This window comes from Schistocerca serialis, chromosome 4 (assembly GCF_023864345.2).
Source record: "Schistocerca serialis cubense isolate TAMUIC-IGC-003099 chromosome 4, iqSchSeri2.2, whole genome shotgun sequence".
Lineage (NCBI taxonomy): Eukaryota > Metazoa > Arthropoda > Insecta > Orthoptera > Acrididae > Schistocerca > Schistocerca serialis.
In genome coordinates this window covers 34,910,537-35,054,715 of record NC_064641.1, presented here as the reverse complement: position 1 = coordinate 35,054,715, position 144,179 = coordinate 34,910,537, and the positions used below count along the sequence as shown (strand labels likewise).

Sequence of the window (144,179 nt, the reverse complement as noted above, 5' to 3'; positions counted from 1 at the left end):
CATTGTTCCATTTAAAAAACTGTATATTTACACAACAAAAGTATATTTTCTAACAAGGGAACCTCCCCATCGCACCCCCCTCAGATTTAATTATAAGTTGGCACAGTGGATAGGCCGTGAAAAACTGAACACAGATCAATCGAGAAAACAGGAAGAAGTTGTGTGGAACTATGAAAAAAATAAGCAAAATATACAACCTGAGTAGTCTACGCCAAGATAGACAACATTAAGGATAACTAGAGCTCAGGAGCTCCGTGGTCCCGTGGTTAGCGTAAGCGGCTGCGGAACGAGAGGTCCTTGGTTCAAGTCTCCCCTCGAGCGAGAAACTTTTCTTTATTTTCGCAAAGTTATGATCTGTCCATTCGTTCATTGACGTCTCTGTTCACTGTAATAAGTTTAGTGTCTGTGTTTTGCGACCGCACCGCAAACCCGTGCGATTAGTAGACGATAGGACGTGCCTCTCCAATGGGAACCGAAAACATTTGATCGCAAGGTCACAGGTCAACCGATTCCTCCACAGGAAAACACGTCTGATATATTCTATACGACACTGGTGACGGCATGTGCGTCACATGACAGGAATATGTTGTCGACCCACCTTACTTGTACACTTGGCGAATGGGTAAAAAGATTCTTCTATGTTGCCCGATTTAGGTTTTCTTGTGGATGTGATAATTACTCCCAAAAAAGTGATGAAAACATAAGAGTTTGTCACATAAACTGCAACAAATGAATACAAAAGTCACACAGTCGCACACTTTTCCCTGTGCTCCGTCAAAACATATGTTTTTAACGTTTTCAAATTTTTCCGTGTGTAGACCGTCAAATCTTGCATATGTCCAAGCAAATCTGAACATGTCCTGGAATTTTGGAGAGCGAAGTTGATTATGTGTGAGTGCCTGAACTTTGATAATTGTCTGAAATTAAAAAATTAAACTCTTCGCTCGAAGGAAGACTTGAACCAAGGACCTCTCGATCCATAGCTGCTCACGCTAACCACGGGACCACGGCGCTCCTGAGCTCACACTCTCCTTGATGTTGCCTACCTTGCGCATGGACTACTCAGTTTGTATATTTTGCTTATTTTTTTCATAGTTCCACACAACTTCTTCCTGTTTTCTCGATTTATCTGTGTTCAGTTTTTCAAGGTCTATCCACTGTGGCAACTTATAACTAAATCTGAGGTGGGTGCGATGGGGAGGTTCCCTTGTAAGTGTTATTACAGTCTGTTTATTGGGTCACTAATAATCTATTATGTGAGAACTGCACGTCAATAGCCTTTCCGTTTCCGCAGTATTTGAGATGTAAGTTTCAGATGAGACACCCTGTATAGTTATCTCTTTCTGGGACGATGATAGCAATGAAGGTAACGACGCCAGAGCGCTCTTTAACATAAGAATGCCAAACTAATTATGACGATCTTAGAGCTGCCGTTCTCCCGCAGGAAAATTAAAGGTAAGGTCATCGTTGTTGTTTCTCACGTAACTTTCTTGGTCTTTGCGCTTCCTGGTCAATATCTAAGAGCTATCGTTCGAGCACGCGGTCGTCTCTCGCCAGTTGCACCAGATAAACCTGTGTTTATTACAGTTTCCTTGACAGCCATTTCGAAGGAATCACTGAACGAACACTATTCTTCCTATGTGTTATTCTCAGTTCTCGGCAGTAGCAGACTGGAAGTGTCTGCAGGATTCCGCATACGTATTTGTGGCAGAGTCCCCTGATATACAGGTCTCTCCAAAATGCCGTGTGATTATGCTAATACTATGGTGTTTAGATAGTAATCATAAGGCCGCAATCAAACGTCATTATACTCTTTGCTTTGAGGCAACACGTCAACGGCATACTACTTCTTGGCTATTTCATTTGTATAAATTAACAATGAGATAAAAGTTATCGCAAGGGAAATGTATACGTCGCAGCCACTCAGTAAATCGCGCCTTAACGTGACACTTTGTGGGAGTTTTTCTGCGTCCACCTCATATTAGGGACTGGAAAATCCGACCGGTTAAAACCGATATTGGTAATTTAGTTCTGAATAACCGATATTTCGTGGTATTTTCTTGGTCTCGGTTATAACAAATGCTTTTTATTTTTTTCTAATAACAGAGTAAAAAAACTAAATATCAGTTAGTCATAGCAGCAATCCTAAAATTTTTCGTTTTTAAATAAACCTGTTTCAAAAAAAGTATAATTTTTATTCGTAAAATCTGCATTGCTTTGAAATATGTAAACGAGAAAAGCGATCGGTGATATTTTATGAAGAATGCCGATAGAAACAAGCACCAACCACATGGCGCAAGAATTGGTACAGCATTCCTGAGACAGTAATGTTCCTGTTGCCGTGTGTCGTAGCTTAAGATCTTAATTTAATAAAATTAATATCTATTAAATTTGATAGTGATTATTATTTTTATCATTTCAGGGGTTAGATTATTAAAATATCGGTTTTGGTAAGCGTGAACGTGCAGTGTCCAAGACTTGTCTCCAACTGGTCTACATAATAGCTTTTCGCCTTCGTTGACGGACATCCCTAATCTGGAAATAATTTTATGAAGTGGCGCGGCGACGAAGTATAATGCTTCATTTGCTTTAAAAGATTAAAGACTTGTCTGCCATATCTATGAAGTAATAAAAGACGAAGGACATTATGGTAATAGCAATAAATTAAAAAATGAACAGTAATTCATTCACAGTATATAATAAAAGTAGAAAGTAGCGGATCTGTAGCCTGTGTTTACGTAATATACCTTTATCTGCTTTTAAACCTTGGAAATGGACAAATTAACAAAACCTTAGTTTTCACCCATTGGCACTGATTATTCGTAATGCCTAAATATTGATATGATGCTCAATGACAACATGATTTTTGATCGGGGTTTCATAAAATTATAATTAGTAGAATACTACTGATTTTTTTTTTTTTTTTTTTTTTTTTTTTTTTTTTTTGTGGTATTCAGTCAACTATCACCATTCGACAAAAGCAGAGAGCTGTGGATGGACTAAGTTTTCTTTTATTTGCCTATTTAATTTAATATTTCGATTCTATGTGTGCCTAAAATGAGAGAGGCAAAATTTTTCAATCTTTGTTCTATTTCTAGGAAATGATAGAAAATCGATTATGTTAGAAACCTGTTATTTTGAGCGGTTTTACCACTCATGTTAAACTGGCATGGAAAAAAACTGGTATACCCGAAAACTGGTTGTTTAATCGATAATCACCATCCCTACCTCTTACGGTAATGCTGGTTACAAGTAACAATGACACAGCAGACAGCAAATGCTACAACAAACAGTCAGCTGCGATGAGTGGTGCAGTTGTTAGCTGGCAGCAGTGCTGCTAGCTCTCAGGGTCTTGTTACGCCGGCTGGACATAATATATTGTGATACACATAACATACTGTGACAAAGAATCAGTGAAGACTCTAAAATATCAACCCTTATTCCTTACGCAAACCCTTCTTATTGTTGGCAGTGACTATGTAGCATCAAATATCGTCAAAGAATGAGTGCGTTGAGAACGTTGAACTCAAAAGAAAAGGAGAAAAGGACCACGCAGCTCCAAAGTGAGAAAAGACAGTACATCTGTACATAAAACTACCATTTGTTACTTAGGAACTCACATTTACAAGAGGCGAAAACTCTGTACGATGTATTGTAAAGGAAGTGATTGAGTTATTAATATCTATTATTGAGAAATGATTATGAAGGTGACAGACAGCTGACAGCATCCATCTCACTACTTACTAAATGGCATCGCCAAATTAGGTGCTAAATTATGTGGTGTCACCGCCAGACACCACACTTGCTAGGTGGTAGCCTTTAAATCGGCCGCGGTCCGTTAGTATACGTCGGACCCGCGTGTCGCCACTATCAGTGATTGCAGACCTAGCGCCGCCACACGGCAGGTCTAGAGAGACTTCCTAGCACTCGCCCAGTTGTACAGCCGACTTTGCTAGCTATGGTTCACTGACAAATTACGCTCTCATTTGCCGAGACGATAGTTAGCATAGCCTTCAGCTACGTCATTTTCTACGACCTAGAAAGGCGTCATTACCAGTTACTATTGATACTGTAAAACATTTACCGTCGAGAGCGACGTTCACCATTTATGGATTAAAGTTAAGTATTCGAGCAGCTACGTACGTTTTTTGCTAAAGTCTAATTTCCTTGACCTGCTCCAGACCTCACGCCAGCCTGCGTAAGCTACAACGCGTGCCTTTCGGCTTCCTCTCAAAACCGGTGTTGGGTCTCCTGCCAACCCACAACAAATTATGTCAACGCCATTCAAGGGGACCTTATAATACCTCTTTTTCTAAATTAGTTGGACAACCTACCGCACCACAGATGGAACGACGCAACGCAGTAAAAAAGTAAATAAATAAAAATGTAAGGGTAATCCGTTACAATTCAGATGTGAACTAATGTCTGTTGAAACAAGTGATTCTAGTTTCTTTAGTGAGCAATATCGTCTCACTGTCTTCTGTCTTTAATTCCGATTAGATGCACGCTTTAATAGGAGTTGCGGTATTTTAATTACAGATTCTATGTCAATATATCAATCAAACTCTGAAATGTTCTTATTTAAATTGAATTACTGCGTCTACCTTGTCCTAACCCGTACTTATTTGTTTCAGCGTTAATTTGAAACGAGGCGACGTGGAAGTCTTGATAAGGTGATGCACTTCATCGGTTACCATTGTAGCAGCCAACGTGCAAACTTGGATGATCAATCACAGAACCTGCCATCATTATCTTTTCATGATTTACAAAGTACGGTTACAGTTGTAGTACGCATTTTATGTACGCCAGCACTGGCGAATCAAATCTTTACTACCGAAACACTGTCTACTTTCATCCTATTAATGACTGACCTCTAAAACCATTTTATTTTCCCAGAACTTTTCCGATTTCCTTATAATATGGCTGCTCCGGTCACTTCCAGTTTGTAAAAGTTTTTAATGCTTAGCTCTGAACTGCAGCAGAAGTACTATGTATAGGTCTGCCGGTCCAATTCGCTCCTCCCAGCATGCCTTCAGCTACTGTTTCCAACAACGTCTGACATCGTAATGTGCGCCACCCATTCTGTTACTTACTAGGTATTTTCACTCACAACCTCGCTGAAGACTAGATGTAGATGTAGAGGAAGTTGCAGAAGGACACCTACGCAATGGCGTACCCAGGATCTGAGCTGGCCTTCCAGACCAGATGAATTCAATGACATGTTGAAAGGAATGTGATACAGGCTTAATATGGGATGTAGCTTAAGGATAACCAGAACAAAGACAAATGTTATGAGGAATAGTAGGAAGGAGAATCGTAATTAACTTGCACATCAGAAATGGGAAAAACAACAAAAGAGCTCTACTCATACCAGGTATTGATAGAAAAAAGTTCCTGAGAGTGTTCGTCTCTTGCACAGCACTGTATGGAAGTGGAACATGTAGGATCGGAAATCCAGGACTACTGAAAAATGTTAAAAATCAAGTGGAAAGATGAAGTACGAAACGAAGGTATATTGAAAGAAGGAGGTGAGGATAAAAGCCTGTGGAAAACGCTTACCAGGAGAAGAGATATATCAGTGGGACATCTATTACGGCATCCAGGAATAACCTGACTTCAGAGGGAGCAGGGAGAGAAAAAATAACACAATCAGATCAAGACTGGAATGCCCAAAGCAGATCTTAGAGGCTGTTGGTCGTGAAAGTTGGTTTTTGAATTGCGACTTTTAATGTTCAATTTTGCTGATTTACAGTTCAGTAATTTTCCTTTACTAGTCATCGTAAAGATACTGCAAAGATCTACATCTAGACCTATTATCGACTACCAACAATTTAATGATCTTTGAGAATTAGCCTATGAGGCACCGTGGAAGCTGTAATTGGGTTTGTCGGCCGGAATAGCCGAGCGGTTCTAGGCGCTACAGTCTGGAACCGCGCGACCGCTACGGTCGCAGGTTCGAATCTTGCCTCGGGCATGGATGTGTGTGATGTCCTTAGGTTAGTTAGGTTTAAGTAGTTCTAAGTTCTAGAGGACTGATGACCTCAGAAGTTAAGTCGCATAGTGCTCGGAGCCATTTGAACCATTTGTAATTGGGTTTCCGGGTGGACCAGCCAATGAGATCACCGCTCGCTCACTGGGAAAGCTGGGGGCTTGCGTTTGAATAGCACTATCTAACGTTCCATCTCGTAGAGGAAGAAGATGTTTTGGCGTCGAATGCCGCTGATCGCCGAGTTTCCGAATGACGAGATGGTAACACGTAGGTGGACTGCACGTAGGCAGTGCACACTTGCAAAATGACGTACTTTTAATTCATGCTTAACTTTTCCTTGATTCGCGCCGTGAAATTCCTACGACATTCAGGTGTTCGGCCTGCATCTCACACGTGTTTGTTGGCTTTTTGTGTCTTTGTGAGGCTAGCGTATTTCGAGGCTTGGTGCACAATCTGCAAAGAGAAAGATGGCGCAATGGTTAGCACAATGGACTCGCATTCGGTCGGACGACGGTTCAAACCCGCGTCCGATTATCCTGATTTAGGTTTTCCGTGAGTTCGCTAAATCGCTTCAGGCAAATGCCGGAATGGTTCATTTGAAAGGGTATGACCGACTTCCTTCCCTAATCCAATGGGACCGATCACTTCGCTATTTAATCCTCTCCACCCAATCAACCAACAGAATCTGCTCCCTAACAACTGAACAAAATGGTGTTACAATCAGTATAATCACACTTGCTGTTAGCGAAGATTTGTAAGCCTTTCGCGAATTATATTCTGTCATACTCTGGTAGATTTTCTTACACTTTGGCTATGCGTGTGCTACGTTTTCTTTCGACACAAATGATGCCTGCGTTGTTGCGACTTTTGAGATTCGTTATATGAATTTATTTTTAAATAGTCCTTACAATCATTCTCATTGCCATTTTCCTGTTTCATTGAATTAGCTCGATTTGTAACTAACACTTGATACCTGATAACTTGGTCCGCCACGTGTTACTTGTTTACCTCAAGTGATACTTTGAATATGAGTAAATAAATAAAAGTAATAACATGCCACTCATGGTAAAACGTATGTCAGCATATAGCGTATGGAAAATCTTACATCGTCTATATAAAATGGTTCAAATGGCTCTAAGCACTATGGGACTTAACATCTGAGGTCATCACTCCTCTAGACTTAGAACAACTTAAACCCAACTAGCCTAAGGACATCACACTCATCCACGCCCGAGGCAGGATTCGAACCTGCGACCGTAGAAGCAGCGCGGTTCCAGACTGAAGCGCCTAGAACCGCTCGGTCACAACGGCACATTGTCAATATAGCTGAAAGCTGTTTGAGAGAACAAAATTGACCGTCAGATAAGCGTGGACTATATATGAATTAACAATTTTACACCAGAGCGGTTATTGAGCAAAAATTCTATATCAACGTCCCTATTAAAAAATATCTATTATTAAATACAATTTACTGTTGCATAAAAAAATTTAATATTGGAGAAGTGATGGAAATGACAGAGCTGCTGAGCCCTTTGAATTTAATGGCAAAGTTTTCCATCAAGAGTATGGGCTTACCATGGGAAATAGCCTGCAAGGTGCTCTGGCAGAAATTTTTGTTAATGACATAGAAAAATTGTTTCGAAAGTATGACATTTCAAAAGAAAAAACAATATATTGTAAAAGTTACGCAGCTTCTGTACTAGTTCTATTCAAAGGAGATGAATGTGACTTAAATAAGTTTGGGGTCCCTATTAAACCCTGCTCACACAGAAATTAATTTCACTTTAGAACTGGAACAAGGTTGCTCTACTAATTACCTCGACCTGACCGTTACATGGAAGAGCAACAAACATGTATTTGGAATTTACAGAAACCTGCTTCCACTGATCTAATTATAAATGCCCAATCCTCCCATCCAAAGAGGTAAAAATGGCTTCTTCTGCTTTATGATTCATCTTTTTTTTACTTTTGCCATTACAACAGGATCAGATTAATAAAGAGACTGGTGTCCTGAAGCAGGTTGCACTAGCCATTTCATGTAAAATATCCCATGTTACCAATATTTGCAGTGTCCACCCGCAGTAGCTGAGTGGTCAGCGCGACAGAATGTCAATCCTAAGGTCCCGGGTTCGATTCCCGCCTGGGTCGGAGATTTTCTCCGCTCAGGGAACGGGTGCAGTGTTGTCCTAATCATCATCATTTCATCCCCATCGACGCGCAAGTCACCGAGGTGGCGTCAAATCGAAAGACTTGCAGCCGGCGAACAGTCTACCCGACGGGAGGCCCTAGTAACACGACAATATGTACAGTAAAATAATAACACAGAAATGTACATATAATAATAACAAAGCCTCGCCAACTAAAGACAGCAATCAGAACACTAAAACTCGGTTTACAGCAGTGGCCTTTAATGGTCCAGTTTCACATAAAATCGAACAACGTTTTCGTAAGACAGATGTAAGGACTGGTTTCCAGGCAATCAGTAAATTAAAAACTCGCCTGCGTCACTGAATAGACCCAAAACGAGATACGTTCAACAGGTCGGGAGGACGTAGGATCAGTTGTAATGACTCTGACCGTTATTTCGTTGGTCAACTGGATCATTCCTTCGATGTCTGCTTTAGAGAACATACATGCTCCCAAAATAGGCCAGCCTTCGGTGCACACATAACTGTGGAGGGACACACAGTGCAAGATATTGGACGTCGCACCAATGTGCTGCACAGTGCTCCCAAATGAAGGACGTAAAGTTTACTGGCAGAGTTGGTGTTTTACAGTAGTAGGAAGAGTGCTCCAGATCGTGTATTGGAGCAAGCAGACAGAGTTTAATGAAAATTAGTTCTTTGGCATCTTTGATGTACCACTTTAGTTATTGTTGGCAAACCCCCTGAAGATACACGCTGAGGCAATTCCGGCCAAAGACAGTGAGCTTCCCTTCCGTCTTCCACCATCTAGCGGCGCCTGCGTGTTCAACGACGAACTTCGCGGGCCTTCATGTTACAGGAGGTGGCACTTAGTCCGCATCAGTATTCTTCTTACCTTATTGCTATTTTATTTATTTGATGTTAGATATTGGCATGTACTGTAATTTAGAAGCCTTCTAATTTTCTGACATCTCGTATTACAGTACAAAATCAAATGGCTCTGAGCACTATGGGACTTAACAGCGGAGGTCATTAGTCCCCTAGAACTTAGAGGTACTTAAACCTAACTAACCTAAGGACATCACTCACATCCATGCCCGAGGCAGGATTCGAACCTGCGACCGAAGCGTATTACAGTACAGTGTACTCCATTTGTGGCTTCGTCTACTTAGCTTTATCGACCCGATTTTTATGACCCTATTTTACAATGTACGAATTTCTCCTCTGCAGCCGCGCGGAGTAGCCGTACGGCCTAGGGCGCGTTGTGACGGCCCATGCGGGTCCACACGTCGGAGGTTCGAGTCCTCCATCGGGCATGGGTGTGTGTGTTGACCGTAGCGTAAGTTAAAGTTAGATGAAGTAGTTTGTAGGCATATGGACCGATGACCTCAGCAGTTTGGTTCCATAAGACCTTACCACAAATTTCCATTTTTTTTCTCCTCTGTATTTTTCTTATATTTTCTTTGTGGCAGTGTTCATGTTGTACATATTTTAATCCACGTCAAAATGATTTTTCTTCTTCTTCATAGCGTAGGATAGAACTGTATATAACTGAGTGCGAACTACCGGTGTATCCGGCAACGTTTGGATTAGCTAAAAAATGGTTCAAATGGCTGTAAGCACTATGGGACTTAACATCTGAGGTCATCAGTCCCCTAGACTTAGAAGTACTTAAACCTAACTAACCTAAGGACATCACACACATCCATGCCCGAGCGAGGATTCCAATCTGCGACCGTAGCAGCTGCGCGGTTACGGACTGAGACGCCTAGAACCGCACGGCCACATCGGCCGGCTTAGATTAGCCTTCATAAGTACACACACAGTCGTTAGTCTTGCTACAACTATGTATAGGACACAGGGAAATGATCTACTGGACACACAAACATTTCTCAGCTTTGACACGTTACTCGATGTAACAATGTTGTCTATTTGTTTTGTAACTGGCTGGAATTTCATTGTATAGTAATCCTTTTTATATTATTGCCATTTTTACCTTCATAATAATTTTCAGTATGTAACATATGTGTTTTATTAATTATGTTCCAATAGGTTTTGGACTAGTTGGTTTTACCATTAATATTGTTAATTCTGTATAGTGCACACTTACCTGATGGTCTTTTCCTCAGATATGTAGACGATGCAAGGTTTCCCATACACTACGTGTTGACATATATTCTATCATGAGTGGTATGTTATTACTTCTATTTACTTTTTCGTTTTAAAGCATTTATAAATTCAAGGTTAGTCCGTAAAATTTAAATCAAGGCAATTTTCTGCATTTTTCATTTTTCTTTTTTTCTTGCTTGTTCTCAGATCTTAAGATGTTTGCTTAGTCTGTTCATTTGTTGTCTATGGGCCTGATAACTTTGGAGGAAGGCTTCTAATTGTCGCCTTAACAAACGAGCGGGCCCAAGTGGTCTGTCCTGAACACAGGAGGTCATTCACAGAGGCTCTGCTGGAGGAACATGGAACACCTGGGCACTGCATTCCTCGGAAGCATTTCGATAAGCTCCTGGCCCTCACTTTGGTTGCGAATTCGGTTTTGAAGCCAGCTAAGGCACTGTGAGATCCTACAGTATACACTGAGGTGACAGAAATCTTGAGATACCTCGTAATGTGATGTCGGACCTCCTTTTGCCCGGCATAGTGCAGCTGTTTGAAATGTCATGGACTCAAGAAGTCGTTGGAAGTTCCTCGCGGAAATATTGAGCCTTCCTGGATGCTGACTCTATAGCCTACCATAATGGTGAAACTATTTTCGGTGCAGGATTTTGGGCACGCACTGACCTCTCGATAATACGAGGTGCGGCTAGAAAAAAACCGGGCTGATGCTGGAAAAAACATTTATTTACAATTATTTACAATTTCATGTTATCTCCTTCAATGTACTCTCCTCCTCGGTCTCTAAACCGCTCCATACGAATTTTCCACTGTTCATAGCAATGCTGCAGATCATTTTCGGTAAGTCCATACATTACTTCCGTCGCTTTTTCTTTTACTGCTTCAACAGTCTCAAATCTAGTTCCTTTCAAAGCTGACTTGACTTTAGGGAAAAGAAAAAAGTCACAGGGGGCCAAATCAGGTGAGTAGGGTGGATGATCTAAGATGGGAATGTTGTGTTTTGCCAAAAACGTCGTCACTGACAACGCACTGTGAGCTGGGGCACTGTCTTGGTGAAGGATCCATGACTTTTTTCTCCACAAATCGTTCCGTTTTCTTCGTACTCGCTCACGTAGGGTAGCCAGGACGCTAATGTAGTAATGCTGATTCACTGTTTGTCCCTCTGGTACCCAATCAATATGCACAATCCCTTTGATGTCAAAAAAAACAATCATCATTGCCTTGAATTTCGATTTTGACATTCGTGCTTTTTTTTGTCGTGAAGAACCAGGAGTTTTCCAATGCATCGATTGGCGTTTAGTTTCGGGATCGTAAGTAAAAAACCACGATTCATCGCAGTAATAACATTTTGTAAGAAGGTGGGATCACTTTCAATGTTTTCCAGGATGTCAGAACAAATCATTCTTCGGCGTTCCTTCTGTTCAATTGTGAGACACTTTGGAACCATTTTTGAACACACTTTGTTCATGTTGAAACTTTCATGAAGAATCTGCCTAACACTTTCCTTGTCAACTCCTGTTAACTCAGACACTGCTCTGATTGTTAAACGGCGATCTTGTCGAACAAGTTTACCGAGTTTTTCAATGTTTGCATCAGTTTTTGCTGACAATGGTCTGCCAGTGCGAGTGTCATCACTGGTGTCTTCGCGGCCATCTTCCAATCGTTTAAACCACTCAAACACTTGTGTTCGCGATAAACAATCATCGCCGTACACTTGTTGTAACATTAGAAACGTTTCACTTGCAGATTTTCCTAGTTTGAAACAAAATTTGATGTTAACACGCTGTTCTTTCTGTACACTCAACATTTTCCGACGCACAGACAAAACGTCAACTACTTAAAACAGACGCCACGGGCAGACTGAGTGCAGGAGGCAGATGAAACTCGAGCAGTAGGCGGAGCGAGAGTCACGTGACAGGCCACGCGACTTTCAGGCTTATTGCATTCGTTTTATTGTTTCACCAGTACTAGTCCGGTTTTTTTTCTAGCCACACCTCGTATGCCGTAAATATTCCATGGTATTCGTGTAGGGTGATCTGGGTGATCAAATCATTCGCTCGAATTGTCCAGAATTTGCTTCAAACCAGTTGCAAACAATTGTCATCCATTGACATGGCGCATTATTGTTTGGGAACATGAAGCCAATGAATGGCTGCAAATGTTCTCCAAGTAGCCGAACACAACCATTTCCAGTCAATGATCGGGTCAGTTGGACCAGAGGACCCAGTCCATTCCATGTAAACACAGACCACTCGACTATGGAGCCAGCATCACCTTGCACAGTGCCTTCGTGATAATGTGGGCCCACGGCTTCGAGGGGTCTGCCCCACACTCGGACCCTACCACCAGCTCTTCCCAACTGAAATTGAGAGTCATCTGACCAGGCACAAGACCACGGTTTCCCATTCGTCTAGGGTCCAACAGATATGGTCACGGGCCCAGGAGAGGCGCTACAAGTGATGCGCCGTTGGCAAAGCCACTCGCGTCCGGTCGTCTGCTGCCATGGAAATTTAATGAGCGTTTGGCGTCATTGGCCGGGAGGCCCCTTGCGGGACAGGTCCGGCCGCCTTGGTGCAGGTCTTACAGGGTGTTTCAAAAATGACCGGTATATTTGAAACGGCAATAAAAACTAAACGAGCAGCGATAGAAATACACCGTTTGTTGCAATATGCTTGGGACAACAGTACATTTTCAGGCAGACAAACTTTCGAAATTACAGTAGTTACAATTTTCAACAACAGATGGCGCTGCGGTCTGGGAAACTCTATAGTACGATATTTTCCACATATCCACCATGCGTAGCAATAATATGGCGTAGTCTCTGAATGAAATTACCCGAAACCTTTGACAACGTGTTTGGCGGAATGGCTTCACATGCAGATGAGATGTACTGCTTCAGCTGTTCAATTGTTTCTGGATTCTGGCGGTACACCTGGTCTTTCAAGTGTCCCCACAGAAAGAAGTCACAGGGGTTCATGTTTGGCGAATAGGGAGGCCAATCCACGCCGCCTCCTGTATGTTTCGGATAGCCCAAAGCAGTCACACGATCATCGAAATATTCATTCAGAAAATTAAAGACGTCGGCCGTGCGATGTGGCCGGGCACCATCTTGCATAAACCACGAGGTGTTCGCAGTGTCGTCTAAGGCAGTCTGTACCGCCACAAATTCACGAAGAATGTCCAGATAGCGTGATGCAGTAATCGTTTCGGATCTGAAAAATGGGCCAATGATTCCTTTGGAAAAATGGCCGCCCAGACCAGTACTTTTTGAGGATGCAGGGACGATGGGACTGCAACATGGGGCTTTTCGGTTCCCCATATGCGCCAGTTCTGTTTATTGACGAAGCCGTCCAGGTAAAAATAAGCTTCGTCAGTAAACCAAATGCTGCCCACATGCATATCGCCGTCATCAATCCTGTGCACTATATCGTTAGCGAATGTCTCCCGTGCAGCAATGGTAGCGGCGCTGAGGGGTTGCCGTGTTTGAATTTTGTATGGATAGAGGTGTAAACTCTGGCGCATGAGACGATACGTGGACGTTGGCGTCATTTGGACCGCAGCGGCAACACGGCGAACGGAAACCCGAGGCCGCTGTTGGATCACCTGCTGCACTAGCTGTGCGTTGCCCTCTGTGGTTGCCATACACGGTCGCCCTACCTTTCCAGCACGTTCATCCGTCACATTCCCAGTCCATTGAAATTTTTCAAACAGATCCTTTATTGTATCGCTTTTCGGTCCTTTGGTTACATTAAACCTCCGTTGAAAACTTCGTCTTGTTGCAACAACACTGTGTTCTAGGCGGTGGAATTCCAACACCAGAAAAATCCTCTGTTCTAAGGAATAAACCATGTTGTCTACAGCACACTTGCACGTTGTGAACAGCACACGCATACAGCAAAAAGACGACGTACAGAATGGCGCACCCACACACTGCGTTGTCTTCTATATCTTTCACATCACTTGCAGCGCCATCTGTTGTTGAAAATTGTAACTACTGTAATTTCGTAAGTTTGTCTGCCTGAAAATGTACTGTTGTCCCAAGCATATTGCAACAAACGGTGTATTTCTATCGCAGCTCGTTTAGTTTTTATTGCCGTTTCAAATATACCGGTCATTTTTGAAACACCCTGTATTACATGCGACGCCACATTGGGTGACCTGCACGCCCGATGGGGATGAAATGATGATGAAGATAGTACAACACCCAGTCACTGAGCGGACGAAATCCACGACCCAGCCGGGAATCGAACCCGGGACCGTAGGACGGCAATCCGTCACGCTGACCACTCATCTATCGGGGCGGACGACTGCTGCCATCGCCCAAAGCGACAAATTTCTGCACACTCTCCTAACGGATACGTTAGTTGTAACTCCTACATTGATTTCTACGGTTATTTCAAGCAGTGTTGCTTGGCTGTTGGCACTGAAAGTTAGTACGGAGAGATATAGGGGTTGAGGGCTTGATTTGAGGGGAGAGATCAAACAGCAAGGTCATCGGTCTCATCGGATTAGGAAAGGACGGGGAAGGAAGTCAGCCGTGCCCTGTCAAAGGAACCATCCCGGAATTTGCCTGAAGCGATTTAGGGAATCACGGAAAACCTAAATCAGGTTGGCCGGACGCGGGATTGAACCGTCGTCCTCCCGAATGCGAGTTCAGTGTGCTAATGTTAGCACTGACAACTCTATGCAAACGCCGCTGCTCTCGGTCGTCAAGTGTAGGCCGACAGTCACTGCTTTGTCCATGGTGAGAGGTAATGCTTGAAATTTGATATTCTCCGGACACTTTTTACACTGTGGATCTCGGATTATTGAAGTCCCTAACGATTTCCGAAATTGAAGGCCTTGTGCTTGTAGCTCTAACTACCATTCCACGTTCTAAGTCTGTTAATTCCCGTCGAGTCTCCATAGTGACGTTGGAAACCTTTCCACATGACTCACGTGAGTAGAAATGACTTTTCCACCAATGCGCTGCCCTCTTATATCTTGTGTACGCAGTACTACCGTCACCTGTACATGTGCATATCGCTATTCCACGACTTTTGTCACCTCAGTGTAACTGTGCATGATGAATTCAATACTCCGTAGTTCCCCTCTGTAGGTGAGTCGTCAGCGCGGCAGAATTCCATGCACAGGGGCCCGGGTTCGATCCCGGCTGGGTCGGAAATATTCTCCGCTGAGGGAGTGGGTGGTATGTTGTCTTCATCAGTATATCGTCCCCATAGACACGCAAGTCGCCCAAGTGGCGTTAACTAAAAAGAGAGGAGGATCTAGCCACACGACATTTCATTTCATACCACTCTGTACGCAGTTCTAAGAACGGCACCTGTGGGAAAATACGTTGCTTTTCCCCCCTAAATCCTGTTATCCAATCAACTGAGCCTTGTCCTCAATAATGATTAGGTGCGAAGGGCTGACCAATTAGAAGTTTCTAGCTAGCAGCCGATACCAACCTTTCACATGTTAAGATGCATTCTATAAGCCAAGAATGGGAAATTTTTCCCGTATACACGTACTTAAGCGATACTCTCATTGTTACAAAATTGTTAAGGCTTTCGTGGCCACTTGTTGACAAATTGCCTATTGGCTTCTGTCTCGGATTTTTCGGCCGACGTTCATCTAATCATTTTACTGTCGTTTCGCCACCACAAGTGGCTGGCATTGTCAAAGCTTCACCCTCCATTGCCGGTGGTGAACTGGAGCCGCGCTCGCGGCCGCAGGTCGTTCGCTGCAATACGGGAAGCCAGGATCCGTTTACCTTAAGGCTTTCCTCTTTCTTGTTGAAACTGTTCGCGTGTTTTTGTATTTCTACAGCTTCTCTGAACAAGCGCGTGTGATAGTGCTTCTCTACAGCCAGAACTTCCGTGTCGGCGAATTTTATTACGTGGCCGGTCTCACTCAGTGCGTGCTCTGCCACGGCCGATTTCTCCACCTGCCCCAACCTGCAATGTCGCTTATGCTCTTTGAGCCTGGTGTTGACTGATTGTCCAGTCATTCCAACATAAACTTTTCCGATTGTTGTTGTTGTTTTGGGGAAGGAGACCAGACAGCGAGGTCATCAGTCTCATCGGATTAGGGAAGGACGGGGAAGGAAGTCGGCCGTGCCCTTTGAAAGGAACCATCCCGGCATTTGCCTGGAGCGATTTACGGAAATCACGGAAAACCTAAATCACGATGGCCGGACGCGGTATTGAACCGTCGCCCTCCCGAATGCGAGTCCAGTGTTTAACCACTGCGCCACCTCGTTCGGTTTTTCCGATTGTGCATGGTTCTCATTGTTCATTGTAGCAATGAGTCGGTGTCCTCCCCTCTATGTAGAATTTTTCAAAAAGTCGGGAGTGAGGTTTAGAGAAGAAGATTTTTGGGCGCTTGTCATGGGCAAGGCGTCTGGCACACTCCTGGTCCTTCAGAAATCATCGGGGGCAGCCTTTATCTGGAGCCCTTGTCGGCGGTCTTTTGCGGTGCTGTCCGCTGCGTTCTGGCATTTTTGCTGAGTTGTGAATAACTGACGCTTTTCGCATTAGCGCTATCCACTTTCTGAGCAGCTCACAATTTGTGGGAACTGCTACACTGCCTGAGTTGCTTGATTAGTTGTGCAAGGTGTCCGTAAATGTCAACAGTGATTTCGAGATTAAATATTAATTATAGTTTTGTTGGTAACTTTTGTTTTTTGTTTCATGTGTACTATGGGACTCACGAACTTTCTGTGCAGCTTTTCTCTTTCTGCACTTTCGTCACAAGGAGCGCTTTCTGAGCTGTATCGTAAAAATAGATTCCCACCCCCAGGAGGAAGCTCAGTATCCGTCAGGAGAAAGCTCAGTATCTTGTACAGCTAGCGAAAGCCAAACCACAGACTACACGGCAATGAAAGCTTGTTTTCCATTATACAAAAAGGAAGCAGCTAATGTTAAGGTAATAGTAACTTGGATGGAAACTTTTTTAGCAACGGGGTCGGTTCAGAAATGGACAAGCATAGGCAGACCATCTATTTTCGAGGAGACTGCGCAGACAGCTCAAAACGCATTCAAGAGATCGCCGCATAAAGCGGTTATACAAGCTTCTCGGGAGCTTCAAGTGCCAAAGAGCACAGTGCATAAAGTAGTTCGTGAAAGTCTTCCATACAAGGAATTGTGTGCGCACAAGATCCAAATTGTTGAGGCATTGCAATTAGATGATATTCCAAAAACTGAAGAATCTGCAATAGACATGCTGAACCGTATGGATGAGGACGATGATTTCTTGAAGCATGTTTGCTTTATGATGACGCTATCTTTCATGTTTGCGGCTCAGTTAACAGCCATAATGTCCGTATTTGGGGATCAGAAAACACTTATGTCGTACGAGAACACATATGGGACAGTCCAAAGGTCAATGTGTGGCGTGGGTTAATGTGTCATCGAGTGATTGGCCCATTTTTCGTCCTTGAAACAATGTGTTTACTCATTTACTTTTCAGCAATATGACCCTCCCGCTTTTTCGGTCTAGAAGTCCTTGCTTTTCTTAATGAAACCTTCCCCAACAGGTGGATTAACTGGGACGGCCCAATTCCATCATCCTCACACCCCCTTCAAAAAAGAAAAAAAAAAGAAAAAAAAACACTTGACATTAATCCCTCAGATTTCTTTCTTTGCTGGTATGTAAAAGATACTGTGTATAAAACAGTAGTTCCTAAAATTCTGACATTGCAGCAACGTATCAGAGATGCCATCGACACAATCGCACCAGACATTTGCAGACTGTGTTGTAAGACTTTGATTACTGGATCGATTTTTGAGTGTTACCAGGGGTGCACAAGTTGAAGTGATTTAAATGTTGAAGTGCATTATCTGTATTAAATGTTTATGTAAGGTTCAAAACGTAACGACTAGAGGCTTATGTGGTATAATGCATGTTTCATTTACTGTATCTAATGAAGAGTTGCATGGGGGCTTAATTATATTTTTGAAAATAATTTTTTTTATTTTTCGTCGCTGTATGTCGGATTACGCTGTGTCTCGTAAACGGTTGGCCCTGACTAGTATTATTCCGCTATCTGACTGCAAAGATCAACAGCAAAGAATGGAATGAAATTTTCGTTAACACAGTTAATTAATTAAGTCCCCAGCAACTACAAAACCTACTAAACCAAAGCACAAGTGTAATTGTTCTGTGTGTGGGAGTGTGACTCAACGTACACATCTGGCACGGTTCTTCTTCAACAAGACAAGAATTTTTAAATACCAATTATACTGACGTGATAAAAGAAAATTAGAAATAATATAATTGCGCAAGAAGACCAGAATTACACTCTAATACAAGAACACACGCCAGATGCTTTGTTGACTGAACCTGTAATGACGCATTATTTAGGACACTGAAATAATGAGAAAAAAAAGAAAAGTAGTTTGTTACCTTAATTTATATTGATGAAAAGCACTCTAATCATTACAATCTCTCCACACCGACTCGTTACTATCACATCTCAACCAGAACTCTCCAATATCACATCTCAGCAAGCACTGCCTACAAACACTCTCTGCTACGAGTTCTTAACAAGTACTGACTGCTACGAGTTCTTAACAGGCACTGACTACTACGAGTTCCCAACAGCCACCGTGGAGGCAGCTGAATAATACTCTTTGGCGCAATCTCTGGCGCTGTGGCTCAGTGTAGCCACCTTTCATATGCCCCTCCTCCACGGGCCACAATTTTATGGTATTTTTGCCAGCATTGGTGGTGAAAATACCACCAAATTCGTCCACAAAAATACAGACAAAAATAAAAGATAATATTAATACCTAGATATCACATAATTAGTTAAAATTTAGGCTTTGCACTGACCTTTCAATAACCTAATATATGAAATACAGTAAGCAATACAACTTCTTTTCATACATGTGACTTTACATAAGAGTTCACACAATACACAAAAAATCAGTTTATACAAAAAAAAACACCAACAGGTGACATCTTTTCAGTAGAAGCAATCCATCAGTGGCACCCAGCAATGTTGAGTAGGTGCAGACAGCAAGAAGTAACATCATTTCAGTAGAAACAGTTCTAACAGTGGCACCCAGTAGTGTTGAATAAGTGCAGACACCAACAAGTGACGTTATTCCAGTAGGATCAGTCCATTAGTGGGACCCAGCAATGTTGAGCAGGTGCAGACAGCAACAAGTGACACTATTTCAGTAGAAGCAGTTCATCAGTGGCACCCAGTAATGTTGAGCAGGTACACACACCAACAAGTGACATTATTTCAGTAGAAGCAGTTCATTAGTGGCACCCAGCAGTGTTGAGTAGGTACACACACCAACAAGAGACATTATTTCAGTATAAGCAGTTCCATTAGTGGCACCCAGTAATGTTGACAGGTGCAGACACCAACAAGTGACTTCTTTTCAGTAGAAGCAGTCTATCAGTGGCACCCAGCAATGTTGAGCAGGTGCAGACACCAACAAGTGACTTCATTTCAGTAGAAGCAGTTCATCAGTGGCACCCAGTAATGTTGAGTAGGTGCAGACACCAACAAGTGACTTCATTTCAGTAGAAGCAGTTCATCAGTGGCACCCAGTAATGTTGAGCAGGTGCAGACACCAACAAGTGACTTCATTTCAGTAGAACCAGTTCATCAGTGGCACCCAGTAATGTTGAGCAGGTGCAGACACCAACAAGTGACTTCATTTCAGTAGAAGCAGTTCATCAGTGGCACCCAGTAATGTTGAGTAGGTGCAGACACCAACAAGTGACTTCATTTCAGTAGAACCAGTTCATCAGTGGCACCCAGTAATGTTGAGCAGGTGCAGACACCAACAAGTGACTTCATTTCAGTAGAAGCAGTTCATCAGTGGCACCCAGTAATGTTGAGCAGGTGCAGACACCAACAAGTGACTTCATTTCAGTAGAAGCAGTTCATCAGTGGCACCCAGTAATGTTGAGCAGGTGCAGACACCAACAAGTGACTTCATTTCAGTAGAAGCAGTTCATCAGTGGCACCCAGTAATGTTGAGCAGGTGCAGACACCAACAAGTGACTTCATTTCAGTAGAAGCAGTTCATCAGTGGCACCTTAATGTTGAGTAGGTGCAGACAGCAACAAGTGACATTAATTCAGTAGAAGCAGTTCATCAGTGGCACCCAGTAATGTTGAGCAGGTACACACAGCAACAAGTGACATTATTTCAGTAGAAGCAGTTCATCAGTGGCACCCAGTAATGTTGATCTGGTGCAGACACCAACAAGTGACTTCATTTCAGTAGAAGCAGTTCATCAGTGGCACCCAGTAATGTTGAGTAGGTGCAGACAGCAACAAGTGACATTAATTCAGTAGAAGCAGTTCATCAGTGGCACCCAGTAGTGTTGAGCAGGTACACACAGCAACAAGTGACATTATTTCAGTAGAAGCAGTTCATCAGTGGAACCCAGTAAAGTTGAGCAGGTACACACAGCAACAAGCGACATTATTTCAGTAGAAGCAGTTCATCAGTGGCACACAATAATGTTGAACAGGTGCACACAGCAACAGGTGACATTATTTCAGTAGAAGCAGTTTATCAGTGGCACCCAGTAATGTTGAGCAGGTGCAGACACCAACAAGTGACATTATTTCAGTAGAAGCAGTTCATCAGTGGCACCCAGTAAAGTTGTGCAGGTACACACAGCAACAAGTGACATTATTTCAGTAGAAGCAGTTCATCAGTGGCACCCAGTAATGTTGAACAGGTGCACACAGCAACAGGTGACATTATTTCAGTAGAAGCAGTTCATCAGTGGCACCCAGTAATGTTGAGCAGGTGCAGACATCAACAAGTGACATCTTCTCAGTTGAAGCAATTCCATCAGTGGCACCCAGCAATGTTGAACAGGTGCACACAGCAACAGGTGACATTATTTCAGTAGAAGCAGTTCATCAGTGGCACCCAGTAATGTTGAGCAGGTGCAGACACCAACAAGTGACATTATTTCAGTAGAAGTAGCTCCATCTGTGCACCCAGTAATGTTGAGCAGGTGCAGACACCAACAGGTGACATCTTCTCAGTTGAAGCAATTCCATCAGTGGCACCCAGCAATGTTGAACAGGTGCAGGTAACAGTTCATAATATTCACCATCACTAATCAGACAGTTCAGGCATGAACAATAGTTTGAATACACATACAAATGCTTTTACACTAAACATACAAATCATAACAAACACACAAATGATGTCAGATAATTGTCATATTAACTATTACAAATACACAAATATCAGTAAACCTATAATATTTATGGGTGTCAGTGCAAGCCACTACAAACAAATAAAATAATATTTAGGAGATAGGTGGGTAGGATTAGGAAAGGAAAACACACAAAACACACTCACTCATCTTTCATCCACATTAAGTACTACTGTGTTACTGAATAGTGTTAACTGTGTAAATGCTGTTCTGTCAAAATTTGATGTTCATCATGTGTATCAAGTAGTAGTGGCAGCAATGTATAACAATCAATAATAGTTAAGTCAACGTCATAGTCATCATGTCAAGACCAATGTTTGCCAAGCCAGATCAAAATGTACTGTTGCTGAACAACTGTCAGTGAGCCAAGATATGCAAATACTTCCTCTCTTCAAAAAAAAAAAAAAAAAAATACTGCTTCGTGATTTAACAAAGTGTGTGTAGACAATCTTCCTTCCACTTTAGTGTTGTAGTCTGCTATCTTCATCCTCCTTGTTCCATACAGACCAAAAAAAAAAAAAAAAATATGCTCCTCACTTACTTCACCTCTTACCCACCAAAACTCCAATAATCATCAGCATCACATAATCTCAATACTTCAATAATACCTCTTATGTCGATACATACAAATCTTATCATTAATAGCATTTACCTTACCTCTTGTCCACCAAAACTCCAATAATCATCAACTTCATATAATCTCAATAATACCTCAATAATACCTCTTCATTACATCGATACATATAAACCTTAGCACCAATATCATTTCACTTCCATAACAACTCTTTCCTCTAGTCAGTCTCCTCGAACAAGTACAGATAAAATCCTAATGCAAACCTCATCATCCCATACAATCCGAAGACACACTGTCAACACACCACCTCTGTGTAATCCATCTGACCCAAATCTTCTACTCATTATGAATTATAAACAAAAGAAATGCATACATGACCTCTAACAGACTTAGTTCGAATAACTCTCAGTAATTAAGTACGATTACGGAGTGTGAATGATCATAATATTTCACAGTGTGTACACCACTTCAAGAATTATGGCAGAAGCAAACATGTGGAGTATTTTTGTGTCAAGTGTCACTTGCTATTTCAATTGCTCACGAAAAATGCAGTGTAATGACTGTCAATGGTCTAAACCTAGTGTTGGTATGTCACATCGTTAGCTTCCTTCCTATTAGCATAAATTTATACAGCTTCCATAAAACCTTCAGCTCATGTGACTTCTATGAAGTTTCTTGTACTAATGTTGTTCGTCGGATTACAGCAGTTCATTTTCTTATCTTAAAAATATAAGGCGCTGAGCGTAAGCAAAACATGCAATAGCGAGTAAATATACCAGTAGTGAACAGAATGTCAACAAGTGGATGCAGCACAATTCTTACAACGAGGCTTTGCCAAGCGAACAATCTATAATTAATAGCATAATGTGACCTAAACTCTATATTCATACACAGTATATCAGCATTTCTATGTACCAATTAAAGAGTAATTGTGACGACAAAACGGAAATGTGTAAATATGCAATCCATACGCATAGCAGTAAACATATATCTTACATAATAAACAGGTCATTAGCATCATATCAGCATAAGCAAATAAATGTTCATATGTCATCTTAATAAGTAAACATGAAGGCGCAAGCAGATAAATCACAAAGTATAACTTACATGCATAATCACATCAGCACAATAAATCAGGTTACAATTATAATTTAAATAAATAAGCACAGCAGGCACATAATTAAAAAATATGACATCAGTGAAAAAGCAGTGCAGCCAAGCGATGCATAATATATACAAGTTACAACCCAGTTCATTAATAATCATTGTCAAAATCAGTTAACGTACGCAAGCACATCGCTTCACAAGTAAATTCATAGAACATGAAATTAGCACAAAGTATGAATCACATAATCGCGAGCAGCAAATTACGTTTAAAGTACGTACCTAAGTGGAAATATGTTATCTGAAAAATAAACTCAATTAATAGTTACCTTTTTAGTTTATTAGTTTCTTCTTCGAAATTACATTCTTTCCGAAATTCTCTCGATAGCAAGACCTCTTAACGTCGGAGACACACAGTATTTACCTGAAGTTCTTAAATATTTTATAGAACCGTATCCTGAAAAATACTGAATGTTAATAACATAATTCATCAAGTCACTATAGCTTTATACTGAATTTAATCGGAGAAATTAGACTGTGTATTTGTTTACGGCTGTCAGTGCATTCGCACTGAGCGCTCGATCAGCTGTAGGCGCGTGACGTAGGAAGCAATTGTTTGCGGTCAACGACTGCCTTGTGCGGCGCGCAGACTTGACTGTTGCTTTGAGTATGTGCCGCCGCCAAAACACAGCGCGGTATCCTTGTATTCTCTGCAAGTTTACATGTAGCTGTTAGTTTCTCTAAAGTATGTCATTCCACAAAAATTTTAACGTTAGATATATGATGTATTCCCTTAGAGCGTCGAGATTTAAGAGTTTCTACTTCAACAGTGTTATCATGAATAATTTTGCGAACTCTATATGGACCGTTATAAAGCAGAAAAAATTTGCGACACAAGCCTTTGCCTTTGTGAGACAAACGATGAGACTTAATTAACACTTTTTGACCAACTGACAAGGTTTTTAAACGACCAGGATGTTTAGCTGATTTCTCTCTTCTAGCAGCCGCAGATGCAATATTTTGCAGAGCCAGGTTCACAACTTCAGAATGCCGCAGTTTCCGTGAAGGCGGAAAAGGAACGATTTCAGAAATGCGATTTGTCGGTGCTTTGTTTTTTAATATCAGTATAGGCGGTAAAGAAGTTGAGTCATTAGAAAGTTCATTCAGAATGTTTTGAAAAATATGAAGATACTGATCCCACGTTCTGTGATTCTGATGACAATAAAGACGACACAATTTATTGATTTCCTTCATCCATCTCTCAGAAGCGTTGGATTGAGGGTGAAAAAGTGAAATGAAAATTGGTTTAATTTTACTACGCCATAGAGTACGAAGCCAAATTTTAGAGCGAAACTGTGATCCATTATCTGATATAACCTTATCAACATGACCCACTTCTTTAAGAAAATATTTGATGAAAGCGTTAGATACTGAACGAGCTGTTGCTTTGCGCAAAGGTGTAAAACACACATATTTTGACGTCAACTCCACTGCTACGAAAATGTACGCAAAACCATTAGTAGAACGAACCACTGGACCGAACAAATCGACTGCAGCCATCTCCTTTAATTTCGCTGGAATGATAGGAAACAACGGTGCTCTGTGAGAAATTGTTGGCTGCTTAGCCTTTTGACATAATTTGCATTTGGCCAGAACAGATCGAATACGTTTTTCCATATTACTGAAGTAGCAATTTTCCCGTAATTTATGAAAGCATTTTCTGGGACCAAAGTGTGCATAACTGAAATGCGTATACCAAATCAGCTTATTAACCCACTCATCAGGAATACAAACTAATCAAACAGAGTTGTCGACCGATTTTCGTTTAAAAAGAATGTCATTGCGAACTAAATAATGCTGTCTAATCGCTACGCTTTCCTTTTTCCTCCTCTTCTCCTTAATGTCCTTCCAGATTGGATCCTTATTTTGCTCCTTAGCGATGTCCTGGAGCGAAGACGAAATAAAGTTCTCAAACGCAACACCTTGAATATACATCAAACAATAATTGTTTTCCATGCGGTCCTCTTCAGCAGTTTGTTTCAAACTCATAGGTGCACGTGATAAAGCATCAGCAACAATATTTGAAGAACCCTGTATGTAAACAATACTAAAATCAAACTCCTGTAGGTATAACGCCCATCGTGACAATCTGCCGTGAGTTAATTTTGTTGACATAAGAAATTCCAGAGCTCGATGATCGGTGTAAACCTTAGTATGTCTGCCAAATAAAAATGTGCGAAATTTTGTGAAAGCCCAAACAACAGCCAAAGCTTCAAGTTCCGTAATCGAATAATTCGTTTCTGATTTAGAGAGAACACGACTTCCAAATGCAATAGTCTTCTGTACTACAACGCCGTTTTCTTCTATCTCTTGAAATAAGTGTGCACCTAGGCCTTTGTATGATGAGTCCGTCGCCAAACAAAAATCTTTAGATAAATCCGGATGTGAAAGAAGTGGAGCAGCAACTAAAGCATCACGAAGTTGTTCAAATTCTGACCGAGCTTCCTCATCCCAACACCAATTAGATTTCTTTCCAGATAGTTCACATAAACGAGGTGTGGCCAAATCGTCCAATCTAACAAAGCGTCGAAGAAAATTACAGACACCAAGGAAACTACGAACATCACGTTTTGTGGTAGGAACAGCATAGTTACAAATAGCGTCTAATTTCTCTGGATCAGGAAGAATACCTTCTGTAGAAATAATGTGACCGAGAAATTTCACCTGAGAACGACCAAATTCAGATTTCTCCAAGTTCACTGTAATGCCAACGCTTGCAAAGATACTTAATAATGAATCCAAAATTTTGTTGTGCTCACTCCAAGAACGTTTAGCAATAAGAATATCGTCAACATATGAAGTAATATTGTTACGAAGATAAACAGGTAAAATTTCGTTTAAGCTACGAATGAATGCTGCTGAAGATACAGTAAGTCCAAACGGTAATTTACGAAACTGGTAACAGTTACCAAAGGCTAAAAAGGCAGTATATTTTCTACAGTCAGGGTGGAGTTCTATTTGCCAAAAACTTGCGCGCATATCAATCGTGGATAAAACTTTAATTCCATGGAAATTTTGAAGAAGTTCATCTAAATTTTGTGGACGGTCAGTTTCAGGAATGATGATATTATTTATCTGTCTGGAATCCAGAACCAAACGAATTGACCCATCCTTTTTAAGAACAACGTGTAATGGGCTAGTATAAGGACTGACTGCAGGCTCAATAATGCCCTGATCTAACATGTATTGAAGTTCATTCTTAACCTTGTCTCTGTAAGCCAGAGGAATAGCGTACGTTTTTCCTCGAAATGGTGTGTGTTCTTTTACTTTAAATAAATATTGTAAGCCTTGTATAGTTCCTGTGTGATGACTAAATACTGTAGCATGTGAAGTCAAAATGTGGTGCAGCTCTTCTCTTGCAACGTCATCTGACACTTCAGCTTTCTTAACCTTTTCATTAATTAATTCTTCGCTATTAATTATATCATCCATCGCGTCTCTGTATCTATTGTCATTGTCATGAATAAACACATTGTCGTCATAATGCTCAACGAAAACATCAGAAGTAAGAAACCTTAAACATTTTGTATCTGACTCAGATCTTGTTAAACACTCGAAAAATTTCAAACTTTTCGGCATTCCGGCAACAGTCAAATTCACACCTCCTTCTTTAAAGTTCAAAATTGCCTTAAGAAACTCCATACCTAATATAATTTGTGTACTGAGTAATGGAACAATAAAAAAATTAGCAGAAAATTCGTATCCTTGACAAATGAAATTTAAGTTGGTCTGTTGTTTGACTTCCACACTTTTTCCAGAAATCGCTCCTCGAATTGTAGTTTTAGAAATAGGTAACACAGGACAGGCAATAGTTCTTTCACATATACGAAAAACTGATTCACTAATGACGTTCAATGGGCTCCCAGAATCTAAAACTGCAGTGAACTTATTCTTACCGACACATACTTCAATAACAGGATGTAAAAATGCGTCTACATTATTTTCCTTTTCGTCTAGCAAAATGTCTCTCATGTCTTCCAGGCGTACGTAGTGTAAAGTCGTAGTGTCATTACTTTCTGAACCGTCTATATTGCTGCCAGAAGCCGAAGCTGCAAGTCATTGTCGATTGTTTGCGTCACGTCTCTGAGTATTCGCGTGATTTCGCGGATCAATTTCTACTATTTGCACTTGTCTCTCTGAAGTTCTGTCACGTGGAGGATGCCAATTAGGTCCCTCCTGTCTGTTAGATGCAAATTCTTGGTTGTGTCTGTTATTAAAATTTCTGTTTTCCTGTCTGCCTGCATAACTACTTCTTGCGTAATTTCGACTGTCACTTCTGAAATTATTGTTGTATCTACTACCCTGGTTATTTCTGTAGTAAGAATTTCTATTACTGGATGAATAATTTCTGTCTTGATGGTACCGATTACTGTTTCCGTATGAATGATCATTCCGGTACGAATTACCGTTATTATAATTGTCTGTGTAATTTCTGTTGGAACGTCTGTTATTGTCATAAGGCTGGTATCTATTGTCCTGTCTGTTACGTCTGTCATTCTCAAAGTTACCCATATAACGCCCGTTCCGATCACTATCTCTTCTCTCTGAAAATCTATTGTAAATACTGTTACTGAAAAAGTTACAAGAAGTCCCGTCGTCGTTGTCATACTCAAGTTCTTGCAACGAAGTCTTAAAAGTCTCAATGTCGTCTTTACATCTTCCGGCTAAAGCAATTTGTCTTATGGATCGTGGCAGCTTAGTTAAACAAATGCGAATTAATTCAGTCGGGCTATAAGGGTTGGAAAGGAACTGATTCTTTCGAATCATGTCTTCAAAATATTCTGCTGGCGTGCGGAACTCAGACTGTTTAAAATTACGCTGCATAATAAGACTATGTTTGACTCTGTCTTGTGTGTTTTCGGACCAATATGCCGATAGAAATGCATGATAAAAATCATTCAGATTATTACAATCTCTAATGAGTGCGCGCATTCACGTCGCCGGTTCGTTTTCTAAATATCCACACATAAATTCCAGTTTGTGACTTAGTGGCCAATTTGGTGGAAGTGCGTACATAAATTGATCTAACCATGCACATGGATGTATGTCATTCTTAGAATTGCGGAAGATCTTAAATTTCCGAACAGTCAAAAAGTGTTTATAGTCAAAGTTTTCGCCTCGTTTTCTAAATATCCACACATAAATTCCAGTTTGTGACTTAGTGGCCAATTTGGCGGAAGTGCGTACATAAATTGATCTAACCATGCACACCTACCGCGTCTGTCCCAGTCCCAATGTTGATTATTATCAAGTTCGCGCGCCTGGCGCTCTCTTGTTGCTTCTCGTAAATGAAATAAATTACTTTCTTCAAACCCCTCTGGTATCTGTGATTCTAAATTTCTTCTACTGTCTTTTCCTACAATTTCGCCCTCGATTTGTTTGACTTGCTTTCGTAATGCCTCAACTTCCCTTTTAACGCGTTCATTAAATTTTCCCTGATTCTCAACATGCTTATTTATGTTCTGATACTCTTCGGTTTCTGCAAATGGTAATGGAGCTGTATCATCCGAATCTCTGTCCCCATGTAAACTAAGATTTGTCAATTTATCTGAAATCTCCTCAACTCTTTCCGATAAGTCACCTATTTGTTCTTTCTGTTTATTTACGTCTTCCGTAAGTGTCGTGACTCGGGTTTCAGTATTGACACATTTGGTAGTTAACTGTTCATATTGTTGTGTTAGGTTATTTAATCTGTCATTTGGTACGGATTCCTCGATTCTCTCAAATATTTCTTTCTTATCGTGTGCACGTTGTAAATTTAACTCTGAAAATTTCTGTACTATCACGCGATCTCTTTCCTCCTGTTCTCTATCCTGTTCCCTTTGTCTAATCTCTACAGCAATTAATCTATTATTGTGAGAATTCAAAATCGGTTGTACTTCTTCTCTGATTTCTTTCTTTAATTCATCTTTCATATTTTTGAAACATGTCCCTATTCGTGAATCTAACCGTGTTTCCAAAGTTCCCATCTCTGTTTTAATTGTTCCTATCTCTGTTTTAAATTCAGATCGAAACTGCTCCATTGTTCCCCTATCTGTTTTTAATTCAGATCTCAAAGTTCCCATCTCAGTTTTAATTGTTCCTATTTGTGATCCCACTGTTTTTAATTCAGATCCTAACTGCTCCATTGTTCCCATTTGTGAGTCTAACCGAGATGCCAAATTTAATATTGCACCCATCAACTGCTCCATATGAACTAGTTCAAAATTCCTTTCGCCCCTAACATTTCCCGCAAAACTAACTTCCTTCTGCATAGCCATAAGGCTATCTGTGTTCGATACTATTCCAGAATCTTCTGTCGTTAATCTCGGATTCTGTGAATTTTCTGATTGAGAAAAATTTTGAAATGGTTCCGGACTATTTTCTCGACTGATTAAATTGTTTTCCACTTCATTATTCATGATATTGTTTTCCTCTGTTGGCGAGTTCGCCATGTTAACAATTTCGTCATTCTCACTATCCATCATTTTTGCCTTTTTCATTGATCGCGTAATCATTTACAAAATATACAAAACTTGTCACTATATGAAAATTACACACAATGACACTTTATCATCAACAATATCATTCACACGAAATGTTTCCTTCAAACACGATTAACGAACAATTGAAATAATTGCACTAGATTGTCAAATGCGTATACAAGGCAATAAAAATTAAATTTTGAAAAATACCATTAGAAGAATGCTAATTACCAAATCTACACATGCAAAATAGACTACAATTACTAAACTACAAATTACTACAACAATACTACTGTCTACTATTTTTATAATCAGAAGATTCCAAGGGACGATCCGAAGCAGCGGTCGCCACGTGCATGGGGGCTTAATTATATTTTTGAAAATAATTTTTTTTATTTTTCGTCGCTGTATGTCCGATTACGCTGTGTCTCGTAAACGGTTGGCCCTGACTAGTATTATTACGCTATCTGACTGCAAAGAACAACAGCAAAGAATGGAATGAAATTTTCGTTAACACAGTTAATTAATTAAGTCCCCAGCAACTATAAAACCTACTAAACCAAAGCACAAGTGTAATTGTTCTGTGTGTGGGAGTGTGACTCAACGTACACATCTGGCACGGTTCTTCTTCAACAAGACAAGAATTTTTAAATACCAATTATACTGACGTGATAAAAGAAAATTAGAAATACTATAATTGCGCAAGAAGACCAGAATTACACTCTAATACAAGAACACACGCCAGATGCTTTGTTGACTGAACCTGTAATGACGCATTATTTAGGACACTGAAATAATGAGAAAAAAAAGAAAAGTAGTTTGTTACCTTAATTTATATTGATGAAAAGCACTCTAATCACTACAATCTCTCCACACCGACTCGTTACTATCACATCTCAACCAGAACTCTCCAATATCACATCTCAGCAAGCACTGCCTACAAACACTGACTGCTACGAGTTCTTAACAGGCACTGACTACTACGAGTTCCCAACAGGCACCGTGGAGGCGGCTGAATAATACTCTTTGGCGCAATCTCTGGCGCTGTGGCTCAGTGTAGCCACCTTTCAGAGTATATTTACGGGCACCCTGTTTTACTTCGTGGGACAGACTCATATACTTTGCAATTGCCAGCAGCACAGATTAGGGAAACATTTACAATTTCCGAATCAGTCTTACACGTACATGAGACACCTCCCCGCAATGTTAGCTGGACATTTGTGGTTAAACTGATCCTCTAGAAAGCTTGTGTTTCAATATTTTAGGGGAATTTGTGTTAGAACAATTCCTCAGCCAACGTCACGAGACTTTACGTTCATTTTGTTCCCAACTTACTTACTCTCCGTCATTTTAAAGTCGTATGTGGCGAGATCTTAGAGTAAATCTGTGATTCAATAAACTCGGGTTTTATTTGAATCCCAGAACCAAGCTATTGTCCTGAAACGATTCTGGTTAGGCAACCGTCTAAAAATAAATATAACCCCTTGTTTCCTAATTTGTTTTCTCATTGGCGATGTTGTATTGCAAAACAGGTATTTTTCTGTCTGTGATTCTGATGTATGATTTAAGAACATTGCACGGAGCTGGTCGTACATGTGCATAAGGCAGGTTCTATAGGGAAGAAAGTAAAGACAGGCAGTATAGGTAGAGTTCATGAGTTATAATGTACGCGATCTAGACAATTTAAAAACTTTTTTAATTTTATTTTCAGTTTTAAGAAATCTATATAAAATCGCTTTCTCCTTTTCTGACAATGCCATATATTACTAATAGTTATCACGCATATGTACACATTTGCGATGTAGTTGAAACCAGATATCAAAATCAGTTTGAAAAAATTCTTGACTCTTGACTTTACAGTTTTTTTAAACTCACCCATGAAGAAAGTGCAGCATCGTGTGAAGGAGTTTGGTAATGGAGAAACGGACACTGCAGACAAACCGTACATCAGCCGGCCGACAACATCCCACAGATGCCAGTCGACGACTTTCTGATGAAGTGATCCGAGGAGACAGACGAGTAAGATTTAACTGTCAACAAGGAAACCTATGTGACCACACGTAGGAAACTTAAAGAAGCAACAATTCACCTCCACAAGCCAACTGATTGCAAAAATGATATGGTCATTGGTGTCTCATGCACCCTACAGCGCTGATCTGTCTCCGCCTGAACTTTACCAGTTTGGATCCTTGAAAGACATTCTATGTGGATACAGATACAAAATCGTGGCATTGGTAGCAAAACTCTGAATATTCCAAATTGGTTTTCATGGCTGAGATCAACGATGGTGCAAATGTGTTAAAAGGCACGATTAATATGTTGGATGGTTGAGTTGTGACCAGGACTGTGCCCTCATATTGTTGCAGTCGATGTCGTGACAGGAATTTCATCAAACAAAGAATAACATTATTTTGTGTCTTTACTATTTTAATGTGTTCCAAGTATCGGAAACTGATTGCCAAGTCGAGATAATGTGTCGTGTGACTAGGGCCTCCCGTCGGGTAGACCGTTCGCCGGGTGTCTCGATTTGACGCCACTTCAGGGACTTGCGCGTCTATGGGGATGAAATGATGATGATTAGGACAACACAACAGCTAGTCCCTGAGCGGAGAAAATTTCCGACCCAGCCGGTAATCGAACCCGGACCCTTAGGATTGACATTCTGTCGCGCTGACGACTCAGCTACCGGGGGCGGACAGTCGCGATAATAACTTCATTAGATAACAGTAAATTATTTTTAAGTCCCTAGTACTGTAATGCGTTACAAGAATCGGCAAGTAATTGCCTATAGTTAACAGCAGAGCCCTTGTTTTCAATTTAGTTTCGTTTGAAGCGATATGTTTTGGAAGAACAGAGGAATATTTCTGACTCTCGGTGAGCGGTATTGTTCAAGCTAACGATGCTCTGCAGTAGCCAGCGTGCGAGACATTAGAATTGTATTAATACCTTCAGCTGCTGACGGGCGTTGATATATATCAACGGGGACAGGTGAAGACGTGTGCCCCGACCGGGACTCGAACTCGGAACCTCCTGCTTACATGGCAGACGCTCTATCCATCTGAGCCACCGAGGGCACAGAGGATAGCGCGACTGCAGGGACTATCTCGCGCACGCCTCCCGCGAGACCCACATTCTCACCTTGTACGAGGTGTGGCTAGAAAAAAACCGGACTAGTACTGGTGAAACAATAAAACGAATGCAATAAGGCTGAAAGTCGCGTGGCCTGTCACGTGACTCTCGCTCCGCCTACTGCTCGAGTTTCATCTGCCTCCTGCACTCAGTCTGCCCGTGGCGTCTGTTTTAAGTAGTTGACGTTTTGTCTGTGCGTCGGAAAATGTTGAGTGTACAGAAAGAACAGCGTGTTAACATCAAATTTTGTTTCAACCTAGGAAAATCTGCAAGTGAAACGTTTGTAATGTTACAACAAGTGTACGGCGATGATTGTTTATCACGAACATAAGTGTTTGAGTGGTTTAAACGATTTAAAGATGGCCGCGAAGACACCAGTGATGACACTCGCACTGGCAGACCATTGTCAGCAAAAACTGATGCAAACATTGAAAAAATCGGTAAACTTGTTCGACAAGATCGCCGTTTAACAATCAGAGCAGTGTCTGAGTTAACAGGAGTTGACAAGGAAAGTGTTAGGCAGATTCTTCATGAAAGTTTCAACATGAACAAAGTGTGTTCAAAAATGGTTCGAAAGTGTCTCACAATTGAACAGAAGGAACGCCGAAGAATGATTTGTTCTGACATCCTGGAAAACATTGAAAGTGATCCCACCTTCTTACAAAATGTTATTACTTGCGATGAATCGTGGTTTTTTACTTACGATCCCGAAACTAAACGCCAATCGATGCATTGGAAAACTCCTGGTTCTCCACGACAAAAAAAAGCACGAATGTCAAAATCGAAATTCAAGGCAATGATGATTGTTTTTTTTGACATCAAAGGGATTGTGCACATTGATTGGGTACCAGAGGGACAAACAGTGAATCAGCATTACTACATTAGCGTCCTGGCTACCCTACGTGAGCGAGTACGGAGAAAACGGAACGATTTGTGGAGAAAAAAGTCATGGATCCTTCACCAAGACAATGCCCCAGCTCACAGTGCGTTGTCAGTGAAGACGTTTTTGGCAAAACACAACATTCCCATCTTAGATCATCCACCCTACTCACGTGATTTGGCCCCCTGTGACTTTTTTCTTTTCCCTAAAGTCAAGTGAGCTTTGAAAGGAACTAGATTTGAGACTGTTGAAGCAGTAAAAGAAAAAGCGACGGAAGTAATGTATGGACTTACCGAAAATAATCTGCAGCATTGCTATGAACAGTGGAAAATTCGTATGGAGCGGTGTAGAGACCGAGGAGGAGAGTACATTGAAGGAGATAACATGAAATTGTAAATAAATGTTTTTTCCAGCATCAGTCCGGTTTTTTTCTAGCCGCACCTCGTATGTCCACACACTACATTCGTAGTGTCCCAGCCCAACACACTCATTACTCGTGGAAGACATTCTTACCAAGTCCCGTAAGAGTTCGGGGAATATGTGTGCGTCCGCACAGAAGAAGGAGGTCATGGCCGGTGTTGCCGGAACTATATACTTATATGGATATGGTGTCTGTTCTTTTGGACATGTCCGAATGAACAGACACCATATCCGTATAAGTATATCTGCTGACTAGTTGTTGTCCGTGGTCAGCAGAATGCTTAAGTCAACGGTTGTCAGTGAGCTGTGAAAATGCACTTGAGACGCCCCAAGCTCTGGCTACTAGGAACGTGTGACACGTTCCGATAACCGCGGCCCACGTAACGGTAAGCGAGGGAAGCTACCAAACAAGAACTAGCAAGATTTCAGCGTTTGGCTCTGAGCACTATGGTACTTAACATCTGACGTCAGTCCCCTAGACTTATAACTACTTAAACCTAACTAACCTAAGGATCACACACATCCATGCCCGAGGCAGGATTCGAACCTGCGACCGTAGCGGTCGCGCGGTTCCTGACTGAAGCGCCTAGAACCGCTCGGCCACACAGGCCGGCGCTTCACAAGTCCTTCGCCTCAAAATCACATAATTTCTACAGTCTCTAAATCGAAAAGTCACCCCAGAATTGGCAGACTTGTAATTAGTGAAGGATGATATATTATTGATGTACATGTATATGTTGCATTCAGTAAACATATGGAAAAATGCTAGGAATTATGCACCAAGCAAGTACAGGTAAGCTGTTTTCAAGTAGATCTGAAATAACGATTTTAATTTATGACATGATAATTTTACGAGACTAAAGACGACAAACGAATTCGGCTGGATTTAAAAAGTTAATGTGCCCGATGTTATCGTCAGAAAAATGATTGTGTTTTGCTTATAAAACTGTATAGTTCTATCCATTAAAAGAATCAAAACTCTTTCACTTTAAAAGGTGTTACATTGAGACATATTCAAAATTTCGGAGTGCATCCTTTACCACTAAAAATGGATACACTATGAATACATATAAAGAAATAGGAATTTACGCCCATCTGGAAAAATCCAAGCAAATGGCGCACAACGATAGTTGCTGACTAAAGAAACACGACTCCGTCGCACCGGTATGAACAGCGCTTTAAGGATACAACGCAAACTCGTAGCTGTATCTTGTGTTTATAAACATGCTCTTGCTAGCAGACTACGTTGTGTCCAACCCATACTAGCGTCCTTCACAGTTCCCTGTGGTTTTGGATCGGAAAGATATTCGACGAATGGACTGGCCCGCTCGCTCGCCCGACCTCAAATCCATCAAGAACGTGTGGCTTACGATAGGGGTCATATTGCAGCATGTCCACAACCAGCCATCAAACAGTTATCAACTGCTCTGGTTGAGGAATGGAACGCCCTATCAAAGGAACTCCTTAGCGTCCTCATGTTTCAGATCATGCATTGATACCCATGGTGACCACAAACACGATTAAATCTTTTGTAATGTCCAGGTGGCCATCATAAATCGCGATGATTGCATTGTACCTATTGTCTTTCAATAAAAGTGTCATTTCGTATTTTCACTGCATATCACTTTCTGTTATCTTTCGTATTATTGTGTAGCAGTTCTTTGTATGTATGATCCAAGTTTCATCGAGGTATGTTTCTTGCCAGTGATACATCACACGGAAGTTACTTTCTTCCTTAGTTTTAGCACATCGTCATATATTACAAGAGGGGAATGGAACAAACTAAAAAACTATGGTTTTATTATAAAAAGGATGACATTCCAAAGAAAAGTTTGCTGTAATGTCCAGGTGGCCATCATAAATCGCGATGATTGCATTGTACCTATTGTCTTTCAATAAAAGTGTCATTTCGTATTTTCACTGCATATCACTTTCTGTTACCTTTCGTATTATTGTGTAGCAGTTCTTTGTATGTATGATCCAAGTTTCATCGAGGTATGTTTCTTGCCAGTGATACATCACACGGAAGTTACTTTCTTCCTTAGTTTTAGCACATCGTCATATATTACAAGAGGGGAATGGAACAAACTAAAAAACTATGGTTTTATTATAAAAAGGATGACATTCCAAAGAAAAGTTTGCTGCACACTTGTTTGACTGTTCACTATTTAAGCCAATCAAGAGTATCATGCCTAGTGGCAGGAATGAATAAATCAAACTTACCACGTTTATCAAAAAGCTAATATGCCCTTTATAATTTACGCTGCTACAGAACGACAGCTAAATGAGCTGCTACTTTCCCTCGTAGTATCAACTCTAGTTCTCACTGCGATCAAGTACGTTCACATACAGCATTCAGTATAGCTTGTTACATGTAGCGTACCTATGATTATGGGTATTCAGAAATTAAATTGTACTAAGTTCCTACATTTTTACTTATTTACAAAAAAGAGTTACAAAGAACATTTAATATTTTACTTTTTTGAGCGGAAGTGACCTAAAGCTAAAGCATTCTCATCGGTTACTAGGCACATTAGTTACAAATCGCATTTAATGGTTATCATTTTCACATGTACACAAAAATCAGTTAATAATCACATTTAATGTTTGTACATTTTTCAGATGGTAGTGACATGGAGCAGTTACAAGTCACATAAATTTCGTTTTCCACACGCAAGCTAAATTCAGTTACAAATCACGTTTACACATATACAATAAAATCAATCATCATCATTTTTTTTTTCAGGTGTTAGTGACAGTGAGATTAAGGTATTCACATCAATTACAATTCACATTTGATGTTTTTACATCTTTCACACATTCACGAAAATCAGTTAAAATAACTTTTATATATTTCACACTTACACAATAAAATTGGCTAAACGTCCTCAATTGGTCTCAAGTGCACACATCTTAGCTTGTAGACGGACATATTCCATAACAGGTTGACCATTCAACTCGTCTTCCACTAATCCAATCCTATTTTTATTTTGAAATGGAATGGTATATCTATTACTTACAGAGAAACTATAGCTGTCAAACAATGTGTTTGAATCGCTCTTGATATCCTCATAAACATTTGGTGTTTTAATATGAAATGGTTCAAATGGCTCTGAGCACTATGCGACTTAACTGCTGAGGTCATCAGTTGCCTAGAACTTAGAACTAATTAGACTTAACTAACCTAAGGACATCACACACAACCATGCCCCAGGCAGGATTCGAATCTGCGACCGTAGCGGTCGCTCGGCTCCAGACTGTAGCGCCTAGAACCGCACGGCCACTCCGGCCGGCTTTTAATATGATAATTAGATTTTTCACACTATGCAGTTGGTGCTTACCTGCCTTTCCAGGATGTCGCCTGTTTTATGCCACTCACCTTTCGCACATTCTGCGATGTTTTACCAACCACGGACGTATTCATCAGCTTGAAGAACATCTGTGTCAAAATTATTGCTTACCCTCATATATTCCTGTGCATTAATCTCAGTGTATTTCTTCGTCCAGGAAGTTTATCTAAATTATAATTTGGTGAATTTTTTTTAATACCAATTTATTCTGCAAACGTTCTTTTAGATTTCTGCAGTGGAAAACAGTTTCTCTTATCATATACAGTCAAAATAAATTTTTTTTTTTTTGTTACTGTCAGATGGTGGTGTTACTTTTTCAGGACACATCTGGATGAAAATCTTGAATGCTCTCAGGATATTCTATCGCTACTTCTAAAAAGTATAAACTAGCCTTGGAATCAACACGGCAGCACCAGTGCCACTGCTAACACATCAAAATCAGCAGAGGCGCTCCTTCTGGAATCGACGCTTCCGCCGTCGACACTTGCGTTATGTTTTCACTGTGGCTTGGCTGACCTACTGCCGTTTACGCCATGCCTCAGTCGCTGTCCCGCTTCAAACGCTTCACCGACCCTGAATCGCGGCCCTTCTGCAGCAGTCAGCACTGACCAGTAGGATTTAAAGTCTTAAAACGAGTCACTCGGCCCTGAATCAGGGCTCTTCTCCAGCAGTCAGCACTGACCAGTAGGATTTAAAGTCTCAAAACGAGTCACTCGGCCCTGAATCAGGGCTCTTCTCCAGCAGCCAGCACTGACCAGTAGGATTTAAACTCTCAAAACGAGTCACTCGGCCCTGAATCAGGGCTCTTCTCCAGCAGTCAGCACTGCCCAGTAGGATTTAAACTCTCAAAACGAGTCACTCGGCCCTGAATCAGGGCTCTTCTCCAGCAGTCAGCACTGACCAGTAGGATTTAAACTCTCAAAACGAGTCACTCAGCCCTGAATCAGGTCTCTTCTCCAGCAGTCAGCACTGACCAGTAGGATTTAAACTCTCAAACCGAGTCACTCGGCCCTGAATCAGGTCTCTTCTCCAGCAGTCAGCACTGACCAGTAGGATTTAAACTCTCAAAACGAGTCACTCGGCCCTGAATCAGGGCTCTTCTCCAGCAGTCAGCACTGCCCTGTAGGATTTAAACTCTCAAAACGAGTCACTCGGCCCTGAATCAGGGCTCTTCTCCAGCAGTCAGCACTGACCAGTAGGATTTAAACTCTCAAAACAAGTCACTCGGCCCTGAATCAGGGCTCTTCTCCAGCAGTCTGCACTGCCCAGTAGGATTTAAACTCTCAAAACGAGTCACTCGGCCCTGAATCAGGGCTCTTCTCCAGCAGTCAGCACTGACCAGTAGGATTTAAACTCTCAAAACGAGTCACTCGGCCCTGAATCAGGGCTCTTCTCCAGCAGTCAGCACTGCCCAGTAGGATTTAAACTCTCAAAACGAGTCACTCGGCCCTGAATCAGGGCTCTTCTCCAGCAGTCAGCACTGACCAGTAGGATTTAAACTCTCAAAACAAGTCACTCGGCCCTGAATCAGGGCTCTTCTCCAGCAGTCAGCACTGCCCAGTAGGATTTAAACTCTCAAGACGAGTCACTCGGCCCTGAATCAGGTCTCTTCTCCAGCAGTCAGCACTGCCCAATAGGATTTAAACTCTCAAAACGAGTCACTCGGCCCTGAATCAGGGCTCTTCTCCAGCAGTCAGCACTGCCCAGTAGGATTTAAACTCTCAAAACGAGTCACTCGGCCCTGAATCAGGGCTCTTCTCCAGCAGTCAGCACTGACCAGTAGGATTTAAACTCTCAAAACGAGTCACTCGGCCCTGAATCAGGTCTCTTCTCCAGCAGTCAGCACTGCCCAATAGGATTTAAACTCTCAAAACGAGTCACTCGGCCCTGAATCAGGGCTCTTCTCCAGCAGTCAGCACTGCCCAGTACGATTTAAACTCTCAAAACGAGTCACTCGGCCCTGAATCAGGGCTCTTCTCCAGCAGTCAGCACTGACCAGTAGGATTTAAACTCTCAAAACGAGTCACTCGGCCCTGAATCAGGGCTCTTCTCCAGCAGTCAGCACTGCCCAGTAGGATTTAAACTCTCAAAACGAGTCACTCGGCCCTGAATCAGGGCTCTTCTCCAGCAGTCAGCACTGACCAGTAGGATTTAAACTCTCAAAACGAGTCACTCGGCCCTGAATCAGGTCTCTTCTCCAGCAGTCAGCACTGACCAGTAGGATTTAAACTCTCAAAACGAGTAACTCGGCCCTGAATCATGGCTCTTCTCCAGCAGTCATCACTGACCAATAGGATCTAAACTCTCAAAACGGGTCACTCGGCCTGAATCAGGGCTCTTCTCCAGCAGTCAGCACTGACCAGTAGGATTTAAACTCTCAAAACAAGTCACTCGGCCCTGAATCAGAGCTCTTCTACAGCTGTCAGCACTGCCCAGTAGAATTTAAACTCTCAAAACGAGTCACTCGGCCCTGAATCAGGGCTCTTCTCCAGCAGTCAGCACTGCCCAGTAGGATTTAAACTCTCAAAACGAGTCACTCGGCCCTGAATCAGGTCTCTTCTCCTGCAGTCAGCACTGACCAGTAGGATTTAAACTCTCAAAACGAGTCAGTCGGCCCTGAATCAGGGCTCTTCTCCAGCAGTCAGCACTGCCCAGTAGGATTTAAACTCTCAAAACGAGTCACTCGGCCCTGAATCAGGGCTCTTCTCCAGCAGTCAGCACTGACCAGTAGGATTTAAACTCTCAAAACGAGTCACTCGGCCCTGAATCAGTGCTCTTCTCCAGCAGTCAGCACTGACCAGTAGGATTTAAACTCTCAAAACAAGTCACTCGGCCCTGAATCAGGGCTCTTCTCCAGCAGTCAGCACTGACCAGTAGGATTTAAACTCTCAAAACGAGTCACTCGGCCCTGAATCAGGGCTCTTCTCCAGCAGTCAGCACTGACCAGTAGGATTTAAACTCTCAAAACGAGTCACTCGGCCCTGAATCAGGGCTCTTCTCCAGCAGTCAGCACTGACCAATAGGATCTAAACTCTCAAAACGAGTCACTCGGCCTGAATCAGGGCTCTTCTCCAGCAGTCAACACTGACCAGTAGGATTTAAACTCTCAAAACAAGTCACTCGGCCCTGAATCAGAGCTCTTCTCCAGCTGTCAGCACTGCCCAGTAGGATTTAAACTCTCAAAACGAGTCACTCGGCCCTGAATCAGAGCTCTTCTCCAGCAGTCAGCACTGCCCAGTAGGATTTAAATTCTCAAAACGAGTCACTCGGCCCTGAATCAGGTCTCTTCTCCAGCAGTCAGCACTGACCAGTAGGATTTAAACTCTCAAAACGAGTCACTCGGCCCTGAATCAGGTCTCTTCTCCAGCAGTCAGCACTGCCCAGTAGGATTTAAACTCTCAAAACGAGTCACTCGGCCCTGAATCAGGGCTCTTCTCCAGCAGTCAGCACTGACCAGTAGGATTTAAACTCTGAAAACGAGTCACTCGGCCCTGAATCAGGGCTCTTCTCCAGCAGTCAGCACTGACCAGTAGGATTTAAACTCTCAAAACAAGTCACTCGGCCCTGAATCAGGGCTCTTCTCCAGCAGTCAGCACTGACCAGTAGGATTTAAACTCTCAAAACAAGTCACTCGGCCCTGAATCAGGGCTCTTCTCCAGCAGTCAGCACTGCCCAGTACGATTTAAACTCTCAAAACGAGTCACTCGGCCCTGAATCAGGGCTCTTCTCCAGCAGTCAGCACTGACCAGTAGGATTTAAACTCTCAAAACGAGTCACTCGGCCCTGAATCAGGGCTCTTCTCCAGCAGTCAGCACTGACCAGTAGTATTTAAACTCTCAAAACAAGTCACTCGGCCCTGAATCAGGGCTCTTCTCCAGCAGTCAGCACTGCCCAGTAGGATTTAAACTCTCAAAACGAGTCACTCGGCCCTGAATCAGGGCTCTTCTCCAGCAGTCAGCACTGACCAGTAGGATTTAAACTCTCAAAACGAGTCACTCGGCCCTGAATCAGGTCTCTTCTCCAGCAGTCAGCACTGACCAGTAGGATTTAAACTCTCAAAACGAGTCACTCGGCCCTGAATCAGGGCTCTTCTCCAGCAGTCAGCACTGACCAGTAGGATTTAAACTCTCAAAACGAGTCACTCGGCCCTGAATCAGGGCTCTTCTCCAGCAGTCAGCACTGACCAGTAGGATTTAAACTCTCGAAACGAGTCACTCGGCCCTGAATCAGGGCTCTTCTCCAGCAGTCAGCACTGCCCAGTAGGATTTAAACTCTCAAAACGAGTCACTCGGCCCTGAATCAGGGCTCTTCTCCAGCAGTCAGCACTGCCCAGTAGGATTTAAACTCTCAAAACGAGTCACTCGGCCCTGAATCAGGTCTCTTCTCCAGCAGTCAGCACTGACCAGTAGGATTTAAACTCTCAAAACGAGTCACTCGGCCCTGAATCAGGGCTCTTCTCCAGCAGTCAGCACTGACCAGTAGGATTTAAACTTTCAAAACGAGTCACTCGGCCCTGAATCAGGGCTCTTCTCCAGCAGTCAGCACTGACCAGTAGGATTTAAACTCTCAAAACAAGTCACTCGGCCCTGATTCAGGGCTCTTCTCCAGCAGTCAGCACTGCCCAGTAGGATTTAAACTCTCAAAACGAGTCACTCGGCCCTGAATCAGGGCTCTTCTCCAGCAGTCAGCACTGCCCAGTAGGATTTAAACTCTCAAAACGAGTCACTCGGCCCTGAATCAGGTCTCTTCTCCAGCAGTCAGCACTGACCAGTAGGATTTAAACTCTCAAAACGAGTCACTCGGCCCTGAATCAGGGCTCTTCTCCAGCAGTCAGCACTGACCAGTAGGATTTAAACTCTCAAAACGAGTCACTCGGCCCTGAATCAGGGCTCTTCTCCAGCAGTCAGCACTGACCAGTAGTATTTAAACTCTCAAAACAAGTCACTCGGCCCTGAATCAGGGCTCTTCTCCAGCAGTCAGCACTGCCCAGTAGGATTTAAACTCTCAAAACGAGTCACTCGGCCCTGAATCAGGGCTCTTCTCCAGCAGTCAGCACTGCCCAGTAGGATTTAAACTCTCAAAACGAGTCACTCGGCCCTGAATCAGGTCTCTTCTCCAGCAGTCAGCACTGACCAGTAGGATTTAAACTCTCAAAACGAGTCACTCGGCCCTGAATCAGGGCTCTTCTCCAGCAGTCAGCACTGACCAGTAGGATTTAAACTCTCAAAACGAGTCACTCTGCCCTGAATCAGGGCTCTTCTCCAGCAGTCAGCACTGACCAGTAGGATTTAAACTCTCGAAACGAGTCACTCGGCCCTGAATCAGGGCTCTTCTCCAGCAGTCAGCACTGCCCAGTAGGATTTAAACTCTCAAAACGAGTCACTCGGCCCTGAATCAGGGCTCTTCTCCAGCAGTCAGCACTGCCCAGTAGGATTTAAACTCTCAAAACGAGTCACTCGGCCCTGAATCAGGTCTCTTCTCCAGCAGTCAGCACTGCCCAGTAGGATTTAAACTCTCAAAACGAGTCACTCGGCCCTGAATCAGGGCTCTTCTCCAGCAGTCAGCACTGACCAGCAGGATTTAAATTCCCAAGACGAGTACATCATTGTTCGTCCAGCAGGGCACTATGTGACGCCCAGTGTGTGTCACCCAGAGCTGTCGCTGTCACCACTGCCAGGCAAGCGACCTCTGCCTTCCTGCACACCATGGGCAGCCAACGCTGCACAAAACGCCCATCCCTATTCTTCACCAACAGTCCTGACTTCGGCTAAGGTAAACGCCATCACCGTGTAGCTGCTGACCCCACCAGCATCGTCCACGGCAGAAGGCCATGAGCGGTGTTCGACCACTGCTATCAGCATACCACAGACGCCAGCTCAGTGCACCGTTACCTGGGCAACATGCATCCCCCACTTGCTGTGCTACCGCACCTGCAGCCACAGTGCCAGAAGATTATTAGGGAAAACCGAACTGTGACGGAAAATTGAGTGTACCCAGAACACTCCCTAAATTGCATAAATGAAAAAAATTTTTTTTGTGTGGTCACTGCTGGTCCGCAGCATCTCCAAACGTCACAGTTCTCATTTAGGGTCCATTTATGGACCCTACAACGCCACAAGAAGACTTGAGCACGTCCTTGTAAGCAATAACGTTTCATGTACCATTTGCGAATGGATATATTTTGGCGCATTTCCGATCTGTGAACCGATATATTTTGGTGACAGAAGTATGAGTGGATTGGGGACAGATGGCCCGACAACGACCAAGTAGAAGATTGTAAACAGTGATTCAGCAGTCACAGCTGCCCAGCAGCACATATGTATTTTTACTTTCACTTGTGCGATTCCCTATATTATTTGGTTTCACCTCCCCGTACTTTTCTCATGGGGTCATGGTTGTCTTGTAGTGTTCTGTAAAGGAGCGAGAGCTGAAACGCTATCTCCAGTAATATGCACCCAGCGTAGTTGACTTGGGAATTCTGCTCCAAGCGCTGAGCCACATCCCAAACTTTTTTGGGTTTATCATAAAAAGGGTATACTGCCAGAGAGTGTAGAGAGTTGACTCGGGCATGGAAAACAGTGGATACCCCGAAAACTTCGGTATTTTTCTTAAGGGTAATCAACAATGACCTTAAGATGAATACGAATTGTATAAAGTAAATATATCAGTAATTAGAGATGGACATAATACAGGATTAAAGGTCATTGCAAAGCCAGGATTATAAGAAGATATAATCTGGCAACAAGAGAAATAGTTCACAGGTATTACCTAGCTAGTTAAGCCAGGTTTAAGCCATGGTACAACGCCGATAAATTAGAACTGGAATAGAGAGTACTAATGGTATTGTTTGGTTCGGTTTTACTGTCTTCACATCATGCGGCATTGTCTCTCAAAATAGCCAAAGCACTAAGATACAACGCTGATGCGAGATTCGTTATTGGCTGTGACGTCGTCGATAAATTGCTCCAAGTCACTCAAGAAGCGATGTTCATGATAAATCCACCAGAAACAGCCAACCACTTGAAAGTAATGACACAGTCGCTAAACATGTAAGAATTTGGAAGAAATGTGGAAGTAAAGAAATGCTATGACAGAGGTGGGGCTGACATAGTGCCTAAAGTCGAGAATTAACGCACGCGGCATATGTGAAGCTATTATAGCGCCTGCCACTGGGAAAATGTTAGGATCACTGTACAGCACATGTTGGGCTGGTATGGTACCACAAGCTGGGTCAGTGGTATTGGAGAAAAGAGCAATTGAGTTATGGATGTTCAGATAGATTTCCCAGCCACGATGCCGTTGGAACTTGACCAAAGCTTAGTTACCATGGATTTCCTACTGTTTGTCTGCTCCCGGTAGCTGAGTGATCAGCGCGACACAATGTCAATCCTAAGGGTCCTGGTTCGATTTCCAGCTGGGTTAGAGATTTTCTTCGCTCAGGGACTGGGTGTTACGTTGTCTTAATCATCATCATTTCATCCCCATCGACGCGCAAGTCGCCGAAGTGGCGTCAACTCGAAATACTTGCACCAGGCGAACTGTCTGCCCGACAGGAGGCCCTAGTCACACGACATTTACATTTTATTCCTAATGTTTTAAATAAAATTTTCCGAATTGCTAAGGCACAAGAATACGGAGCAAAAGGTCAGTATACAGACCACAGATTTCACACAGGCTAGAATCGACAAACAATAGGTCAATACACAAAAGATTTTATTTGCATTGGTCTATTCTGCTTCATCTAAGCTACGGTAACATTTAGTTCACAAATCATGTATTCGCCGTGTTAGCTAATAGCGACAAGTTGTAACATATTATCGTAAACCAGCTAAGTTCTATTGCTAAAGTAAAAGGATCAACAAAAAGATACCTTAACAGGTCGAGAGCGCCTGCTTTTTTAACGTCGGATAATGTGTCATATTGTTTGTGTACCTGCGAGGTGCGACTTAACGTTGTTTTTTGGACTTCTATTCGAGTTGTTAGAGAAACGTTGTGTAAGTAGCATGGGAATGTGAAAGACACGAATTTAGCGTGCGAGGAGTAAGTAGGACACTAAGCCCATTCCCATTACCTCCCTATGATGTGAAGGACTAAAAGTGAATCAGTCGCAAAGGACAACGTGACGTCGTAAGTGGAGGGGGAAATGTGAGCTGTAGATAGTCTTAAATAAACGAGTGTCTGTGTTTGAGCAAAATTCGAGGGCGAATTTTCTTCACAGAATCAGCTGTACCTAATTTGATGTTGCATGTGAACGTCAATAGGTTTAAAACGAAAACAAGAACGACCAGGCATTTAATAGACTTTACAGGGGAAATTCCCCTGTAGGATCGTTACTAGTTTTCTCAAAGGCTCAAATTCTACAGAACGATCAGAAGAAGTTTTACAAATCTACTTATTCACTGGATATACTACCGTTTAGTACAGTTCGATTCAAGCGCAATATTCCAACGAATTCATATCAGAACGACAGGTTTATTCATCCAACCTAGAGATTCTTCTGTGTGGCCAGCTGGGACATAAAATTGTAGAGATGCTAAGCAACACCAATGACTGTTTGGACATTAAATCAGCTTGAGTTGAGGATTGTGCACCTAAACAATCATCTTGTCAACTTCTGCGGTGAAGAAATTATAATAAAACTACGTTTGCAGCAAGATGGGCGTACAGTTTACAGGGTGTTACAAAAAGGTACGGCCAAACTTTCAGGAAACATTCCTCACACACAAATAAAGAAAAGATGTTATGTGGACGTGTGTCCGGAAACGCTTAATTTCCATGTTGGAGCTCATTTTAGTTTCGTCAGTATGTAGTCCAACGTGATCAAATTGTAAATTTTCACAGTCAACATGTGTGGGCTGACGAGAATCCGCACGCAATTGTGCAATCACGTCATTCTGTGAACGTTTGGGCAGGCATTGTTGGTGATGTCTTGATTGGGCCCCATGTTCTTCCACCTACGCTCAATGGAGCACGTTATCATGATTTCATACGGGATACTCTACCTGTGCTGCTAGAACATGTGCCTTTACAAGTACGACACAACATGTGGTTCATGCACGATGGAGGTCCTGCACATTTCAGTCGAAGTGTTCGTACGCTTCTCAACAACAGATTCGGTGACCGATGGATTGGTAGAGACGGACCAATTCCATGGCCTCCACGCTCTCCTGACCTCAACCCTCTTGACTTTCATTTATGGGGGCATTTGAAAGCTCTTGTCTACGCACCCCCGGTACCAAATGTAGAGACTCTTCGTGCTCGTATTGTGGACGGCTGTGGTACAATACGCCATTCTCCAGGGCTGCATCAGCGCATCAGGGCTTCCATGCGATGGAGGGTGGACGCATGTATCCTCGCTAACGGAGGGCATTTTGAACATTTCCTGTGACAAAGTGTTTGAAGTCACGCTGGTACGTTCTGTTGCTGTGTGTTTCCATTCCATGATTAATGTGATTTGAAGAGAAGCAATAAAATGAGCTTTAACATGGAAAGTAAGCGTTTATGGACACATGTCCACATAACATATTTTGTTTCTTTGTGTGTGAGGAATGTTTCCTGAAAGTTCGGCCGTACCTTTTTGTGACACCCTGTATAACCAGCACAGGCAACCAACATCGTGTCACTTTGCGATGAAATCACAATGTGTCAGCAGCACGTAGCCATCAGTTCCTTAAATTTTTTGACTTAAAACCCCGAAATAACAATATGATCGCTCAACATAACCGCTTCAGTCAAATATGATGAACGAATCATTCATTAGCAATGCTTCTAACAGAAATGAACAACGAGAAGATCCACATGGTCATTCAACTCTGATTATTCCAAGGAGCAGATTGGTTCAGTTGGAGAGGAAATTCATGAAAAAAGATGGAGATCGTACGGCATCGTCCCAGATTGCATGTAACACATCCGCTTTCCCGTTTCAGGAAATAAGACGCGATCTTAATGGTTTTGAAATTAACCACACTTGGACTGTAGGTATCACATCAACTAAAAATATACATTTCAGCATCAAAAGTAGACTTGACTGGTTTAGAAAATGGAAGATGATTTATCCAGAAACTGGCACCAGCAGACGAGTACAAGTGATTTACCACATGCACACCTCTGAAATATGTCGATAGGGTACCTTCAAGATAAGAAACATATTTCGGTTGATGTGAAGCACGACCTTATGTCAGCATGAAGCGGAACAGATGGTAATGCACATATCGAAGGTGACAATCCACAAGAGAGCAAAACTGTCTTTAGGAATTAATTTGGAAACTGTTCCATATCTCTGCATCCGGTGAAGGACATTTGAAACTTTTAAAAGTACTCGGCTTTAAATTTCAGTTCATGAAAGGTGTTCTTTTTTTTAAAAAAAAAAATCTCCTCATTTTGTTCGCTTTTGTTCGTAGAATCTGCTCGGGGCGGACGTCGTAAGACACCCATTTCAGTTCGTCGTTGATCGATTAACTCAGTTTTTTTTATTACAGAAGGCAGCTAACCCTCTGACCGAACACGCTCAGCTACCGTGCCGGCAGATGTTTGAATATCCTCTACTTATAAGTCCACCCTGACAGCAGTGGATTATTAAAGCATCAGTTGAACTAGAAACACCGTTGCATGTCAATCCAATAAGAGAAACAACTTGAAATGTGATTCGAGTGAATTCGACATTTATAATTTAATGCTAAAATTTACCAAAATTTCTGAGTTTTACCCATAAGACAACATCCACAAGAGTTTTCTAATAATGTAGACAGACTGATTTTCGATATGCATGCAAGGCTTCATCCAACACATTACGGAAGTGAAGAAAATTATATGTGTCTGCTCAACCGAAAGGAAGTTAAGTAGTTAGCCCCAAATGTCGCTGCAGGTTGTTCAAAAGAGGGATGAAAGTGTAAAATCTGGGCCAACTGACGTCAGTATAGAATTTGAAGCCGTTCAAAACTTGCCAGCAGACACAGCAACATTCCCATTAACATTACATGGTAGCATCAGCAGTTAAAGTCCACTTAACAGAATTATGGAAAGACTGTGCAATGTAATAGGTATAACGTGACAGCTGAATCATTTCGTGATGGCACCTTGAACTGCGAACATCATAATTGATCTCCAAAGCTTCTTCAATGAGCTTCGACACTTATTTAAAGACATCGCGTTTATCACCTCCATGGGCGTTAGGTAATTTAGCACAACATTTTCTACAACAGTCACTTCTTGAAATCTTTCAGAGACGTGAAATTTCTCAAAATGCATAGAAGTACATGGAGTGAACAGGGACGAACACAGGATGATTTACGAAGATACGGTAACATCAACACAAAGCGCTTTTCATATTCACTCGATAGTTTACGTGAAAAGTAGTGACAAATTTTCATGGATACATGATATTTACTAGAATGCCACTGTTAGAAATTTTTAAACATATGAATGTCTTCTGCCGCAGATTCTTAGGCTGAAGAATAATACGAAGATTACTTGTTTCATGTGTGCTTTAGATAATGTAAAACTACTATTAAATTAGTTTACAAATAAGTTATTTAAAGCAGTCTCTCAAGCCTTCTCATTTCACGAACACGGCCTTACTGCTGTCATTCCTCCTGGAGCCTCAGCGTCTTGTCTACTGCTGCAACGCTGCGACCCGAAATCTTCCCCCACCAGCAGTCCCCGGGTGTCAGCTGTATAAGGTAGGCTACCAGCCCATCATTCACATCAGTCTGTTCGTAGCATTCATGTGTGACGTCAGTATCAGCAACGGTATCATCACGAAGAGGTCAGCCAGTCTCAGCAAAAGTGGATGTGGCAGCAGTATGCGTCCTCTCTTTGATGAACATGATGTTAGCACGCCACTACACCTCTTTGTTGAGGACACCTTTGCTTTTTTAAGGGAATGTGTAAAAAATGATAATCTTGCACGTAAACAGCAGTTACTTTCTACGTGTATGTTTGGACTTTATTCGCATTTTACTTACCCAGTGTCGTCTTGATAAGAACGATGAATTTTTATGTCTGTATACCGAGTCAGTTCTTGGCTTCGTCGTCTTCGGAGGATTGGCGCCTTAACAATAATAGGTGCACAGGTATGTCAGATACGCCATCTCAGAACCCTAATGATGATGACAGTAACTACAAGTAATATACAGGGTGTATCATTATTAAAGGCATAAACGCATACAGTTGAAAGTACTCGATACTAGAAGCAAGAAACTCTTAGTAAACATGGGGTCGAAAATGCATACCTTAAGAGCTGCGAGCAATTTTTCATCTTCGATACTGTGAAACAAATCTCTTCTTCTGAAAGTTCTTTGCTTTCCATATTTTGGGAAGTGGTAGTATGGACCAAAACAAGAAAAAAATATCCAGTAAACATGTGCTCTAAAACGCATACCTTAAAAGTTACGAGCACTTGTTCATCTTTGCTAGTTTGAAACACAACTCCTCTAATGACGAAGTGCTCGTAACTTTTAAGGTATGCGTTCTAGAGTAGATGTTTGCTGGACATTTTTTTCTTATTTCGGTCCATACTACCACTTCCAAAATATGGAAAGCAAAGAACTTGCAGTAGAAGAAATTTATTTCACAGTATCAAAGATAAAAAATTGCTCGTAGCTCTTAAGGTATGCATTTTCGACCCTATGTTTACTGACAAGGGGAGGCCGCCAATTGTGAAATTCAGATTCGATTCATACTGCGCATAATAAAAGCTCATGGCCAGAGGTGTAATGTGGCAAAGCACCAAGATGCACTTCTCAGCCGTTGTCGAGAAAATCGACAGTTAAAAGAAACCGTTGCGGTGAAATGCTCTCTACGGTTAATAATTTTATACAGCGTCGTGGCGCAGCGGTAAGCGCTCGGGTTTGTAATCAGAAGGTCGCCGGATCGAATCTCGCGCCATGCAACATTTCTTTTTTATTATTAGTTTTTTGTAATTCAAATATATATATATATATATATATATATATATATATAAACTATTAATGAATTGCTTATGCATTTTGGTGAAGGCGGATCGCTCTCTAATTGTACCGCCTCCATTTTTCAGTTTGTTTAACAGGGTGTACCAAAGCTCTCACGTCCGCACTGATTTTCGACGATGTTATAAGTTGCGCTAGGGACCGCATCTACCTTCTTTCGAAGTTAGCAGGCAACTACGCTGTTATGCGGCGGCTCGTTTCGGCCATTCAACATCTGTCCTTCAAGTGTAACGAGCGAGTAACGGAGCTTATATTTCACACCTGCCACAGCAAATTTGTGTTCGTGGGGTCTCTATTCTAATTCGAACGTTTGACTTACGCTATACGTATTCGTTTCGGAATATCGTTTCTACGTCTTCCGTTAACTATACGTGGTTAACATTATGAAGACAATTAATAACATTTGTGAAATACAATTTTGTTTGCGGAAAACATAATGATGTTTGAAGTCACCAGTTTTTCCACGACAAACGACCTTCAACAACTTATTATATGCATAATTGTTGCAACTGATTGCCGGGAATTATATATATATATATATATATATATATATATATATATATATATATATATGTGTGTGTGTGTGTGTGTGTGTGTGTGTGTGTGTGTGTGTGTGTGTATAGACACATTTGAATAACAAAAAACAAATACTAAAAAAAAAAAAATTGCATGGCGCGAGATTCGATCCGGCGACCTTCGGATTACGAACCTGAGCGCTTACCGCTGCGCCACGACGCTGTCGATAATTATTAATCGTTGAGAGTATTTCACCACAACGGTTTATTTTAACTGTCGATTTTCTCGACTACGGCTGAGAAGTGCATCTTGGTGCTTTGCCACATTACACCTCTGGCCATGAGCTTTTATCATGCGCAGTATGAATTAAATCTGAATTTCACAATTGGCGGCCTCCCCTTGTGAGTCTGTTTTGCTTCTAGTATAGTGTACTTTCAACTGTATGCGTTTACGGCATTAATTATGGTACACACTGTATACAGGCTGTTTGTTTTAACTTCAGACAACAAAATATGTCGAAACGGATTTCCAGGTGAGAAGTTAATACTGGTAAAGGGAACATCTGTCTGTGCTACGCTGGCCACCTCCTAACCACCCCTAATGCGTGGGTGGGATCAAATTTCTATTTTCAAATGGGAACCCCCCCCCCTCCCATTTTTATTGCATTTTCGGATTCTACGCCATTATTTTCCATTCCTTGTAGATGGCGCTGTAAACGATAAATATCAGGTGTGCCTGTTTTTGCAATCAAGAAATGACGCATTTGATTCTACATTCCATACGCGATGTAAATGTAAACCTTTGTGCTCTAACTGTTGATATTGATGTTCAAAGGTTGCTTGAGTGTTGCAAATGTGATTGTACAGTACAAATAATATGGCTAGACAGTCGCATTTCTAGCAAATGAGCTACTTGTATGGTGACGTGGGTTTCTGTTCCTGAGTGAAAGTGATGAAGAATTAAATGATCTGCTGAACGGAATGAAGAGTCTAATGAGTACACAGTATGGTTTGAGAGTAAATCGGAGAAAGACGAAGGTAATGAGAAGTAGTAGAAATGAGAACAGCGAGAAACTTAACATCAGGATTGATGGTCACGAAGTCAATGAAGTTAAGGAATTCTGCTATCTAGGCAGTAAAATAACCAATGACGGACAGAGCAAGGAGGACATCAAAAGCAGACTCGCTGTGGCAAAAAAGGCATTTATAGCCAAGAGAAGTCTACTGATATCAAATACCGGCCTTAATTTGAGGAAGAAATTTCTGAGGATGTACTTCTGGAGTACAGCATTGTATGGTAGTGAAACATGGACTGTGGGAAAAGCGGAACAGAAGAGAATCGAAGCATTTGAGATGTGGTGCTATAGACGAATGTTGAAAATTAGGTGGACTGATAAGGTAAGGAATGAGGAGGTTTTACGCAGAATCGGAGAGGAAAGGAATATGTGGAAAACACTGATAAGGAGAAGGGACAGGATGATAGGGCATCTGCTAAGACATGAGGGAATGACTTTCATGGTACTAGAGGGAGCTGTAGAGGGCAAAAACTGTAGAGGAAGACAGAGATTGGAATACGTCAAGTAACTAATTGTGGACGTAGGTTGCAAGTGCTACTCTGAGATGAAGAGGTTAGCACAGGAAAGGAATTCGTGGCGGGCCGCATCAAACCAGTCAGTAGACTGATAACAAAAAAAAAAAAAAAAAAAAAAGAAAAAAGAAAAAAAATTACTTCTCAAATGTCATATAAATTAAATAATGAGACCAGGAATGAAAAAAATATGGGTTAAAATTCGAGCTGTCGCCTCGTCCAGGACCTGCCAGCCATGCGCGAACGCCAACCACGTGACCACAAGGTATTTTTACGGTGGGCGCCTTTGCACTCATACATGATTCACATAATAGACGCGTGAAACTTCTCTTGCAATTTTCTCTTAACTGCTAGAGTAATGCACCTTATTACCTTCACATTATGTTGTTTTAATGGCCTACTAAAGGGGTTGAATGTCAGTCTGCACACCATTGGAATGCTTGATTTCAGAGGCTGTTATCGAACGCCGCTATCAGGGTGGCTGATACGAGTGTGTATTTCCATCTAGGAACAGTAGCTCTCACGCTGGCCGCTATACGTCTGCTGGCAGAATAAAAATCAGAACCACTGATATAAGGTACAATGTCCATGAAATGATAGTCACAGGCGGACATGCCATGGATACTCACTGAAATCAAGCAACCCAATGGTCAGAGGCAAGGGGACTCGCCGAAATCAACCACCCCGATGGGAACAGAAAACTTTACACCCACATCGTTGTTCCTGAATCATGCTAAAGGAAGTTTCTAACCAGACATTGAAACGTCTAGCCATACTGTACTGTACAACGAACTCTGCCATACTAAAGTAAATTCCGAACGTAAACAATCAACCGCTAACATTGTAAGTAGGCTGTTCAGGTTTTTATGTTGGTAACGCCCCGGATCACGTAGAAACAGATTGCCCGACCGCTTGGTCTAGCAGGCAACCCTTGTCAGGGAACGGCCACTAGGCGGCAACAGCGTCACACCCTTACTTCTGGAATCAACCACTAGATGGCACTCCGTTCTGTGAAATATGTGGCAACATCGGCCGAACGCGTGCAGCTTTCGACTATTTAGCGTCTGTGAAGTACAGCTGTTTCTGACATACCGGTGGTAGTAGATCGAGTCGTCGTACCATGGAGGTAAGAATTCTTACCTCCATGCGTAATACCGAGGACCTACGAGTATAGCAACTGTGGAGAGAGTAGACGAACAAATCCTGAACTAAAAATGTTCAGATTTCCCGTCAAAGATAAAGAAAGGTTACGTGAGTGGATTTTAAATTCAGGTAAATCAATACATTTGTTACGAGTAAGAATTAATAAAGAGCCATAAGCATTCGATCCTATTTAAATTTTGTCGATGTTATATTCGATATAACGTGGCAGCCCTTCCTGTACAAGAATCATATCATATAATTTTTAAATGAAATCTTTGCTGCGATTTGGACTTTTTAAAACTGTTTATTCACTTCACTATCGTAATTTTGAGTGTAGAGGCATTTTTGTGTGCAATGTGAAAACTGAAACCAATATAACATATGGATAACAAAATGCAAAGCATTTGGTAAACAATTTCAGAAGCATTGCCTTACAAGACCTTTCCCTTGGTACTTGAAAATGGCTCTAGAGCTGAAATCGCAGCAGTGAAATAAATGAATAACAGCCATCATCTAACTGCTAGATCATCTGTCCCTCTAAATCCTGGTATATACTAGAGCGAACGAAGTGAACGAGTGTAAAACCTCGTTTACACTGCTGCAAATGAGTATTCATAGATAATTCGCCAATGTTCACTGCCATTCGTTTATACTTGTGAACAAGTGTTTATACTGGAATGAAGGGAGGAGAATGGAAGAGAACGAGCATAACATACAAACTATAGACGCTGCCTATTTTAATTTTTTTTATCTGTGCGCTAATAATCCTCACACAGCTTTCACTCGAAAACAACACTACTTATAGTAACAGGTCTGCGCGAGTGTGGATATCCCCAGTAGCAACTGTGTTGCAGATAAAAGCGTACGTCTGTTGCGAATATTTGCGGGTTATCTTTAAACTGTGCAAAGTAAATTTTTAAGATAATTATGGTTTGCCGTCTGTGGCTCTTCAAAGTTGACACCGCCAAAATGTGCTCGAGAAACACGCTTTCATTTGTATATTACCGCGTTTGCAGCCCCCTTTCAACAACAATCCAAAATTCATCGTTTTGTGCCACTCTTATATCATTTACGCTAAGTTACATGCAAAGTAAAAGAATTTAAATTTGAAATGACTGTCACTTAAATATGTCCAGCCTTAAGTCGCATCATATCCGAGTGCGGATTTTGAACACTTTCTAGTGTTAACCTGCACGTGGAGATCTTTTTTACCACCATAATCCGTATCAGAAGAGCTGTATAGCAAAGAGAAAAAGACGGCATGGAAGGCGAGTGTAAAACCCTGGCGACTGCAATACAGTATGCATTTAAACAGTAACTCGCGAGAAATGTTTGTGTGTTACTTTTCATTTATTTCATTTCGCATATGATTGTGTGAAATAAACTTGGTTTGTAGAATTATAGGAGCTAATCTACATTCTTAGATTGAAGACTCAGGAAAAACCACAGCCGATCATGGTCTACAGTCAGCAGTGTGACGAATGCATTTCGCGCGCAGCGCTCTAGCCGAACGCAAATCAGCGTCATTGACGTCACCGAAGATACAGCGTTGCCAATTCCGCGACATGGACAGGTCAGTTAGCATTGTAGCGTCGCCTGCGACATCTGTTGACCGACGGGAAAACTATTTTTACGGTTGCCTGTTCTGCCGTAAGGACGGTCAATCTGTTTCTTACGTGATCTGGGGTAACGCCACGTAGCGCTCTGTATGAAAATCACTGACTGTGCTGTGTGCAGTCTGTGGTTGGTTTGCAATGTTGAAGTATATGCTATTGTAGTGTTGGGAAGTTGGCTGTGAACAGCACGTAGCTTTGTGCAGTTGGAGGTGAGCCGCCAGCAGTGGTGGATGTGGGAAGAGAGATGCCAGAGTTTTGAGAGCGGACGATCTGGACCTCTGTCGGTCAGAAAATGAAATTTGTAAGACTGGATGCCATGAACTGATATTTATATATAACTTTTGAATACTATTAAGGCAAATACATTGTTTGTTCTCTATCAAAATATCTTTCATTTGCTAACTATGCCTATCAGTAGTTAGTGCCTTCAATAATTAGAATCCTTTATTTGGCTGGCAGTATCGCCGCTCGCTGTACTGCAGTAGTTCGAGTAAAGAAGATTTTTGTGAGGTAAGTGATTCATGAAAGGTATAGGTTATTGTTAGTCAGGGCCATTCTTTTGTAGGGATTATTGAAAGTCAGATTGCGTTGCGCTAAAATTATTGTGTGTCAGTTTCGTGTTGATCAGAATAAGTAAAGAGAGAAATGTCTGAGTACGTTCAGTTCTGCTCAGCTGTTTGAAAATCAAATAACGTAGAGGTTTTCCAGCACTGTCAGTTATAAAATTTTTCTAAGGGGATGTTTCAACACAAAGTTTACATGTACACCGTAAATGAAATGTAGGATGAAATGCTTCGGTTCTTAATTGGAGAAACAGGTACATTTGATATTTGTTGATTATAACACCATCTACCAAGAAAGGGAAATAATGGTTTGAGTAAACCGTACATATTTTTTTGGTGTAGAATTAGAATACGCAGTAAAAAATGTAGGCTTATCCCCCCCACGTTGGAGAGGTGTTTAGGAGGTTGTAGCACAGACAGATGTCACCTTTACTGATACTAAGTTTTCACCTAGAACTTTTTTTTCGTACGTTGAGTCGTTTTCGAGATATTTAGCTGTCTGAAGCTAAAACAAACTATTATTCTGATGTATACTTAATAAGGGTAGTTGTTTTGTTTGTTTTAGTAATCCAGATGCAAGGTATAGTGTGTGTAATCGACTGCTAGATCCCGGTAAGCCTTCTCGTGGATGATGATGACAATGTTGATGATGATGCGAATAATTTGACTGCCCATAATGATTTAAGAAATATCTAATTCCATGTTTGTAGAATGTGAGTAAGCTGGCCTGTGTGGCCGTGCGGTTCTAGGCACTTCAGTCTAGAACTGCGTGACCACTACGGTCGCAGGTTCGACTCCTGCCTCGGGCATGGATGTGTGTGATGTCCTTAGGTTAGTTAGGTTTAAGTAGTTCTAAGTTCTAGGGGACTGATGACCACGGATGTTAAGTCCCATAGTGCTCAGAGCCAATGTGAGTAATGGCTTCTAATAGAAGTGTTGGTATCACTAAAGAAGAGATGTATGTGGAGAAGTATTTGACTGGTAAGAGAAAGGCAACAATATTTTGTGCTACTTATTAGTAGTGGAGAAGGCTATTTTGATTATGTATACTTGGCAAAATAACCACTTAAAAGTAAGTTGCCGGTACAATAAATACAAACGATAGCAATGTATCTGAAACCTCACTTTCTTATATACGAGGTGCATTCAAGTTCTAAGGTATCGATTTTTTTTTCTCAGGACTGGAAAGTAATAGAAACATGCGCATTGTTTTAAAATGAAGCCGCGTTCATTGTCAATACGTCCCAGAGATGGCAGATGGAATTTTAGCACCAGCGGCGAGAATGAGAACAGTTTTAAATACTTAAAATGGCGACGTTTTCCTTACTTGAACAGCGGGCAATCATTCGTTTTCTGAATTTGCGTGGTATGAAACCAATTGAAATTCATCGACAGTTGATGGAGACATGTGGTGATGGAGTTATGGATGTGTCGAAAGTGTGTTTGTGGGGGCAACAGTTTAATGAAGGCAGAACATCGTGTGACAACAATCTGAAACAACCTCAGGCTTGCACAAGCCAGTCTGATGACATGATCCAGAAAGTGGAGAGAATGGTTTTGGGGGATCCCCAAATGGCTGTTGAACAGATCCCCTCCAGAGTTGGCATATCTGTGGTTTCTGTGCACACAATCCTGCATGACGACCTGAAAATGCGAAAAGTGTCATCCAGGTGGGTGCCACGAATGCTAACGGATGACCACATGGCTGCCCGTGTGGCATGTTGCCAAGCAATGTTGACGCGCAACGACAGCACGAATGGGACTTTCTTTTCGTCGGTTGTGACAATAGATGAGACGTGGATGCCATTTTTCAATCCAGAAACAAAGCGCCAGTCAGCTCAATGGAAGCACACAGATTCACCGCCAACAAAAAAATTTCGGGTAACCGCCAGTGCTGAAAAAATGATGGTGTCCTTGTTCTGGGACAGCGAGGGCGTAATCCTTACCCATTGCGTTCCAAAGGGCACTATGGTAACAGGTGCATCCTACGAAAATGTTTTGAAGAACAAATTCCTTCCTGCACTGCAACAAAAACGTCCGGGAAGGGTTGCGCGTGTGCTGTTTCACCAAGACAACGCACCCACACATCGAGCTAACTTTACGCAACAGTTTCTTAGTGATAACAACTTTGAAGTGATTCCTCATGCTCCCTACTCACCTGACCTGGCTCCTAGTGACTTTTGGCTTTTTCCAACAATGAAAGACTCTCTCCGTGGCCGCACATTCACCAGCCGTGTTGCTATTGCCTCAGCGATTTTCCAGTGGTCAAAACAGACTCCTAAAGAAGCCTTTGCTGCTGCCATGGAATCATGGCGTCAGCGATGTGAAAAATGTGTACGTTTGCAGGGCGATTACGTCGAGAAGTAACGCCAGCTTCATCGATTTCGGGTGAGTAGTTAATTAGAAAAAAAAAACTTGAATGCACCTCGTAGTTGAATGTGGTTTTCTTACTTACTTTTACATCTACATCTACATCTACATCCATACTCCGCAAGCCACCTGACGGTGTGTGGCGGAGGGTACCTTGAGTACCTCTATCGGTTCTCCCTTCTATTCCATTCTCGTATTGTTCGTGGAAAGAAGGATTGTCGGTATGCCTCTGTGTGGGCTCTAATATCTCTGATTTTATCCTCATGGTCTCTTCGCGAGATATACGTAGGAGGGAGCAATAAACTGCTTGACTCTTCGGTGAAGGTATGTTCTCGAAACTTTGACAAAAGCCCGTACCGAGCTACTGAGCGTCTCTCCTGCAGAGTCTTCCACTGGAGTTTATCTATCATCTCCGTAACGCTTTCGCTATTACTAAATGATCCTGTAACGAAGCGCGCTGCTCTCCGTTGGATCTTCTCTATCTGTTCTATCAACCCTATCTGGTACGGATCCCACACTGCTGAGCAGTATTCAAGCAGTGGGCGAACAAGCGTACTGTAACCTACTTCCTTTGTTTTCGGATTCCATTTCCTTAGGATTCTTCCAACGAATCTCAGTCTGGCATCTGCTTTACCGACGATCAACTTTATATGATCATTCCATTTTAAATCACTCCTAATGCCTACTCCCAGATAATTTATGGTATTAACTGCTTCCAGTTTCTGACCTGCTATTTTGTAGCTAAATGATAAAGGATCTATCTTTCTGCGTATTCGCAGCACATTACACTTGTCTACATTGAGATTCAATTGCCATTCCCTGCACCATGCGTCAATTCGCTGCAGATCCTCCTGCATTTCAGTACAATTTTCCATTGTTACGCCCTCTCGATACACCATAGCATCATCCGCAAAAAGCCGCAGTGAACTTCCGATGTCATCTACAGGGTCATTTATGTATATTGTGAATAGCAACGGTCCTATGACACTCCCCTGCGGCACACCTGAAATCACTCTTACTTCGGAAGACTTCTCTCCATTGAGAATGACATGCTGCGTCCTGTTATCTAGGAACTCCTCAATCCAATCACACAATTGGTCTGATAGTCCATATGCTCTTACTTATGTTCAAATTTACCTCAATAAAAATAATTGTAAACAGAAATGCCATGTTCTGTTAAACATTTCTCAAATGATAGTAGTCACAGACTTTCTCACAATCAGTACATTTACAGAATGCTTAACCCATATTTTAGTCCAAAATATCCAACACAATGTGATGAGAATGCACTGCAGTTCATCAATAGTGTGTCGCATTCTTCACATCGCTTCACATTCGGACGAACAACTACGAGTGAATTCTGATTTAGCGTTATTCATCCTCTTCGCCTAAAAGAGAATACTTCTTCACTATAAGCCCTGAGTGTTAACGTTAATTTTCTCGCCTTGCTCTCGGTCAACGACACATTAATAGAAATTAATACTGATCAATGCCCTTACAAACAGTTTTCACAAAATAAAGGTGAATGACATTCGCCGTCATTTCTTCTAACAGCGTCAGACCCCTTTTAAGAAATGTGCTCGGTGTCAAGCGTTAACTTTTGCTCCTTCCGATTCTGTCGTGGACGATTTCATCGAGCACCAGAGGCGAAGCTGTTCCAAAATAAAATATTTGTCAGTCTCGTATCTCTTCAGCAACATGCTCGGACGGGCCTATCGCTTTCAAGGATAACCTGTATCTCTTCCAAAGTCTTCCCCTTCGTTTCAGGCAGCAAAAAGTACACGTAGAGGGAGGCTAGTAAGGAGCAAGCTGCGAACAGAAAGAAGGGCCCGTAATTGCCAACGGCGACGGAAATGTCCTCGAAGAACCTCGTCACCAGGAAGGACATGGTCCACGAAACGAAGACAGCTGCGGGTAGAGCCACTGACTTGACGTTCTGCGCGAAGATTTCTCCTGTAACGGTGAACGGTAGACCGCCGTAGCCTGGAACAAGAGAATGGTGCCGTAGATAAGGAACAAGCATTTCTGAATACACATGTATACCATCATCATTTATGGTGCTTTTCGTATAAATTTCGTAACTGACTTTCTAAAACCGCGCATCAACTTTACGATTGCTATAAAATTATTTTACCAAAGTAATGGTGAGGCACTAGATACGATAACAGTCATCGGCTGCTGAAACCTAATAGATTCCATAGAGTAATATAGAACTGGGTTCCTGACGCCCTACAGTCATACATACACTCCTGGAAATTGAAATAAGAACACCGTGAATTCATTGTCCCAGGAAGGGGAAACTTTATTGACACATTCTTGGGGTCAGATACATCACATGATCACACTGACAGAACCACAGGCACATAGACACAGGCAACAGAGCATGCACAATGTCGGCACTAGTACAGTGTATATCCACCTTTCGCAGCAATGCAGGCTGCTATTCTCCCATGGAGACGATCGTAGAGATGCTGGATGTAGTCCTGTGGAACGGCTTGCCATGCCATTTCCACCTGGCGCCTCAGTTGGACCAGCGTTCGTGCTGGACGTGCAGACCGCGTGAGACGACGCTTCATCCAGTCCCAAACATGCTCAATGGGGGACAGATCCGGAGATCTTGCTGGCCAGGGTAATTGACTTACACCTTCTAGAGCACCTTGGGTGGCACGGGATACATGCGGACGTGCATTGTCCTGTTCGAACAGCAAGTTCCCTTGCCGGTCTAGGAATGGTAGAACGATGAGTTCGATGACGGTTTGGATGTATCGTGCACTATTCATTGTCCCCTCGACGATCACCAGTGGTGTACGGCCAGTGTAGGAGATCGCTCCCCACACCATGATGCCGGGTGTTGCCCCTGTGTGCCTCGGTCGTATGCAGTCCTGATTGTGGCGCTCACCTGCACGGCGCCAAACACGCATACGACCATCATTGGCACCAAGGCAGAAGCGACTCTCATCGCTGAAGACGACACGTCTCCATTCGTCCCTCCATTCACGCCTGTCGCGACACCACTGGAGGCGGGCTGCACGATGTTGGGGCGTGAGCGGAATACGGCCTAATGGTGTGCGGGACCGTAGCCCAGCTTCATGGAGACGGTTGCGAATGGTCCTCGCCGATACCCCAGGAGCAACAGTGTCCCTAATTTTCTGGGAAGTGGCGGTGCGGTCCCCTACGGCACTGCGTAGGATCCTACGGTCTTGGCGTGCATCCGTGCGTCGCTGCGGTCCGGTCCCAGACGGGCACGTGCACCTTCCGCCGACCACTGGCGACAACATCGATGTACTGTGGAGACCTCACGCCCCACGTGTTGAGCAATTCGGCGGTACGTCCACCCGGCCTCCCGCATGCCCACTATACGCCCTCGCTCAAAGTCCGTCAACTGCACATACGGTTCACGTCCACGCTGTCGCGGCATGCTACCAGTGTTAAAGACTGCGATGGAGCTCCCTATGCCACGGCAAACTGGCTGACACTGACGGCGGCGGTGCACAAATGCTGCGCAGCTAGCGCCATTTGACGGCCAACACCGCGGTTCCTGGTGTGTCCGCTGTGCCGTGCGTGTGATCATTGCTTGTACAGCCCTCTCGCAGTGTCCGGAGCAAGTATGGTGGGTCTGACACACCGGTGTCAATGTGTTCTTTTTTCCATTTCCAGGAGTGTATTTAAAGTCAGCGGCGATCTGTTTCTAAGAAGATGGTCTATCGCCGTATATGGATCTGCAGAGATGTTACGTCCTTCGCCAAGCATTTGTGATAGTCCTGGGTGGCACTTTATGCATGTCCCTACGATACTGAGGATATACGTCACAGTTAGACACATCTGACATTGCAAACCGAATTTTTATGTTATCTCCGATATACACTACTGGCCATTAAAATTGCTACACCACGAAGATGACGTGCTACAGGCGCGAAATTTAACCGAAAGGAAGAAGATGCTGTGATATGCAATGATTAGCTTTTCAGAGCATTGACACAAGGTTTGCGCCAGTGGCGACACCTACAACGTGCTGACATGAGGAAAGTTCCCACCCGCTTTCTCATACATAAACAGCAGTTGACCGGCGTTACCTGGTGAAACATTGTTCTGATGCCTAGTGTAAGGAGGAGAAATGCGTACCATCACGTTTCCGACTTTGATAAAAGTCGGATTGTAGCCTATCGCGATTGCGGTTTATCGTATCGCGACATTGCTGCTCGCGTTGGTCGACATTCAATGACTGTTAGCAGAATATGGAATCAATGGGTTCAGGAGGGTAATACGGAAAGCCGTGCTGGGTCCCAACGGCCTCGTATCACTAGCAGTCGAGATGACAAGCATCTTATCCACATGGCTGTAACGGATCGCGCAGCCACGTCTCGATCCCTGAGTCAACAGATGGGGACGTTTGCAAGACAACAACCATCTGCACGAGCAGTTCGACGACATTTGCAGCACCATGGGCTATCAGCTCGGAGACCATGGCTGCAGTTACCCTTGACGCAGCATCACAGACAGGAGCGCCTGCGATTGTGTACTCAACGACGAAGCTGGTTGCAAGATTGGCAAAACGTCGTTTTTTCGGATGAATCAAGGTTCTGTTTACAGCATCATGATGGTCGCATCCGTGTTTGGCGACATCGCAGTGAACGCACATTGTAAGCGTGTATTCGTCATCGCCATACTGCGTATCACCCGGCGTGATGGTATGGGGTGCCATTGGTTACACGACTCGGTCACCTCTTGTTCGCATTGACGGCACTGTGAATAGTGGACGTTACATTTCGGATTTGTTACGACCCGTGGCTCTACCCTTCATTAGATCCCTTTCAGCAGGATAATGCACGACCGCATGTTGCAGGTCATTTACGGGCCTTTCTGGATACAGAAAATGTTCGTCTGCTACCCAGGCCAGCACATTCTCCAGATCTTTCACCAATTGAAAACGTCTGGTCAATGGTGGCCGAGCAACTGGCTCGTCACAATACACCAGTCACTACTCTTGATGAACTGTTGTATCGTGTTGAAGCAGCATGGGCAGCTGTACCTGTACACGCCATCCAAGCTCTGTTTGACTCAATGTCCTGGCGTATCACGGCCGATATTACGCCCAGAGGTGGTTGTTCTGGGTACTGATTTCTGAGGATGTATGCACCCAAACTGCGTGAAAATGTAATCACATGTCAGTTCTAGTATAATATGTTTGTCCAATGAATACCCGTTTATCATCTGCATTTCTTCTTGGTGTAACAATTTTAATGGCCAGTAGTGTAGTTTCAAAAATATTATTTATTTTTTAAAATGTGGCATTTTGTAATTGCTCTGCTTTTACGTTATTTCTAGTCTGTGCAGAAGGAATCGTCACAAGGAAGTGTTTCGGTGTCTTGTGGACGTTATTCATTTAGGAACGTTATCTTTAAGGACCAATTTGCCGAGTTCTTATTATGAAGGAGTCGACAAATTCGCGCCGTCAGACTGCATAATCGGTACATACATGTATCTCTGAGGCAAAGTGTAATCTGATTAAACAATGTTGCTTCGATAATGTATTTTAGGCGGAAATAGAGGGTGTGGTTAGGACACAGGGGGCTGCACTGTAGTGACCTCACTGGAGGACATCACAGCAATCGAAGATGGCAGCAAAACGAGCCTCTGAAACATTTTTCTTTTGGAAAATCTTTCTGCAAAGTTTGAAGTAATGCTTATGGATTCCGCCACACACATACAATATTTTGAAATAAATTTGTGTGTTGCAAATCATATGCTGTTTAACATCCCAAACCGTTACTCAAAACCAACATAGCCATTCTTTACTTTTTCTTACGAACAGCTGCGTGTTAATCGTTCTTCGGAAGCCTGCGGTAAATAAAATTCTGTAAAATTCAGGTAATAATTTCACGGCATTGGAACGAAATCAGTTGCGTTGCTTAATCAACTCACCAAGATGAGTTACTTTTCCGTTTTGGACTATCAAGTATTTGCCATTTACACGTATCGACTACACAAATCGAATTCTACATGCAAATATTTCTTTTCTACGTCCATGCTGTTTCACAGGCAAAACAGAAGCAAATCGTGTGTTGTTTCTCCATTCTTTTATTGTTGGTCAAGAATGTTTTATGATCTGTGATAGTTGTTGATACAGATAAAAAGTTGCCTAATCGATGGGAACAACAAACAACACATAAATAAAGGTGCTATGAAAAATGGTTCTGTTGCCTGTATGTACGGCAGTAAATGCCAGCCATATTAGTCACACCAGGTTTCATCATGCCCTCAGTAAGAGGAAATATGAAGCAAAGATACCCTGACAGTATCGATATTCGTGAAGTTGGAAAATTCTTGAATACAGGAAACGCGTGCGACCTTGTTGAGTTGGTCAGAGAATCTTACGAAAGCTTTCTTTTACGTGGGTACGTAGGTATAGCCCTTTGTGCCAGTGGACAATTTTTCGGGTAAACGCTGAACAGACAGGAGCTTTCCCGAACAGACTGCGCTGCAAGTAGTTGATAAGAAAACCTCCCATTATTTCTATATGTGCGTCACGAAAGGCCTTCGATCGTTTTTATTTGTTCTTAAACGGCCAAAATGGAAAAACTACATTCTGAGAATATTAAGATTGCAAAAATTTTATTAGTTGATTTTCACGTATTTTAACGCGTATAACGACCAACCAGTAATTCCACACGTGTTCTGAGACACGCGCACACTCTTGTTTCCACCATTTATTCTTTGTATTCTGTTATGCCCTTTCTCAATGTGTTTTAAAATGATTTTTTATAATTATTGTAAGAGTTTGCGAAGGCTGCACTTTCGGCAAGACGAGGTTAGGCGTGGCATGCCTTTAGTCTTCGACGATGAGTGGTCTTACACTGAATTTGGAAGCAAAATTTTTATTTTGCTGTTTTCGTCTCAGTGTAGATTTATTCGAAATTGTTGTTCCTGATTTCACACACATTCAGTATAATCCCCTGTAATTCTCGGCTTATCTCTCCCGTGGTCTCTATTTCCCCTTTTAGAAAGAGACTGAACTCTGGTCAGTGCACACACAACTACGTGGACGTCTTTTTCTTTCAGCACATGAGATAATTTTGTCACTGTCGGACAAATTGCTTTTGACTCTTGATTCACTTTAGGACTACGATTTCAGGGCTGTAACATTGACTGTTAATGCCCCTGAGTTATGAGCCTTATGCAGTAGCAAAGATAGCGTCTATTATCAATGAAATGGAATGCTGTCATTCAGGAAATAAACACTGACACTAACGTTTCCTTTAATTAACGGTAGATAACTAGGCATAAAAGTATGAAAGTTTCAATTACTGACCCGAAGCTAGACTGATTGACAAATCGTGATCATCTGTAAACAGACAGAAATTGCTGTGTCCACCAGAAGATAGAAGAGACAGTCCTATACAGAAAGGATATACGCAACACGGTCTATTTATTCATCTCTCCTATGTCAATGGTACGCAAGTGGGAATCCATCCGCCAAAGGCGGATTATAAACGGACACACAGTTCTGCTTCATCTACAAAGGACAGCTTTGACCTTCAACCCGCGGAATGGTACGAAATTATGCTTAGAATAACACTTGATCGTAAAGAAAAAAAAAAACAAAAACAGTGATGTGTATCATTTCAATGCGAAATGTTGCGTGCTACCGCAAGTCACTTTTTAATGGATAGAAACAAAGTAACAAGATATCAGTACCACAGGAGGAAAATTAAACGTAATTCAGTGACGTCAGAGTATCCTTACGTTTTCAATAAACAGTGCCAAAAACTCTCTGCTTAAAGTAATTATAATAGCGCAAAACACACATATCCTCCACACTTCATAGTGCTTCTATTAGTCCTCACGTTTTTACATTCAAAATCAGTTTCGTATTCAAGCAGTCCGATATCAAAAGTCACACTAATTACATTTTAAAATGATGATATGAGTATGTCACTGTCATAAACTGCCTATCGTCAAGCATATTGTAACACTAGCGTATACTTTCGTATAGAAAATTGGTTGTAAATCACAGAATGAAGTCTGATATGAAATAACGATCATGTATCTGCACTTGTGGGTTGGCACACTGCAGTCTTACAAAATCAGCCATCCTTCTGATAAAGAGTTTACGTTGCCCAAATAAGTAAACGTCGAGGGGTTGTCAATAATTTGTTGTCTTCGGTGGCAACATCTGCAGCATTACGTCTTTGTTTGGAAACCTTGCATTTAGAATCGTGCTATCTTTATGATCTGACCAGGAATCACAAAGCAATAGGCTATTTTCACTTGTTAATTGTCCACCAAGGAATTTTGCTTGTTTCGACGTGAATGTTTCGTGGGCAGGATCTTTTAGTTTCTTTGAAATATTTGGTCCGAAGACGCTTGTGCCTCATGAAAGCAGATGCACAACTTGTTTGCTAGTCTGCCTATCATTGATAAAGCCACATCACTTGTGTGGCTGTGCGTAGAGCTATGTAGAGACTGCACCAGACTAGCTGTAGTTGTCTTTCATTTGTGAGACAGTGTTGAAGATGAAGACATTTCATACTGTAATTGACTCTGTTCCAGTCATTTCCTTTCTCCACACCCTGCTCTGCCATAAACACGTTCACTTCCTCCACAAACTGTTGGGCCATCTGACAAATGCTGTTATAGTCCTCTCCCTCCTTACGTGTGAGAAATGTAGTAATATTCAGATTTATGATTTTCGATCAAAGAAATCGAAGCTTTGAAATTATTGTTGTTGTGGTCTTCAGTCCTGAGACTGGTTTGATGCAGCTCTCCATGCTACTCTATCCTGTACAAGCGTCTTCATCTCCCAGTACCTACAGCAACCTACATCCTTCTGAATCCGTTTAGTGTATTCATCTCTTGGTCTCCCTCTACGATTTTTACCCTCCAAGCTTCCCTCCAGTACTAAATTGGTGACCCCTTGATGCCTCAGAACATGTCCTACCAACCGATCCCTTCTTCTAGTCAAGTTGTGCCACAAGCTTCTCTTCTCCCCAATCCTATTCAGTGCCTCCTCATTACTTATATGATCTACCCATCTAATCTTCAGCATTCTTCTGTGGCACCACATTTCGAAAGGTTCTATTCTCTTCTTGTCTAAAGTATTTATCGTCCATGTTTCACTTCCGTACATGGCTACGCTCCATACAAATACTTTCAGAAACGGCTTCCTGACACTTAAATCTATACTCGATGTTAACAAATTTCTCTTCTTCAGAAACGCTTTCCTTGCCATTGCCAGTCTACATTTTATATCCTCTCTACTTCGACCAACATCAGTTATTTTGCTCCCCAAATAGCAAAACTCCTTTACTACTTTAAGTGTCTCATATCCTAATGTAATTCCCACAGCATCACCCGATTTAATTCGACTGCATTCCATTATCCTCGTTTTGCTTTTGTTGATGTTCATCTTATATCCTCCTTTCAAGACACTATCCATTCCGTTCAACTGCTCTTCCAAGTCCTTTGCTGTCTGTGACAGAATTACAATGTCATCGGCGAACCTCAAAGTTTTTATTTCTTCTCCATGGATTGTAATACCTACTCCAAATTTTTCTTTTGCTTTCCTGCTTTGAAATTGCCCAAACCAATTATTTTAGAAGCTTCTAGTGCCACCATTTGCATATGCCAATCGGGAACTGTAGATCCATACCACCTTTCTGTAACTAATTGCGATATTAAATGCTCTTTTATACTTTTTAATTACAATATTCAGTTTCCTAAGAAACGAGTTTCTGCTCGCTTTTTGCTGGACACGTAATTCCGAATTAATCGGCTATTTTATTTATTTGAAATGTGCTTTTAGCGCCTCTTAAGGCTGCTATAGATACTGAAGCCACGATTCTGATAGTCTTCATAGGCGTTCTGTAGTACGCTGTCATCAATATCTTTTTATACACTGGTCCTCGAGTGTTTAGGCGGAGACAGTTCCTAGTCTCTCGGACTGGACTGTTCCTGTTGCTCTGGAGTTGAACGTCTTGTACTGCTTGAACGGCCACCTTCAGGTTGAGGTTCTTCTTGTCCTCCAAAACCAGCATAACTATCCAGCCTAACGTCGTATATTTCTGTGTGATCTCTATTATATTTCTGTACTATTAACTCCACCCCAACAGGTCACGAAGGCACTGACTGGTCGTCGTGTCATCCTCTAGTTCATAGGCACCACCACTGGATGCAGATATGTAGGGGCATGTGGTCAGCACACCGCTCTCCCGGCCGTAGGTCAGTTTCTAAGACCGGAGCCGCTACTTCTCAATCAAGTAGCCCTTCAATTGACCTCACAAGGGCTGACTGCACCCCGCTTGCCAACAGCGCTCGGCAGACCGGATGGTCACCCATCCAAGTGCTAGCCCAGCCCGACAGCGCTTAACTTCGGTGATCTGACGGGAACCGGTGTTACCAGTGCGGCAAGGCCATTGGCTCTGTACTATTATTTGATATAATATATCCGCAAAGTCTCGACCCCGATTTCATTTCCATATCCAGCACGTCGTAACTTTGTCCCTAATATTTGGTCCACATTGGTAGGATTAATTCTCTTTATGATATCACTGTACACCGTACACACAGTAAGAGACATGCGAACACTCCAAGAGACACATTTGCACTGCTGCCACACCTTTCACGAGACTCGAGCACTTGTTAGTGCAGCTTTCAACGCGCCAGTGTCTGATGGAGTTAGCAGGCAAGTGCAGAGTTTTGCACGGAAATGACGCAAACCATTACTGTTTTTATGGTCGCGTATTAGTCAAAGCATGGTTTCATGCGGTTCCGAGCGTTCGAGGACGAAGGTATCCCTTGTTACTATCAGAATCAGTATGCGGAGTGTCAACAGTACCTCAAGACTGTATCAGGACCGCGTCTACTATCGCGGTCAAGAAGAGTCAAAATGGACATTCTAACACGATTGAAATTATCGTTCACTGGATTAATGTCTAGACCACTGTGCAAAGATTGATCAGCGCAGGTGAACATTGACTACTCTGTATTACATCATATTAACACTCAAGTTACTTAATGCATAGGTTATTTTCGTAATTTATTATTGCTAATCTGTAGTTTAATGTATTTTGGTTTACCTGTTGCCTAACCTTATTTGGCTAATGCTTCTTGCAAACAAGCCAGCTGATGGCAGCAGTCCGCAGCTCGTGGTCGTGCGGTAGCGCTCTCGCTTCCCACGCCCGGGTTCCCGGGTTCGATTCCCGGCGTGGTCGGGGATTTTCTCTGCCTCGTGATGACTGGGTGTTGTGTGCTGTCCTTAGGTTAGTTAGGTTTAAGTAGTTCTAAGTTCTAGGGGACTGATGACCATAGATGTTAAGTTCCATAGTGCTCAGAGCCATTTGAACCAATTTTTTTTTTTTTTTTTTTTTTTTTTATGGCAGCAGCTGCTTTTGCTGGTAAGTGTTGCTCTTTCAGCCACATTAGTATGTTTGACACCAAGAGCAACTGATGATTATAACAGTAATTAGTGTGTGCGAGTATGGAGGAGCGATATTAATATATAGGCAAAATAACAATGGCTTTAGAGACACCTGAACAGCAATGCTTTTATTTGCCTGAATATTGTGCTCTAATCACGAAATCATGAAGGAAGCTCAAGGTATCTAAGAAATCAGATGGGTGTTGATCATAGATTCTGGATAAATTAAAACAGAACACGAAAATGTATTACAAGCAAGAAACTGATACTTTTTATGGTCCCATGTATAAATGAAATAGATCAGAGAACATACTGGAGTGGAAGGCTTAATGTGACCGCAACGAAAATGAAATGGAGACATATGAGACATGTAGCCAGACGAACGGATAATATACGAACCCAGGACGCTGCTGCATACGAAACGATAAGGACAGACCGATTGCTGGATACGAAACGATAAGAAAAATCCGAGAAGACCTCATGGGAGTGGATGTACAAAATTAGGCAACATGCAAGAGCAACATTGCTGTGTGTAGTAGAACGCTGTAATCTATCGAAAAGTCTAGAGCAGCCAGTGGATGTAAAATTGCCGATAATGATATTCGTTAGATGGTTGTCTAATACTTATTAGCTTATCGGTGAGTGGAGAGAGCTGCTGTTGCGCAATTGTATTCTGAAGTAACCAATAGCCGCTACAGAAGCTAAAATTTTCTCTCTTTTAGTTCAGAAACGTTTTCAGATTTTATGCTGAAGCCTTTTCTAGTGGATCTGAAAATGGTTTGAATATAAAAGCCAAAACCGTACCTCGACCAAAATGAAGTACATTTTAGCAGTTACAGGTGATATTCATTAATTAATGTCTAGTAATGTGGCATTCATCGAGGACAGTAATGTTTGATTTCATTTACTTTTATTTCTATTCTCTTTAACACTCGACGCTGATGTGTACCACTGGAGCGATGGTCGACCTAGAAGTAGCCCTCTTAAACCCAAATGGTAGATCTTAATTTAAAATACAACAGAATGTTACTTAGAGTTTAGGATCTCGAGAGCCAGCGCCAAGGTTGATTGGTTAAGCTCAAATCTCTCCATAGCGTCTCTGGGATTTAGGCCTCAAGTTACATGGAAATAGACCGCACCATCTGCCACCATTTCTGATGTACAAGAGAAATAGTTGTTTTACGAAATCGAGCACAAATCAAACAAATGATAATATGATCACTGAAAAAAACCTATTGTAAAACCAGTCATTTTGAAGACTTTGTGTGAGTTGAGGTAATTGGGAAGCAGGCAAATCAGTAATTACGGTCCTTTCGGCTTTAGGAAAAGTCATAATTTTTTACTTTTGTGCATATTTCGGCACAATAACACGTCAAACACATCAATAGTTTGCATTGAAGTCTTTCGGTTGGATGCCACGTCGGCGACTTGCATGCCCCTAATCTACCTCCGTTATCCAACTGAGCAAAGGGTACCTGCATTTTTACATGGTATTCGAGCCGCATGTTTTTTTCCAAGCGACTCCTTACATTGTTAAGTGGAGACAGCTAGATTAAAGCTGGACAAAATTTCCGTCGTCTGGCAGGATTCGACCCTGCGACCTCATGGTTTCCTTTTTCCTGGGGGCAGAGGGAGGGGGGAGGGGAGGGGGGGAGGGGGGGGCGGGATCCATCCCTCCATCCGCATCTACAGCCCGTTCTCGCACTCTCCAGATAATACCTTCATTGGACAGTTTTCTGTAACTGTACTCCTATTTTCCCTTGAAAATTAAATTCTTAAAATTAAAGAAAAACTTTCAGGTTTTTAAAACCAAAACTCCTTTTCTTACGAGAGTGCTATTACTTGATTAAAAAGCCCCCCTAAGGCGTCTCCTTAGAAATTGTTTTATTCATCCTATCAAGTAATTAATTGTACTTTCACAAATTAAAAATACTCTTCAATAGTAAATGGATAATAAATGAATTAATGACGAGTCCCCTGCCATCCATTCCTTAGAAAACATAATTTGAGTGCTTATAGCTTATATGTGCATACACACGCATAATACAAATTATACTTCTTACTGTTTTAATAAAGAAATAAATTAGAAACAAAAATTAATAGAGCTCTGATGACTTTACGATGCAAAGTCGAGCAATTAATTATAATGGAAAAGGTTTTTTCTTGAACGAAATAATACTAAAAGCAACAACTAAAAATCTCCGAAACCATTCACGTTATTTGGTGACCCTGCAAGGTGTAAGCTACACAGGCTGCAACGGGTATAAGAACAGACATTTCTATCGGTGACTGAGGACGGTGTGCTCAACATCATTACATCAGTATTTACGTCATTTGCAGACTAATAATTATAGCTATTACAAGTCATATGTTTTTAGGTTGGTTAGTACCTTGAAGTACATGTGGCAAGAGCACGCCATTAGCGTTTATTTTCCCCTGGTCTGCAGATCACATTTTAATGTGGACGTGAGGGCGCAAAACGGTTAGTATGTCCATGTAGTACAGCTACAACCGTGCAGAAAACATCGCGTAGTAATTTATGCGATGTGTTTTCGGGAAGATTGTTAGACCCAGAGAAAAATAACCAAAAAACTATGTGTAGATATTAAGGTATTGCATATAAAAACATCTGCGGTTATATCCCTTGCGCCCTATATCTTCTAATAGTATTGGCTCTTTCTATATCATCATATAATATAGAGACTGAGTGACGATCCATGTGTAGCTGATATTCTTTGTAGAAGGGTATAATTTTCAGTCGGATTTATACCACTAGACTCGAACGCCTTATTCTAATAAAAATGCGCGTTCCTGCTGACATTTTTATGGGTGGGGAAGATTTCCATTTTCATGTTCCGAGCAGTAAGCCTTCTTCTACACGGTAGACTAACTGCTAAAACTTCAACCATCGAACACAAATCTCTTTATTTGAGTAACTGCTAGACAGACGCCGTGAGAGTGTACTGTAATCAGGCACTTCCGTTTTGGATAAAGAGCGGAACGAAAAACAGATATTTAATTGATTACTAGGCCAGAGGAGAACATGAATTTAGTATTTTTAACTGATTCCTGATACACCAGGTATTAAATTCATTAAGAGTAAATTTTCATTAATAGAATACTGTGTTGTTGTGGTCTTCAGTGCTGAGACTGGTTTGATGCAGCTCTCCATGCTACTCTATCCTGTGCAAGCTTCTTCATCTCCCAGTACCTACTGCAACCTACATCCTTCTGAATCTACTTAGTGTATTCATCTCTTGGTTTCCCCCTACGATTTTTACCCTCCACGCTGCCCTCCAATACTAAATTGGTGATCCCTTGATGCCTCAGAACATGTCCTACCAACCGATCCCTTCATCTGGTCAAGTTGTGCCACAAACTTCTCTTCTCCCCAGTCCTATTCAATTCTTCCTCATTAGTTATGTGATCTACCCATCTAATCTTCAGCATTCTTCTGTAGCACCACATTCGAAAGCTTCTATTCTCTTCTTGTCCAAACTATTTACCGTCCATGTTTCACTTCCATACATGGCTACATTCCATAGAAATACTTTCAGAAATGACTTTCTGACACTTAAATCTATACTCGATGTTAACAAATTTCTCTTCTTGAGAAACGCTTTCCTTGCCATTGCCAGTCTACATTTTATATCCTCTCTACTTCGACCATCATCAGTTATTTTGCTCCCCAAATAGCAAAACTCCTTTACTACTTTAAGTGTCTCATTTCCTAATCTAATACCCTCAACATCACGTGACTTAATTCGACTACATTCCATTATCCTCGTTTAGCTTTTGTTGATGTTCATCTTATATCCTCCCTTCAAGACACCATCCATTCCGTTCAACTGCTCTTCCAAGTCCTTTGCTGTCTCTGACAGAATTACAATGTCATCGGCGAACCTCAACGTTTTTATTTCTTCTCGATGCATTTTAATACCTACTCCGAATTTTTCTTTTGTTTCCTTTACTGCTTGCTCAATATACAGATTTAATAACATCGGGGAGAGGCTACAACCCTGTCTTACTCCCTTCCCAACCACTGCTTCCCTTTCATGTCCCTCGTCTCTTATAACTGCCATCTGGTTTCTGTACAAATTGCAAATAGCCTTTCGCTCCCTGTATTTTACCCCTGCCACCTTTAGAATTTGAAAGAGAGTATTCCAGTCAACATTGTCAAAAGCTTTCTCTAAGTCTACAAATGCTAGAAACGTAGGTTTGCCTTTCCTTAATCTTTCTTCTAAGATAAGTCGTAAGGTCAGTATTGCCTCACGTGTTCCAGTATTTCTACGGAATCCAAACTGATCTTCTCCGAGGTCGGCTTCTACTAGTTTTTCTATTCGTCTGTAAAGAATTCGTGTTAGTATTTTGCAACTGTGGCTTATTAAACTGATTATTTGGTAATTTTCTCATCTGTCAACACCTGCTTTCTTTGGGATTGGAATTATTATATTCTTCTTGAAGTCTGAGGGTATTTCGCCTGTTCCATACATCTTGCTCACCAGATGGTAGAGTTTTGTCAGGACTGGCTCTCCCAAGGCCGTCAGTAGTTCCAATGGAATGTTGTCTAGTGTATAATGAAATTTCTGTTTCCTATGTTTCAGCTGATAGAATAGAACTGCAGGATTTTTTTACACTTGGAAGATATGCGTCAGTAGTGATCAGAGTTACAAGAACAAACCTGCGGTGTAGGTGACGATGTAGAAGACGAGAGCAGTTAGCGGAAGCCAGCCGATGTCTTCGACGTTTTTCCCTGTGTCGCCCAGGTAGAAATACACAGCTAAAACCGTCTGAAACGCAGAGACATGGTAAAAACATTAGCAAAACATAAGAAACTTTAGACACGACACTTAAACAATGAATGCTCTTTTAACGGTATATAAAATTCGAGATTCGCAACAACTTTCTAGTGACGTGTCAGTCCTGCAAAAAAGGATTCAAAAATGCAGTTGCACCAGTCTGCCACCTCTTCAACGGAACCAGAGATATAGGCAATCGGACATATGGGAAATTGTGACATAAGGCATCATATATTCGCAGGTTTGTGAAGAATCGCAGAAGCGACAGAGAGCTGAAAAGGTTGCACACTTTGTCTTGGAACTGAAATACTGGGTTTTAGAGGAAAGTTACAGTAAGAAACAGAACTTGCTTCCTGCATTACTGATACATATTAACGAAAGGAAAAGTAACGTCAAAAATCAATTTCGTGGCCTTTATCCCTCATCTTCACGAGGTCGCCATGTTAATTATTGATTTTCGTAACGTTAGTGGTAGAGGATTGCCGGATGCTCTTCCTGTCACCACCCCTCTACCCTCCCTGGAACGGAATTAGCATACCCCAATTGTCTGCGTCATGTGTTACCCCATGTGAAAGTGTGCGAACGTTTTAGATACGTAAGCGAACCACGTAACTGAGGCGGGACGTCGGTACCAGCCCGGATTTCACCTAGTCCGATGTGGAAAAACGTCTAAAACCACGTCCAGGCTAGCCGGCACACCGACCTGCGTCCGTTAATCCGCCGGGTGCATTCGATCTAGGGCCGACACTCGTCACAAAATCCTGGAAGCGGCATGCTATTTGGGAGGACCAAAACTCAAGTCTTCAATACAAACTGATTTATTAATCAATATTATTCTTCAAAAACATATTCTCAAGGAATGGACTGATTAAATTATAACTAAGTGGAGTAGTTTTTCACCCAAAACGTAGTTGAACCTGAAAACAACGACTTGCAGGAGGGAGAATGAAAACGATAATCGCCGGCCGGAGTGGCCGAGCGGTTCTAGGCGCTACAGTCTGGAATCGCGCGACCGCTACGGTCGCAGGTTCGAATCCTGCCTCGGGCATGGATGTGTGTGAATGTCCTTAGGTTAGTTAGGTTTAAGTACTTCTAAGTTCTGGGGCACTGGTGACCTTAGCAGTTAAGTCCCATAGTGCTCAGGGCCATTTGAGCCATTGAAAACGATAATCAATGAAAGACTAATGGATTTTTATTGTCAGTTACATAGTAAGTTCCGTAGGCCTCTCCATATTAAGAGCTATATAGCTCAAATTAATTTAGTAACTTTCTAAACCATTGCGTACCTGTCCGAGAATTAGGAGCGAGATCTTCATTAGGAAAAGTGTGTCCCATTTAAAGGTGCATATGTAGAGAAATACTAACACCGTCACCAATTTCATGGCCACAGTATCTTTCTTCTGTTACGATTGTAGCCGGCCAGGGTGGCCGAGCGGTTCTAGGCGCTACAGTATGAACCGCACGTCCACTATGGTCGCAGGTTCGAATCCTGCTTCGGGCATGGATGTGTGTGATGTCCTTAGGTTAGTTAGGTTTAAGTAGTTCTAAGTTCTAGGGGACTGATGACCTCAGAAGTTAAGTCCCATAGTGCTCAGAGCCATTTGAACCATTTTTTGTCAAGATTGTAAGTAAAACTTGGTGACTTTCCTCCTGTTCTCGTAACTGCAAACCAAAGGAGATCGTGAAACTCCACCAGTGTATACCAACACCAAGCTCTTGGTCTGATTAGCCCCATAACTTCTTCTATGCCAGCCTCTTCATTTCATTTCTTTTCCTGAGCTCTGGAAATGATCAGGTGAGACAGGGAAGAAACTAGATCGTTAAAACTTTCGTGGGTTTCTTGTTGCACCAAAAATCTGGAAAAAAATTATTGTCCTGACACATTGTGAAACCTTCTTTTCCACATCAACTACATTATGATCAATGATAAAATCTTATGAGTCGTTAGGCCACTTCATATTCCCACCCAAAGTGGAAGAAAGTTATTTTAATAATTCGAGTAACGGTGCAGCCTATGATACGACAAACAGTATTCATTTGATGAAAACAGTAGCATTTTGGGTGACAGGGAAACTGGAAGTACGCAACAAAGCATGGTGAATCAAGAAACGTATGCTGATGTGACAATAAAGCATGCAGACTTATGAGAAGATATGTTAAATGGTATAAGAAAACATATTTATATCTTCTTGACACAGAAACGGTAAATGCAAGCGTAAATCACCACACGCTGAATCCAGCACCCTATGTTTCAGCTTACTGTGACAGAGCAGCTCTTGAAGAACGTAACTCTTCCAGTGTACACTTGTAAGGAGTAACCAAGCAAGGCAGAAAGTCCACTAAGGCCTTAAGCCAGAAGCTAGGGATATTTTCTAGCAAAAATGAAGCAACTATAATTTATCGGATAGTTATCTGTTGCTGCTGTTCTAGTGGTCCAAGATACGCGATAGACAGATCCAATAATTGAGGTAGACCAACTGTTTGATGCAGCTGTTTTGGTGGTGCAGACAATAGAATCTAGAACATACAGGGTGACAATTAGAGAGTGCATGAAAAAACTGTAAATTAGTTGCAAACTACGGCGTTCACACACTTTATTCAACATGTAAACGTCACTACAGATATTCGGATTTAGGTTACGACATGTTCGATATGCCTGCCATCATTGGCGATGATGTGGCACAAATGAATAGTGAAATTCTGCTCAAGTCGCTGAAGTGTCGAAATATAGACACTGCCGATGACCTCGTGAATGGCTGTTTTCAGCTCAGCAATGGTTTTGGGGTTATTACTGTACATCTTCTCTGTAATATAGCCCCACAAATACGAGTGACATGCGTTCAGGTCCGGAGAATATGGCCGCCAATCGAAGCCCATGCCAGTGGCCTTCGGATGCCCCAGAGCCAGAATGCGGTCCCCAAAGTGCTTGTACAGGACATCAAACTCTCTCCTGGTTCGATGGGGTCGAACTACATCTTGCTTAAACCACAACCTGTCGAAATCAGGGTCACTTTGGATAATGGGGGTGAAATCATCTCTCAAAACCTTCACGTACCGTTTGACAGGCACCGTTCTGTCGATTAATATCACACCGATTATTCCGTGATTGGGCACTGCACACCACACAGTCGCCAGTTGAGGATGAAGAGACTTCTCGATCACGTATGGGAAGACATGTAGATCTTCAATTGCAATTTTCAATTCAATTGCAATTTGTCGCAGTGTCTCCCGATTCATTTCCACTTGTTGTTCAGCTCGTCTGATCGATTTCCTAAGGCTGGTTTGAAACACAGCGCGTGTCTTCTCGACGTTATCCGGCGTTTTCACCCTTTTTGGCCGACCGGCATCACCAGTACTGTCATCACGAACACTATCCGTTGTCTCAAGCTTATGAAACAAAAATTCTTGATTGTTAGAAGACTTAGACCTGATGTCTTCAGTTTGAACCCGGTCGCAAATTCCTTTTGGGCCGCAGCTGCGCTGTTATTGCTGGCACAGTAGGTCTTCACAAGCGCCATACGCTCAGACCGAGACATCTTCACGTGCAAATGGCCAACAACAACTACGCAGGTGCGCATGCACATACTAGTTCCCAACATGCCCCGCGGCCCAACGTCCAGTTTGAACGTCCTAACTGTTGTGGATTGGCAAGACAGCCAACCCTCTATGACAGGAAGCCGAAAGGCACGCGTTAAACTCACGCAGATTGGCGTGAGGTCTGGAACAGTTAAAGGAATTGAGACTAGTGAAAAACGTACGTAGTTGCTGGAATACTTAACTTTAATCCATAATTGGTGAACATCGCTCTTGACGGTACATGTTTTACAGCATCAATAGTAACTGGTAATGGCGCCTTGCTAGGTCGTAGCAAATGACGTAGCTGAAGGCTATGCTAACTATCGTCTCGGCAAATGAGAGCGTATTTTGTCAGTGAACCATCCCTAGCAAAGTCGGCTGTACAACTGGGGCGAGTGCTAGGAAGTCTCTCTAGACCTGCCGTGTGGCGGCGCTCGGTCTGCAATCTCTGATAGTGGCGACACGCGGGTCCGACGTATGCTAACGGACCGCGGCCGATTTAAAGGCTACCACCTAGCAAGTGTGGTGTCTGGCGGTGACACCACACTAACCTAACTTGTTCAGAATTAATGACAATTTTACTTCATATATTTCAATAACTGTCTCCTTGTATTCGTGTCCTGGTCCAAAACTTCAGCTAGTGCCGCATCAGGTCCAATTGCGCTGTTGGAAAAAGTCGTAAGTGAAAACACATAGAATACTAATAAATAAATAGACGTTTCTGGAAAAAGAAAAATCGTATTTTCAAAAAACAAAAATATTATTAATAAATGATTAATAATAAGAAGTATGGGTGGACTAACACTTATTTTCTAATGTTATAATCTTCTTATTCTTTTCATTCTGTCCGAAGATGATGGCTAACCTCTGTGGCGCGTTCATAGCAATGATCCTCTCGCTAGTATGTTGTACAGACAGACCTCGACTGACGAACTCACACAACTCGAAGAGTAATAAAACGGAGCGAGGAGGAGTGAGGACTAGACAGTCGTTCTTCCCGCGAACCATACGCGACTGGAACAGGAAAGGGAGGTAATGACAGTGGCACGTAAAGTGCCCTCCGCCACACACCGTTGGGTCTAGAGAGAGGGGAGGCGGAGATATTAGATTCAGGATCCCAGGTAGATGCTATTTTTCTTGACTTCCGGAAGGCGTTCGATACAGTTCCGCACTGTCGCCTGATAAACAAAGTAAGAGCCTACGGAATATCAGACCAGCTGTGTGGCTGGATTGAAGAGTTTTTAGCAAACAGAACACAGCATGTTGTTATCAATGGAGAGACGTCTACAGACGTTAAAGTAACCTCTGGCGTGCCACACGGGAGTGTTATGGGACCATTGCTTTTCACAATATATATAAATGACCTAGTAGATAGTGTCGGAAGTTCCATGCGGCTTTTCGCGGATCATGCGGTAGTATACAGAGAAGTTGCGGCATTAGAAAATTGTAGCGAAATGCAGGAAGATCTGCAGCGGATAGGCACTTGGTGCAGGGAGTGGCAACTGTCCCTTAACATAGACAAATGTAATGTATTGCGAATACATAGAAAGAAGGATCCTTTATTGTATGATTATATGATAGCGGAACAAACACTGGTAGCAGTTGCTTCTGTAAAATATCAGGGAGTGTGCGTGCGGAACGATTTGAAGTGGAATGATCATATAAAATTAATTGTTGGAAAGGCGGGTACCAGGTTGAGATTCATTGGGAGAGTGCTTAGAAAATGTAGTCCATCAACAAAGGAGGTGGCTTACAAAACACTCGTTCGACCTATACTTGAGTATTGCTCATCAGTGTGGGATCCGTACCAGATCGGTTTGACGGAGGAGATAGAGAAGATCCAAAGAAGAGCGGCGCGTTTCGTCACAGGGTTATTTGGTAACCGTGATAGCGTTACGGAGATGTTTAATAAACTCAAGTGGCAGACTCTGCAAGAGAGGCGCTCTGCATCGCGGTGTAGATTGCTCGCCAGGTTTCGAGAGGGTGCGTTTCTGGATGAGGTATCGAATATATTGCTTCCCCCTACTTATACCTCCCGAGGAGATCACGAATGTAAAATTAGAGAAATTAGAGAGATTAGAGCGCGCACGGAGGCTTTCAGACAGTCGTTCTTCCCGCGAACCATACGCGACTGGAACAGGAAAGGGAGGTAATGACAGTGGCACGTAAAGTGCCCTCCGCCACACACCGTTGGGTGGCTTGCGGAGTATAAATGTAGATGTAGATGTAGATAAAGGGCGTGGGTGACCTTAATTTTGAACTGGCACAGTGTTAGGGTGACCTTGATTTTTGCACCATTTTTATGTCACAGTTACCCAGAAGGGGTGTGGGAGGGGGTATTGGGTTACGCCGTGACCTTGAGGTAAGATAGTTCTCTTGTCTGGAAATGGTACTAACATACTACTCACATTCACTTGTAAAAGGCTACGTATCTAACAACGGCCATTTCAGGGAAGAGCTATAAAAATTCCACGATTTTCTGAACGACGTTCATCCGAAAATAATTTGGAGACTGAAGTCGGCGTACCGTGTTTAGATGTGTTGGGGTGCAGAAGACAAGTCAATAGTCTAGGGCACAGAATTTATGGGAAACTACCTATAGAACTGGTATTTAGATGTTTCTTCGCACCACCACCCAACCCAGCAGCAGATCGCTCTAAACACACTGTCTTCGCTTGCATTCTGCATCAGTCGCAGTAAGAGCTTGCGATCAGATTTATATTTCCTTAGGGAAACATTGATGGCCAACGACAATGATGAGGTGTCCATAAGCAGGGCTTTCAAACGAAGCGATGATAATAATCAAGCAAACTGGAGGAACGAATTTTCTACACATTCCGTAACGTTACCGTTGTGATTAGAGTAACCGCCAGCAAAGGCGGTGTCTTTCGGAAGACTGGTACAAGGATTACATTAGTCAGTCAGTAAAAGATGAAAGACTTGTTTCGACCAACAATGGTACGTGCCTGACGCCTCCACACTGCGCAAGTCTATGCTGAAACGTCTGATTGTAGTTACGTAAATGTCTGCAAAACTGGGACAACAAAAGAATGCTACACAAGATTAAGAGCGTTAGAGCAGCGCTAAGAAAATTTGACCATTTTATGAATTATAAGAACATACACGTGGTAGGAAGAAAGAATAATATGAAGATGGTATCTGCTCCCGAAAGAACAGATACCATTGATGACTGGACAGCTTCTCTATAATGAAATGATAATTAAATTAAAACCCTTAGCTGCCGACAGGTGTTCTTTATATACATCAATGGGAACAGCCGAAAATGTGTGTCCCGACCGGGACTCTAACCCAGGATCTCCTGCTTACATGGCAGACACTCTGTCCATCTGAGCCACCGAGGACACAGAAGAATAGTCCGACTGCAGGGGCTTATCCCTTGCACGCTTCCCGTGAGACCCACATTCCCAACTGTCCACAACCTACATTTGTAGTGTTCCTAATAGATATTTGCCCATTCACTTATTACTTGCGCCAGACTAAGCTGATGAGTCCCGTTAGAGTTCGGGCAAAGCGTGCGCATTCCCACAGAAGAAAGTCAATAGCCGGGTAGCCTTTAACTATGTGAAGATGGTCTGTGCTCCCGAAAGAATGGGCAAAATTTCTATTAGGAACACCACGAATGTAGGTTGTGGACAGTTGGGAATGTGAGTCTCATGGGAAGTGTGCAAGGGATAAGACCCTGCAGTCACACTATCCTCTGTGCCCTCGGTGCCTCAGATGGATATGGCGTCTGCCATGTAAGCATGAGATCCTGGCACACATTTTCAGCTGTCCCCATTGATGTATATCAACAACACTTGTCGGCAGCTAAGGGTTTCAATTTAATGATCATTTAAGAAAGAGTAATATTTATGGAAGTCCGCGAAGCGTCAAAACTGCGAACAATGAGTACCACTCATGGTAGCCCCAAAGTCTGCAGCGCCTGTGGCGACTGACCCCATCACAGGTTCGAGCCCTCCCTCGGGCAAGGGTGTGTGTGTTGTCCTTAGCGTAAGTTAATTTAAATTACATTAAGTAGTGTGTAAGTCAACGGACTGATAACCTCAGCAGCTTGATCCCACAGGAATTTACCACAACAATTTTAATGCAGATGACTAACAGCTTCCGTGTCCATGGCTGCCAGCCATCACGGAAGTAAACACTCAGCCACAGTGAACACAAACAACTATTCAGGTTCAAAATGGTTTAAATGGCAGTCAGCACTATGGGGCTTAACATCTGACTTCATAAGTCCCGTAAACTTAGACCTACTTAAACCTAACTACCCTTGTAAGACGTCATAGTCTCCTGACCTTCATTGCTTACATATTCCGCACTCACACTCATATTCCGCCCATCAAGACGCTTCATTCGAACCCAAACTCGATAAGATAAAGTCAATGTTGTATGAATTCATTTAAACAATATGCAAATAACTAATAAATCGCAAATGCACACCAAAATTGAAATACTCGAGGCTGGCGTACACACACACATTCAAGACACGACGGTCGCAGGGGCTTTTAGTTCAGGAGACGCAAAATGCATGCCGGGGGGTCGGTCCCTTCAGAGGACGACTCAGTCTACCTATGTCGGCCAGTGACTGCCCATAGAGCAGACAGCATTTGCCCAAGGGAAAGGAAGAACGTCCCAGTGTTCGGCTTAAAAGCAAATTCCGCTACATTGTGTGAGAGCGCCCAGCCTACGCATTCTTTACAAATATAGCACACAGTTTCAGAGATTTTCACAGGGAGACAGCAAACGCCAAATGCCGATGTTACAGATTTCCAGATTGGTCGGCTTAAACGAAACATCATTCTCACGTTTTAGAAGAGCAATGCTGATTGGAAGACGATATTCCTGACATGTTGAGGTGAAGGAGTAATGGAAGAGACCAAAAGATATACCCCTTCATGTCTGGCATGGAGAGGGGCTGTTCTGTTGTCGCTCTTGGAGCAAGAACACGTAACGAGAGCGTGCGCGTTCATACCTGTACTCAAAGAGTGAGGAACAAGTCTCTCCTCAGTACTTCACTGGGAGAGCACCTCTGTCGACAGCGAATCAGAATGTGACTCTATATTGAGTCCTTGCGATTAAGCATTGTTCACTGTGTTGGCCGCTACACTTATTCTGCGGTGTGAACAGACAGAGTTATAGTTAAACACCTGTGAGCGAATTTTTCAGTGGCATCGTGGAGGACTGGTTATCTGACCAGTGTACCACGCCAATAGTCAGACTAGAGGCGAATAGGAGTCCTTGACTTCATGAAGGCGTAGGGAGAGTTTGATTGGCGAAGGTCAATCCAGATAGAACGAGAGTTATCTTATTTGTCAGCAGCAAGTGGCACAGACAGCAGTCATCGCAGCTTATGGTACTGTGCGCTATAGCTATTGCGAGCCCCATATTTCCTCCCCAACATTACACTTCACTGCATTTCACACGTGACAGCCTCGGCCATACCTAGCAACATTCTAATGGATAATTATTTAAGTTGAATAGGCACAGCTCTCAGCCATTCTGCCAAGTCAGTAACAATCTTAAACTTTGTATAGAAGTTTCACTAGCGAATCCTATTCTTAAGAGGTAACTTCACATTCCGAAAAGAACCCAGAAATAACTTATTCAGTTCATAACTAAAAGTGCCATTGTGATTTCTCAGAACTTTTGCAAAATAAAATAATAATTTTCGTTTGTTTCATGTTTTTCTTACACTAACAAGGGGAGGCTGCCAATTGTGAAATTCAGATTCGATTCATATTGTGCATCATAAGAGCTCATGGCCAGAGGTGTAATGTGGCAAAGCAAAAAGATGCACTTCTCAGCCGTTGTCGAGAAAATCGACAGTTAAAAGAAACCATTGCGGTGAAATACTCTCTACGCTTACTAATTTTCTATGGCGTCATGGCGCAGCGGTAAGTGCTCGGGTTCGTAATCTGAAGGTCGCCGGACCGAATCTCGCGCCATGCAACTTTTTTTTATTATTTGTATATATATACACACACACATATACTTGAAATAAATCCAATCCATCGTCCATCACCAATTGTCTTCTCCGATTTTTGCCGATATGATACGATACGCGTGGTATGCATCAAACCTGGTGAACGATAGAATAATTTTTCAGAATGTCAATCAGGTGTGTTTCGCAACAGATAATTTAAAAAACAATTGTTCTTGTAAAAACGCATCGTTTATTATATGTGCTCAATGTCGTGCTGTTTTCTGCTTTCCATGTTTCTATGATAACTATCACTCTGGTTCGTGTTATACTCCAGCTACTTCTGGTCACTAATTGTTAATTATGTGAGAGTGTATACCGGACTTATCAATAAATTGTATCCACTTGAATATTATTTGTGATATTGTGTTTTATTTCAAGTTTTATTTTTCCACGACAAACGACTTTCAACAACTTATTATATGCATAATTGTTACAACTGATTGCCGGGAATTATATATATGTGTGTGTGTGTGTGTGTGTGTGTGTGTGTGTGTGTGTGTGTGTGTGTATATATATATATGTGTGTGTGTGTGTGTGTGAATTACGAAAGAAACAAATAATAAAAAAAGTTGCATGGCGCGAGATTCGATCCGGCGACCTTCGGATTACGAACCCAAGCGCTTACCGCTGTGCCACGACGCTGTAGAAAACTAATAATCGTAGAGAGAATTTCACCGCAATGGTTTCTTTTAACTGTCGATTTTCTCGACAACGGCTGAGAAGTGCAGCTTGGTGCTTTGCCACATTACACCTCTGGCCATGAGCTTTTATTATGCGCAGTATGAATCGAATCTGAATTTCACAATTGGCGGCCTCCCCTTGTAAGTAGCACTACTCCAGTACCCAAGTATCCCACTAGTTATATAGGAAATTTTGTGAATTTTTGTGTCATTTCCTTACAGCGGATGACTCCAGAAGATATGTATTGCTAAACGTTTTTCAGGCATTTCTCTTTAGAACGTTAGCAGCGTCTGTCTGACTTCTGTAGTAGTGTGGGAGTGGAGATTGCATCTTGCAGGAGCCACAGGGTAAAGAGTACATCTCAGATTTTCTCGACAACGGCTGAGAAGTGCATCTTGGTGCTTTGCACAGAATGACAGAATAGCACCCACACGTGCACAGAAAATGGCGACCCTGCCAGGATAGGTAAAAGAGGTAAGCTACCAGGATAGAAAAGTGTCAGGATAGTTAGGTACGGCAGGTTGCAGCAGTAGCAATTTGAAGAACTTTCTTCCATGTATTAAATAGCTATTTGCTAAGATTGGGATCATAATAGATACATTTAGTGAAGAAAGCAGGATTGTAGGGAATAGGGTGTGTGTTATTGAGTTGGAAAATTTTGCATTTTTTTACGATTTTTGTGTAGCTGTTAGGGCATAGGATTTTCAAGTGATAGGCACAGACGCAGAGTCACGCAGAGATGCAGTGTGACGCAGTATCATATAAGTTAGAATTAAGAAATAACAATTTTCTCCCTTTGCAACCGCACGGGTGGAGATTGTAGACTGTAGCAGAGCAGACAGAACATTAGCCAAGAAGTCACGACGTTATTGTTGTTGTTGGTTCAACCAACTGGTAAGTGTTCATACAGTTTTGCAGATAGGGTTGTGGTGTTTTGAAAGAATTTCCACGTTAACGAGAGCACAAGCCAAAAGTTTACGTGAGAGACAGCAAGTAGACAAGATGGGGGAGAATTCATCAGATAGACAGCAAGTAAACGAGCTTATTGAGAATAGGACAGAAGGTGAACCTGAGAATAGGACAGACGGTGAATCAGATAATAGGACAGTCGGGAAGCTGCAGAATCAGCAGGCTCAGTTAGACTGGGATAAAATTGAGACAGATCAGACGAAACGAAGGGACGAGAACATCGAATTTCCAGAATATGAAGTTCCAGGTAGGGCACATTCTGAGCCAGAAATAGACAGCCCACGTAGGGAATGGCAAAGATTAGAAGCGAAACGACCACAGGGAACGCATTTGTTTGCCGCATATTCAGGGATAGAATACGCGTCAATACAGACAATGAACCGGCAGTTAGCTAACGTTCAAAGAGAGGTAGACAGTGAGGAAGAGGGGGAACATTTAGAATACGTCGAACCTATCGTACACATTCTAAATATGCCCCAACAGCAGACACAGAATTTTGCGGAGTTACGAGCGCCACGAATAGGTTCCGTAACAGACGCAACTGTACCTGCAAACACATGACATACACAACAGAGAGGGCAGAATGCGGAGTTGTTTGCGCCACGTAATAGTTCAATGACAAACGCAACTAGTCCTCAACACAGACAGCATGGGTTATTGCAGTTATCAAACTTAGAAACGCCACAGCATAGCCCAGTAATCGACGTAACTGACCGAGTAGAAAACAATAGATCGAGAATACATAATTCAGCAGAAGGTAGTGTTACAGGACAGGACGCGATCATGGAGATGTTACAAAAAATGAACGCTAGCATGACAACAGAATCAGGATATTAAGACACAGATCCAACAGGATAATCAGGCTATTAAGATACAGATCCAACAGGTTAAAATCCAGATGGAAGAAGGGATCGCCAGAATTGATAGTCAGATCACTCAGATAAACAAAGACGCGGAAGAATCTAGAGAAAGAATTCAGGTACTAACACAAGGTCAGCATCAATTAAGCACTGATGTGGACAAGGTCCAATTGGACATCGTAAACGTTGACAAAAAGGTGGAACGTTTTACAAAAAAAGCCACTCGAACAGTAATACAAATTTCGGAAGAACAAGCAATTCAAAGCAAGGTCGCAAAGGTTGCACTGAAAAAATATGATCAGCGTATCAATAAAATAGAACTTAAAAATAAAGATCAATTTGAAAAGCTTCCAACAGAGTTGATACAAACTATCGAAGAAAAGATCGAGGCCGGTTACACCTGTAGCGAAACAACTGACACGTCAAGCATTAATTCAGTACACGAACACGCGCCGTCTAAGAAAGTTCAAGTAGAACCAAGGCTAGACGTAACACTCGTGCAGAAATCGAAACAGAAAACCCCAATTAAAGTAATACATGACATGCCACAGGATCAGACACAGAATACATTCAGCCGATACCAATCGAAAGACAGGCAACTGAACCAGTAAATCCAATGGCACAACATAATAACAGCATAGGTACTATACCGCGAACGACGAGAGTAGAAACACACGAACAACACTTTTGTTCACCAATGATACGATATGACGCGGATATGAGCCAGAAAATTGAGAGTAGGCATACAGGCAGTAGATTACCAGAGAATAAACACGACGACACAAGCAATGGTAGATTATTTGAGTCCATGAATCAGCCACAAACCGAATTTATGAGTAGATATGATACAGACTACTTCCTTACAGTTAGAAAATTTCAACATTTCAAGGAAGAAGGTGGTAGCTTGCATGCACGCACATTCATCGATCAGTTTCAAGTAGGCTTACCAAACCATTGTAGCGTAGCTCACAAACTTGACTTCATTTGTGCACACATGTCAGGGACAGTAGCAGAGGTGACGCAAAACATCGCGGCTACCTGTACGTCTTATCTACAGTTCAGAACAGCATTTCTCGAAAGATGTTGGTCTAAGGAGGCGCAAAACAAAATCAAATTCGAGTTACTTCAGATGACACCATATGAAAACTCAGGAGAGAAGAGCGTGGTAAAATTCTTTGATACAATGGACAAAAAGAATCAATGCCTGGACAAACCATACAGTAACGGAGAGCTGATACGTCTGTGTAGAATGAAATTACCGGTAAAGTATCAACAGGCGACAGTAGGAAAAAATGAAAATACCGAAGAATTCAAAGAGGTTTTAAGGGAACTTGAATTTATGTTTAAAGAAGACGAGGTGAAAGAAAAAAGAAAGGAAAGGGAACAGCAAAAGGAGAGGACTAGGAACGAATATTCCAATAATAATAATAATCGTAATCCTAACACCAATAATTTCAGGCAATTTAACAGACAAGGACAGTGGCACAATGGAGACATTTGGCATAGAAACGATAACGAGAATAATTGGTACCGAAATAGGAACGGTAATGGACACTCATACAGTGGCGGATATGGGTTTGGGAATCAAAATGCCAACGGCCAAGGGTACTTTGAAAGAGGTCACGATGTTAGAAACAGCAACTGGCGAGACCAGGGCGCAAATAATTACCGAGGAAAGTATGGTCCACAGAGACAAGAAGAACACAGCAAAGAGAAACCAGATGTAGAAGTAAGGCCACCGAAAACTGCAAAACGTAAAGACTGAATTGAAAAATGCGGAAGAGGTTAGGCAAACTAACGTCCACTCTATCCTTTACTAACCACTAAATCAAAAAATAAATTAAGAACCAACAAAATATCACATTGATTAAAAGAAAAAGAGACACAATACACACTAAAAATGTCTTGTAGTATCAAGTACACTACCACATGCACACAAACAATAAACGGTACACAACATTTAAAAGAATGAACAAGTGGTAGGACATAATTAGAATAAAGGAAAGAAATCATACATATACAATAATTTTTGCCACTATTCCTCTGACAATAAGCAGAAGACAGCAAGATACCTTTCTCTCCTATCCTACAAAGCAAATTGCTACAAACGTCTTTCCATGAACTTTGAGGCATGGCAACTACTACAACCACCTCTCCAAAAATAAACCTAGAATCGTCAAACAAATACAAGCGAACGGCAAACGGAATATTAAGTAGTACCAACCAACATTACCTAGAAATAAATTCAGCAAAATGAAAGAATTCTCCCTACCACATCATCAAATCACCATACCGAACCAGGTGTGAAGTACCAAGACGTCACAGCACAATATTGGGTGACGATCGTCGGCAGTCAACTACAATCATCGAACTGCCATACCGTCCCAGGTGTGACAGCAAAGGAGTACCAAGACATCACTGTTTATGCAGTAAACCACAGACATCATCATCGGTTAACAGTAACACTCCATGATGACAATGTTAACAAGTAAGACCCGGTATCATATGCTAGAGTGCTTCTCTCATGATTTGTGACACCCATACAAATGAGTCGACGCCTTCCAGTATTTCAGTGGGGATCGTCGAGCACAGAAACTGACGAAGCACAAAACGAAAAAACTGATAAAACACGAATGTAGAGTTAAGAAAATTATATATTTGTAAAAATAATTTCTTACTTTTTTGTAAAAGCAATTATTTTCTTATGTATGTAAAGCCCATAATGTAATAGAGACCTTAAAATATTATGTAAAGAAAATTAATTAGTATAAGTAGATAATCTCAAACGTCCCTGTAAAGCCAAGTTAGTTTTTTATATAAAAAATGTTTTGGGTTTTGATTAATAATAGGTTGAAAGAGGATAGAATAAGGAAAAAAAAGCCTTCTTCACTCTTAAAACAGTGACACAAATAATGCCTAAATAAATAAAATAAAGTCACACAACAGAGATTTTGCGAACATTCACGTGAAGCTTAACTAAAGAAAAGATATAAGCACACTAAAACATGATACGCTGTACACTAACGAGTTAAGAAAAATTAATATTGTAAAAACAATTTTTGGAAATGAAAAAGAAAAACAGAGACATGTACTGGCAACGACAAAGAATAAAAACCTTTGCAAAGTCTATATTTGCCTAACAACAAAACATAAATTGTAGAACTAAGAAATAGAAACAATAGCTATAAAGAAATCATTAAAAAAATTGTTAAGAATGGCTGACAAAAGTTTATTGGAAAATCTAAAAGAACAGTTTTTGCCTGACTTTGTCAATGTTTTTCTCTGCATTGACAAACCCTAGACAAATATTTTGTCAGAAGGAGGGAGGTATGTAAGACGTCGTGATCTCATTTCTTACATATTCCGCTCTCACAATCATATTCCACACATCAAGACCCTTCATTCGAACCCAAACTCGATAAGATAAAGTCAATGTTCTATGAATTCATGTAAACAATATGCAAATAACTAATAAATCGCAAATGTGCACCGAGAATGAAATTCTCGAGGCTGGCATACACACACACATTCAAGACACGACGGTCACAGGGGCTTTTAGTTCGAGAGACGCAAACCACATGCCGGGGGGCCTGTCCCTTCAGAGGACGACTCAGCCTATCTATGTCGGCTGGTGACCGCACATAGAGCTGACAGCGTTTGCCTGAGGGAAAGGAAGAACGACCCTGTGTTCGGCTTAAAAGCAAATTCCGCTACATTGTGTGAGAGCGCCCAGCCTATGCATTCTTTACAAATATAGCACGCAGTTTCAGAGATTTTCACAGGGAGACAGCAAACGCCAAACGCCAATGTTACAGATTTTCGGATTGGTCGGCTTAAACGAAACATAATTCTCACGTTTTAGAAGAGCAATGCTGATTGGAAGATGATATTCCTTTCACAGGGAGACAGCAAACGCCAAACGCTGATGTTACAGATTTCCAGATTGGTCGGCTTAAACTAAACATCTTTCTCACGTTTTAGAAGAGCAATGCTGATTGGAAGACGATATTCCTGACACGTTGAGGTGAAGGAGTAATGGAAGAGACCAAAAGATATACCCCATCATGTCTGGCGTGGAGAGGGGCCGTTCCGTTGTCGTTCTTGGAGCGAGAACACGTAACGAGAGCATGCGCGCTCACACGTGTACTCAAAGAGTGAGGAACAAGTCTCTCCTCAGTACTTCACTGGGAGAGCACCTCTGTCGAGAGCGAATCAGAGTGTGACTCTATATTGAGTCCTTGCGATTAAGCATTGTTCACTGTGTTGGCCGCTACACTTATTCTGCGGTGTGAACAGACAGAGTTATAGTTAAACGCCTGCGAGCCATTTTTTGAGTGGCATCGCGGTGCACTGGTTATCAGAATGGTGTACCAGGCTAATAGTTAGACTAGGGGCGAATAGGAATCCTTGACTTCATGAAGGCGTAGGGAGAGTTTGATTGGTGAAGGTCAATCCAGATAGAACGAGATTTATCTTATTTGTCAGCAGCGAGCGGCGCAGACAGCAGTCATCGCAGCTTACTGTATTGTGCGCTACAGCTCTTGTGAGCTCCATATTTCCTCCCCAACATTACACTTCACTGCATTTCACACGTGACAGCCTCGACCGTACCTAGCAACATTCTAACGGATAATTATTCAAGTTGATTAGGCATGGCTCTCAGCCATTCTGCCAAGTCAATAACAATCTTAAACTTGGTATAGAAATTTCATTAGCGAATCCTGTCCTTAAGAGGTAACTTCACATTCCGAAAAGAACCCAGGAATAACTTATTCAGTTCATAACTAAAAGTGCCTTTGTGATTTCTCAGAACTTTTGCAAAATAAAATAATAATTTTCGTTAGTTTCATGTTTTTCTTACACTAAGTAGCACTACTCCAGTACCCAAGTATCCCACTAGTTACGTAAGAAATTTTGTGAATTTTTGTGTCATTTTCTTACAGTGGACGACTCCAGAAGATTTCAGGCATTTCTCTTTAGAACGTTAGGAGCGTCTGTCTGACTTCGTAGTAGTGTGGGGGTGGAGACTGCATCTTGCAGGAGCCAGAGGGAAAAGGGTACATCTCAGATTAATCTGTTGCGCAGAATGACAGAATAGCACCCACACGCTCATAACCTAAGGACATCACACACATCCATGCCCGAGGCAGGATTCGAAACTGCGACCATATCAGCAGCGCGCTTCCGGACTGAAGCGCCTGGAACTGTTTGGCCACAGCAGCTGGCAACTATTCAGGGAACAACTGAGGCGGCACAGCAACAACAATGTTTTGGATTTCTATCTCTTTCAGTATCTGCTGGCGGTATTTATCAAATAATGGTGACTCACCAATAGGAGCCCTAAGATTTTTACCCAGAAACGCATTTCTCCACAAAAATCGTGGGAGAATATCCTTTTACAAGTGAATACAACACCGTCATTCCACTGTGGTCATCCACCATAGACGATAATGGAATCCTGAAAGAGAATCCAGCAGAAGGATCGAAATGTCGAGAACTGAAGTATTTTTAGAATGAAGTTTTCACTCTACAGCGGAGTGTGCGCTGATATGAATCCTCCTGGCAGATTAAAACTGTGTGTCGGACCGAGACTCGAACTCGGGACCTTTACCTTCCGCGGCAAGTGTTCTACCAACTTTTTTTAACCTATCATCCATGCAACGTTTTTATTATTTTTTTTTTCTTAGACCTCTTTCACTTCAGGCATTGGCTCCTATCACCCACACCAACCCCAAGATCCTATTAAAAAAAAAAGATCTAATGCCATCGCCACTTTCACCCTAACCTACTTTTTTTATTATCTATAAATCTTCTTTCCGTGACAAACTGTCGAATACCAGTAAAACAGAAGAACACGAAATCAATCAAACACTTCTGATTTGTTTTATGTTTCGGCTTCTAGCAAAAGTAGTTTTCCTGAGGCACTTGGACTTGTACTATAAGAAAATAAATAACTAAAAAGAAAAAAATGCCAACTTAATTATAATGAAGCAAACTTAGTAGCGACGTGCTGTAGTGTTGTGCACCAACCAAAAATTACCCCTTCACTATGGCAAAGTGTGAAGTAAGAAATTTTGAGACAAAGCTTTGTATTTTCAACTCGTTTTTAGGTTGTGGTGCTCTTCCATTATATACTGTACGTACTCGTCTATACTTGCATGTGTATTCGTAACCACGCCCGGGTTCCCGGGTTCGATTCCCGGCGGGGTCAGGGATTTTCTCTGCCTCGTGATGACTGGGTGTTGTGTGCTGTCCTTAGGTTAGTTAGGTTTACGTAGTTCTAAGTTCTAGGGGACTTATGACCATAGATGTTGAGTCCCATAGTGCTCAGAGGCATTTGAACTTCTTTTTTTTTGTATTCGTAACTGCAAAATACGCAAACTGGCCGATAATCCAATTATAGCTATTGTGTTTTGTTGCAGGAAAGAAATGCCAGTCTGGTTGAAGTACATCTTTAAGTGTTAAAGCAGGATCTGTAGTTTTAGTAATTATAGCGAGTTTTTTCTAGTCCAGTTCCATATGTGGTATTGGTCTCGGCAGATGAGAATGTGTGCCAAGGTATCTACAGTGTGGGCAGTACTGACTCCGCTTCATTTTGATATTGTGCAGTTTTTCACCTGTGCGGACCTTCTGGTTTACAATGTCATACCATGTTGACACTACTTTGGAGTGGAGGATAGGATTGTTAATATTTTCCCAGACGTTACTCCATTTGACCGCTGGATATTTCCCTTCCATTGGGTTTTGCCTACGGTGTCTCGTGAGGTGGTAATAGGTCCTTCTGGTGTTAAGCACCTGTGGAGTATCTTGAATATAGCTCATTTCCAGGTAGTAATGCCGGACGTAGTCGAGTTAAGCGCTGATGCGACCAACATCGACTGACCAACTGAGCTACCCAAGCACGACTCACGCTCGTCCTCACAGCTTTTGAAAGGTAGGAGACGAGGTACTGGAGGAATTAAGGCTGTGAGGACGGGGCGTGAGTCGTGCTTGGGTAGCTCAGTTGGTAGAACACTTGCCCGCGAAAGGCAAAGGTCCCGCGTTCGAGTTTCTGTCCGGCACACAGTTTTAATCTGCCAGGAAGTTTCACTGAAGTATTTTGCTGGGAAATATGACGCGCCCTAACGAGACTCAGATTGTACACTACTGGCCATTAAAATTGCTACACCAAGAAGAAATGCAGATGATAAATGGGTATTCATTGGACAAATATATTATACTAGAACTGACATGTGACTACATTTTCACGCAATGTGGGTGCATAGATCCTGAGAAATCAGTACCCAGAACAACCACCTCTGGCCGTAATAACGGCCTTGGTAGGCGTGGGCATTGAGTCAAACAGAGCTTGGATGGCGTGTACAGGTACAGTTGCCCTTGCAGTTTCAACACGATACCACAGTTCATCAAGGGTAATGACTGGCGTATTGTGACGAGCCAATTGCTCGGCCACCATTGACCAGAAGTTTTAAATTCGAGGAGAATGTGCTGGCCACGGCAGTAGTATAACATTTTCTGTATCCAGGAAGGCCCGTACAGGACCTGCAACATGCGGTCGTGCATTATCCTGCTGAAGTGTACAGTTTCGCAGGGATCGAATGAAGGGTAGAGCTACGGGTCGTAACACATCTGAAATGTAACGTCCACTGTTCAAAGTGCCGTCAATACGAAAAAGAGGTGACCGAGAGGTGGCACGCCATACCATCACGCCGGGTGATACGGCAATATGGCGATGACGAATACACGCTTCCAATGTGCGTTCACCGCGATGTCACCAAACACGGAGGCGACCATCATGATGCTGTAAACAGAACCTGGATACATCCGAAAAAATGTTTTACCATTCGTGCACCCAGGTTCGTCGTCGAGTACACCATCGCAGGTGCTCCTGTGTGTGATGCAGCGTCAAGGGTAACCGCAGCCACGGTCTCCGAGCTGATTGGCCATGCTGCTGCGAACGTCGTCGAAATGTTCGTGCAGATGGTCTTGCAAACGTCCCCATCTTTTGACTCAGGGATCGAGACGTGGCTGCACGATCCATTACAGCCATGTGGATAAGATGCCTGTCATCTCGACTGCTTGTGATACGAGGCCGTTGGGACCGGGCACGGCGTTCGGTATTACCCTCCTGAACTCACCGGTTCCATATTCTTATAACAGTCATTGGATCTCGACCAACGCGAGCAGCAATGTCGCGATGCTATAAACCGTAATCGCGATAGGCTACAATACGACCTTTATCAAAGTCGGAAACGTGATGGTACGCATTTCTCCTCCTTACACGAGGCATCACAACAACGTTCCACCAGCCAACCCCGGTCAACTGCTGTTTGTGTACGAGAAATCGGTTGGAAACTTTGCTCATGTCAGCACGTTGTAGGGGTCGCCACCGGCGCCAACCTTGTGTGAATGCTCTGAAAACCTAATCATTTGCATATCACAGCATCTTCTTCCTGTCGGTTAAATTTCGCGTCTGTAGCACGTCATCTTCGTATTGTAGCAATTTTAATGGCCAGTAGTGTATAATCAATGACAACGATCACGAAGTTCTGGCATATACAGATTATGATTAGCTTTAGGATATAAACTCTGCACCACTCCATACGTCTCTGGGACAGGTGCAAACCAAACACCTGTTATAAGAATCGGATGTATGATCAGAGGAGTGAAACATTAATGAGCGACGAGTCCTCACCAGGGCGACGGACATGCCGGTGGAGGAGAAGATGAGCAGCGGCCTGCGGCCCAGGCGGTCCACCAGGAAAGGCGTGACGCACGACTCGAGCAGCATGGCGCCGTTGACGATGATGGGCGCCACCCGGCTGTCCACGTCGCCGCCAGCGGCGTCGAAGATGCTCTGCGTGTAGAAGAGCACTGCGTTGATGCCCGCCAGCTGCTCGGCGCACACCACACCCAGCGAGATGGCCAGCGCCCGGCGGCACCTGCGGGACCGGAACAGGTCCAGCACCGACGCCTCGTTCACCTTGGAGTCCTCCACAGCTTTCTGTAATGCGAAACCACCACATCGTCCCAATCAAAAGTTCCTCAAGACCCACTGACGTGCTTCTAGTGTGGAACTTCCATACAAGAACTCTTCCGTCCGAACAGGCCTCAGAAGGGCAAACGATACCGACCGCCGTGTCATACACGATAAGCATCACTGGATGCGGATATGGAGGAGCATGTGATAGGCGCGCCGCTCTCCGGGCCGTTGTCAGGTTTCGTGACTGGAGCCGCTACTTCTCAGTCAAGTAGCTCCCCAATTGGTCTCACAAGGGCTGAGTCTACCCTGATGGCCAACAGCTCTCGGCAGACCCAGATGGGCAACCATCCAAGTACTAGACAAACCTGATAGTGCTTAACTTCAGTGATGTAGGGAGCTGGTGTTACCACTGCCTCAAGGCTGTTGGCCCCAAAGTACAAGAGCGCATCAAAAATTTCAAATGGTTCAAATGGCTCTAAGCAGTATGGGACTTAATATCTGAGGTCATCAGTCCCCTAGACTTATAATAACACTACTGGCCATTAAAATTGCTACACCACGAAGATGACGTGCTACAGACGCGAAATTTAACCGACAGGAAGAAGATGCTCTGGTATATAAATGATTAGCTTTTCAGAGCATTCACACAAGGTTGGCGCCGATGGCGACACCTACAACGTGCTGACATAAGCAGGAGAAATCATTACCATCACGTTTCAGATTTTTACAAAGGCCAGATCGCAGCCTATCGCGATTGCAGTTTGTCATATCGCGACATTGCTGCTCGCGTTGGTTGAGATCCAATGACTGTTAGCAGAATATGGAATCGGTGGGTTCGGAAGGGTAATACGGAAAGCCGTGCTGGATCCCAACGGACTCGTATCCCTAGCAGTCGAGATGACAGGCATCTTATCCGCATGGCTGTAACGGATCGTGCAGCCACGTCTCGATCACTGAGTCAACAGATGGGTACGTTTGCAAGACAACAACCATCTGCACGAACAGTTCGACGACGTTTGCAGCAGTGTGGACTATCAGCTCGGAGACCATGGTTGCGGTTACCCTTGACGCAGCATCACAGACAGGAGCGCCTGCGATGGTGTACTGAACAACAAACCTGGGTTCGCAAATGGCAAAACGTCTTTTTTTCGGATGAATCCAGGTTCTGTTTACTGCATCACGATGGTCGCATCAGTGTTTGGCGACATCACGGTGAACGCATTTTGGAAGCGTGTATTCGTCATCGCCATACTGGCGTATCACCCGGCGTGATGGTATGGGGTGCCATTGGTTACACGTCTCGGTCACCTGTTGTTCGCATTGACGGCACTTTGAACAGTGGACGTTACATTTCAGATGTGGATCTACCCTTCATTCGATCCCTGCGAAACCCTACATTTCAGCAGGATAATGCACGAACGCATGCTGCACGTCGTGCATGGGCTTTTCTGGATACAGAAAATGTTCGACTGCTACCCTGGCCAGCACCTTCTGCAGATGTCTCACCAATTGAAAACGTCGGGTCAATGGTGGCCAAGCAACTGACTCGTCACAATATGCCAGTCACTATTCTTGATGAACTGTGTTATTGTGCTGAAGCTGCATGGGCAGCTGTAGCTGTACACGCCATCCAAGCTCTGTTTGACTCAATGCCCAGGCGTCTCAAGGCCGATATTACGGCCAGAGGTGGTTGTTCTGGGTACTGATTTCTCAGGATGTATGCACCCAAATTGCATGAAAATGTAATCACATGTCAGTTCTAGTATAATATATTTGTCCAATGAATACCCGTTTATCATCTGCATTTCTTCTTGGTGTAGCAATTTAAATGGCCAGTAGTGTACTTAAACGTAACTAACCTAAGGACATCACACGCATGCAAGCCCGATGCAGGATTCGAACCTGCGACCGTAGCAGCAGCGCGCTTCCGGACTGAAGCGCCTAGAACCGCTGGGCCACAGCGGCCGGCGCATCAAAAACTAATGTACAAGACGTGCAGCTATAAAAGGACTGCTGAGGTAAAACCTTTTATTTCAAAGCATACATATTTGATTCATATATGCAGACTGAAGCAATGAATGGAAATTTGGACGAAGGTTGGGTTTCGAACGTGGATCTCCTGCTTCCTAGGCAGATGCAACAACCACCATTCAACCCTTGTGTAATGGTAATGCATTGCCTAGTGACCAGGAGACCTAGGCTCGAATCCCGATCTTCGTACCAAATTTCATTCGTTGCTTCAGTCTGCATATATGCTCCATACATGTTGGAGACTTGAAAAGGTCTCTGGAATCACATAGTTTCAGCCGAGGTACATATTTAGTTATCACCCTCAACACAATTCCCTCCACTATCACCACAACTACGTCCTATAAATTCTTGCTTTTTCCGGCGGTTGGCGAGCATCCTTGGTCGTTTTCAGGTCATCTTGTATCTTCAGTGGGGCTTGTAGCTCACACACAGGGCTGGAAGTTTTCTGCTGTGAGCTCCTTGATGATACGCGCCAGTTGTGCTTTCACTGCTTCAACGGACTGAAATCTGCAGACTTGATGAAAGTCGCATGGTGTGGCACTCTTTCACCTACTTCGCGATAGTACAAAACGAGCTGCTCTTTACTGAATTTTTTCGACATCTAGCGTCAGTCTTATCTGACGTGGATCCCACACAGCACAGCAGTACTCCAGAAGAGGACGAACAAGCCTGGGGTAAGCAGTCTCCTTAGCAGACCTGTTGCGCTTTCCATGTGTTCTGCCAATAAATTGGAGTCTTTGTTTTTTTTTTAACCACAACATGTTCTCCGGCTATACCACTATGCCATTTAATTTACTGATATTATTTAGTTTTGGTGTGGTATCGCTATTCACTATCGTTACGCTCAACTAAGTGTTGGAACATCTGAATCGGATTTTTCCTCCCTATGTTGCAGAACTGTTTAAATATTGCTTCACAACCACGTATTTCAAATGAAACGATGAATTCTGTGCAAAGACGAACGGTTTCGCTATGGGGAGCCCCTTAAGATTAGTTGCATCGAAATTCTTTACGGAGCAGTTCGAGGTGCAGTTATTGGAAACTGCAGATAAGAAGCCAAGTTCCTGGTTCCGGTATGTCGATGATGCGTTTGTTTTTTGGCGCCATGGCAGGGAGGGACTGCGTCGTTTTCACAATCGTCTCAACGGATCAGCCCGAAGATACAGTTCACCATGCTGGAGGAGTCAGGCAGAAGATTAAATTTTCTTGATGTGCTGGTTTTCAAGAAGGAAGATGATAATATAATTGCGTGGGCTTCCGCGGCCAGAGTCACGAAAGTTTTCTGGGTGTGGTACCACGTCGTAATGTATAAAACTACTGTTGCTGGAGTCCCAGAAGAAGGCCGCTGCAACCGTGGCCGAAACGTTGGTTTTTCTCCAGCAGCAGTAGTTTTATACATTATGACACGGTACCACAACCAGAAAACTTTTATGTCGAAGGAAGATGGTAGCTTGAGCAACACGGTTTACCAATAACCAACGCACACAGACCGTTACCTTCGAGACTGGAACCACCACCTACTACAAAAGCGAGGCATCGCAAAGACGTTGGCTGACAGAACAATGAAAATCTCCGTTTGACGCAGAATTAAAATATCTCACCAATGCACTGCTGGAAAATGTTTACTCGTTCGCTAAGGTGAAGTGAGCCTTAACACCACCGCGTAGAAATCATAGCGACGCTCAACCGCCGGGGAAATCGAAAGTTTTCGTGCACTTCATTAAGGACGTTACTTGCTGCTTAGGAAAAATGATGAAAAAGCGGAACATCGCCGTAATCTAGAAAGCTACCTAGAATATAAGAGATCATCTAAAATCGGCCAAGGATGTTCGACCACCGCTGGAAAAAGCAGGAATTTGTACGATTCCGTGTAGTTGTGCGAAGGTGTACAAGAAAAATAACGATCAAAAAACAACTAGAAGGCCACAGGGACAATTACAGAACAGGGGAGTTTCACAGAACAGCTGTTGCGGAAAATTCTGCACCTAGGAGACCACGACATTCATTTCGATAGAATTCAAGTACTGGCAGCCATAAGCAGATAAGACGGAAAGTTTTACAGAGAGGGCTTAGAGATTGTAAAATACCCCAGGAATTTCGATAGTAAGAAGAAGAAAGTGAAACTGAATGACCTCTGGATTCCGTTGCTGAAGAAGATGTGTACGTCTTCCACCATGGAGTGACAGCAACAGCGGACAACAGCAGCCGACAACGGCCAATTGCGCTCGTGTGTACAAAACATATGACATCACGCCACTGCGCGGAAGTACGCGGAAGTGGAATTTTGCTGTAGTCAGTAGCGAGCCACGTTGTGTAGCGGACGCTCAAAAAAATACGATCCCCCTTGAAAATGGCATCCGCAGATGAGGACGAAACGTTGGTTTTAAGGTGAACTCCATTCGACCACAGCATAATAACCTGGAAAACCTAATTAATTGTGAACATCAGTCCCATTATTTTACAGCCACATCTCGTATCTTACTTTAGAAGGAAGGCAGCAGTGTGATTTCGAAGCGCGCTTTAGTATCCCCTCTAGCGGAAGTCGATATGGACACAGAAGTGCTGACATGGGTCTCCAGAGTACTGTGGCAAGGTGTGACTGACGGCGCGCACGAAGCATTGTGTAGGCCGAACCACTGATTCGGGTGTGTTTATCTCTCGGCGGCAATAGTGTGGCTATGTGTGTCCTTACGCTGACTTTAACTACCTCGGACCTCGGACCCTTCGCCTCGTCCCACACTCTGTTTCCAGCTACTTATTGTTGTGCCGCTGGCGCTTCCCGCATTTTGTGTTTTTCCCCGCACTCGTCTTTGTACAGTCTTCGGACTCTCTGCTCCCTCGTAGACTGACTCGCACGTCGACTTTCGTTCCTCTTCTGGGTTTCAGTACCCCGGCTTTGTGGTCGAGCCATCATCTACTAGTACAGTTTCATGTGTGCCGACAGTGACGGTATCGTGGCGTTGTTACGCCGTGTGCAGATACAAAACACACGTATAAGAAAGAGATTGTGGTTACAGGTACCAGTGTGTAACATGTAGAGTTGTAAAACGACCGGAGGCTGCCATAGACTATCGTAAGCAAGCTTAGACTGCGGTTGTTTTCCTAGTAGCTTTGGTCAGTTGAGGTCATACCCGTGTTACCTGATCGTCTGGTCTGTTGCATACCAGTCGGGCGTTACCTCATAAGGATCGTTTTGTTTATGCACGCGACTAGTGCTCACAAGAGCTTCCACCACCGCACATACAACTGATCTTAATGAAGAAATTTGTTAGGGCCCTATATCAAGATGGACCCTGCTTCAACTACCTCTCCCAGAAATTTCCCTACATCACATAAAACTGAAAGCTGGAATTTTTATTGGTTCTCAAGTACAGAAAAAATGAAAGATGAGTTTGATCTGACAATGAAGAAGAGAGAAAAAGACGGATCGGTCGCCTTCCCATCAGTTACTGAGAACTTTCTAGAGGAAAACAGAGATCCTAACTAGAAGCCCCATTACTGAAAAAATGTTGCAAAATTTCAAGATGATTGGCTATAATATGAATGTGAAAGTGCGCTTTCTACACTCTTACGTCAGTGATGACATTCCCACCAAAGCAGAGTTATTAAACACGGTTTGCCGAAACGCCTTCACCAAAGAAGACGAAGTAAATATTCCTGAACTCCAATCAAGTACAACTACCAAGATGAGAAATAAAGAAGTAAATATCCTCGGTGTAACAAAGTAGCTTAAATCACTTAATAGAGGCAAGGCCTCCGGGGCAGATTGTATACCAGCCAGATTCTTCTCAGAGTATGCTGATAAAATAGCTCCATATTTAGCAATTATACACAACCACTCGCTCACAGAAAGATCCGTACCTAAAGACTGGAATATTGCTCAAGTCACACCAATACCCAAAAAAAGAAAGTAGGAGTAATCCGTTGAATTACAGGCCCATATCACTAACGTCAATTTGCAGTAGGGTTTTGGAACATATACTGTATTCGAACATTATGAAGTACCTCGAAGAAAACGATTTATTGACGCGTAGTCAGCACGGATTCAGAAAATATCGTTCTTGTGAAACACAACTAGCTCTTTATACCGATGAAGTAATAAGTGCTATCGGCATGGGATGTCAAATTCATTCCATACTTTTAGATTTCCAGAAGGCTTTCGACACAGTTCCTCACAAGCGTCTTCTAACCAAACTGATTGCCTACGGAGTATCGCCTCAGTTGTGCGACTGGATTCGTGATTTCCTTTCAGAAAGGTCACAGTTCGTAGTAACAGACGGAAAGTCATGGAGTAAAACAGACGTAATATCCGGCGTTCCCCAAGGAGTGTTATAGGCCCTCTATTGTTCCTGATCTATATTAACGACATAGGAGACAATCTGAGTAGCCATCTTAGAGTGTTTGCAGATGATGCTGTCATTTACCGTCTTGTAAATTCATCAGATGATGAAAACGACTTGCAAAATTATTTAGATAAGATATCTGTATGGTGCGAAAAGTGGCAATTGACCCTGAATGAAGAAGAGTATGAAGTTATTCACATGAGTACTAAATGAAATCAGCTAAATTTCGATTTCGCGGTAAGTCACACAAATCTGAAGGCTGTAAATTCAGCTAAATAGTTAAGGATTACAATTACAAATAACCTAAATTGGAACGATCACATAGATAATATTGTGAGTAGAGCAAACCAAAGACTGCGATTCATTGGCAGAACACTTAGAAGGTGCAACAGGTCTACTAAAGAGACTGCTTACACCACGCTTGTCCGCCCTGTTATGGAGTACTGCTGTGCGGTGTGGGATCCGCATCAGGTGGGACTGACGGATGATATCGAAAAAGTACAAAGAAGGGCAGCTCGTTTTGTATTATCGCGAAATAGGAGAGATAGTGTCACAAACATGATACGTGAATTGGAGTGACAATCATTAAAACAAAGGCTTTTTTCGTAGCGACGGGATCTTCTCATGAAATTTTCATCACCAGTTTTCTCCTCCGATTGCGAAAACGTTCTGTTGGCACCCACCTACATAGGGAGAAATGATCATCACGATAAAGTAAGAGAAATCAGGGCTTACACAGAAAAATTCAAGTGCTTGTTTTTCCAGAGTGCCGTTCGAGAGTGGAACGGTAGAGAGACAGCTTGAAGGTGGTTCATTGAACCCTCTGCCAGGCACTTTATTGTGAATAGCAGAGTAATCACGTAGATGTAGATGTAGAACTACTTTCCGGAAAATTTGGGACATTATAGTGAATAGAAGGGAGAAACACCAAGATGTTAAGATTGAGAGGAGATAACATGAGAACTGGACTGCAGCTGTGATGTTCGTCTAGTGTTGGATGTTGAAGAGGGATATTCATCATATGCAAGGATCTGCAAGGAAGTCAAAGAAGAGAAAGTTTAAAAATTAATGAAACATTGTTGACTTCTTGTTTTTGTACATGGCAGTCACGAAATAAATTAGGGTAGTTCTACAGAGTATTTTTAAATGTGTTTTATTTTTTAAATGTGTTTTGATTAAATACTCATAGTGTGTGAAATGGTGTTTGAATATATCTGTAGGCTCAAAAGTTAAAATCGTCAAAATATTACTTCTTATGTTGCTGAAAACCTAAAGTGATAGATAAAAATAAAAGTTATTTCAGGAATCAGCATAAAAAATTGATTCAAGAACACCTACTTTCAACAAATCATGTGACAAAAAGTTTTGAAGTGCAGACTAGTGTTATTTATTGTCCATTGTGCATGGCCGCGCGGGATTAGGCGAGCGGTCTCGGGCGCTGCAGTCATGGACTGTGCGGCTGGTCCCGGCGGAGGTTCGAATCCTCCCTCGGGCATGGGTGTGTGTGTTTGTCCTTAGGACAATTTAGGTTAAGTAGTGTGTAAGCTTAGGGACTGATGACCTTAGCAGTTATGTGCCATACGATTTCACACACATTTGAACATTTCATCATTGTGCATGAAAAGTATTCTTGTAACATGTGTAGATTATCTTGCGTGCACATTATTCATCGTTGATAGCTGTGATTATGGTTTTGTTATTTTGATCAATACCAAAGTCGTGAATACAGTGACTGGCATACATCGTGAAATTTCATACATGTCACTTAATTGTCTCAGCCTGAATGTCCTAGTCATGTGCGGTAGCAATCCACTTCAGCCAACATTACCTGATCAAGAACTCACAACTCGACCATATTACCACAATTTGCAGAATTTTGGATTTTTTTCCGGTGCCTTAAGAACCAGCTACAACTCCCACATGGGCTCCAATCTTATACAGAAGAGGCTAGTATCTCGCACACAGTAGTAACATTTGTAGCGGGAGGGTTTCATGTGGCTGTCTGGCATAAGGTAATTTAATAGCTTGATAAAAGTCTTTTTCTCTTGTACAAGTGTACTTCTTAAGTCTTATTTGTGATTTTACCACGTATACATAACCAATGAAAAGACAAGGCAGAAGTTTATGTATTTTGAGGGTTATGAAAGGTGAGAGAGGATGAATTGGTTGCAGGTGACGTTTGTAACCACTAAGTCCCGCAAGGGTCAAGAAAAAATTAGGCTGGAGTTACGATGAGTACAGATCGTATGAAACGTGTACCTTCATCCTCTGAAGTTCAGAAGAGATGTCGCTGTTGTCGTCTCGCAGTCGCCGGAGAGATTCCGCGGCGTCTTCATCCCTGCCCTTGGCCAGCAGGTAGTAGGGCGACTCTGGCGCCCAGAAGAAGGTCACCAGAAACAAGAGAGTTGCACTGAGACCTATGGCTGCTAGCGTAGTGTACGAGACGAAGGGGCCGATGCAGTAGTCGATCATGAAGCCCGTCGTTATCGACGGCTGTTGTACCATAGACAGCGAACCCCTGATGTTGGCCTGCAAATAGGGAGTAATTGCATTATAAGAAATCATTAAACCTCCATGTAAAAAAAAGAAAAAACTTGATGGAATATTCTTAATTCTGTTGTTTATAAAAGGCAAAGGTGATGTACAACTTACTTTTGTCCTTTCTGTTAGAGGTTCCAGACAATAAGAATCCGTATAGGTTACTGTTACTGCAATTACTAATTAAATAATTAAAAACTAATAAACTGAAGAAACTGCAAAACGGTGGGAACTTAAGGAGATGGGACCTGGACAAACTGAAAGAACCAGAGGTTGTACAGAGTTTCAGGGAGGGCATAAGGGAACAATTGACAGGAATGGGGGAAAGAAATACAGTAGAAGAAGAATGGGTAGCATTGAGGGATGAAGTAGTGAAGGCAGCAAATAACCAAGTAGGTAAAAAGACGAGGGCTAATAGAAATCCTTGGGTAACAGAAGAAATACAGAATTTAACTGATGAAAGGAGAAAATATAGAAATACAGTTAATGAAGCAGGCAAAAAGGAATACAAACGTCTCAAAAATGAGATCGACAGGAAGTGCAAAATGGCTAAGCAGGGATGGCTAGAGGTTAGATTAGATTAGATTAGATTAGATTAGATTAGATTAACACTAGTTCCATGGATCATGAATACGATATTTCGTAATGATGTGGAACGAGTCGAATTTTCCAATACATGACATAATTAGGTTAATTTAACAACATACTTAAGTTAATATAACAACTTTATTTTTTTGTGTTTTTTTATTTTTATTTTTTATTTTTTTTAATATTTTTTTTCTTAATTTATATCTAAAAATTCCTCTATGGAGAAGAAGGAGTTGTCATTCAGAAATTCTTTTAATTTCTTCTTAAATACTTGTTGGTTATCTGTCAGACTTTTGATACTATTTGGTAAGTGACCAAAGACTTTAGTGCCAGTATAATTCACCCCTTTCTGTGCCAAAGTTAGATTTAATCTTGAATAGTGAAGATCGTCCTTTCTCCTAGTATTGTAGTTATGCACACTGCTATTACTTTTGAATTGGGTTTGGTTGTTAATAACAAATTTCATAAGAGAGTATATATACTGAGAAGCTAATGTGAATATCCCTAGATCCTTAAATAAATGTCTGCAGGATGATCTTGGGTGGTCTCCAGCTATTATTCTGATTACACGCTTCTGTGCAATAAATACTTTTTTCCTCAGTGATGAATTACCCCAAAATATGATGCCATATGAAAGCAATGAGTGAAAATAGGCGTAGTAAGCTAATTTACTAAGATGTTTATCACCAAAATTTGCAATGACCCTTATTGCATAAGTAGCTGAACTCAAACGTTTCAGCAGATCATCAATGTGTTTCTTCCAATTTAATCTCTCATCAATGGACATACCTAAAAATTTGGAATATTCTACCTTAGCTATATGCTTCTGATTAAGGTCTATATTTATTAATGGCGTCATACCATTCACTGTACGGAACTGTATGTACTGTGTCTTATCAAAATTCAGTGAGAGTCCGTTTACAAGGAACCACTTAGTAATTTTCTGAAAGACAGTATTGACAATTTCATCAGTTAATTCTTGTTTCTCAGGTGTGATTACTATACTTGTATCATCAGCAAAGAGAACTAACTTTGCCTCTTCATGAATATAGAATGGCAAGTCATTAATATATAATAAGAACAACAAAGGACCCAAGACTGACCCTTGTGGAACCCCATTCTTGATATTTCCCCAGTTTGAGGAATGTGCTGATCTTTGCATGTTACGAGAACTACTTATTTCAACTTTCTGCACTCGTCCAGTTAGGTACGAATTAAACCATTTGTGCACTGTCCCACTCATGCCACAATACTTGAGCTTGTCTAGCAGAATTTCATGATTTACACAATCAAAAGCCTTTGAGAGATCACAAAAAATCCCAATGGGAGGTGTTCGGTTATTCAGATCATTCAAAATTTGACTGGTGAAAGCATATATGGCATTTTCTGTTGAAAAACCTTTCTGGAAACCAAACTGACATTTTGTTAGTACTTCATTTTTACAGATATGTGAAGCTACTCTTGAATACATTACTCTCTCAAAAATTTTGGATAAAGCTGTTAGAAGGGAGATTGGACGGTAATTGTTGACATCAGATCTATCCCCATTTTTATGCAAAGGTATAACAATAGCATATTTCAGTCTATCAGGGAAAATGCCCTGTTCCAGAGAGCTATTACACAGGTGGCTGAGAATCTTACTTATCTGTTGAGAACAAGCTTTTAGTATTTTGCTGGAAATGCCATCAATTCCATGTGAGTTTTTGCTTTTAAGCAAGTTTATTGTTTTCCTAATTTCAGAGGGAGAAGTGGGTGAGATTTCATTTGTATCAAATTGCATAGGTATGGCCTCTTCCATTAACAGCCTAGCATCTTCTAATGAACACCTGGATCCTACTATATCCACAACATTTAGAAAATGATTATTAAAAATATTTTCAACTTCTGACTTTTTGTTCGTAAAGTTTTCATTCAATTTGATGGTAATACTGTCTTCCTCTGCTCTTGGTTGACCTGTTTCTCTTTTAATAATATTCCAAATTGTTTTAATTTTATTATCAGAGTTGCTGATTTCAGACATGATACACATACTCCTGGATTTTTTAATAACTTTTCTTAATATAATACAGTAGTTTTTATAATTTTTGATAGTTTCTGGGTCACTACTCTTTCTTGCTGTCAGATACATTTCCCTTTTCCGGTTACAAGATATTTTTATACCCTTAGTAAGCCATGGTTTGTTACAAGGTTTCTTACGAGTATATGTAACTATTTTCTTGGGGAAGCAGTTTTCAAATGCATTTACAAAAATGTCATGTAATAAATTATATTTTAAATTGGCATCAGGTTCACGGTACACCTCATCCCAGTCTAACTGCTGTAGGCTTTCCCTGAAATTTGCAATTGTTAAATCGTTGACTGAACGTACTACTTTGGAGGACTGTTTAGTATTGCTGAATGGAGCTATGTCATATATTGTAACTAGCTGTGCACCATGATCAGAAAGACCATTCTCAACAGGCTGAGCATTTATCTGGTTAAACTTATCTTGGTCTATAAAGAAGTTATCTATCAGTGAGCTGCTATCCTTTACCACCCGAGTAGGAAAATCAATAACGGGTGTCAAATTGAAAGAACCGAGTAATACTTCAAGGTCATTTTTCCAATGTAAGGATGTAGAGGCTTATCTCACTAGGGGTAAGATAGATACTGCCTACAGGAAAATTAAACAGACCTTTGGAGAAAAGAGAACCACTTGTATGAATATCAAGAGCTCAGATGGCAACCCAGTTCTAAGCAAAGAAGGGAAAGCAGAAAGGTGGAGGGAGTATATAGAGAGTCTATACAAGGGCTACTTGAGGACAATATTATGGAAATGGAAGAGGATGTAGATGAAGACGAAATGGGAGATACGATACTGCGTGAAGAGTTTGACAGAGCACTGAAAGACCTGAGTCGAAACAAGGCCCCCGGAGTAGACACCATTCCATTGGAACTACTGACGGCCTTGGGAGAGCCAGTCCTGACAAAACTCTACCATCTGGTGAGCAAGATGTATGAAACAAGCGAAATACCCTCAGACTTCAAGAAGATTATAATAATTCCAATCCCAAAGAAAGCAGGTGTTGACAGATGTGAAAATTACCGAACTATCAGTTTAATAAGTCACAGCTGCAAAATACTAACACGAATTCTTCACAGACGAATGGAAAAACTGGTAGATGCCGACCTTGGGGAAGATCAGTTTGGATTCCGTAGAAATGTTGGAACACGTGAGGCAATACTAACCTTACGACTTATCTTAGAAGAAAGATTAAGAAAAGGCAAACCTACGTTTCTAGGATTTGTAGACTTAGAGAAAGCTTTTGACAATGTTGACTGGAATACTCTCATTCAGATTATGAAGGTGGCAGGGGTAAAATACAGGGAGCGATTGGCTATTTACAATTTGTACAGAAACCAGATGACAGTTATAAGAGTCGAGGGACATGAAAGGGAAGCAATTGTTGGGAAGGGAGTAAGACAGGGTTGTAGCCTCTCCCCGATGTTATTCAATCTGTATATTGAGCAAGCAGTAAAGGAAACAAAAGAAAAATTCGGAGTAGGTATTAAAATCCATGGAGAAGAAATAAAAACTTTGAGGTTCGCCGATGACATTGTAATTCTGTCAGAGACAGCAAAGGACTTGGAAGAGCAGTTGAACGGAATGGATAGCGTCTTGAAAGGAGGATATAAGATGAACATCAACAAAAGCAAAACGCGGATAATGTAATTTAGTCGAATTAAGTCGGGTGATGCTGAGGGAATTAGATTAGGTAATGAGACACTTAAAGTAGTAAAGGAGTTTTGCTATTTGGGGAACAAAATAACTGATGATGGTCGAAGTAGAGGATATAAAATGTAGACTGGCAATGGCAAGGAAAGCGTTTCTGAAGAAGAGAAATTTGTTAACATCGAGTATAGATTTAAGTGTCAGGAAGTCATTTCTGAAAGTATTTGTATGGAGTGTAGCCATGTATGGAAGTGAAACATGGACGATAAATAGTTTGGACAAGAAGAGAATAGAAGCTTTCGAAATGTGGTGCTACAAAAGAATGCTGAAGATTAGATGGGTATATCTCATAACTAATGAGGAAGTATTGAATAGGATTGGGGAGAAGAGAAGTTTGTGGCACAAATTGACCAGGAGAAGGGATCGGTTGGTAGGACATGTTTTGAGGCATCAAGGGATCACCAATTTAATATTGAAGGGCAGCGTGGAGGGTAAAATTCGTAGAGGGAGACCAAAAGATGAATACGCTAAGCAGATTCAGAAGGATGTAGGTTGCAGTAGGTACTGGGAGATGAAGAAGCTTGCACAGGAGTAGCATGGAGAGCTGCATCAAACCAGTCTCAGGACTGAAGACCACAACAACAACAACAAATTAAATAATAGGTAAATGCTTAAATTGCCCTGTATATTTTACTCGAAATAGTGTAATGAGCGCTATGTCGGCCAAATCCAGAAAGCTTTCATGTCTTTTCAGCCTGTTATTTACTTGGAACAGATTGTTTACTTAACACAACGATTGCGCGCCATCACCACACTATCTTTTAAGCATTCTCATACGTACAAGTCGAGCCTGCAGCCCAATGTTCCTTGGGAAGTCCGATTATCACTGTTATTATTATGCAGATTATTTCATTGCTTTGAAACTAAACTCAAACAGAGTCATGTGTCACCAGACTTTCCTGATTTCCAACAACGGATTATAGACCTGATGAGACAGGTAAATGAGGATAAAATATATGTTATGTAACCTTGTTTCACGAAAATTTTATTTCTAATTTCAAAAACCTTTAAAAAAATTCCACACCAGTCAAAACAAAGCCAGCATTACATTGGCGAGCGTGACAGAACCAACATTTATTATATTCAGGGTGTTTCACTAAATATGTTTGCCCCTGTAAGTTACGTAGTAATAGGCGACGGGAATATTTATTGCGGTAGGTCGCCAAAAGAAACGTTACATTGTCTGCAGAGCTATTAAGATAGTTTATTCAGTTATTATCCAAAGAGTTACAGCAACACCAGCTGTGTATACATCAATTTAGATTACATTCCTATCTCTTTTAGTGTGGGAGCTACAACCCTTCAAAGTTTCAGGGGCCAATACCACACACGCTGCGCATAACGGAATGCGCCTTCTAAATGTGGTGTCGCCGAGTTGTAACGTCGCCGGTGTCACGGAGCGAGAAGCTTCCTCGATGCGCTGTTACACTACCGACTGTCGCCGCACACGACCGTATACCAGACAGTTCGAGCCACACAAACAAACGGGGCTCAATATACCCCAGTTACTGACATCGGATGAAGATGGCATACACGAACAAGGAGTATGACATGCTGCTAATGCTCGGCGAGTGCCGACACGATGCCACTGGAGCAGCCATGGTGTACGCCGTGAGATATCCTAGGCGGCAGACTCCGGCCACCATTACATTCTTACGTGCCGAACAACGACTTTGGGAAACAGGCAGCTTGGTAATGCACCGCAGACGAAGAACTGCAAGAAGTGAGGAGACGGAGGTGTTTGTTTTAGCTGCAGTACATCACGATCCTCATGTCAGCTTACGAGCCATTGCTGCAGTGGCTGGTGTCACTCTCACATCTGTGTACACGGTCACAGGTTTCACCTGTACCGCCTGTCACTGACCCAGGAGCTGCACGGGAATGATTTCCGTGCGAGAGTTATATTCTGTGAATAGGTCATACATAATTTCACGCTGGAGTCTTTACAAGGTGTTTTGTTCCCTAATGAGTCCACGTTCACAAATTATGGTGCAGTGAATCGCCATAACGTGCACTACTGGGCCGCAGACAATCCTCTCTGGGTACTACTTGTCGACCGTCAACGTAGGTGGTCTATTAATGTATGGTGTGGAATCCTTGGGGATGAAATCATCGGTCTACACTACTTCCCAGGTACACTGAAGGGTGAGTTATATCGCGCGTTCATAGTCGACAGTTTGGGTGGTCTCCTTAAACATGTGTGTCTACACACAAGAGTCCATATGTGGATGGAGCCCGATGGTCACCCAGACCATTATCCTCGTGCTGTTGTGGAAGAACTGAACACCAGGTTTGCAGGAAGGTGGTTGGGGCACCATGGTCCTCATTCATGGCCCACAAGGTCACCCAATTTAACACCACTAGATTTCTTTTTGTGGGGACATCTAAAGGATCGTATTTATGTCATTGAGCCCACATCCCCAGACGATCTAAAACGGCGCATCGATGACGCATGTTGTTCCGTGACACCGGCGATGTTATATCTCGTCTGCAGATCCTTTAGAAGTCGCATTGCATTATGCATTCAGGAACATGGATACACATTTGAACATCTCATTTAAATCAACTTCCCACCGCTAGAACATCCATCACCCACCACACAGCCATGTATTATGTACAGTGTGTGGTATCTGCCCTTGAAACTTTGAACGGTTGTAGCTGCCAAACCAAAACTGATAAGAATGTAAGCTGACATGAGGATAGTGGTGTACTGCAGCTAAAATAAACACCTCCATCTCCTCACTTCTCGCAGTTCTTCGACTGTTACTGCAGCACATTACCAAGCTACCTGTTTTCCGAAGTCTTTGTTTGGCACGTAAGAATGTAATGGCTGCCGGAGCTCTTCACCTAGGATATCTCACGGCGTACGCCTTGGCTGCTCGAGTGGCATCGTGTCGGCACTCGCCGAGCATCAGCAACATGTCAACGTACTCGTTCTTCGTGTATGCCATCTTCATCCGATGTCAGTAACTGTGGAATATTGACCGCCGTTAGTTTGTGTGGCTCGAACTGTCTGGTATACGGCCGTGTGCGGCGACAGTCGGTAGTCTAACAGCGGATTGAGGAAGCTTCTCGCTCTGTGACACCGGCGACGTTACAGCTCGGCGACACCACATTTAGAAGGCGCATTGCGTTATGCGCAGCGTGTGTGGTATCTGCCCCTGAAACTCTGAAGGGTTGTAGCTCCCAAACTAAAAGTGATAGGAATGTAACCTATACTGACGTACACACAGCTGGTGTTACAGATTCCAGTGCATGATAGAAACAACTAGTGCTCCATTTTAAAAATTGTATCTTTTTGCTGTACTCTTTGGATAATAACACAATTAACTATGTTCATAGCTCCGCAGACAGAAGAAACGTTTCTTATGGTGACCTATCGCAATAAATATTTCCCTCGCCTTTTACCACGTAACTTACGAGGGCAAACACATTCAGTCAAACACCTTGTATATATATATAATATCGATCAAAATTTTCGAACACCCCGAAAGTAAGATAAAAAATCTAGTTATCAGATTCATGTACGCATTAGCCATATTGTTCCCCAGGGTCATGCTCAATATAACGTTTAAGAGTAGTGACCGCTACGGTCGCAGGTTCGAGTCCTGCCTCGAGCATGGATGTGTGTGATGTCCATAGGTTAGTTAGATTTAAGTAGTTCTAAGTTCTAGGAGACTGATGACCTCAGAAGTTAAGTCCCATAGTGCTCAGAGTTTCTCAAAACACAACTTTCCGTTGTTATGCTCTTCGCGTTCCAAGCACTGCATGCCGCTTATTTTCCTCACTAGACGGCGTTCATAGGACGTCAATAAATCTGTAAACACGGATACAGATAAGAGATGGGCTTGGATTTTTTCACGAGATATAAAAGAGTGAACATTTGCTCATCGATAATGGGACGAAGAAAGGAGCTTTCAACAGAGAAACGTTCTGAAATTGTGTCTTTTCGTGCATCCGCTCTTAATATACGACAAACAGCACTCCAAGAACATGTTTCCTTGGGGTGTGTCCATTACACCTTGCAAAATCATGCGGATACTGGCCAGAATATGGATCGATCTCGAAAGGGTGGGCCAAAAGTTACATAAAAAAGTGATGACAAATAAATAGTAGTCAGAAGTAAACGTGATGGATTCAAAACAGAGCCAGCCGCACAGGGTAGCCGCGCGGTCTTGGGCATCTTGTCATGGTTCGCACGGCTCACTCCGTCGGAGGTTAGAGTCCTCCCTCGGGTATGGGTGTGTGTGTGTGTGTGTGTGTGTGTGTGTGTGTGTGTGTGTGATCCTTAGTGTAAGTTACTTTAAGTTAGATTAAGTAGTGTGTAAGCTTAGGGACCGATGACCTCAACAGTTTGGTCCCATAAGACCTTAACACAAATCAAATTTACAATTTCAAAAACAGCGCCAGTTTTAGTGGGAGAACTCAACCTTAATAGGGGAAATCCGGTGAGTATCAGTACTTTGAAAAGACGTCTTCAGGCAGTGAACCTTAACGGGCGTGCGGCGGCTGAGAAACCATTACTGACGGGTAATAGTACGCAGGAGAGGCTATGAGCAGACAACATGAAAGTTGGGCAGTAAATGAATGGAAAAAGTTACTTTTCACTACCGAAACCGAATTTGAGGTCTTTCGCACAAAGCGATGCGAGTTTTCTCGCCGGTTGCCAGGTGAACGAATGTTACACCAATGTGTATCACCAACATTAAAGCATGGAAAGGGTTCTCTCATGGTCTGGGGATGTTTTGGTGGCGGTAAGACCGATGATCTTCTACAAATAAACAGAACAATGAAGAAAGAGGATTACCGTCGCATTCTACAGTATCAAGCAAAGCCATGTGGAAGACGTTTGATTGGCAAGGTATTCGTCCTACAGCTATATAACAACCTTAAACTCACTTAAAAACTGAGTAAAGTGTATTTGGCAAAGAAGGAACTGAAAAATATGATCTGGCCGTCCCAATCCCCTGACTATAATCCTACTGAACTGCTTGGCATCTGTTGGATAGAGCAGTTAAATCAAGGCCTAATACAAACGTTCATCGCCTCTCGACAAGACTACAAGAGGAATGGCGGCATATCACCGAGGAAACCCTGATGAAGGTGACAGCAAGAATATCTCGCGAATGCAGACCAGTGATTAAAGCCAAAGGAGGCTGTTTTGAGGAGGGTACATTTTGACTGCATGTATTTAGTTTCAATAAAAGTTTCCAAATCTGACGTGTAAGTATTTCTAACATTTCTAGTTCCAATTTGCATACGTCTGACAACGTAAAATAGTGCAAGATGTTCGAAATTCTGAGGAAAGTGGGGGAAAGCTATAGGGAGAGACGGGTCATATACAATATGTACAACAGCCAAGAGGGAATAATAAGAGTGGATGACCAAAACCGAAGTGCTCGTTATAAAAAGGGTGTGAGACAAGGATGTAGTCTTTCGCCCCTTCTGTTCAATCAGTACATCGAGGAAGCAATAATGGAAATAAAAGAAAGGTTCAGGAGTGGAATTAAAGTTCAAGGTGAAAGGATATCAATGATTCTATTCGCTGATGACATTGCTATCCTGAGCGAAAGTGAAGAAGAATTACAATATCTGCTGAACTGAATGAACAGTCTAATAAGTGCAGGGTATGGATTGAGAGTAAATCGAAGAAAGACTAAGGTAATGAGAAGTAGTAGAAATGAGAACAGCGAGAAACAGGATTGATGGTCACAAAGTAGATGAAGTTAAGGAATTCTGCTACCTAGGCAGTAAAATAACCAATGACGGACGGAGCAAGCAGGACATCAAAAGAAGACTAACAATGGCAAAAAGGACATTCCTGGCCAAGAGAGGTCTACTAATATCAAATATTAGCCTTAATTTGAGGAAGAAATTTCTGAGAATGTACGTCTGGAGTACAGCATTGTATGGTAGTGAAACATGGACCGTGGGAAGACCGGAACAGAAGAGAATTGAAGCATTTGAAATGTGGAGCTTCAGACGAAAGTTGAAAATTAGGTGGACTGATAAGGTAAGGGATGAGGAGCAGAATCGGAGAGGGAAGGAATGTGTGGAACACACTGATAAGGATAAGGGACAGGATGATAGGACATCTTTAAGACATGATGGAATGACTTCTATGGTACTAGAGGGAGCTGTAGAGGACAAAAATTGTAGAGGAAGACAGTTTGGAATACATCCAGCAACTAATTGAGGACATAGGTTGGAAGTACTACTCTGAGATGAAGAGGTTAGAACAGGTGAGGAGTTTGTGGCAGGCTGCATCAAACCAGTAAGAAGACTGATGACCAAAAAAAAAGAAAAATGCACGCAGTCAAATTTTACTCTCTTCAAAATCGCCTCCTTTGACTTTAACCACTGCTCTGCATACTGTTTCCGTAAGAGCGTGTAAAATTGTAGCAGGATACAGAGAATGCTCCACTGAATAATTCGAGGTAGGGAACCTGGGGCAGGAGAAGCCATCTTAAGGAGATATGGAAGTAAACTTGTTTACCGCCTTGTCTAGCATTGCTGTTTTCCAGCTTATTTACAAGTAATATGCGTAGAAGTTTACACACAGTGTGCTGTTTATTTACATTTATCTTCTTCATTTCCTGCCAGGAAAGAGGGAGGACGAGCCTGATTACCAGGAAGTCATGACGTAGATATGCTCAAAAATCATGCTGTAATAGAGAATCAAAGCTCTTTTGGGCATTGCGAGTATTCAGTGCTGAAGGATGAAACCTGACGTTGAAGAATTATATCTGTTGTGTTAATTTGATCATCTCCAAGACCTACAAGCAAATAAGGGGATATCACGTAGACACTGGCAAGACATCAACTACTTTCTATTTTTATTGTCAATTATGAACGAACTATTAAATTTTAAGTTTTCTCCTTATGTGGTGTCTCAAGTCTGTTGTAGCTCCTCCCGTTATTAGGCCTAATCTTTTAAAGCAAATGGGGCGTTGCACTTCGTTGATACCGCACTTCACAAAATACTTCCAGACTATGGATGATGCCACTCTGTAATACGACAAAATTCCGACGACGACGGGGAGAAACTACAATATAGACCAGATGGGGCGTGCCTCGCACACCGTATGTACACGCATGCCATCGAAATACCACGTCAAATGCTGACAGTTCCGTTATTGCATCAGCAATGCCTTACCAGTTCTTATCGCATGTGTGTGTTGCTCGTTTTTGTTATTAAAGTAGCATTGATCACTTTTCCATGTCCTATAATAATGCAAAATTTTAAAGCAATGGAAATTTAGGGAATAAAAATTACTATTTTTAAAAAGAGGTTTATTTGAAAACCAAAAATTTTTGGTACTGCTATTATGGATAATTAATTGATATTTCTGTTTTTTAACCCGGTTATTAGTAAAAAATGAAAATAAAACATCTGTTGTAACCAAGACCAAACAAATGCCGAAAAATAATAGTTACTCAGAACTAAAACCTACACCATTATGTACCTATTTTGGTGACGGCCAATCTATTTAGTGATTTTTCCAGTAGGAGTCATTTTCCTAAAGGGCGTCAGCCTTCAGTTAGTATTGACGTTGATTCATTATCCAAGAAGTTACATCTCATTGAGGCCGTCTGCTTACATATAAGTGTTGCTGTTACTTTCATACTCGAGAAGACGCTTACTTTTCAAAACTGTTTATTCCCATTAAGAACGAATTGTCTTTCAAAAGTAATTTTTTTTACATGGTACTTAACACACGTCGGAGACGACGTATTGTTTCTGGTTAATTAAACTTGTTCTACCGAATGTACATGAACATATATTGTCCACTAAAGCAGGCGGACGCAACAATACACTGATGTGACAAAAGGTATCGCGGTATACCTTCTAATATCCTGTCGCACCACCCTTTGCCCGGTTTAGTGCAGCAACTCGAAGTGGTATTGATCCAACAAGGCGTTGGAGGTTCCCCGCAGAAATATTGAGCCATGCTGACTCTATAGCCGTCAGTAATTGCGAAAGTGGTGCCGGTGCAGGATTGTGTGTACGAAATGACCCCTCGATTGTGTCTCATAAATGTTCGATAGGATTCATGTCGGGCGATCTGGGTGACCAAACCATTCGCTCGAACTGTCCACAATGTTTTCCAAAACTTTCGCGAACAACAGTGGCTCAGAAACACGCCGCATTGTCATGCATAAAAGTTCCACCTTTTTGTGGGAATCAAAAAGGCCTCCTTGTAGCCAAACATCCAGAGGATCCAGTCCATTCCACGTAAAGACAGCCCATATCACTATGGAGCCAACCGACAGCTTGCAAACTGCCTCGGTGATAACTTGGCTCCATAGCTTCGTGGAGTTTGCACCACATTAGGACCCTACCATCAGCTCCCCATCAACTCTCACCAACTGTAATCAGGTCTCAGTTGACCAGGCTTCGTCTAGAGTCCATCCGATGTGGTTACGAGCCTAGGAGACACGCTGCAGGCGATATGGTGTGTTTAGCAAAGGCACTTGCGTCGGTCTTCTGCTGCCACAGATCTGAGCCGTGCGTTGCTCCTGTTCCCGCCATCATTTATTTTACGACCTGTTTTTTATATACTTCGACCTCATTACGATAATTTAAATTACTACTGTCACTGATTTACTGCTTTGCCTGACCGTGAGTGGCGTTAGCAACGCTTATCGATGTATCCCATCTCGTTGTATCTTTGCTCAACTGCTTTGACTTTCCGGTCGTTGTCTGTCGTAAGAGAGTTCACGTCGCGAGTTCGGGTCTGCCAGTCAGCTGGATCGCGTCTGGAGCGCAGTCCGGGCCTGCCAGTCGGGGAGTTGTAATGCGGTACTAGTGCAGTCGGGTTGGAGCAGTGAGGTCTGCGTCGGCATGGCTCGCCCGACCACTGCCGCCACGCATCACTTGAGCCGGATGACGCGTTTTGGCTCACTGATCGTTCATGAGTCGGCTGTGTATGTATGTGCATCGACTCCCGACTTGTCTTCATGATTGCTTAGTTACTGTTCGGTATCGCTCAGGTCTTCGTGCAAGTGTTTGTCAGGTTGTGTGTGTAGTTGGCGTTATTTTCACTGACGACTATTTTAGATGTTGTTGGCATGCTGAGGGAGTCAGTCGGAACGTGCTATAAGTCCCTCCAGATCCTTGAGCGTCATGCACTCCGCCTCGCCTTCCGTATACGCTTCCCGTCCCCCACTTGGATCCTCTATGATCTCATTCCTTTCCCCCATCTGCTCCTATTCCTCCAACATATCCGCATCCTCTACACCTCCCGCCGCCTTGATCCCCCTCACCCCCTGGTTGCTCCTCTCCTCTCCCATCCCCGCCCCCTGCCACGTCTTCACTGTTGTGTCCCCCCTACCCTCCATCTCTACACCCTTCATCTCCTTTCCCAAGGTGGCTTCCATCAACTCCCCCTCCCAGATGATACCTCTCTCCCTCCATTTATCCCTCCTATCAACTCTGATCCTCACTGCCCCTCGTTTCCTCTGTCCTTTTCCCGGGCTCCCTCTCCCCCCATTCCATCCTCTTTTTTCCCCACCTCCCCTCTCTCTGCCCCCTTCTCTCCCCTGAGTCCTTTAGCATTTCCCTCCTCTGCCTCCTCTCATTCCCTCTCGCGTCTGCCCTGCCCCTCTCCCCCTTTATTAGTCCTCTCCCTCCTTGGTCCCCCCCCTTTTCGTTTTTTTCCTTCCTCCCTCCTTGTTCTTCCCCCTCCTCCAGGTCCCCCCCCCCCCCCCACCATCTGCCTTTGGCTCGGGAGTGTCTTCTTTGTGCCGCCCTTTTCGTGCCATGTTTTACAGTGAGTGTTTTACAGTGAGTGTTCCGTGTTGTGTTTTTTGGGAAGTGTTGCGAACGGCCATCATACTGTCGCTGAGTGTGCTTTTTATCTCTTGCATACAGAAACCAGACTGTCGCCGTGTTTTTTAATTGTGTGTGTACTAAGTTACTTGTCTGATTGCTGTGTCTTTTATTAACATTGCCAACCCCTTTTGCTTTCTGTTTTAACTTTTCGTATTTTTCCGCCATTTTACACTTTACGTCACCGTTTTATCGCCTGTTTTTCTTGTTTCTTTTCTTCTTCCGTTTTTAAAATAAAAGTCTGTAGGCTGTAGAGCAGCGTACTAAGCTGCTGCCAGCCCGCTCCCTTCAGGGGGAATTGAAAATCAATAAAGGGAAAAAAAAACGGGACGTGGGAAGACGAGAGTTCACGGCGGCAGTTCGGGTCGTGAGTTGGGCCCTGGCAGTCAGTTGCAACGCGTCTGGAGCGCAGCCCGCACCAGCCAGTCGCCGGCTTCCAGCAGCAGTGAGCCCTGCCTGGACATCGCCCGACCGACCGTTGCTGCCACGCATCACTTAAGCCGGGCCTGAACTTTGGTGGGTTGTTGATCGGTCGGTTGGTCCGAGGACATCTCAGTGCGGCGTAGTCGACTAGGCCGCTGGCGGTCTCTGCGCAGTGCCGGAGTCTATCTGGAGCTGTCCGATCGGTACGAGCATCGTCGCTCGCCGACCCAGGACGGTCGTGTAGGTTAAGTCGTTTTGAGCATTACCTTGTTGGTTCCGGCGTTGCTGTGGAGGTTTTCCTGTGAGCAACAACGAGTAAAGTGTTTGAGATAGCTGCCGTCAGGTGGTATTGATTAAATTAATTTATCGATAGTTAAGTGCACCAGCGGAATTTTCTGCATTGTGGCCGTTAGTGTTCTGGTTACCTGCCCTAGCTGCTAACGTAATTTTTAGGCACTGTCTTTTCCTCACCGGTTGTTGCTGCCCAACATGGTGTGTAGTTTTAGCAGCTCAGTTCACATACGCGTTTGTTTGGAGATAGTGATACTTGTAACTTTTTTGGGGGCCTTGAATCCTCGTGTACTCCGTCGTGGCAAGCAAGCTGTTGGTCGGTGGGTCCGTGACTGTCCCTTTGTTGGGTTCGGACGAATCGAGTGTAGTTGGGATCACTGCCCGTCTCGCCTAAGTGAAGGAGGGCAGACCGATCCCCTGGAGGCTCCTGAGTGCTGTTCCCTTAATTATTCTTTGGCAGTGTTAATGTTGTAATTTATTTTAAAAGGTTTTTTTTGGGGCTTTACTGTATTTTATATTTTCAATTGGGCAAGGTTAATTGAGGGCCTTCAGCCCTGGGAACATGTTCTCAGAGTTTCCTTCTTGAAAGGTTATTGTAATTTCCTCTGAAAGATTTTACAAGTTATTGTGGGTCTTCCGCCGTTGGTGTTCCAAAAGCAAATTTGTAAACTTAATGTATTGTTTTACCGATTGTTGCAATATATATATTTCCCTAATTTTCAGAATTTAACATTGTGGTCTTCAGCCATTTTATTGCGTTTATCTCTTTCTGTGCATCTTGCGGGCCATCAGTCATTTAGCATCTTAAAACATTGTGGCCTTCTGCCTTCAGTAATCATCTTAGTATATTTGGAATTTTGAAGATTTAATCCGGCGGTCTTCAGCTGCTCCGCATGCTGATCTCATATATGTATTCGATTTATCTTAATCGAAAATTTAACTGTGTGTCATGTCTTTTCGAAATCGAACTTATTCTAAAGCATCTGTTTGGAGGCCTTCAGCCACGAAGCAAATTTAATTCTTTCAAAGGTGTATTTGTGAAATAAATGATAATAAATTACGATTGTGAAATGAATTCGACCGCACTCCCTTGGCCCTTTCCACAGCCCTAATTACCTGCTAGCCCTGCGTGATTTAGCGGGCGTTTCAAGATCATTAACTCCAAATTTCGTCACACTGTCACAGCGGATACGTTCGTCGCACGTCGCACTTTCATTTCTGCGGTTGTTTAGCGCAGTACTACTTGTCTGTTAGCACTGACAACTCTACGCAAACGCCACTTATCTCGTTCACCAACTGAAAGTCGTCGCGCACTGCCTTGCCCACAGAGAGATAATGCCCGATATTTGGTACTCTCGGCACACTCCTTACACTGTGGATCTCGGAATATTGAACTCCCTAACGATTTCCTAGATAGTATGTCCCATGCGTCTAGCTCCCATCGTGCGGCCATAATCACATCGGAAACCTTTTCACATTATTCACCTGAGTATAACTGACAGCTCCTCCAACATTGCGCCCTTTTATATCTTGTTGTTGTTGTTGTTGTGGTCTTCACTCCTGAGACTGGTTTGATGCAGCTCTCCATGCTAATCTATCCTGTGCAAGCTCCTTCATCTCCCAGTACCTACTGCAACCTACATCCTTCTGAATCTGTTTAGTGTATTCATCTCTTGGTCTCCCTCTACGATTTTTACCCTCCACGCTGCCCTCCAATGCTAAATTTGTGATCCCTTGATGCCTCGGGACATGTCCTACCAACCGATTCCTTCTTCTAGTCAAGTTGTGCCACAAACTCCTCTTCTCCCCAATCCTATTCAATACCTCCTCATTAGTTACGTGATCTACCCACCTAATCTTCAACATTCTCCTGTAGCACCACTTTTCAAAAGCTTCTATTCTCTTCTTGTCCAAACTATTTATTGTCCATGTTTCACTTCCATACATGGCTACACTCCATACAAATACTTTCAGAAACGACTTCCTGACACATCTATACTCGATGTTAACAAATTTCTCTTTTTCAGAAGCGCTTTCCTTGCCATTGCCAGTCTACATTTTATATCCTCTCTACTTCGACCATCGTCAGTTATTTTGCTCCCCAAGTAGCAAAACTCCTTTACTACTTTAAGTGTCTCATTTCCTAATCTAATTCCCTCAGCATCACCCGACTTAATTCGACTACATTCCATTATCCTCGTTTTGCTTTTGTTGATGTTCATCTTATATCCTCCTTTCAAGACACTGTCCATTCCGTTCAACTGCTCTTCAAGGTCCTTTGCTGTCTCTGACAGAATTACAATGTCATCGGCGAACCTGAAAGTTTTTATTTCTTCTCCCTGGATTTTAATACCTACTCCAAATTTTTCTTTTGTTTCCTTTACTGCTTGCTCAATATACAGATTGAATAACATCGGGGAGAGGCTACAACCTTGTCTCACTCCCTTCCCAACCACTGCTTCGCTTTCATGCCCCTCGACTCTTATAACTGCCATCTGGTTTCTGCACAAATTGTAAATAACCTTTCGCTCCCTGTATTTTATATCTTGTGTACAAGATACTACCGCGATCTGTATATGTACTGTTGAGTGGTGCTTAAGATAGGTAAATAAATTAGTGAAATCAATGTGAAGTGAAGTAGAAATTAGAAAATAAATGAAAAACTTAGTTTAATTTAGAAGAGTTACACACTGGCAAACAGTGGGCAGAGCAGCAGTGGCAACGGCCGGCGCTTGCAAGTCAGCACAGCACGTTCAGGAGAAGCCATCGCCCTCCCCACATAACCAGAAGCTGTCGATTCAGCCGTCAGGGCATCACCCGACAAGCTCACGTGTTTCTCAATTGTCACATGTGATCAAAGGCCCTCGCTTACATTCCGAGAGCCAATGACCGACGTTAAGGAGATTCTTCGAGAAGCTTTTCAACATGACAGAAGAGGCAATGACTGTGAATTCGTTCACCTCCAGCGAACAGTAGTAAATAAATACGCGAGACGCAGTGGGCCCGACAGTAGTTTTCAGTTCAGTTTCGGTTCGAGTTCAGTTCCAGTACAGTTGAGTCGGTGCTGAAGACCGTCATGCAGGAAGAGAATACACCGTACACAGAAGCACCGAGTCCACCGCTGTAATGGAATAGCAAGCAGCAGCCTCGCCGCCAGAAGACAGAAGTCAGAAGGTATTTGACGAGTGATTTTTACGTACCCGGGTGACTCGTGAGGACGGGAAGGAGACGGCCTCACATCAGCAGTCACCTGTGAGCTGGTGATGAAGACCTGACAGCCGAAGCCTGGCAAGCTGGAGTCTGTTGTTCAAGTCCGGCACACTGGCCTTCCCCGCCGCGCCGCTCTGCTGGCCGACGCACAACACTGACACATGCGGCCGCATAGAGAAGAGAAACACTGGGATGCCACATCCAAGGTATCACCATCCGATTCACGACTTCGTTCTCAATAATTAGACGGGTCACCTCACGATGCGCGTCTCCAGTCAACTGGGCGGAACAGCGACACGAGATATACACCGCCAGGCGTAATCAGACGCCGCCGCTCACGCAGCAGAACGCTCTCCCAGCCAGAACAATCCAGTAAGGAAAGCATCGTACAAATCTTTCAATAAAAGTTCTCTTATGTAAAAATGTTGTTTCATTCTACCTCATACCAACCTAGGAAGAACCCACCCTGTTATTGTTAAGAGGGAAAAACTAATTTATTTAGTGGGAATGAGATTTTCACTCTGCAGCGGAGTATGCGCTGATATGAAACTTCCTGCCAGATTAAAATTGTGTGCCCCACCGAGACTCGAACTCGGGACCTTCGCCTTTCGCGGGAAAGTGCTTTACCATCTGAGCTACCGAAGCACGACTCACGCCCGGTACTCACAGCTTTACTTCTGCCAGTATCTCGACTCCTACCTTCCAAACTTTACAGAAGCTCTCCTGCAAACCTTGCAGAACTAGCACTCCTGAAAGAAAGGATACTGCGGAGACATGGCTTAGCCACAGCCTGGGGGATGTTTCCAGAATGAGATTTTCACTCTGCAGCGGAGTGTGCGCTGATGTGAAACTTCCTGGCAGATTAAAACTGTGTGCCCGACCGAGACTCGAACTCGGGACCTTTACCTTTCGCGGGAAAGTGCTCTACCATCTGAGCTACCGAAGCACGACTCACGCCCGGTACTCACAGCTTTACTTCTGCCAGTATCTCGTCTCCTAGCTTCCAAACTCTCCGGAGTATCCTTTCTTTCAGGAGTGCTAGTTCTGCAAGGTTTGCAGGAGAGCTTCAGTAAAGTTTGGAAGGTAGGAGACGAGATACTGGTAGAAGTAAAGCTGCGAGTAGCGGGCGTGAGTCGTGCTTCGGTAGCTCAGATGGTAGAGCACTTGCCTGCGACAGACGAAGGTCCCGAGTTCGAGTCTCGGTGGGGCACACAGTTTTAATCTGCCAGGAAGTTTCAATTTATTTAGTGTTTTTCACCCTGACATAATGCTTCAGAATCAAATTCCCTTTGCAGTAATGCTCATCCTGACAACTGACTAGCATCAAAAGAGGTTACCCAGTTACGGTACATGTCGCTATCCTATGACTTTTGTCCCCTCAGAGTATTTGTTTAGTGTTGCTTGAATTATCAGGCGTAACTCCAGCAGGGCCTTTCTGGTACCTTTACCTTTCCTAAAGCCAAACTGATCGTCACGTAAGATGTTCTCAGTTTTCTGTTTATTACCGGGAGGATTTGATAGACACTCCCAAACACTCATACCTGGAAGATCTCGGCACCGTACATGTTGAGCGCTGGGTTTCCGACGCCGATACCGAGCCCCGAGATGAAGCGCACGACGCAGAGCCAGGTGGGCGAGTACTCGACGAACATGAGCGCGACCCAGCTGGCGCTGATGGGCAGCATTGCAATCAGCGTCGTGGTGCGCCTCCCCACGCGGTCCGCCGCCCAGCCGCCCAGCCAGGGGCCCAGCGCCGCCGCCAGCGACGGCAGAGACCCCACCCACGACGCCTCGGCGGCCGTCAGGTGGGGGAGTTTGGGCACCGCCGGCGACGACCACGCCAGCACGATGCCCGTCGACATCATTCCCAGGCTCACTGCCACAGCGAGGCAAAAGAATCTTAATTACGTGCTTGTGGTCGAGAACAAAATGTCTAAGGTCCCACTCAATATAATATGCCACAGACTAAAACTGTGCGCTGGACCGAGACTCGAACTCGGGACCTTTGACCTTCGCGGGCAAGTGCTCTACCAACTGAGCAACCGCCGGCCGGAGTGGCCGAGCGGTTCTACCCGCTTCAGTCTGGAACCGCACGACCGCTGCGGTTGCAGTTTCGAATCCTGCCTCGGGCATGGATGTGTGTGGTGTCCTTAGGTTAGTTAGGTTTAAGCAGTTCTAAGTTCTAGGGGACTGATGAACACAGATGTTAAGTCCGATATTTCAAATGGCTCTGAGCACTATGGGACTAGAACTTATAACTACCTAAACCTAACTAACCTATCACACACATCCATGGCCGAGGCAGGATTCGAACCTGCGAGCATAGCGGTCTCGCGGTTCCAGACTGCAGTGCCTAGAGCCGCACGGCCACCCCGGCCGACTAAGTCCCATAGTACTCAGAACCATTTGAAGCATTTGAACTGAGCTACCCAAGCACGACTCACGACTCGAACTCGGGACCTTTGACCTTCGCGCGCAAGTGCTCTACCAACTGAGCAACCGCCGGCCGAAGTGGCCGAGCGGTTCTGCACGCTTCAGTCTGGAACCGCGCGACCGCTGCGGTCGCACGTTCGAATCCTGCCTCGGCCATGGATGTGTGTGGTGTCCTTAGGTTAGTTAGGTTTAAGCAGTTCTAAGTTCTAGGCGACTGATGACCACAGATGGTAAGTCCGATATTTCAAATGGCTCTGAGCACTATGGGACTAGAACTACCTAAACCTAACTAACCTATCACACATATCCATGGCCGAGGCAGGATTCGAACCTGCGAGCATAGCGGTCTCGCGGTTCCAGTGCCTAGAACCGTACGGCCACCCCGGCCGGCTAAGTCCCATAGTACTCTGAGCCATTTGAACCATTTGAACTGAGCTACCCAAGCACGACTCACCGGCTGTCCTCACAGCTTTATTTCCTCCAGGAAGAGCTTCTGTGAAGTTTGGAAGGTAGGAGACGAGGTACTGACGGAAGTAAAGCGGTGAGGACGGGGCGTGAGTCGTCCTTGGGTAACTCAGTTGGTACAGCACTTGGCCGCGAAAGGCAAAGGTCCCGAGTTCGAGTCTCGGTCCGGCACACAGATTTAATCTGCCAGGGAAGTTTCATAACAGCGCACACTCCACTACACAATGAAAATCTCATTCTGGTAATATACCACAAATCGCTACACAAACAAATAATTTGCATTAATGAAATTTCTGGAATACATGTGTCTAGGTAACATATTTAAGTGATTAACATTGAAAAATCGCAGGTTAACGTAAGTGCGAGACAGGCCATTGCAAATATGAAATTCTGGTACATTAACAACCGGTGTGACCGCCAGGATGTTGAATCCGAGCATGGATTGTGTTGTATAGGTGCCAGATGTTAGTTTGTGGGATGACCTCCATGACTGTTTCACTTGGTTGGTCAGTACAGGGACGGTTAGTGCTGTTTCTGGATGACAATGGTGTTGCCGTCCGAAGATGTCTCAAATGTGCTCGATTGGAGACAGATCTAATGACCGAGCAGGCTGAGGTAACGTGTTGACATCATTGGGGTACAACAGCGTTATGTGGACAAGTGCTAACCTGTAGGAACACTCCCCCTGGAACGCTGTTCATGAATGGCAGCACAGCAAGTCAAATCACCAGACTGACGTACAGTTTTGCATCAAGGTGCGTGGGATAACCACGAGAGTGCCATTGCTGTCATACCAAATAGAATCCCAGACCGCCAGCCGGAGTGGACGAGCGGTTCTAGGCGCTACAGTCTGGAACTGCGCGACCGCTACGGTAGCAGGTTCGAATGCTGCCTCGGGCATGGATATGTGTGATGTCCTTAGGTTAGTTATGTTTAAGTAGCTCTAAGTTCTAGGGGACTGATGACTTCAGAAGTTAAGTCCCATAGTGCTCAGAGCCATTTGAACCATTTGAATCCCAGACCATAACTCCAGGTCCAGGTCCAGTGTGTCTTCCACGCAGACAGACTGATTGCAGGCACTCAGCTGGCCTCCTTCTGATCAACACATGGCCATCACTGACACAGAGGCAGAATCAGCTTTTATCAGAAAGCACAAAAATGGTTCAAATGGCTCTAAGTACTATGGGACTTAACATCTGAGGTCGTCAGTCCCTTAGACTTAGAACTGCTTAAACCTAACTAACCTAAGGACATTACACACATGCATGCCCGAGGCACGATTCGAACCTGCGACCGTAGCGGTCGCGTGGTTCCAGACTGTAGTGCCTAGAACCGCTCGGCCACTCCGGCCGGCTACGATTGAAAAAAAAAATAGTGAAGAGGGAGATGAATGCTACTGCAGTCATGTATCAGTTCACTTCCAGTCACATTTTCTTGAATAGATTTGCTAATTAACATAACAGTTTTATTACGTGGCAGTACATTATACATATCGAACGTGCAATAAATTATTTTAAGTGTGAGAAATTAATAAGCGACGAATTTTCACTCAAGGTTTTACCCGAAATATTTGAAATTTAATTGCTAGAGAAGCAAAACTGAAAACTGTTAGTAATACCGAGTCAAACAAGCATTCCAAATCTAATGGCAGAATTTCTCTATGAAAGCATCTCTGGTTTTACATGAGTGCCACAGACTAAAATTATGACTGAATAATTTGATCAATACTGAAAGGAAAGTTGATATAAATTATAGACCAGTGAAAAGTACGACGTTTCAATAGCCTGTTTATTAAACAACTAAAATTTCCATGTGGCCCTTTGTTGTAGACTGAACTGCTGCCACGTGAAGCGATAGTACACCGTGGTCATTTTTTCTGAATTTCTGGCTGGCTAAATTCTTCGCGAGCTTCAGTGGTTCTTGCAGTATAATTTCACTTTGCCTCCAAGTTAGTTGAACCAACTTGCGCCATGTCAGAGACTTGTATCGTCGTTCATAAAATTATCACCTATTTTTGAGTCGTACCTGAATCTTACGCTATTGCAGGAAATATCAGCTGTTGGCGCCTTCAGCTCTTGCCTAGCACCATGTTTATTTGTAAGTGGTAATCGAATTTTTGCTAGTCCCCACAACTGACGAATTTTCTTTCGTCCTTATCCCCATCCCGCTACGTATCATCCAGCCTCGCTTTTGATGCGAGATGTGTTATTAAATGTTTCCACTCCCTTGTACGAATTCAGAGCAGTGTTGACGAATAATAGCGATAAATTTTAATACTCTCTTTGTGTTGAGTCCGTGTGCAGACTGTGCACATGATCTTGCTGGTAAGTGGTTGAATCATGTAATTCGGTAAATAGTACGTGACTTTCCAAACCGAGTGAACAGCGATATGCCGCGTAATTTCCCTCTGTTTGATTAAAGTTTTTTTTTTTCCCAAGGTGTTTGTTCGATCTCATGCCTGTCGTGAAGTGAGGGCACACTTTCTCTGCCTGGATCATTACAGACATTAGTTGCTACCTATAGTGAAGACGGTTGCCTTCTCCGTATTCTGCTGATTCGTGCGAGTGCGCTAATAGGTATTAATACGGTTGTCTATCTTTGCTCAAAGAATTCTATTACTTCTATGGCTGGCCGAGGGTGGACCATGGCCGGAGAAGGCGATTTAAGCGGCTCCGTCGGCGAAGAGATGGAAGTTACCGACTGTAGTAACTGCAAACTGTTTTCCTCGTGGAAACACCGGGAAATGGCCTCGCCGGTGATTGTGTATGATAGCGCACTTAGGATTTGGATCTGCAATGACGTTAGTTTTCAAGCGACATTGGTTGTATGGAATTGTCTCTTGGAAAGGAAGGCAGCCTGGACTTACTAATGTTGGTCAAATTCTGTAACGAATGTGGACTCCATAGTGAGCAAGTTGTGAACTTACTGTCGAAAGTGGTTAAAGAGACTGATTTACAATATTCGCTATGTCAGACATTTATAGTTGACGTCACCGGGATAACAATTGATAATAGGCTGATTCACCTTCAGTATTGAGCAGATAAGTGACTAATAATAATAACAATAATACAATAGTTCTATTTTCATCTGGGTCGAGTTAATAAAACTTATGTGTACAAAATGGATAATATGCATCCTTGTATTTTTTGTCTTAATTCTATAAACTTTAAATGTGTATGTTTTAAGCCTGTGTTTAATTGTGCGTTTTATCTGTTGTAGTAATGGTCACTTTTGTCTGGCCTATAATTAGTTACCGCTGTTTTGAGGGCTTTGCTCGCCGATCATTCAACCTGTGTTAAACTGAAGTTACTACAGCGGATAAGCTCGTGAAAACCTGTTGGCTGGAAGACACGTAGTTCACTGTAAACTTGAACTGTCGCCAATAAGCGGAAGCTATCTATGGTGAATGGGTTTTGAACGTACTTGCGGTTGAAAAGAAAATTAATTTTGGTATTCGTTATTGTTGCTTAAGGTATTTAACATTCAGGTCCCTAAAATTCGGCGTTTCGCCGATTTTGGTATTTCCGCCATGCCCCTGAAAAGTTATAAAAATAAAAATAAACAACAAGTGATAGTTTTCTGGTTTACTCCCAATGTTCATAACATAATTTCTTAACGCTGTTAAGTTGGCTGCTGTGCAATTTGAGTAATCCCATATGTCAGTGAACTTGCCTTGCGTGTATATTTTTTGAAAAACAGCATTCTTGTGCACTTTTAATTGAATAACAACGTGTGACATTTAATTAATAGCCTTAAGCTAATCAGTTCTTGTATTTTGTTTTAATTTTATTGAATGTTGTTAAAATGTTTTGTTATTGTGGATGTACCTCGATTAAAAATTTCATACGTATGTTATTCTGTATAAATTCACTTTCTGCTTAGTCTTGCCAGATAGTGATTGTTATATAAATCGCACTGCCTTCTGGTTCCTTTGATCGCCTTCTGCGTATTGTGTTATCTTCTCCAGAAGTTTCTTCATTAACTTTAAATTACACGCACCAGAGTAGTACAAATTTCTACACCAACCAGTTCCGCAGATGAGGAGGAGATTGAGGAAATTATGATACTCAGTTAAGGAAGTCGAAAATTTAATAGTCGTGGGAGACTGGAATTCAATAGCAGAAAAAGGAAGCGAAGGGAAAGTAGCAGGTGAATATGGACTTGGGGCAAATGGATGAAAGAGGAATCCATCTGGCAGAATTTTGCAAAGAACATAATTTAATCATAGCTAACACTTGGTTTAAGAATTATGAGGGAAGGTTGCATACGTGGATGAGACTTAGAGATACCGGAATGATTCAGATTGATTACATAATGTTTAGACAGAGATGTAGGAACCAGATTTTAAATTGTAAGTTATTTCCAAGGGCAGATGTGAACATTACCCGCAATTTATTGGTTACGGACTGTAGAATAAAGCTGAAGGAACTGCAAAAAGGTAACAATTTAAGAGGATGGGACCTGGATAAACTGGAAGAGCCAGAGATTGTAGAGAGTTTCAGAGAGAGCATTAGGTAACAATTGACTAAAACGGCTAAAACGAGGGAAAGTTACACAATAGAAGAAGAATGGGTAGCTTTGAGAGATGAAGTAGTGAAGGCAGCAAAGGATCAAATAGATAAAAAGACGAGGTGTAGTAGAAATCCTCGGATAATATAGAAGATATTGAATTTAACTAATGAAAGGAGCAAATATAAAAATGCAGCAAATGAAGTAGGCGGAAGGGAATACAAATGTCTAAAATATGAGATTGGCAGGAAGTGTAAAATGACTGAGTAGGAATGGCAAGAGGACAAACGTAAGGATGCAGAAGCATATACCACTAGGGGTAAGACACATGCAGCCTACAGAAAAGAGAATCACCTGTATGAATATCAAGAGCTCAGATGGAAAACCAGTCCTAAACAAAGAAGGGAAAGCAGAATGATGGAAGGAGTATATAGAGGGTCTGTACAAAGGAGATGTATTTGAGGGCAATATTATGGAAATGGAAGAGGACGTAGAAGAGAAGGTGAATCAAAAGGGAGATATGATACTGCTTGAAGAATCTGTTAAAGCACTGGAAGACTTAAGCCGGAACAAAGCTCCAGGAGCAGAGAACATTCCGTTAGAACTACTGATAGCCTTCGGAGAGCCAACCATGAAAAAATTCTTCCATCTGGTGTGCAAGATGATACAGGCGGGATACCCTCCGACTTCAAGATGAATGTAATAATTCCAGTTCCAAAGAAAGCAGTTTCTGACAGGCGTGAAAATTACGAACTATCAGTTTAATAATTCGCAGTTGCAAAATACTAAGACGAATCCTTTACAGAAAAACTGAAAAATTCGTAGAATTCGTAGAAGCCGACGTCTGGGAAGATCAATTTGGAGTTTGGAGAAATGTAGGAACATGTGAGGCAATACTGATCATAAAACTTCTCATACAAGATAGGTTAAGGAAAGGCAAACCTACGTTTCTAACATTTGTAGACTTAGAGAAAGCTTAACTCAATCTTCCGTCGGTTCTTGGTAGAACAACATTCGAAACTAGTGATTTTCATTTATTAGAGAAAGCTTTTGACAATGTTGACTGTAATACTCTCTTTCAAATTCTAAAGATGGCAGGGGTAGAATGGAAGGGGTGAAAGGCTATTTACAATTTGTACAGAAACCAGATGGCAGTTATAAGGGTCGAGGGGCATGAAAGGGAAGCAGCGGTTGAGAAAGGAGCAAGACAGGGTTGTAGCCTATCCCCGATGTTATTCAAACTGTGTATTGAGCAATCAGTAACGGAAACAAAAGAAAAATTTCGAGTAGGAATTAAAGTCCAGGGAGAATAAATAAAAACTCAGAGGTTTCCCGGTGACATTGTAATTCTGCCAGAAACAGCAAAGGACTTGGAAAAGCAGTTCAATGGAATGGACAGTATCTTGAAAGGAGGATATAAGATGGACATCAACATATGCAAAACGAGGATATCGGACGGTAGTCGAATTAAATCAAGTGATGTTGAGGGAATTAGATTAGGAAACGAGACACCTAAGGTAGTAAATGAGTTATGCTATTTGGGAAGCAAGGTAACTGATGATAGTCGAAGTAGGGAGGATACAATATGTAGATTGTCAATGGTAAGAAAAGCATTTCTGAAGAAGAGAAACTGACATCGAGTATACGTTTAAGTGTCAGGAAATCCTTTCTGAATTTATTTGTATGGAGTGTAGCCATGTGTGGACGTGAAACGTGGACGATAACAGTCTAGACAAGAAGAGAACTAAAGTTTTTGAAATGTGGCACTAGAGAAGAAGGCTCAAGATTATATGGGTAGATCACGTAACTAATGAGGAGGTACTGAATATAATTGAGTAGAAGAGAAATTTGTGGCACAAACTAACTAAAAGAAGGGATCGGTTGGTAGGACACATTCTGAGGCATCACGGGATGACCAGTTTAGTACTGGAGGGAAGCGGGGGGGGGGGGGGGGGGGAAATGGTAGAGAGGGACCAAGAGATGAACGCACTAAGCAGATTCAGAAGGATGTAGATTGCATAGATTGTAGTAGGTACTGGGACATGAAGAGGCTTGCACAGGATAGAGTAGGATGGAGAGCTGCATCAAACCAGTCGTTGGATGAAGACCACAACAAAAACAGCAACAACAACAATTATTTTAAAATAGTTATCTATTCATCTTTTGATTAAAACTTTTTGTAACTGTGTGTTAAACTGTTATCAATAATATCTTGTGGGATATTCCTGGCAAATAAATTTATCCCTGACAGTTTTCACTCCATCCACTCCCCTCCCTTCCCTTATGCGAACAAATGCATGAGTAACTATTGTATCTACCCTTTTACTTACTGTTTCATGTGTCCTTCCCTCTTTTCTCATTCCGTACGATAATGTTCCCAGTCGTAATCACCCAGGGGAATACGTCTTTGTAAATAGGTGGATTAGAGATTGGATTAGATTAGTAGTTGTTCCATAGATCACGAATACGACACTTCGTAATGATGTGGAACGTGTCAGGTTAATAAAAGGTGTATATGCAAGATATTACATTACACAAAATATTACATGACACTTAATATTTTTAATTTTTTTAAGGGGTTGGGGAAATTACCCACTTATTATATCCAAAAATTCATCTAATGAGTAGAAGGAGTTGCCATTTAGAAATTCATTTAATTTCCTTTTAAATGCTATATGGCTATATGTCAGACTTTTGATGCTATTAGGTAAGTGACCAAAGACTTTCGTGGCAGCATAATTTACCCCCTTCCGAGCCAAAGTTAGATTTAACCTTGAATAGTGAAGAACATCCTTTCTCCTAGTGTTGTAGCCATGTACATTGCTATTACTTTTGAATTCGTTCGGACTGTCAATAACAAATTTCATAAGTGAATATACACTCCTGGAAATGGAAAAAAGAACACATTGACACCGGTGTGTCAGACCCACCATACTTGCTCCGGACACTGCGAGAGGGCTGTACAAGCAATGATCACACGCACGGCACAGCGGACACACCAGGAACCGCGGTGTTGGCCGTCGAATGGCGCTAGCTGCGCAGCATTTGTGCACCGCCGCCGTCAGTGTCAGCCAGTTTGCCGTGGCATACGGAGCTCCATCGCAGTCTTTAACACTGGTAGCATGCCGCGACAGCGTGGACGTGAACCGTATGTGCAGTTGACGGACTTTGAGCGAGGGCGTATACTGGGCATGCGGGAGGCCGGGTGGACGTACCGCCGAATTGCTCAACACGTGGGGCGTGAGGTCTCCACAGTACATCGATGTTGTCGCCAGTGGTCGGCGGAAGGTGCACGTGCCCGTCGACCTGGGACCGGACCGCAGCGACGCACGGATGCACGCCAAGACCGTAGGATCCTACGCAGTGCCGTAGGGGACTGCACCGCCACTTTGTAACGCCGGAAATGCATATCCTCCTATTTCCATCTATTGTACTATTATTTTTTTTCCTTGTTTTGTTACCTCAAGATATGACATTTCTGTCTCTTTATATATTGTAATTGTTTTACTGTTTGTATATATATATTTATGCACTCATGTCGATGTATAATTGGTTTGTTTCGTAAATATTATTTGTATTTTTACTCTGGGTCTTGCCTAGGGAAAACTGCTATCGAACGATTACATCGATGGGTCGTGTGAAGAATCAAAGTGTGTAGGATCTTTGGTAGTGTTAACTCTGCCGCGTGGAGCGCGGGTAGAGAGAGTCTGGCTGGAGTAGCGAGTGGAGCAGGTGTGTTGTGTGACGCTCCCGCGAGTTGCCACGCTTTCGGGGTTTGGCAGCATGTAATTGCGCTCGACTCGCGATGATAGTTTCTGACATAGTGTCGCGGACGGGAAGCATTAGCTGGCGCACATCAAGAGCCCGTTTCGCCTGGTGACCGTGTCGAGAAGAAGGCGCGCCAACATCCAGCTTCTGCAACAGCGACGGCCGACAATGAGTGACTGTCGCCACCTCCTCGATCGACGGCTTCAAACCTTCAATCAACCAACAAGGAAGACTAAAAGCACGTAAAGTTTCAGAACTGTATGGCAGACCTCAGCTTTTCAAATTGTTCCATTTGCCTCGCAAAATTACAGCAACTTAGCATGAACCTTTGTTGCTCATTGTCCCAATTGCATTGCCAAGCAGGGTCCCTTCCTTTTCCGAAATGAGCCCGAGGGTCGTTGAAATTCAAACGCCAGCATCATTCGATTTCACTGCTTTAATTTCAAAGTTCAGCTGGCTACAATATTTAGATTGCACAAGCACAAATTAAGAGTGCGAGTTTTGTTACCGTATTTTAGTTACCTGTGACTGCAGCTCAGCTTGGTACGTACTAAATTTTACTATTGTTAATTGTTCAGAATCATTTAATTCAAGTTCAAAGTTAATTCTCTTATTTCTAAATTGCGTAGATTCAAGTAGCTTTTGAAATGATTGTTGAGGTAGTCCAAGACTAACGTTATTTTACTGAATGTCGATGTGCTTCAGAAAGAAAGCTCACTATTAACTTCAGTCACTAAATTAACTTTCGATTTTCTAGTTTTATTAATTCTTTTGCTAAATTAAGTCAGAGTGTAGCGAAATTTATTACTTCTGACAAACTTTCAGTTTTCACACTACACGTGTCAACCTTCAGTTGCCACGCTTCTAGTGCTAATTATATGTGTAATTACCTTTTTTTTTCAGTTACTATAGTAATTGTCCTTAGGACTGGCGACCGTAATTTCCCCCAAATCTCAAATATCTAATTACCGCTAGTTAATTGTTAACGTAACGGCCGCACATTTACTTTCTTCATTAACTTTACCCCTTTTCAAAATTAATTTCCACCAGTTTCATTTGCATTTTTCCTTTCATTTAGATGTAACCGTTTCCTCCCTCTTTACCGACAGATTAACTTCAGTGACGATTGCTTTTCCCAAATTTCCATTAGGTACACGCGGTTTAATTTTTCACTGTCATTAAGGTCGATAAGTGAGGGGGAGGTTACACGTGGCGACCGTGAAAGGACAATCTTCGGGTTTGAGGTTGTTCTGGACACGAATTTTGTATGTTGCAAATCTCGTAACGAAGTACTGGTTACGTACAGGCCGTTACGTCAGCGAGAATAAGTTGTGGGAGTAATCCTAATTATATTTGAGATTTGGCATTTATATTGAAAATTATTAAAATGAGTGAAGGCAACAATTGCCAAAATTTGGTAGACTTGGATACGGAACAATCGGTCGAACAGTGGGAAACGCGCACCGCGGTACCCATTGTTCAGGGGCAGGCGGCTAGCATGAAAGACGCGACCGCCGAAACGCAACAAAGAGCAGAAATGGAATTCCAAACTTTAGAAAATGTTTCGGAATCGGAAGTGAAAATCAAATCTGAATCCCTTGATGACGAATACGGGGGGAAAATTAAAGAGGAAGCCGCTGCGGAAGTAAAACCGGTAGTTTCCGGGAATTTAACTGATTTATTGAATGTTTTGATTAACGAAATCAAGAGTCAATCGGCCAAGCAAGAAGATCAGGCTGCCAAGCAAGAAGCTCAGTCTGAAAAATTTGAATTGATGCTAGACAATCAGAACAAAGCTATTAACGTTGTTATCAACAATGTTGGAGTTGTTAACACAAAAGTTGATAAAATCAAAGAAGATATTGTTGTAATTAATACCGAAATCGGTAATCTTAAACAGGAAATGATAGGCGTTCAGGCGGAAATTGCGAGCATAAATACTCGTTTTAATTCTGAAATTAGCAGAATCGAGAAAAGTGTAGGAGAATCAGTTGCTCCGATCATCGAGAATAAGGTGACGGAACAAATTCAATTAGTGAAAAAAGAGGATCAAAAGAAGGTGGAAACTTTAAAGGCTTTAGTATCCGAAGTAGATACCAAAGTGACGAAGCAGGCTAATACCTGCGAAGAGAAAAAGAGGGAAGTGGAAACGCTTGCGACAACCACTTGCCAAGTAGTTACGAGAGTGTCGGAATTAGAAAAGAAACTTGACGAAAAACAGAGCTATGTGCCAATCTATGCACATAGTTCGGAATTGTTGACGAAAGAGGAGCGGTTCAACCCCTTGAAAAAAGGCGGTATACACGCGACGGATTTCATTAAGAATTGTGAAAGAGTTTTACCCAGATCATGGACTGATGAGAGAAAAATTAATGCGATTATTGATGTGTTGGCTGGTGATGCCAAGCGTTGGGGCTTAAACCTCAACATTACGAACCTGACTTTTGACGAATTTAAAAATTTGTTTCTGGCTGAATACTGGTCAGAGCAAAAACAGCAAAGTGTCTGGCGCGAATTTGTCGTATCGAGGCCTTTCGATGCGAATTCGCGCGGTTCGATGAAGGAGTTTTGTGAGGGCTGGATCCGCAAGTTGGAATATTTGCGTGACCGCCGCTCGGAATCCGAAATAGTCTGGGAACTCTACAAGAAGCTTCCAGATGATACAAAACGATACGTAGGAAGCAATTACAGGACAATCAATGATTTCCTGGAAAGAGTGGAGGACGAGGACAATTGGCGCAATAATCGCGACAGTGGTAGAGGCCGTGGTAACAACAACGGGTACCACAGCAACCACAACAACGATAACCATGGGAATAATGCATACCGCAACCATGGCAGCAATAACAATAATGGTTCGGACCGTAATAACAATCGGTACAATGCAAATAATAACAGGAATGACGGAAACCAGTATCATACTAACGTGATACGGGCTTCACAGAATATAAATAACGCCAGAGGGTGTGATCAGCCGCCTCAGCAGCATCCGGGGACCGTATCTGCTGAGACGAGACAGGGAAACCATTAGCCGCGCCGGTGAGGGGCCGACCGGGCGTGGAGAAATTTTGGCGGCCCAATAGCAGGAGAAAACCCAGGTGTCGTCGATATGAAAATTCCGTGTGGAATAATCAACGGCGGAAGAGTGTGCCAGTGTTAGGAGAAAGGAGTGCGCCCACACGTAGTAGATCAGCTGTATACACGGCAGTAGGAAGTACATTCACTGTCAGTGAGAACAATTTAAGTAGTGTTCCGGAAATCGGTTATAAAGTGGCAGCTGTAATACCCACAGCGGAACTGGAGATTGAGTTTAAGAATGATTCGCAAGTGTTGAGACAAGATCAGATGTCGGATAAAACGTCCGTCATCGAGCGAGGGGATGCAGAGAGGGATGAGGTCTGGTTAAGGCAGTTCGGTCGCTTATACGACGAACTAAGAGATTATAGGGGCCTGTATGGGAGAAGTGTTTATGGGGAGCGCGTGCAGGATTTTCCGCGTCTCGTACCGCAGGAAGATAGTGTTTGTGAAATGATAGAAAGTTCTGGCCCTAACCGGCAGACCTTACCGAAAGTTTCAGTGGTAGAAGTAGCCGACCCATCCGACGCAAACCTCCAGTTTAAACATTGCGAAAGTATTAAGGGGAAAGATTGCGAAAATTTTAGTGATAGCCTGACACGATTGGTAGAAAACCACGTAGATTACAGCGTGTATGAGGTTAGAGCTGACGTTATACGGTCAGACGATAACAGTGTGGGTTGCGCAGATCTAGAGGAAGTAATTGCAGATACTACTGGGCACATTCCTCCAGGTAGATTGGCAGATGAGGTCAATCTGGCTAAAGAGGAATCAACGAAGGTGACAATTAGTGAATTGATAGCAAAGCAACACTCGCTAGTTGACGAGTTACAGGAAAAGGTTTCGGTATTGGAGGCGAAGCTACAGACTAAGCCTCAGGACAGACGTGTTGAAATTAAAACTGTATGTGAACAGAGGCTGAAAAAGCCGCCAGATAAACCGGATTTGGGATCAAAGCCGGATGGTTTTTTTCTGGAATGACCTGGCTATAGACGAGGATTTACTGTGGGAAAATAAAGAAACAGTCGAGGACAAGTGTAGACAGATAGTAGTGTCTGTTAATATGCACGACCTACAACTAAACGCGTTGATGGACACCGGTGCAGAACTGAGTGCTGTATCTGGGAAAATATTTGAGTTACTGAAAAACAGACCCGGCATCGTAGTTATGCCAGTAACAGGAGTGAAAATTATCGGTGCTACTGGGAAGGCCAGTAAACCGGTCACAAAACAGATTTTGTCCACTTCGAGATATGTGGGGCACGATTTGAACAAGAGTTTGTCGTCGTGCCAGACTTAACTACGGAAGTAATTATAGGGTTAGATTGGCTATTAAAGTGCCGTGCAGTGATTAACTGCGAAAGCAAAACTTTGACATGTATGTCACTAGATAAAACAATGGTAGTTGGTTTTGACGAGGCAGGAGACGGTGTGCATAGGCAATACCAGCCTATACACATTGTTAACTGGCTGGATGACATTGACGTAGGAATGAATTTGAACTGCCATAACGTGAGGAATCTCGGCATTGACAAAAGTGTAGAAAGTGAATTGGAAGAGATAATCAAATTCCCTCCACGGATTGACATTAGTATTGGTGTGAAAAAAGATCGTTTGCGAGAAGTAATGAAGCTTAAAGCCGATGCTCGCATACGTCGTCATGACGCTAAAGTGCGTTTTGCTAAGTTTGCAATCGGAGACTTAGTACTTGTAAAAGCTCATGAGAAATCGAGCGAGATAGACAATGAAATCTCTTAATTTAAGTTTGTTTATAATGGACCATATAAAGTCATTGGTATACCTCACACAAATGCTTATTGCTTAGAGTATCCAAGCTCTGGAAAACGAATAGGTATACGGAATATAGTAGACTTGAAATTGTACCAACCTAGGATCGATTAATACCACACAATGGGTAATTTGTACAGTATGTAATATAGAGTGTAAGATTTAATGATGTGCCATGTTGCGATGCTTTTGCCTGACCTAGAGGTCATTAAAGAACTTGTAATTAACAAGTAATTAATTTTTGATTAGACGTTTTAACCAACTGAAAAATCCAAGCTGCTAGTTTAAGTTTTCAGCTGAGTCACAGTAGATTAAGGAATGTAAATATGATTTTGTAAATAGCTGTAAGATTCCATAAATATGTGATTTACTAGTCATTGCCGATGTACTTAGACGCTGTTTTAAGTTTCAGGCTAGTACATGCGTGTGATGATGGACAGTGTTGAGTTATCCACTGTGATAGTGTTTATGGACTCCTTGAGATTACTCGGGAGTGAGTTTTACCGAAAGAATTCAGTGAAACGGACGTTCTGGAAATGCCGTTACAAGGGCCAGAGAGATCAAGCGTGCCGCACAGGCGGGCGCAACAATACTGGCGGGGCGGAACCGCTGTCGGCTCTTGTGCCGCTGTCGGCTCTTGTGCCGCTGTCGGCATTCTTTGTACTTGCGAGTACGGAAGGCGGAGTTGTTTTTCTTCCCGGACAGCTGATATGAAAGAATTCTGTTGTCAATATTTATGTTTTTGCCGATCTGCTGAATATTATTTTCTTGTTTAGCATTAAGTGGACTCTAATGGCAAAAGTATTAATTACGAAAAGGTTATATAAAATGTGTATTCTATGTAATTAATAATTAATTTTGCGTATTTTGATCTACCTGTTTTTATGACCATGTACTCTGATTAATTTTGTAAATAGTATTCCATTTCTTGATAGTGTTACGGATTTTGACGATTTTGGAATAGCTAAACCATTTTCTATATCTTCTATGAATTTTAATATGTTGTCAACCTGTTTTATTTTATGCAAGATGACAGAGTGGAATAAGATTAGGAGTGTCTCCACTCAATTATTATGGTCTAAAAATAGATTTATGGTTAATTAGACGAATGCTAAATTTTGTTGACGTTTTGAGCATATGCATTTCCGCTGTTTCTTTTTTGGGACATTTTCTGAGTCTGTTTACGTTACACGAACATCCTCAGACAATGTGGGGCACGTGTAACGCCGGAAATGCATATCCTCCTATTTCCATCTATTGTACTATTATTTTTTTTCCTTGTTTTGTTACCTCAAGATATGACATTTCTGTCTCTTTATATATTGTAATTGTTTTACTGTTTGTATATATATATTTATGCACTCATGTCGATGTATAATTGGTTTGTTTCGTAAATATTATTTGTATTTTTACTCTGGGTCTTGCCTAGGGAAAACTGCTATCGAACGATTACATCGATGGGTCGTGTGAAGAATCAAAGTGTGTAGGATCTTTGGTAGTGTTAACTCTGCCGCGTGGAGCGCGGGTAGAGAGAGTCTGGCTGGAGTAGCGAGTGGAGCAGGTGTGTTGTGTGACGCTCCCGCGAGTTGCCACGCTTTCGGGGTTTGGCAGCATGTAATTGCGCTCGACTCGCGATGATAGTTTCTGACATAGTGTCGCGGACGGGAAGCATTAGCTGGCGCACATCAAGAGCCCGTTTCGCCTGGTAACCGTGTCGAGAAGAAGGCGCGCCAACATCCAGCTTCTGCAACAGCGACGGCCGACAATGAGTGACTGTCGCCACCTCCTCGATCGACGGCTTCAAACCTTCAATCAACCAACAAGGAAGACTAAAAGCACGTAAAGTTTCAGAACTGTATGGCAGACCTCAGCTTTTCAAATTGTTCCATTTGCCTCGCAAAATTACAGCAACTTAGCATGAACCTTTGTTGCTCATTGTCCCAATTGCATTGCCAAGCAGGGTCCCTTCCTTTTCCGAAATGAGCCCGAGGGTCGTTGAAATTCAAACGCCAGCATCATTCGATTTCACTGCTTTAATTTCAAAGTTCAGCTGGCTACAATATTTAGATTGCACAAGCACAAATTAAGAGTGCGAGTTTTGTTACCGTATTTTAGTTACCTGTGACTGCAGCTCAGCTTGGTACGTACTAAATTTTACTATTGTTAATTGTTCAGAATCATTTAATTCAAGTTCAAAGTTAATTCTCTTATTTCTAAATTGCGTAGATTCAAGTAGCTTTTGAAATGATTGTTGAGGTAGTCCAAGACTAACGTTATTTTACTGAATGTCGATGTGCTTCAGAAAGAAAGCTCACTATTAACTTCAGTCACTAAATTAACTTTCGATTTTCCAGTTTTATTAATTCTTTTGCTAAATTAAGTCAGAGTGTAGCGAAATTTATTACTTCTGACAAACTTTCAGTTTTCACACTACACGTGTCAACCTTCAGTTGCCACGCTTCTAGTGCTAATTATATGTGTAATTACCTTTCTTTTTCAGTTACTATAGTGATTGTCCTTAGGACTGGCGACTGTAATTTCCCCCAAATCTCAAATATCTAATTACCGCTAGTTAATTGTTAACGTAACGGCCGCACATTTACTTTCTTCATTAACTTTACCCCTTTTCAAAATTAATTTCCACCAGTTTCATTTGCATTTTTCCTTTCATTTAGATGTAACCCTTTCCTCCCTCTTTACCGACAGATTAACTTCGGTGACGATTGCTTTTCCCAAATTTCCATTAGGTACACGCGGTTTAATTTTTCACTGTCATTAAGGTCGATAAGTGAGGGGGAGGTTACAACTTCCCAGCAAATTAGGGACACTGTTGCTCCTGGGGTATCGGCGAGGACCATTCGCAACCGTCTCCATGAAGCTGGGCTACGGTCCGGCACACCGTTAGGCCGTCTTCCGCTCACGCCCCAACATCGTGCAGCCCGCCTCCAGTGGTGTCGCGACAGGCGTGAATGGAGGGACGAATGGAGACGTGTCGTCTTCAGCGATGAGAGTCGCTTCTGCCTTGGTGCCAATGATGGTCGTATGCGTGTTTGGCGCCGTGCAGGTGAGCGCCACAATCAGGACTGCATACGACCGAGGCACACAGGGCCAACACCCGGCATCATGGTGTGGGGAGCGATCTCCTACACTGGCCGTACACCACTGGTGATCGTCGAGGGAACACTGAATAGTGCACGGTACATCCAAACCGCCATCGAACCCATCGTTCTACCATTCCTAGACCGGCAAGGGAACTTGCTGTTCCAACAGGACAATGCACGTCCGCATGTATCCCGTGCCACCCAACGTGCTCTAGAAGGTGTAAGTCAACTACTCTGGCCAGCAAGATCTCCGGATCTGTCCCCTATTGAGCATGTTTGGGACTGGATGAAGCGTCGTCTCACGCGGTCTGCACGTCCAGCACGAACGCTGGTCCAACTGAGGCGCCAGGTGGAAATGGCATGGCAAGCCGTTCCACAGGACTACATCCAGCGTCTCTACGATCGTCTCCATGGGAGAATAGCAGCCTGCATTGCTGCGAAAGGTGGATATACACTGTACTAGTGCCGACATTGTGCATGCTCTGTTGCCTGTGTCTATGTGCCTGTGGTTCTGTCAGTGTGATCATGTGATGTATCTGACCCCAGGAATGTGTCAATAAAGTTTCCCCTTCCTGGGACAATGAATTCACGGTGTTCTTATTTCAATTTCCAGGAGTGTATGTATTGTGAGGCTACAGTGAAGATCTCTAGCTCTTTAAATAAGTGTCTGCAGGATGATCTTGGATGAGCTGCAGCAATTATTCTGATTACACGCTTTTGTGCAATGAACACTCTTTTACTCAATGATGAGTTACCCCAGAATATGATGCCATAGGAAAGCAGAAAATGAAAATAGGCATGGTAAGCGAATTTACTCAGATGTACATCGCCAAAATTTTCAATGACCCTAATAGCATAAGTAGCTGAACTCAAACGTTTCAGCAGATCCTCAGTGTGTTTTTTCCAGTTCAACCCCTCATCAATGCATACACCTAGAAATTTTGAATATTCTACCTTAGCTACCAATTTCTGATCGAAGTCTATATTTATCAATGGTGTCATTCCATTTACTGTGTGGAACTGTATATACTGTGTTTCGTCAAAGATTAATGAGAGCCCATTTGCAGAGAACCACTTAATGATTTTCTGAAAACCATCGTTTACAATTTCACCAGTTAATTCTTGTCTGTTGGGTGTGATAGCTATACTTGTATCATCGGCAAAAAGTACCAGCTTTGCATCTTCGTGAATATAGAATGACAAGTCATTAATATATATTATGAACAGCGGAGGGCCCAAGACCGAACCTTGCAGCACCCCATTCTTGATTGTTCCCCAGTTTGATAAATCACCAGTTTTTTGCATATTATGTGAACTGCTTATTTCAACTTTCTGCACTCTTCCAGTTAGGTATGATTTAAACCATTGGAGCACTGTCCCATTCATACCACAGTACTTGAGCTTATCTAGAAGTATTCTGTGGTGTCACCGCCAGACACCACACTTGCTAGGTGGTAGCTTAAATCGGCCGCGGTCCATTTAGTACATGTCGGACCCGCGTGTCGCCACTGTGTGATCGCAGACCTAGCGCCACCACAAGGCAGGTCTCGGGATACGATAGAGCACTCGCCCCAGTTGTACGAAGACATTGCTAGCGACAATACGGACAAAGCCTTCCTCTCATTTGCCGAGAGTCAGTTAGAATAGCCTTCTGCTAAGTCCATGGCTACGACCTAGCAAGGCGCCAATTGTAACAGTGCATGTATCTTACGAGTCGCATTTGTATAGTCAAGAGAGATGTATCACAAGGAGTCATTAAAGTTAAGTATAAAGCAGCTACGTACTTTTCTTGCTACCATTCAATAGTTATCCTGTTCCAGAATTCACGCCCGTCTGCGTTAGATAGCGTGCCTATCGGCCCCCTCAAAATAACACTGTGTCGCCACTTCTGTCGACACATCATATTCCATGACTCACTCAATCAAAAGCCTTTGACAGATCACAAAAAATTCCAACAGGTGACTTGCAGAGCATTTAATATTTCATTAGTGAAAGTATATATAGCATTTTCCATTGAATAACACTTTTGGAAACCAAAATGACATTTTGTTAAAACTTTAGTTTCACAAAGGTGTGAAGCTACTCTACAATACATTACTTTTTCAAGAATTTTGGATAAGTCAGTCAGAAGAGAGATGGGGCGGTAATTGTTGACATCAGACGTATCCCCTTTTTTATATAGTGGTTTAACAATGGCATACTTCAGTCTATCTGGGAACAGATAACTTCAGAGAGCTATTACATATGTGGCTAAGGATCCCATTTATTTCTTGGGAACAAGCTTTTAATATCCTGCTGGAAATGCCATCAATTCCATGTGAACTTTTATTCTTGAGAGAGTTTATTGTCTTCCTAATTTCAGCAGGAGAGGTTGGTGGAATTTCAATTATATCAAATGGTGTGGGTAAGGCCTCTTCCATTAACTGCCTAGCTTCTTCTAATGAACATTTAGATCCTATTTTCTCTACAACATTTAAAAAATGATTATTCAAAATGTTTTCGACTTCCGGCTTGTTGTTTATCAAGTTTCCATTCGCATT

The 144,179-nt window shown here is 42.6% G+C and overlaps 1 protein-coding gene, 1 non-coding gene and 1 pseudogene across 2 annotated transcripts; all 3 read right to left on the bottom strand.

Moving 5' to 3' along the window:
• Nucleotides 1-32,647: 32,647 nt before the first annotated feature.
• Nucleotides 32,648-32,722, bottom strand: Trnat-ugu (transfer RNA threonine (anticodon UGU)). The gene has a single exon. It is a non-coding gene; the product is annotated as a tRNA-Thr (tRNA).
• Nucleotides 32,723-59,877: 27,155 nt separating this feature from the next.
• LOC126474205 (facilitated trehalose transporter Tret1-like) lies at nucleotides 59,878-124,362 on the bottom strand. Its single transcript, XM_050101669.1, has 5 exons — nucleotides 124,042-124,362; nucleotides 104,106-104,375; nucleotides 95,185-95,493; nucleotides 74,285-74,393; nucleotides 59,878-60,170 (listed from the first exon to the last, which is right to left on the bottom strand). The coding sequence occupies exons 1-5, from the start codon at nucleotides 124,360-124,362 to the stop codon at nucleotides 59,878-59,880; spliced, it is 1,302 nt and encodes a 433-aa protein (XP_049957626.1).
• LOC126475963 (5S ribosomal RNA) lies at nucleotides 68,487-68,604 on the bottom strand (annotated as a pseudogene).
• Nucleotides 124,363-144,179: the final 19,817 nt, after the last annotated feature.

What these genes read in the sequence shown, in the direction of transcription:
- LOC126474205 (XM_050101669.1), bottom strand. Translation starts at nt 124,362, where the DNA reads ATGTCGACGGGCATCGTGCTGGCGTGGTCGTCGCCGGCGGTGCCCAAA. An exon ending in CTGAACTTCAGAGGATGAAG is followed by an intron (nt 95,494 to 104,105) that starts GTACACGTTTCA and finishes TTCGCATTACAG; the next exon opens with AAAGCTGTGGAGGACTCCAA. An exon ending in CATCGTCACCTACACCGCAG is followed by an intron (nt 60,171 to 74,284) that starts GTTTGTTCTTGT and finishes CTCTTGTTCCAG; the next exon opens with GCTACGGCGGTCTACCGTTC.